Source organism: Sceloporus occidentalis, unplaced genomic scaffold (assembly GCF_023333645.1).
Source record: "Sceloporus occidentalis isolate IW3139 unplaced genomic scaffold, rSceOcc1.0.p SCAF_1, whole genome shotgun sequence".
Classification (NCBI taxonomy): Eukaryota; Metazoa; Chordata; class Lepidosauria; order Squamata; family Phrynosomatidae; genus Sceloporus; species Sceloporus occidentalis.
The window spans coordinates 270191395-270335573 of NW_028316981.1; the positions used below are offsets into that span (position 1 = coordinate 270191395).

Genomic DNA, 144179 nt, shown 5'->3' on the forward strand with positions numbered 1-144179 from the left:
CTCCAAAGCTAAGCCCTACTGAATTCAATAGAATTTACTTCTGAGTAGACATTACAGGATTATGTGGTCAATTTCACAGTTGCATCCCAGTCATGGGATACATGATTGCAAATCTGGCCAACTGCGTTTTGACACAGAAGGAATACAGAGAAACAGTAGCCTATTAAATTTGAAGTTAAATCTATTATACAAAAATGAATTGAATCCTTGGGCCTCAAATGTCATTTCCAGACCTTTGAAACATTCTTGTTTCAGGGGAGAATTGCTAGTGAAGTAGATCAAAATGCTGGGGTATTTTGGTCTACATAAGTTAAAACATATGTCTCTCTGGCATGTCCTTAGATTTCTTTTAAGATAACTTGTTCCAATAGACACCAACATTTTTGCTGGGGTTTCTTTCATAAATACTCTGGGCTTAGGCTTGCCATATCCCACCTGGGGGCGGGACTTTCCCAGTTTGGGGCAGGTCTGCACGGTCCCGCCCCCGGGCTGAGGGGAGGAATCCCTCCCTGCTTGGGCTCCGCCCCCGCCGAGGGCAGGGGCCCAGGCTGAGAGGGCAAGCCTCCCTGAGGGGAGGAATCCCTCCCCATTTGGGCTCCGCCCCTGCTGAGGGCGGGGCCCAGGCTGGGAGGGAAAGCCTCCCCTCAGCGAGGCTCCTATTCAAATGTAGGGCACAAAAATGTGTCCTACATTTGAAAATTTTGTCCTACATTTGTCCTGGTTTGGAGGTCCTGATGAATGGCAACCCTATCTGGGCTGGCCTCTGAAGCCCTTTCTTTAATTGAGACTGAATAACTAAATACTTAGCAAATGTTTGTACTACTGTATGTGCTATGCGTGCAATCTTTTTTGTTTGTTTTTTTTTTTTTTTTTTTATATTTTATAATTTTATTGGTAGAATGAAATTAATAAATGTTATTATAATAAATTGATAAAACAAAATATTGATTAAATTCACCTTACAATAATATATAAAAAAAGTTTACATTATATTCCCCATACATATAATATATCCCTTTATATTCCATTCTTTACTACTTTATCTAACTTTAATTCATATTTCTTTTCATCATATATTTTTCATAATTCCCCCCTTCCCCCAAGTGCTCCCCATCACCCGAGCCTGTCTTCTTATTACTCTATCTCCAGAATTGTAACTCTTCCTCTGGTGGTAAAACACCTCCTTCTTTTCCTAAAACTTTTTGTACAAATGTTTTCCATATTGCTTCGAAATCATTTCTCTTGATTATTCCTCTTCTAAACTTAATTTCACTAGTTAACTTATCATTAATTGCTATTTGCCATATCTCTCTATACCAATCTTGTATTTGTAAATCTCCCTGGTCTTTCCACTTTTTTGCTATCATTAATCTCGCCGCTGTTAATAAATTTGTAATTAGATCCTTTATAACTTGGGTGCAGTTAGTTTTATCATATAAAGATAATAAAGCTATCTTTGGACAAAATTCTAAATCAGTTTTTGTTATTTCTTTTATCTCTTCAAATACCATTTGCCAAAATTTCCTTACAGTTTTACAACCCCACCACATATGCATATAAGTGCCTATCTCTTGACACCCTCTCCAACATAACCTTGAATAATTCTTATTTATATGACTTAACCTTACAGGTGTTAAATACCATTTCCAAATTATTTTATAATAATTCTCCTTTATTCGTATAGAATAAAATTTTAAATGGCATTGATTCCAAATTTCCCCCCATTCGTGGACGTTTATTTTTTGTGCTAAGTCCTCCTCCCATGTTGTCCTAAGATTAACATAATCTTCTTTCTCATTATATTTTAATAATAATTTATATATTTCACTTGTGACCCCTTTCAAAGTTTCATTTGCCTCTATACTTTCTCTTTGCCTAATCAACTGTTCAAATTTTGTATATTCTCTAATCTCTCCTATATTTTTCTCATACTTCTTTGTCCATTGTTCCAATTGAATACAATTATACCAAGTTAATTTTGATCCTTGCAATTTCTCCTTTATTTTCCCTTTCTCCCTCATAGTCTTCATCCATTCTTTTATCCTATATATTTCTTGACCTTTTACTAATTTCCCTACTTCTTCCTTTAAATTTACTGGAAATTTTTTTAGCATTATAACTGGTGTTAAAGGTGAGATAGCTGGCATTAGTTTTTCTTTATTTTTTTTCCCAAATTTCTAATGTATTCTTTAAAAAGGGGTTTTCTATTTCCTTCATTTCTTTCATAGTAAGTTCTTTAAAAAAATATATTTTCCAATTTTTCCTCTATTCCTGTTGTTTCCATCTCTATCCAATCTAATTCCCCTTTCTCTATGATTCCATCTATAATATATCTTATTTGGTTTGCATTATAGTACAGTTTTAAATTTGGGAGACCCAAACCTCCTTCTTTTTGGGGTTTATACCAATATCTTCTATTAATCCTTGCTTTTTTATTCCTGTTACAATAATTATTCACTAATACTTGCCAATTTTTAATTTCAACATCTGATATTTGTATTGGCAACATCCTAAACAAAAAATTAATCTTAGGCAGAATTTTCATTTTTATTAATGCGATTCTACCGAACCATGATAATTTAATATTTTTATATTCTTCTAATTTCCTTTTAATTTCTATTCTTAATTTTTTATAGTTCTCTGATCCTCTAATTTGTGTAGATTTTTTGTAATTTTTATTCCTAAATATTTAATTGTGTCTTTTACCTTTACATCTATCTTTCCATGCTTTACAAAATTCCTGTTCTTCCATTTTTGGATAATTGAACAACATTAGCTCTGATTTATTCCAATTAACTCTTAGTCCTGTCATTTGTCCAAACTCCTTTAAATGGTTTTTCACATTATTCATTTTTTCCAAGGGGTCTCTAATTGTTAATAGAGTGTCATCTGCAAATAAACTTATCTTATTCAATTTTCTCACCCCAATTCCTTCCAGATTTTCATCCTCCCTAATAATATTTGCTAATATTTCAATAATTATTGCAAATAAAACCGGGGAAAGAGGGCATCCTTGCCTTGTTCCTCTAGAAATTGAAATTTGTTCTGTTATTCCATCATTTATCGTTACTACTGCTGTATTATTTAAATATAACTGATCTATCAATCCTCTAAACTTTTCTCCCATACCTAATTTCTTTAACGTTATTTTTAATGCTGGCCATTCCACACAATCAAAAGCTTTATAAATATCTAATGCCATTATTTCTGCTTTCTGCTTTCTTTTCTCTATTTTATTCAGTACTCTTCCTATTAAATTTGACATTTGTCTTCCTTGCACAAATCCACATTGATCATTTTGAATATATTTATATATAAACTTATTTATTCTTTTTGCCATTATGGCTGTTAATATTTTAGCATCCTGATTGATAAGGGATATAGGTCTATATGAACCTGGGTCTAACAAGTCTTTATTTGGTTTTGGAATCAGTATTATCATTGAATGATCCCATGATGGTGGGATCCTTTCTCCATTTAAAATTTTATTGTATAACACTTCTAATTTAGGTATTAAAACCTTTTTAAAAGTTTTATAATATTCTGGTCCTAATCCATCCATTCCTGGTGATTTCCCTCCTTTTAATTTATCTATCACTTCTTCAATTTCTTTTTTCGAAACTGGTTGTTCCATTATTTCTTTATCCTCTTCTTCTATTTTTGTTCTCCAATTTTTCTCTATATATTTCTCAATTTTGTCAATTGAACTATCCCCTGCTGTATATAAATCTTTGTAGTATTCTTCAAATATCCTTATCTTTTCTTTCATCAGCATACATTTTTCCCTGTTTTATCCTTTATAACCCCTATCAGATTTTTCTCTTTCTTTTTTTGTGTTAATCTTGCTAACATTTTTGAATTTTTGTTACTATATTCAAAAAACTCCCTCCGTAAATATATCAAATTTTTCTGGATTTGATCTATTTCTATCTTCTCTAATTCCTTTCTTTTCGCTTGCAATTTTATATATATATATATTACTTCTATTCTTTATATAATCCTTATTTAATTTTTCAATTTCCGTTTCCAATTTAATTTTCCTCTCTTCCTTTTGTCTCCTTACCTTGCATGTTTCCCTAATACAAATCCCTCTTGCCACTGCTTTCATAGTATCCCATAATAAAGCTTGAGAAATCTCTTTATTATTAATATCCCATATAACCTGCCATTCTTCCCCTATTTTATTCACTATTTCTTTATTATTAAGTATGCTAGTATCTAACCTCCATCTTTTTGCTTCTCTATAATCTTTTTTTAATTATGAAATCCATGTTTACTATTCCGTGATCTGTAACTTTTATTCCTTCTATTTCACTATTTAATACCCTTGACATCATATTTGTGGATACAAAAATGAGATCTATTCTAGGATAATTTTTATGAACCGCTGAATAGTAAGTATAGTTCTTTTCATCTCCTTTGATCAATCTCCATACATCTTTTAATTCTTTCCTATTCATTATCTTGTTCAAAGGTGTAATCTTATTAAGTCTGTCCCTTATTGTTGGATCTGATTTATCTTTACACTTATCCATGACCATATTGAAATCTCCTGCCATAATTGTATAATCTCCCTGCATATCCTCCATTTCCTTAAATACTTTTTCATAAAATTCCATTTGATTTTCATTTGGAGCATACACATTTACCAACAAATATTTTTCTCCCCCCCATCGTTCCTTGCACCAATACAAATCTTCCTTTTTCATCTGACTTAACTTTTAGTATATCAAACCCACATTTCTTAGATATTAAGGTTGCTACTCCTCTTGCTTTAGAAGTACCATATGCTTTTTCATATGTGGCAACCCAGTTCATCTTCAATTCCGATGATCCTGATTTTGCTTGGTGTGTTTCCTGAATAAAAAAAATATCCGCTTTCTGTTTTTTCATTAATGATTCAATCCTTTTCCTTTTAATTACAGACCCCAGTCCTTTCACATTTAATGTTGCTATCCTTATTTTGTTATCCATGTTGCTATTCTACATCTTCTATCTAGGCTCGTCAGTGCACTACCCCTACAAACATTTCCCCCCTCCCTCCCTCCCTCCCTCCGTCCCTCCCTCCCACCCTCTCTCTCCCATCCCTCCCCCCCTTCCCCATTTAACCCACCTATCCCTTCTTCCCCTCCTCCATCCCCAAGGTCTTAGACCTCGCCCATGGCTTCTATTAGCCCTCCGGGGGGGTGGGGGGAGAAAGAAGCCATCTCTCCGATGTGTGGTCCATTTCCTCCTCCTGATTATTATTAATCTCTCCTGTCATGTCCTTTCAAAAAAAAAAAAAGAAGAAGAAGAAAAAGAAAAAGAAGAAAAAGAAAAAGAGAAAATTATAGAATAGCAAAAAAGTCAACGTCCTTGTCCTTGTTTTCTATCATTCCTTGGCTCCTCCAGCTGCACCCTTGTCGCTCTCTCCTCCTTGCTTGGCCAGATCCAATTGCTCCAACAGCTGCAATCCTTGCTCCATGGAGAAAATCTTGTGCTGCTTTCCTTTCCATTGAAATTTCAAAAATACAGGATAGCCCCAACTGTATCTTATTCCATTTTTTTGCAGAACTGCAATACAAGGCTTAATGCTTCTTCTCCAACTAATAGTCTCTGGACATAAATCATTGTAAATTTCACTTGTGGTGGTTCCATATTTCAGTCCTCCTGAGAGTTTCCTGATTTCTTTCATTAACTGATCTTTCTTGTAAAAACTTGTTATTTTCATGATTACATCTCTAGGGGTCAAGCCTCTTTTACCTGTTGATGCTCTGTGTAGTCGTTCCACTTCCTCCTCTGCCCAAGTCATCTGAGGGACAATGCTTTGTAGCCATTTAAGGATTTCTGTTTTTAATGATCTGGATGTTTCATTTGGCAACTCAGGAAAGCCTCGAATGCGGATATTATTCCTTCTGTTACGATCCTGCAAGTCAATAATATTCCTTTCCAGCTGGTCCAGTCTAGTTGAATGTTTCAAAGTTATTTTTTGTTGATCTTTCTGTTGACTTTGTATTAATTGGATTTTTTTATCCACTTGTTCAATTTCTTTTGTAATCATCTGAAAAGATTTGTTCATTTCACCCATAATTGTCTTAGTTATAGTTTCTGTTAAAATAGCATTATTTTTGATTATCAACTCGTTCATAGTTTCAAAGCCCTTGTTTTGGTTTTCAGTGAGTTTTTTCTAACCATATCTTCATTTCTTCTTATTTTGGCTCTGTTCCCGGAACTTCGCCCTGTTGTTTGGGTCTAGCTCCATTTTTTCCCACCTCCTCCATAGATGCTGTCTTTCTCATTTTTTTATTACAAATTCCAAGCTTCTCTTGTGAACTTATTCTTTGCAAACGACTATAAGCCTTGTCAGAAGGGTGTTGTTTAGACTCTCTTCCCCAGTTTATCACTCTTTGTTTGAGTTCCTTTTTTTTCTTTTGGCTTTTAGACATCTACCAGCAATCCAAATGTCCGCTCGGCTGACAAACCTCTAGCTGGCAATGCCGTATGTAAGATTGCTGTGTATTTCTCTTCCTTCCCTTTAAAACTTTATTTAAACAATTCCAATCTGCTCTCTTCTCTTTCCAATAGATTTATTTGCAGTTACTCACAGGTTTTTTTTTCTCATTAGGAGAGTTTTTTTAGCTTTTTAGGTTTTGCTTTCAGGAGCGGTCGATCTTAGCTGCTCACACCATCGCTTGTGGCTCCTCCCCCCCATGCGTGCAATCTTTAGTAAAAGGTTTACTACTTCAATAAATAGTAGGGCTTCCTTACTATTTTACAATCCTTACATTCTACCCTCAAGTTTGTTTTCTCTCAGTCTTCTTCATTTGTGGAACAAGATGATGTTTATTCCTCTACTGAAACTTGAAACTTTCCACAAAAAAGATAGCCATGATAAATTTTGAAAGATTATGGCAGAAAGATAAAAATCATGCAACTGAGGGCCACCAATTCTCATTTTAATAGTATCTGTATGCTATTTAAGTTACTTTTTAACCAAAACCAACAGAGGAAAAAACTCTGGAGTTCTGTTTAACAACAAACTTAATATGTTTATGAGCCATTCGGAGATAAGTTCTTGTGTTTTCAACAATGGCTACTCACCAGAATGTGCATAGGACTGCAGCCTAATACTACGGCTAGAATTCAAAGTCCACCAAGCTTATGTGTGCCTAAGGTTTTCTCACCATCACAGGCAGCTTTTTCAGGTCATTGATAGAAGAATATAAGCCTTGACATTCATAAAATATATTGCATGTGGTACATAGGATCCTGGTCAAAGTGTCTCCATTAGTCATGACATTTCCAGTGGCTAATAAAAAAGTACAACTGAGTATTAAATGCAAGGTAACACCCAGACTACCACTGTCACTTCCCAGCATATGAAAAAATGACAACTGAAGAAGAGTCAAGTGCCTCCAAATCAACTAATCACAGGAACAAATTATATACAATTAAAAAAGCTGAATGAAAGTTATAGAATATGTGACCCTCCATAGGATGTTGGACCATAACTCGCACAATCCCTCACCACTGGCTAGGCTAAGTTGATGAACTGGTCAGAAATGAAATGTTACAATTGCTCATCCCAGAGCAGTACAGCAACTGGAAGAATATTCAAATTGCATTCTATAAAAACAGCAAAATCTTGATACAGTATATTCTGATACAGTATATACACACAGGCTCAAGAAAACTATAAGTTTGTTGTTGTAGGTCTTCAAATATTTTCTGACTTATGGTAACCCTGAGATGCATTTATCATGGGATTTTCTTGGCAAATTTCCTCAGTTGTGGTTGTGTGTCACTGCCATCCTCTGATGCTGAGAGTGTGTGACTTGCCCAAGATCATTTAATGGGGATTCCAAACCTGGTCTCTAGAGTTATAATCCAACATTCAAATAACTACATAAAAGTTAACCTGAACTGGAAGTGAGAAGAAAATTTCTGGTGTTGTCATCCTTTGGGATAAAGAATCTCATTAGGGCTGAATAAATTTAAAGTATTAATTACAACAGGAAAATCCTTCCTCAACAATGCAGGGTAAATAATATTTAATTTTAAAAACTTATTTGTAAACCTGCTTGCTTAATTCTAGTTATTAGTAATAGATATCACAAACCCAGCATTTTATATTTGCAAAACACTATAATTGCTCATCATGTTTCCCCTTGGAGAGCTTTAACTCACCTAGGTTCATCAATCACAACAATTCCTTAGGGAAATATAAGTGCATTCACCTATGTATTCATTTCTGTGAAGGGAACTAGAAAGCGAATCTTCCCAAGAAGTCAATAAGGACACACCCTAAAGTATTTTGTTGTTGTTAAGTATGATTACAAAGAAAAAGAACAGAAATAGAAAAGAAGGGAAGGGGGGAAATCCTGTATTATTTTCCTTCCCTTCTTTTCTATTTCTGTATACAGTACATATCGTATGCGTGAGCATGAGTTAGGCATATACATTGGTATAAGCTGATTACATTACCTAAAACTACTGTCCAGTCCAAAAAAATGCATGTTTATGTATAGCCTGAATGGTCTTCTGGCCACTGTCCCTAAAACGATGATGGAAGAATTATGTGAGGTACTTTCAACTCTTAAAGCCAAACTACTAATCCCAAATTTTCTCACAACTGCCCATGTTGTTAGGATTTAATGGAAACTGGAAGCCCTGTTTTAAAGTGCTTCCTTGTTGATTATATTTCTTTCCCCAAACTCCTCCACTTTTATGCTCACAAAAATCTTGCCCAAGGGGATCATCCCACTCATTGATCCACATTACATTACACAGCACAGGCTCAAACTTGGTTGTTGATAGCTGCCTTCAGATCAACCACTCATGGCATCCATGTAGATGAGACATTTCCAAGACTCTCTGTACACTACTGCTCTGCTTAGGTCCTGTAGATTCAGGCTAATAATAATAGGATTTATTTATATGCCGTCCAATCACCAGGAATCTGGGCAGCTTACAACAGAGGGGATAATAGACGGTTCCCTGCCCTCAAGCTTACAATCTAAAAAGACAGGACACAAAAGAAGGGAATGGTGAGGGGGGAGGGGATCAGGTCCAGCAGTTCTCCTCACCCTCTGAAGCCTGGACCAAGGCAGATGGACTGGAGGGAGGGCGCTTCTTCTTAATTGAGGCCGGGCCCGATGGCATTGGGCCTGTCCTTTCACTCCTTCCCAGGCCAGAAGATGACCGTTGGAAGGAGGGAGGGGAGGGTTCTTCCTCTTCAGGCCCGATGGCATTGGGCCTGTCCTTTCACTCTCTCCCAGGCCAGAAGATGACAGTTGGAATGAGAGAGGGGAGGGCCCTTCCTCTTCAGGCCCGATGGCATTGGGCCTGTCCTTTCATTCCCTCCCAGGCCAGAAGATGACAGTTGGAATGAGAGAGGGGAGGGCCCTTCCTCTTCAGGCCCGATGGAATTGACCTCCCTAATTGAGTCTATCCATCTGGCATGCAGTCTTCCTCTCTTTCGGCTGCCCTCTACTTTTGCTAGCCTTATTGTCTTTTCCAATTATTCATGCCTTCTCATGATGTGTCCAAAGTATGACAGCCTCAATTTTGTCATCTTGGGGCCTGCACACACAGGCCAAAATAAAGCTGCTTTGGGTTACTTTGGAGGTATGCTGTTTAAATGATACATGCATCTTAAGAGGTCAGAAGCTGCACCAAAGCTATGTTCCAGTCCTCATTGAAACAGCATACCTCCAAAGTGACCCGAAGCAGATTTATTTTGGCCTGCCTGTTCAGGCCCTTGTTTTCCAGGAAGAGTTCAGGCTTCATCTGTTCAAGATGCTATTTGTTTGTCTTTTTGGCTGTCCATGGTATCCCCAGCACTCTTATCCAGTACATCTCAAATGAGCCAAGGTTTTTTTTTTTTTAGGCTCAAACTAAACACGCTTAATTCCCAAAGACCTGCGATAATTATTCTTAACCTTCTTGAATCAGGTGCGTTTGCAGAACTCTTCTAGTATGCAAGAAATAACGTTTAGTTCAATTTCCTATTTGACACCATACCCCACACCTTCGTTTGGTTTGGACCCATCTTGAATATTTCATTTTAAAAATCGAATATAGATTGTGATAATTAACAAACAGTGGGACATGGATAGTCAATCTGTCGGAAAAAACAAGGGTTGTCTCTTTTTATGAGGGGTGTGAATGGAACAGAGGTAACCGGTAAACTTTAGGGGCTCTGGGATTCAGAGACCTAGCCTTGTCAGCCTAGAAAATCAGTTTACAAAGGGATCTTGTAGCTGGGGTTGCCATTTGTCCCAGAAAACCTGAAAAATCCCAGATAGAAAGGACTAAAAAGATATCCCAGCTGCCTGAAACAGCTGAAAAAGCAAATCTTGGATTTCTCCTTCATCACAGGCCAATGGGCAGGTTAAAATGTGGCAGTAGTGATGAAGCAGGAAATCTTGCAACAAGTCTGGCACTGGCAAAAGCCTCCTCCTGCCTTGCAGGCTCCAGTTGCTACTGCAGAGGGGTAGCATTGCCATCTTAGGGACAAAACAGACGGCAGGAAAGGGGTGGCTCTGTGCCGCCCCTTTGCTCACCGGATTTGGGCAACTGGCAACTGGATGCCGCAGCTCCGATCCGGCGTTTTTCTAGGCCAAAAAGAAGTGGCAAAATGCCACTCTTTTTGGCCTGGAAAAAGGGCACCCTTGTCGCCACTGTGCGGCTCTTCCCTGTTTCTTTGGTACAGCGTGTCTAAATGCTGCACCGAAGAAACGCTGTGATGCCAGCCGCTGTCTGGATGGGTGGGCAGCATGAAGCTGCTTTGGAGGTGGAGTCTGGGCATGTGTCATCCAACTGTCATCGTCCAGCCTGGAGGGAGTGAGAGGGCGGGTTCAACACCATCGGGACTGCCCTGAAGGGACAGAGCCCTCCCTCCACGGCCAACTGTCATCGTCCAGCCTGGAGGGAGTGAGGGGGTGGGTAGGGGCTAATTTTGTATTGCAATTTTTATTGTACACTGCTATGATCATTGCGGAATAGCGGGCTATAAATAAAACTTATTATTATTATTATTATGTGGTCACCATGCCCGCAGTCCATGCCAATGCTGGCCCTTTTGAGCAGTCCGTAAAGCCCAATCGTCTTCTTTTCCCTTTCTGCTTCCCTTGACAGGCCCAAAAGGGGGGAAAGGAAAAGACTTTTTTTTAAAGGACACATTATTAAATCTTGCAAGACTGAGTACATGCAGCATAGTGGCAAATCACATCTTCTGCCATTACTGGTGAGAACAGCATTCTTATAGTTTGCAATTTTACCTGTGACATCAGAGCAACCTGTGATTGGAAGGCTGCACTCTCCATACAAACATCCATGGACACTTACTCATGATTAGCTTCTTAAACTTTGCTTGCTACATCACATATATGTTTTTTTCCTGCTTATGCTTGAGAAAGATGGCCAAAGGCAGCATGGGATAAATAAACCAGATAAATAAACTGTGGGCCTGAATAGACAGGCCAAAATAAAGCTGCTTTGGGTCACTTTGGAGGTAGGCTGTTTAAATGAGGCATTCCTCTAAGAGCCCGGAAGCTGTGCCAAAGCCATGCTTCAGTCCCAAAGACTCGCAGCACCAATGAGACAACGACAAAGGCAGGCCCAAAACACATTGCAAAAGTAATCCGTTGTGAGGCAGTTTTAACTGCCCAGGCTCAGTGCTAGGGGACTGCAGTGTTTCTGAGACACTGAGCCTTCCCTGACAAGAGTGCCCCGGTGGCTCCACAAACTACAATTCCCAGGATTCCGTAGCACTGAACCAGGGCAGTTAAAGCAGTCTCAAAGAAGCGGGGTATTTCTGCAGTGTGTTTTGGACCTATGTGGAAATAATATGGTGGCAGCAGAGGGACTTTAGGAGCTCCAACGACACCCGACACGCGCAGATTAGCTTTGGCCCAGAACACTATTTCCTAAGACTTGGAAGCGCAGAGGAAAAACGAAGGCGGCGCGCGGACTAAACCCGACTGAGACGCTCACAAAGCGGCCTCCCCTTTTATACCCGGCAGGGAAGGAGGCTCCGCCCACCTTCGCGCGCGCCTCCTCCCCCTCCCTTTCCGCCAACGGCCTTCGGCTCCAGTAGCTCGCGCGAGACTCCTCTCTGACGCGGCACAAACCCCGCCCCCTGCGTCCCTCCCTCGCATTCCTTCTCAGGCGGCACCAGACGTGCCAGCCAAAACTTCCGGGTTCAGGAAGACTCGCATCTTTCCAGGAGGAGGCCGTTGGTTAAGATGCTAATAACGCGCGCGCGTGCGCACTGCGTCCCTCCCGCACGTGCCCCACTGACAGCCGCTCGAGAGTCAGGAGATTCCAAGCCGCGCATGCGCTCCTGCACCAGCAAGTCTACTGCCCTCTTCCCCGCCCCCCCTTCAGTGGCTTTCTTCTCCTCACAGAGTTCACCTCGAAGCCTCCTCCTTCTTTATGACGACACGAATCGGAGACACCCGTTTTGCCCACCACGGCGCATGCGCGGTGGGGCTCCCCACCCACAGCCGCACGCGTCCCGGCTTCACCCTTCGGCTTCCCCCCCCCCCTTGGACCGTCCAAAGGGCGTCTCGCGGTGACCCCCCCTCCCACTGTCACGTGACGCGGCCCTTTCAAGCTCGCGGCCGCCCGCGCGCTGAACTCTTCAATCGCCGTGCGTCCTCCCCGCGCCTGTCTAAAAGTCTCCCTCAAAACTGCTTACTGCGGAGATAAATCCACTCCTTTTCCCTTTGATAGTTCTTCACGAAGCACTCCCAATCCTCTATCAGTGTGGAGGGCAAAGGGAAGCGGACGGAGAAGGGAGCGTGGTCGCTTTTTGCACGCAGGCATCTCCGCGGGCAGCTCTCTTTGGGTCCTTCCCCCAAGCTGGGTCCTGGCGTGACCTCTGCAGAGCTCAGGAGGCGTGAGCCGGGTAGTGGAAACCGGTCCTGTCCGGGAGAGGGATCCTGGGCCGGCTTCCTGCCTCCTTCGGGCCGCGCGCGGGGGGGATTTATGAGGAGCTGGGAGCCCGGCGAGGAGGAGGAGGAGGACGCGAGGCGGCGGCGGCCGAGGGGGGAGCAGCATGGTGAGTCGGGAGCCCTCTCCTGCCTCCGGAAACAGCCCCAACAGCCGCAGGGTCACTCATCCCTCCGCGATTCACGGATCTGACTATTCACGGGTTTTGTGAATGCGTCCTCTCTAGGAACATCTAGGTCCTCCATTGCAACTCTATGGTCAACTTTAACCAAAAGTTCGCGTTGAAAGATTGGGAGATTTCTAGAGAGGACACTCCACTGGGCACTTGTAGCTCCTCCAGCGCAACTCTATGGCCAATGTCTGGCAGGTGGCGACCACAGTGTTGCACTGGAGGACCTAGAGAGTCCTAGACAGGACACTTCACTGGGCACTTCTTGCTCCTCCAGCACAATTCTGCGACTAGTGTCTCGTAAATGTCAACCACAAAGTTACACTGGGGGACCTAGAGAGTCCTAGAGAGGTGTCCTGTCAGGTAAAAAGCATAGGCCCCGAAACACACTGTAGAGATAATCCTGTTAGAGACCGCTTTACCTGCCCTGGCTCAGTGCTGGGGATCCTGGGAACTGTAGTTTTGCTAGTAGAGAGCTCTTCACTTGCACCCCCCTTCAGTCCTAGGCTTCAGTCTACTTGACCAGATGCATGTCGTTTTAGGAGTCATTTCGCCTTCTCTGTCAGAGAGAGAGAGAGCGAGAGCGCTTTGGTGCCCAAGTAAATTACAATTCCCAACATCCCCAGCACTGAGCCTGGGCAGTTAAAGCGAGCTCAAACTGTATGATTTCTGCAGTGGGTTTATGTTATTTGCAGTTTTTCCACATTCATGGGGGTCCCATGCCCCTAACCCTGGTAAATGTGGAGGGACGAGTATAACATTAACACACTATTGAATATATGTACACACACACACACACACACACACAAACACCATTCCTAAAGGCCTTTCCTCACCAGCATTAAGAGCCTCTTAGTCACAAGGTGCGTCTACACTGAAGAAATAATGCAGTTTGGCACCACTTTAAGTGCCGTAGCTCCACGCTGTGGAATCCCGGAATTAGTAGTTTTACAAGGTCTTCAGCCTTCTCTGCCAAAGAGTGCCTGTGCCTCACCAAACTACAAATCCTAGGCGCAGAGAGATCTTGTGGCACTTTTGAGATTTAACTAATGAAAGAAGTTGGTCAAATGTACTTGAGGAAGTAGACAGAAGTCTAGGAAAACTCATGCTGCCAACTTCTTTATTTCAGTTAGTCTCTGAGGTGCTACAAGATCTCTCTATATACTGATTCTGCAGACTAACATGGCTATAGCTTTGACTTCTACAAATCCCAGTTCTCTGTAGGATGGAGTGGAGATGCACCCACAGCCCTAAAAGGAACCCCAAAATCCATGTTCCGTTCCTACTTTTATCAAGTCAACCAAAAAGCTGTGCCAGACCACAAGACCTACCAGGTTCTTTCTTCAGGTTGCTAGAAAAAGTAGGCAAGGGAAAGCGGAGTGGCTTGATTTTGGAAGGCCAGGCTGGCCAGGTATCCTAACCACAAAGGAGGACAAGGGACCTCAAAATGTAGGATAGCAAAGGAAAATGAGGTACATAGAATAAAGAACACTAATATAAAATATAAATTCATGTCTCATAGATTATTTACAGTTATATTACATATACAGTATTTCATGATGTACTCAACCATATTTTTCTGATGGGCTTATCTTCGTTAAAATGCTCAGAGTTATTTACAGAACTCTAAGCAAGAAAAATGTTGGAAATTGGACTTTGCCAGCATTATTGCTTTCATTTGTCCAATGTGCTGAAATTAAGGGGAAAATCCTTTTCAACATTTGCGTTGTGCCCTCAAGCAGCCTGTGGCCTAACATGTTTGCTGTCCTTTTGCCCTCTGAGAAGCAAGGACACCCTAAGCTCTGGGGACAAGTCTCCGCTGCTGCTGCTGCTGCTCCTGGAAAAAAATAAGTTAGAAGGATCCATCCTATCCTGTTACTTGCGGTGATGACAAGCCACCAAATAGACACATTTCTTGAAGGGGAACAGCAACTGTGGTGCTACTCAATGTGCTTTTTATCATGCTCAGAATGGAGGCCGTTTTGTTATTCCTGCTGGACAGAAGGTTGAAATGTGGGACATGTACTGGAAAAGGAGGATGTCTGGTTAACCTATTCAAGACATGTAGACTGGGTGGTGTATTAATATGTTATGAGTGAGTCCTACATAAGTTCATGTTGTCTTGGGCAAAAGCCTTTTTTCTTATAAGGCTTCCCTGCTCCAACTCAGGATAGTTTGGGTCATTTCATATTGCATATATTACCATGTAAGAAGAACATCTCTCTTCCATGTTGTCTCTCACTACACATGTTCCTGCATGGCTAGTGTGGCCACACCTGTTAGGCGAGGTGGCTGAGACTGACACTAATTTTGGTTTTAATCTGGTCCAGTCAGAATGTGAGGTATGTTTATAAGCTTCGTGCTATGTTTCTTGTGTTTCCTCAGAGAGTTAAGATCTTAAAGATTAACAGATTATACTGCGGTATAGGCTTTCATTTAATCAGATGTTCTTTGTTTAGGGTTCATACACTTCATAAAGATTTGGGGAAAATTAAATAGATAAGTATAGTGGACTGTAGGTCTGCATATGTACATTTTCTTAAATCAAGTAAGGAGGACATATATTTATGGATATCCAGCTGATGTGTCCGGGTGCTATAGAGTTGTATGGAAATACTCTTTGCCCTTTGCAGAGAATCCACTCCTGCACGGCTCCATCTATCCCTCTGGGAGGAAGAAGCTACAGGGATTTTATCCCTTTTCCATATAAGAAAATATATGTGCGTGTCGGGTGTTGTTGGAGCTCCTAAAGTCCCTCTGCTGCCACCATATTATTTCCACATAGGTCCAAAACACACTACAGAAAATTTGAAAATAGAAGTGGTGCCCAAGTTTATTCCACCACCCCTCCAAGTGTGCATCAGAGGCTGGGCAGATGTAATTGAGTTAGCTATTTGGTATCAGTAATGTATTCTCTCTCCTAATCCCATTCCTGCTCCTTTGATGTCTTTTGGATTTGAGTCTGAGGGCAGGAATATCATGTTACTGATTTTTGAGCTGTTTTGGTGGACCATTATTGGGTTAAAAACCTAGGACCAGAGCACATTTTTGCATACAAAATATCTTATGTTCAATTCTGAAGATTTTCCAGGTAGGATTAGGAAAGAATCATGCCTGAAATGCTGGGGGGTTGCTGTCATTGGTATTGTGCTAGACGGTCTCAGAGTCCCAGCATGTGCCTTTATTTTACTGTTGTGAAGCATGGTTTGTTCTGCTCATTGTGTTTCTTGCATTGTGCTTGATAATGTCAAGGTTGGATTATTGAAGCAACACATTTTCCTTCTTGTTGTAGTTGTTCTTAACTGCCTTTGAGGTGGCTACGCTGTAGATGAGATATCTCCAAGACCCTCTGTTCTCTACTGCCCTGCTCAGGTCCTGCAGGTTTAGGTCTATGAGCTCCCAGATTTAGTCTAGCCGTCTAGCATGGGATCTTCCTCTCTTTCTCCTGCCTGCTACCTTATCTAGCATTATTGTCTTTTCTAATGAGTCATGCCTTCTCATATTGTGGTCAAAGTATGACAGCCTCAGTTTCCTCTTTACTCATATGTTTTTGCAGGAACTCAAAAAGCTATTTAGCTTTTTAAATAGCAAATTAAATATAAATAATAGCAAATTAAATATAAAATAAAATCCAAATCTATCTTGTGATCATACCTTTATTTGGCCATACAAGGAAAGAAAACTGACCAAGAGCCTTGACAGACCAGCATCAAAGGCTGGCATCAGGATGGAGTCTGCACAACGCATGCCCCGACTCCACTCCCATGTCAGTGTGATGCTGCGTGCCCCAACACACACTGGGCAGCATGGTGCTGCTCTGGCACTGTGTCCGGATGATGCAGCACCAAAAGAGCCCCCAAAAGCTATAGCACCAGTGGCTATGGCGCCCTTTCTGTGGAAGAAAAAACAGCCGCTTTTTTGTGCCATGGAAAGGGCAGATCAGGGCCACGGTGTGTAGTTGCTGTGGACCCAATCCAGCACTGAAAGGGGCAGTCTGTTCAGCCCCTAAGTTGTGATCATAGCACCTACATTTTTGTTTGCGATGGTGTAGGAAGAATGCATAGGCAAACAATAGCCGCTCCCCATGACAGTGCATACTGTGAACAAAGACAGTAAAACAGAGGCAATAAACTTTTTACTTCCTAGTTACAAAGCACTCCCCCTTCTGAGAACTGTCTTTTCCAGTATAAAGCCCCAGGCCATTATGACAGAAGAATGAGACTAGTTTCTGAAGGAAAATGTAGGTTTTGGAACAGGCATAGAATGTCAATTGAAGCCAAATCAGGTTGATTTACCTTATGCTGGAAGCCATCAACCCTCAGAAAAGCAAGCCCTAGTACTGTACATATGATGACTCAAAGTCTGTTTTCTCAAGTATAGGATCTCCCTGTTCAGTGGCAAAGGCACATTACAGACCGCCTAAAAGCGGCGGTCTGCCACCACCGCCGGTTGCTGGTTCCGGGAACCACAGCGGCCAAACCGCGCGGTTCCCAGGCGCAGCGGAAAAGAAGCACCAAAATGGCACTTCTTTCTGCACCCCGGAAGTGGTGCGCGAGGTGCTAGTCGCGTACTCGTGGCGTCACTTCCTCTGCGTGATGTTTGGATGCTATGCGTCCATGATGTCCAAATGGCGGCTCCCGTGTGGACGGGCGCTGCCATTTTGTATGGACTCAGTCCGTACTAGGCTTGAGGGGCATCAGGAAGTGACACCTCTTTGTAACCCTAATACGCCCCTTCCTAACCCTAGTAAGCAGTATAACGTGCCTAAGTTTGGTATCTTTGGATCAGAAAAGTCCAAGGTATCCATGTTGGCTATAAAACAAAATCCAAAATCTATCTTGTAATGACACCTTTATTTGTGCCAACCAACAGTTGCAAAATACATCACAATAGCTTTTGAAATTTACAGGCTTCTTAATCAGATAAAGATGGTAATAGAGCATGCAGGGAAAGAAAAGTGATTACAATGTCTACATTTTGTTGGGAATATTTGTCAACCACAACAGTAATGATTGTAAACATTCTATACATTGCTGATCTGACAATACGAAGTATGTGATCAGTGTATGACTATTTTCTTCTGGGATCCCTCTAAATAAATTGTTTCATTGAAGCTTAGGTCCTCTTGCAAACTACCCTGAGAGGAAATGGATCTTTAAATCAGTTTGAAGTCTCAGTTACATTTTCACACATACTATTCATTATAGTTAGGGATGCTGCCAAACAAATAGTGACCACAGTTCTTTGTAAAATGTCTGCTTTTACACAAGATTGTATGGGATAAATAGCTCTAGCAAAGATTGTTAGCCATGATATCTGAGTAAAACATCTGTGGTCAGATCCAGTATATCACTTGAATATTAGATATCACAACAGACGAGAGGGCTATCGACTACAGTCATCCCTCCACATTCGTGGCTTTGATTTCTGCAGGTTTGAGTATTCACGGATTTTGATTAATACGTTCTTGCTAGGAATCTCTAGTTCCTCCAACATGACATGGTCAGTGTCAGCCTGAAGTTGTGCTGGAGGACCTAGAGATTTCTAGAGAGAACACTTATCTAAACATTTGAGGTCCTCCAGTGTGATTCTGTGATCAACCTCTGGTAGATGTTGACTATAGATTTGTGCTGGAGGATCAAGAGATTCCTAGAGATGTTCTCTCATGTAAAAATTAAATAATGTTTTTGTTATTTGCAGTCTTCTCACTTTTACAGGGGTCTTGCACTCCTAACCCCAGTGAATGTGGAGGACCGACTTTACTTTCATGCATTACTTGTTATCTTCCAGAAGCTTAGTGCTGGTAAAACAGTGCTGGACTCTTACATCTAAATCCAACAATTAAAAAATTGTAAATTGGTGAGTTTACTGTAGTTCGGACTATCAATTTGATGCGAAGTCTGTCTATCTATTGAATGTATACTCATCAGATGATATCAACCTAATTTTATTATCTGGATGAAATCTACTGGTGTTCATCCAGTTCAGATACTGTTGACAGAATAGATTCTTCCCCTCTTCTACAGCACCTTTTACAGAGAGTGGTGATCTATTAGCGCAAACTTGGGAGTTCTTAAAGGGGACTGCAGTGCAGGTAGGGTTGCCATAACCCGGTGGGAGGTGTGACTCCCCCGCTTTCTAGGGGGCGTTCCCGGTCCCGTCACGCCCTGGGGTGGCTGCCCGGCTCCTGGCCCTGCTGCATCCCTATATTGTGATGAGCGCAACAGCCAGGGCTGGAGCTGGCAGGGGAGGGCTCTGCTGCTCTGCCTTGCCCCTATTGGCCAGCCCTCCCAAGGAGCAGGCTTAGTCAGGCAGGGCAACAAGGCGCGAGGAGGAGGAGCAGGGCCAGGCAGGTCAGCAGCAGCAGTGGCCCCCGCCCGTCCAGGCAGGCCGCTGGGAGAGGGGAGGAAAGGGCCCTGGCCTCAGGGGCAGCCCGGCCTGGGGAAGGAAAGGGCCCTTTCCTGGAACCCCTGCCCCCCAGCCCTCCTCCTCCTGCTGCTCTTGCAAGGAAGGGGCTCTGAAGCACCAGGAGAGCTGCCTCACTAAAGGTGAGGGGTGCCTCAGGGACCCAGCCGTCAGAGAGGAAGAGGAGGAAGAGCCTCAGCAAGGCTCAGAAGAGGAGGAAGGGGCTGGCACCCGGGAGAGGCAAGAGGGCACCTTCCAGGCCCCTCCTGGGCCCCAGGCTCCCCCCAGGATCGCTCCCGTCAGACATTGGAAGCCCCTTCCCCAAGGCCCCCCAAACACACACCCCTCTCCTTTCTAACCCTCTCTCTGACTCCCTCTCCCCCTGTTACCCCACTTTAACTGAGCCCTCGCTAACCCCCTTCTATCTACCACCTTCTCTCCATCTCAACCCCCCTCCAACCCCTCTCTATCTACTCCCCCCTCTCTCTAACCCAGTGATCCCCAAACTGTGCTCTTTAAGTAATTTTGGACTTCAGCTCCCAGAATCTCAGACTACTGAGTAACATGTCTGAGGCTTCTGGGAGTTGAAGTCCAAAATCTCTTAAAGGACACAGTTTGGGAACCACTGCTCTAACCCCCTTATTTAATAATAATAATAATAATAATAATAGGATTTATTTATATACCGCCCAATCACTGGGAATCTGAGCGGTTTGTGAAATTCACAGATAGCCAAACTACACAGGCAGATCAGCTCCTGGCACTGAACAAGCAGAGCTCTGCTCTGGAGCCACAACGAACTACATTTCCCAGAATTCCATAGCATTGAGCCAGGGCAGTTACTGTCAGACTGGGTTATTTCTGCAGTGTGTATGTAGTCTGAGAGCCCTGCAGATAGAACAACTCTGGTGCTTTAGAATTTAAGCCCATCTAACCCCCCTCTATCTAAGCCCTCTCTAACCCCCTAACTCCCTTATTTAAGTCTCTTCTAAGTCCCCCATCTAACCCCTCTCTATCTTACTCCTCTTTATCTAACTCTAACCCCCTCTAGGTACCCCATCTAGCCCTCCTTCTATAGCCCCCCTTTCTCAAACCCCCTTATTGAACCCCCCTTCTGTCTAACCCTATATATTTTTTAAAAAACCAGCAATTTTTGTGTCCTCCATTTTTATAAAAGTGTCCTACATTTGAAATTTTTGTCCTACATTTGTCCCGGTTTGGAGGTCCTGACTTATGGCAACCCTAATTGCAGGAGGTAGATGGCAAGCCTGTGTTACATGGATTGAAATCTGCTCAGACATTACTGAATGACACGTAGTAAAATATAGTAAACCACAAATAACACCCCAAACAAAGAAACACAAAACAGGATACACTGGATCATTAAAATAAAATATAGTTATTACTTGGCATTGGTGTTAGGGGGCTTTTTATAATTTCAGAAGTATTATCTTGATGCTCCCAGTGGCCAATAACATTTTTAGAACATTATGGTCTCTTTTGACACTGACTTTATAGCATAAGAGCCACCGCTGCATATCCCCTGTTCCTTTTTTGCTGGTGAAACCGAAAGAGCCATGCTCCATCAGTGCTCATTTCATACTAATATTACTCTGTTGCGGAACTGGGGTGATTCTGGAAGGGAAAGAAGCTCTGGTATGAACTCCTCCCCCATGACTTGGGAGTTTCTAGCTACTGAAGAAGCACAGTCTCCCATGCTGCTGTGAAGACTGGGAAAGCTTTAGAATTATTACAGCATTTTATTTTTAGAGGCAAGACTTCTTAATGTAGGCATGATAAATGTTGCATGAACAACACAAGTTATCGTACTTTAAGTAAGAACCTCTTAGCCAGTGATATTTGAGAAACTAGGTCACTAAGCAGCAGTCTTCTGAACTGCTTATTTGCCTCCATTGATTTAGATCGTGGGAAGCGCTCCTGTACACCTGGAGTCTGGTGAGTCCTGTCAGGACCTGTTTAGTTTCTGGTCTTATTCTGAGCTCTCGATCTGACACATTTTAGCAGAGCAAGGAGGCACATAGCAGGTTTCCAACTCAATAGTGTCACTGGTTTCTAAACAGTTCAAATCAGTTTACATTTGTGTGCGTGTGTGTACAGTTTTTAAAAACTCAGGATTTAATTTTCCCCCCTTTTTGTCACCATTATGTAAACCCAGGGGCAATGTTAGGAAGAGAACCTCTCCATTGCTCCGGGTTCCTCTGTGCATGGTAGTTGACAGTATGTGCCAAATACCTTCAAATCATATACTGGCACTGGAAGCAGGCACAGATGATCATGCATATTTGCTTGTCTAATTTTATGTGTGTACAATTTGTGTGAGGAAAAAGGTAGATGCATAGGAAGTTAAGTTATCATGACATTCAACACTGTGTAAATCTGCACAAGTCTCTGTTGTGCTTTACTTCCTATTAAGCTGATGTGGGCAACCTGTACCCCTCAGTCTGCTCTCCTGCCACCCTTGGCCTAAATTCAGAAGTATGAGATCAGTTCATTGGTCTGGTAGATGCAGCTGTTCATCTTTAGGCAGTCTACTGTGTAGTAGAGGCGGGATACACACCGCCATTTAGTACGTATAGAATACGTACTAGGGTTAGGAAGGGGCGGTGCTTCCGCACCCCCCTAACCCTAGTACGTATTCTATACGGACAAGATGGCGGCGCCCCTTTCACATGGGCGCCCCCATCTTTGCGTATCGGACGCTGAGCGTCCGTACGCGTCGCGCCGCTTGTGACGTAGCGAGCGCGCCCCTGGCGCCTCGCTACCTCGCAAACGCGACGGTAAAAGAAGCTCCATTTTGGAGCTTCTTTTTCGGTCCGCGCGGGAGTCGGGCCGTCTGAAGGCTCTGGCTCCCCCGCGGACCTACTGGCGGCGGCGGCAGACCGCCGCAAATCGGCGGTATGTACCCCGCCAGAGTGTGATAAGGTGCTAGTAAAAGAGAAGAAAGGGTTGGCATCAGTCAAATTTCTTTCAGCCCTGTTCATCACTACACATACTTCATGCCCACCAGGGAATGTAGTCCTCCGCAAAGGGGGGGAGGACTCTTTCCCCTGATGTAGAATAAACACTATGTAGCTCAGTGGTTCCCAAACTTTGGTTCCCCAGCTTTTTTGGACTTCAACTTCCAGAAGCCCCAGCCAGCTTATTCAACAACTAGGTATTCTGGGAGCACAAGTCCAAAACATCTGGAGAACCAGAATTTGGGGATCACTAACGTAGATTCTGTGAGTATGGAGAAGCCTTATTCAGCCCTAAAATTCTTTACTTAAGAACAGCTAAGTATGTCTTGTATGATTGTATGGAAGGCAAATTTCTTTTTTTTTTTAATTGCAGAAGCTCCTAATGCTGCATTTCTGCTTTGCCACTGAATTTTGAAAGCAGCATGCCAAATTAGCGTAAGAGTTCTAATTCTGTCTTTACAAACAATAGTGATTTTCCACTATTTTTCAAGAAAGAGGCACTTTGGTTCCATGTACCACCAAGGCCATGGGAGGAATCCTCCCAGCAGTTCCATAAGCAATGATCTATGCACAGAACGTGACTGGAAGAGTTTTGGGATCTCTTCTCATCCCCTTCTACATCAACAAAGGAAGGTCTTATTAGTCAGTCACTAATTAACAAGACAGATAAATTCTAGTTTGGTCCTTGGATCAAGATGGATCTTTTTTCCTCTTCATTGAGAAAAAAGCACTGTTTTGCTGGGTTATGCCAACTTTCTTTCTGTTGGTCCACAGTGCCCATTCATATTATCTCCCTGTTTCAGCTTCTCTTCCACTTCTGTTGCTTGCACAGGGTAAAACTGTGGCTAACCAGTTTATGTTGCTTTTTGCTTTTGGGGTTTCTTCCCCAGTCAAAATTCATTTGCGTTGCTCCTTTTTCTTTTCTTCTTCCCTGCCACAAATGCTCCAGCTGTCTTAGAAGTGGTAGAAAATTGATGTGTCCATTCCCAAAGCCCCCTCTGAGAATCCAGGCCACAGCAGCCAACTCACCAATAAATAATAGCTCAAGCATAGAGAGTACCTGTTGCAAAACTAGAAGCCAAATGAAAGATAATGGGAACCAGAGAGATGGAGAGAGAGGTGATGTGGGGTGGGGGATTCAGTGACCCTCTGGCCTTACAGTAAAGAAAACTATAATAGATTTAAAAGCTGACAAATAATGTTGTGGAGCTCCGTATTTGACCTATACACTAGTTACTTGCACGTGTATGTACTTTTGTTCTTTCTCTCTTTGTTAACCTTGTTTTTCATGCTTTTTGTCCTTCATATTTAACCTGCTTTGTCAATTGCCTTATGCTTATCTACAAACAATTACTAGCGTGATGTGATTCCAGACTGGCTGGTTTGTAGATATTGTTCCAATGTAAATGCCAAATTCTGTTGGAAGCAAGTGCTGTTCCTTAAGTCAGTAACAGGCATGATTATGCACAATCAATTTTCTTGTCCTTGAATAAGGAAAATAAGTCATTTCTTAGAAGCCCTCTTATAATTTGAAAGTATTATTATCACTACTTATCACAGTACCTTGGCTTCTGACCTATCACAAAATAGGAGAGATGCAGCCAATACAAAGTTTTGGTAAACAATTAAGTCATGTTTACTGATTGATAAAGCATCTTGCCATTATTTTGGTAAATATGGAATGGTAACTTGGCTGTCAGTTACAGAGCTGCAAAAAGCATCAATGCCACTACAAGTGCTTAGAATGATTATCTTCTTTCTTAAAGAAGAATGTTTGAATAAACTTGGACATGAGTCTCAAATGCTGAATACATATAAACATACCCATATATATATATTAAACCAAAAAACTGCTAAAGTTTTGTACACTTTTTATACCTGGCCCTACTTTTGTCCCTGACCTTATATTGTAGTTCTATACAGGATAAGGGCACAATCTTCTGCTTATGTCAGTTTGGACCTAGCAAAGGTATCAGGGACATGTTTTTGTGACCCTTTCCCACCAAACTATCTCTGTGATGTGCTTGCAAAACCCCATGCGGTATATTTTAGATTTGTATTTGGAACAAATCATTTAATATGTACACACAGCACAGTCTGGTGAAGTTTAATGGGATTGTTTTCAGTTGCTGTATCCTAGAGACAGAGACAGGGTTCTTGGAGAGAAGTAGACTACAACTTGAATGCTCAATCCTTCCTGTTCTTTGGTAATAAAAATAGTATCTATGGTTTGACTGGCTTGATCCAGGAGTTGTTTAATGCCTCCTTTCAGGAAGGGGTGGTCCTGGCTGCCTTGAAGGAAGTCATGCAACCACTCCTTAACAGAACCTCCCTGGACCCCAGGATTAAACTAACTATTGGTGAGTTGCAATCTTTGTCCGTTTTTACCGGGAATTTCCTTGAGTGAATGGATGTGCAACTTCAAGTTCCCTTCGTTCTCCCCTAAGGATATGTAAATAGAGCTTTGGCAAGGTCACCAAGATGGATAACGTGAATTTGAGAAAAAAGTGATAAACTGTTCATACTCATGACATTTGTGTCATGAGATCCATGGAGGAGGGTTCCATTTTGTCCCCTAGTACTAACAGCATTTATATGAAGCTGCTGGTGGAGATCATTAATGGGCAGGTTGTGGATCAGTAGGCTGAAAATGAAACTTGTTTATGCATCAGTCAGTTTTTCCCTTCTAGGAAGAGAAATTCAGCCTGCTCTGGATTGAATTACATACCCTATGAAAGATAAGGTGCAAAGTCAAGTCAAAGGTTTTCATGGCCGACATCCATAGTTTTTGTGGTTTTTTCAGGCTGGTGGTGCACTTTCTTTTGTCCATTAGGTGAAGATATTTTTCAGGAGTTTTACTTGTTTGTGATTTAAAATATTATTGCAAGGGTGTTTTTGTGAGGTTGTTTTTATGATGTGTAAGTTTTAAATGATTCTGTGAACCGCTTTGATCACCTCAGAAAAGCGGTATAAAAATAAAGCATATTATTATTATTATTATTAAAGTTTTTAACATGGGAATTAAAGGATTTACTTTACTATGGTAATTGATCGCATTATATACTGGGCTAATTTTCTCCTTCATTTATTCCTTTGACATTCTATGTTTTTATTGCTTTATCAAATAAACTCCACTTTGGGTTAAATGACATGAAAGGAGATATATATGAAATAGATAAATAGAGAACACTAAATAGAGATCTTTTCTGGTGGGCTTATCCATCCGACCTCTTATAGGAGATCTTGATACTGTAAAATGCTTCACTTCTGGTTATGATGTATGTTTTCTAAATGTTTTAGATGTTCTAGATTTTTTTAGCTATTTTATTGAATTAATAATAATGTCAGTGTTTTATTGATTGTATTTTATATCTATACTGTGTTAATTTGTTGATGTAATCCCTCCTCGATCCGCAGGGAGAGGCGGGAAAATACAAATAAAAATTACTATTATATTATTACTAAGTACCTTTGTGATGCAGTGGTCAAACAGCCACCATCTTGAAGCATGGCTGGGAGTAAGGATTGCTGCCAAAATGGGATGATGTCCACTTCTCTCTCAATCTCTTTATTTGGAGAAAAGGCTGGGGCTGGATATGGATATAGTGGAATATTTGTTGTGAAGTGTGTGGCAAGGTACTTCCATCTCTCTGGCATACTTCATGTGTTTATGATATGAAACACTGATTTAATCCAGTTTCCTCATGCAATGTGAAGTTCCTAGTGGGAACGCCATATCTTCTGTTCTGTAAAAACCATAGTGTTCAGAAGTGGATTGTGAACAAATTACTTTTCCAAAATCTGGTATGGATATGTAATTTTTTTTCTTTCTCAGTCTATCCTGATCTTCAGCATAGTAAATAACTGCTAAGAAGCACTCCTCATATTTAAATTCAGTATTCTTGTGATCCAGCTATGCAAACATTTACATCTTCTTTTCTTGTACTTTTCGTAATCTATATTAGATTAGAGTGAATTGTTGCACATTGTGTAGTGTTGACATATCATTGCCCACTTCTTCTGTGGAACAAATGATGGTGCTGCACAGTGCCAGCACAGCAGCAATGTCACATTGTGGTTGAGGGATTGCAGCAGTTAGTTACTTATGATACCTACCAGAAGCCTTCCAGTTTAAAAATCCAGAATTGTTTTGCTTGCACCCACAAACACTGAAGTATTTAAGAAACTCTTGGAAAATGAAAGCACATTTTCATGAAAATATGCAGTTAGTTGTGTAATGCTGTTATAATTTCTGACTAGCCCATTTTCAAAAGTTACTGGCCAGTGGTTGCAGATAGTGGCTATACGTATTGTCTGGTCATTTGGATTATTTATGCTATCTTCATCTGCTGTAGGTGGAAATAATGCAGTTACACTGTTAGCCTTTGCAGTGATTTGTTTTTGTATAGAAAAGTGTGAGATAAAAGGAATCAGTGCAGTTTGATACTTCTTTAACTGTCTTGGCTCCATCCTATGGAATCCTGGGATTTGTAGTTTGCTCTGGCACCAGAGCTGTCTGACAGAGAAGACTAAAGATCTCATCAAACTACCAATACCAGAATTCCATAGCATGGAGCTATGGTAGTTAAAGTGGTGTAAAACTGCATTAATTCTGCAGTGTAGATGCAGCCTGAGATACAAATCTATTGTTTTTATTTCCAAGCCACAAAAGTTTATTTGGAGCCTCTGGTTTTGTCTTCCATTTACTGCCTGTTACACCAGACCTTGTTTTCTAATGGTCCACTGGAAATAGAACACAGATCTTTAAGCTGTAAATTGCCACACATGTTTTTGTGTGTAGAGTCATAACAGTGTTGGCTACAGGCCACAATTAGAAGGTAAAGATAAGTAATAGCCATATTTTCTGTAATAGCCAGAGTAGGCTGGTATTTTGTCTGGTCAGAGAGGACTTGTCTCCAGGTGTAGTGGGCACGTGCCTAAGAAGTATGGTTTTTGGGTACACATCTCCAGAACGTGTGTTGAGAATGGAGGCAAACCTTCAAGCAATTATGACTTGTTCCACTCCAGCAGAAAACTGCAAACCTGGCCCAAGCTATCTGTTGAGTTGGAATCAGGATGGGCCCTTGAACTAATGCCTTCTAATCAAGTACAGTATTTTATTTATATAAATTATTTATTTTATTTCTGTACTGCCTTTCTCCCAAAAGGGACCCAAGGCAGCTCACAATATAAAAATACATTAAAACAATTTTTAAAGACAATTAAAATAACTCACCGTATATACTTGACTATAAGTCTAGAAATTTTTGCCCCCAAATGGTCCTCAGAATCCTGGGGTAGACGTATACAAGGGTCAGTGTGGTCCTCCAACCAAGCGTCACCCCAATCAGGCTCCCTCCACAAGAGAAAGCCCACCTGGGACGACGCTGGGAAGGGTGTGCGTTCGCCCTTCAGCCTTCTCTCTAGCTGGCCTCCCTCCTCCTGAGAAGGGAAGTCAGCTAGAGAGAAGGCTGGGAAGGGCACACATTCGCCCCTTGGAGACTTTTCTCCAATTGGCCTCCCTCCTCCTGAGAAGGAAAGCCAGCTAGGGAGAAGGCAGTGAAGGGCGCTCAGCCTTCTCTCCAGCTGGCCTCCCTCCTCCAGAGAAGGAAAGCCAGCTAGGGAGAAGGCACGGAAGGGCGCTCAGCCTTCTCTCCAGCTGGCCTCCCTCCTCCTGAGAAGGAAAGCCAGCTAGGGAGAAGGCACGGAAGGGCGCTCAGCCTTCTCTCCAGCTGGCCTCCCTCCTCCTGAGAAGGAAAGCCAGCTAGGGAGAAGGCACGGAAGGGCGCTCAGCCTTCTCTCCAGCTGGCCTCCCTCCTCCTGAGAAGGAAAGCCAGCTAGGGAGAAGGCACGGAAGGGCGCTCAGCCTTCTCTCCAGCTGGCCTCCCTCCTCCTGAGAAGGAAAGCCAGCTAGGGAGAAGGCACGGAAGGGCGCTCAGCCTTCTCTCCAGCTGGCCTCCCTCCTCCAGAGAAGGGAAGCCAGCTAGGGAGAAGGCAGGGAAGGGCACCCGTTCGCCCCTCGGAGCCTTCTCTCCAGCCAGCCTCCCTCCTGAGAAGGGAGGCTGGCTAGAGAGATGCTGATGGTCCCGGAGCTGCCCCATTAATTCTGACCCTCAACATATCGACGGGTCATATAAAAATCCCCATTTTTGGTCCCAAAAGTTGACCTCGACTTATACATGAGGTTGACTTATACATGAGTATATACAGTAATTAAAACACTACAAAGATAAAATTGTAAACATACAAAAGTTTAAAAAAACATAATCTAAAACAACCCCTCCCCCATAAAACCAGGCTTGCATGATTTTAAAAAGCCTACTGCATAGAAACGTTTTTACTTGCTGGCGAAAGGCCAACTGGGAAGGGGCCAGTCTAGACTCCCATGGAAGGGAGTTCCAGAAGGTAGGAGCAACCACTGACAAGGCTCTATCTCGTATCCTCACCAGGCGAGCCTGTGATGGTGGTGGGATCAAGATGTCCTCACCAGGTGAGCCTGTGAAATTGGCCTTCTCCTGAGGATCTTAGGGCTCTAGCTGGTTCATATAGCTAGAGATATGGTATCTCAGATAGTCTGGATCTAAATCATGTAGGGCTTTCTTTATAGGTCATGCCCAGCACTTTGAATTGGGCCCAGAAACGAACTAGTAGCCAGTGAAGCTGTTTCAATACGGGAGTTATATGCTCCCCATAACTGGCCCCGGTCAGCATTCTGGCTGCGGCGTTTTGAAACCACTGAAATTTCCGAACAGTACAGTGTCCTTTTGAAAAATACATTAAAAAAATATTGTGACATGTACAGGCTGATTTTAGAGCTATTGTGGAAAGCAGGCTTTGAAATACTAAGCTTTCTTCTGCATTTTTAACATTCCTATTCCTCTACAGGGTGTGATAGGAGTGCAGCTGGTGATTACCATGGTGATGGCTAGTATTATACAGAAGATCATACCTCACTACTCTCTTGCCCGGTGGCTTCTCTGTAGTGGCAGGTAAGATAAGAGGAACAAATTGAACATCTGTGACAAAATTTTATAAGATCACAAGATGTCCTAACGCTCCTTGTTGTAATTGCCCTATTGTATAATGTGACTGAGCTTGTCTGGATACAAATGACAGTGATGGGTAATTCTGGAAAGTTGAGTTCTCAATAGAATAGTAGCTTTAAATCATTTAAAATCTCATCTAAAGTTTATCATTATGCAGTAACTTCAGATCTAATTGAGAAATAAGTAGTTTCCCTTTTTTACTATTATATATTCTCTTCATAAACTTAATTCTTGATGGGCTATGTTCTTTTTTTATAAAAACAATAATTTGTTTAAGTGCTTAAATAATACAAAAATATTTCCTGTGTAACTGTACCTATAATTAATAGTTGTATGTTCTGTAGATGAAAACCAGAGTTGAAATTTAAAGAAAAAAGGAGATAGCTTATTCAGAACAAAACAATGACTAGTGACAACCATACCATTTGTGATAAATTCTTTTGTAAGAATCATTATTAAGAATTATTAAGATAACATTCTAGATAATTAGACTTTCCATGTTCCTTAATTCTTTTTTAACAAGTATATTTTGGAAATCATCATCATCATCATCATCATCATCATCATCTCTTATCAAAACAAACAATATCTGTTAAAAGACATCAGTTAAAACACACATCAGTTTAAAAGGACAAATAAGATGTACAATCTTAAATGTACAATCCATATTTGAAAATCATCATTTAAAAATCACAATTTAAAATCATCTGATGAAGCCTGCCGGAAGAGACTGGTCTTCAGTGCTGTTTTAAATTCGGACAGCATATTCAGCTGTCAAATTTCTTCTGGCAGGTCATTCCCAGTCTGGGGGTGGCTGAAGAAAACATCCTCTGGCTGACAGCTGGCAGCCTAGTCCTTGATGACTGGATTAATATCCAACACATTCCTTAAAGTCTTCAGGATTAATCATAAATTTCCATTTTAGTGTGTTCTTTGAGTATGTATCTTTGTCAAAAAAAGAGTTCTGAAAGAGGGGTTATGTTTTGGGAACATAATTTTCTTTTGAATATTTTATAAAAGTTCTGAATTTCCATAGTAAGAAAAAAATTAACATGCTGATTAAAGAGTGCCACACCTAGTTATTACAGCATCATTACAGAAGATGTGCAGCCCAGGTGTTTAGTTAATGGGCTTTTATTAAAGAATGATTGATGGTCTTTATAGTCAACTTAAATTATTTCTGTTTCAACAAGAATTGATGAGTGAATCTTGACATGCTGAACAACTGTTGAGAGCCAAGTGGTTGGGTAAGAAATGGAGAGGGTTGTGTGAGTCTGGCATTTATTCTTAGCAGATGCTTTTCAGCCCTGACAGTTATTCATATACTCACTAGAAAAGGCAAGTAAAAGGGAAAGTCATTGCTAAATTTTAACATGGTTAAATGTTAAAATAGCACCCTTGTTGGAGGCTCCTTAAGAAATCTGATAACTGCTTATGGGGGCCCTAAAAATGGGGATATGGGAAATGGGGATGATGTTGTTACTTTAGCTGGTCAGCTGCTGGCGGCCAAAAATTAGCTGAGAACTAGTTGACTCACAGTGACCAGAAGTCTAATGGTTTGTACATCATAGGAGTTCAGCAAGTTTGGGCTAGTTTTGATGGTTTTGAAAGAATGAGAGTTCCAGGGCAGGATGTTAGGATTGAAAATACTATTATCTCACCTGGTTTCAAGAGTGCTATGTGGGATTTTTCACCCTTATTGTCTTAACCTCTGCAGTAGTAGAAATCTTGCCTGTTGCCAGTGGCTTTTTCTACTGCCTGCCCAAAGTCATAATTGTAAAATCAGTACAACCTATCTACATCCTCTCCTCCTATTTTATTTTGGACTTAGACTGTGATACTGTTGGTCATAATTGTTTTTTTAATAGAAGAGTAATACAGAAAATGGGTCAGTAGGCTGGTCTGCTGAGGCTGAAGGGAAAAAAGTGTGGATGCTCTGTCCCTAGTCACCAGAAGCTTTTCTAGTCACTGCATGTATTTAAAACTGAGTTTGGATCTCATTAGTTGAGCCTCAAAGGCTTTTAAATGAGTTTCTATTAATGCTTTCTATTAATGTTTTATATGAATGTTTGCCACTAACTTAAATATACAAAAGTAATTCCATTATAGAGAGTCAGTATTGGGTAGTGGTTTGAGCATAAAACTATAACTCTGGAGATGAAGGTTGGAATCTCCACTCAGCTATGAAACCCATTGGGTGATCTTGGGCAAGTCACATTCTCTCGTGCTGCATCTACACTGCAGAAATAATCAAGTTTGATATCTTTAATTGTCATGGCTCAGTGCTATAGAATTCTGGGAACTGTTGTGGCATCAGAGCTCTCTGACAGAGAAGGAACTACAATTCCCAGAATTCCATAGTACTGAGCCATAGTAGTTCAAGTGGTGTCAAACTGAATTATTTCTGCAGTGCTGATGCAGCCATAGTGTCAGAGGAAAGCAAAGGCAAATCACCACTGAACAAATCTTGCCAAGAAAACCCCATGATAGGGTCACTTTAGGGTCACCATAAGTCAAAAATGATTTTAAGGCACACAGCAACAACAATCCCATTATATAAACTGTTCGTTATGATTACGCCTACATACTACAAGGCAGTATGTAGGGAAATGTTGTCCTGTGATACAGTGCTTGAAATCAACATTTCTAGAATTAAAAAAGGGAATATTGTGATGTTCAGTCTAATCAGCATTATTTGTATTTCTCCTGAAATTCTCAACATTTTTTAGTTTGCGATGGTACCTCCACCCCACCGAAGAAGAGCTACGAATTCTTGCAGGAAAACAGCAAAAAGGGAAAAGCAAGAAAGATAGGTAAGAAAATTGGACAAGTAACTTATTTTCAACTTTTTTCTTCATTGTAGGGTGGCTTGACTATCTTCTATTCCATAATGTCTTTGAACATGCATGAGAATTTCATTTTTACCTATAGGAAACCTTGTGTTTCCTCTTTCTCTGTGCACCTTGGCTCTCTGATGCATTAATACAAATCCAATGGAACGTCTAAGAATTAATGGGGAGTGAGTGAAAGCGAGCCGGTGTGATGTAGTGGTTTCAGCATTGAACTATGACTCTGGAGATCAGGGTTTGAATTCATACTCAGCCATGAAAACCCACTGGGTGATCTTGGGCAAATCACACTCTCTCAGACTGAAGGAAGTCAAGGACAACCCCCCTCTGAACAAATCTTGACAAGATAACTCCATGATAAGTTTGTCTTAGGCTTGCCATAAGTTGGAAACTACTTGAAGGCACACAAAGCTCAGGTGGATGCGACAGTCAAGAGCGCCTGCTATCACCTTCGTCTGATACGCCAACTGCGCCCCTTCCTGGAGCCGAGGGACCTGGAAACAGTAGTACATGCACTGGTAACCTCTCGATTGGACTTCTGTAATGCGCTCTACTTGGGGCTACCCTTGTGCCAAGTTCGGAAACTTCAGCTGGTACAAAATATGGCAGCCAGATTGATCACGGGAACTTCTAGGAATGACCACATAACACCGGTCTTGAAGTCCCTGCACTGGCTGCCTATTAGTTTCCGGGCAAAGTACAAGGTGTTGGTGATTACCTTTAAAGCCCTACATGGCTTGGGCCCAGAGCACTTGAGGGAACGCCTTCTTCCCTATTGTCGGTCCCGCACACTAAGGTCCTCTGGAAGAAATCTACTACAGCCAAAAAAATCTAGATTAACATCAGTTTCCCAGAGGGCATTCTCTACTGCTGCTCCAAAACTATGGAACGACCTGCCGGAGGAGATCCGTCACATTTCCACTCTGGTAGCTTTTAAGAAAGCACTCAAGACAGATCTCTTCCGGCAGGCCTTTCCAACTTAATTACCCTCCCCAGATATAGAGATATTTGTCCCTTCATCTGTCTATTTTCCCCCGCCAATGTTTCTGCCTGTTTTTTGTTTGTTCAATGTTTTTAATGTTTTAATATTATTACTGTTTAATTCTGTTTTAGTACTGGGAATGGGGGGGGGGGGTAGGTCTAGGGTTTGATTTTTTAACTCTGTTGTAATTTGTTGTATTTTATTGTTGTAACCCGCCCGGATTCTTCGTGATTGGGTGGGCTAGAAATAAATCTATCATTATTATTAAAGAAAAAAGCAGTGGGAGAATATTGTTCTAAAGTATCTCTCCTCTGTTCCTGTTGGCATAGTGGGATAGGAAGAAAAGAAACATAACAAATGTCAAATTGGCCTCTTCTTGCTCCTTTTGTTCATGTTAGGATTTTATATACAGGCTTCCTCTGACTTTTGACTACTTGCTGTCTGATGACACATTCCTTTTTTTTTTTTTACAAATTATAGACAAGTTTCATTAATTCGATGAAGAATTTGCTCTTTTGTCAGTTCTTCCTGTGTATGAAGCTTGTTTGGGACTGCCCACACACATGCACCCATGGGGCCCAAGACTTGCCTGTGGAAAGTCCCTCCTAGAATTAATGGAACCATCTTTGAAATATCTGTGTAATTTGAAATTGTGGAAACAGCAGAACATCATCAGTCCTTCCTACAGAGGCCAAATCAGACTGCTTGCATGGTGCATACTTCTTGCAAAGAGAGCTGGAGGGGGGGGGGGGAGTACTAAGCAAACTATGGAGGCTTGCTTTTGACTGAGTGAGCACTGCTTGGCACCTTTCCACCCTTATCTCTGACTGCACATAATCTTTGCTCCTGTGATCTGTGTAAGTCTGTGGTGCTTCTGAGATTGTGAGCAGTGTGTTTTCTACAGTATTACTGTATAGCATTTGTGCTTATAATACAGTATGCAGTATAATGTAATATACATACATATACAATAACATAGTGAGATCAGGACATTAAAGGTAAGCATTTGTTCCTTTTATTTTGTGTGCGTGTGTCTGTTTATGTGTGTATGTATAATGTGTTATTTAGCTTTTACACACATTCAAAAGTGATATATAGTGTGTTATTTTTCCCCAGTGCCCAAAATGCATTTGTAAGTTTTTAAAAGAACCTGGGCTCTGCTTTCTGACAATCCTCCGGTCCCCTAACCTGTCATATAAGTGGGATCTTCCTGTATTTATTTTATATCAAAAGCAATTAAAACAAGCAGCAATAATAGCAATGCAGTCAATTAGACACAGTAGCAAGAAAAGAAAAAAAGCACAAGCTTATTTTCTGCTGTTTCAGAGACTAGAACATGAGTCAGTAGATTCAAATTACATGAAAGGAGTTCCTACCTAAGCCTTAGGAAGTATCTCTTTACTGTAATCTACTTGACAGTGGAATAGGCTGCCTCGGAGGGTGGTAAACACTCCTTCTTTGGAACTTTGGAACTTGATTCCTTTCCCCTCTTTCCGATGTGGATTGCAAAATGATCTTGTAGCACCTGTGAGAATAACCTAGCGAAAGATGTAGCATAAGCTTTCGGAGACTTAGTAGCATAAGCTTCTGTAGACTTAGCTCATGCTACCAAAGTCTTTCTCCCAGTTACTCTCAAAAGTGCTACAAGATCCCTTTGCATATACTGTAGATATTCCAGACTAACACAGCTATGTCTCTGAATTCCACTCCCATGTCAGTTGTTTGTTAGGATGATGAAGATAGGAAACAAAGAAATTATTCTTTGCCCTTCTCCATGCTAGGTGTCAGAGCCTCTTGCAATGACAGCTTCTCAGTCTCTTCCTATGTCACTTAAGAGATCATTGTCACTGGAGTTTTGAGATCATAGAACACATGCCCACTTGCTGTGTCTGCTTCATAGGAAGAAAGTTCCTGTGGCTGATGACTAAAATTAGTTTAGAAAGTAGTGGTCTGTGACTTCAGTTCTTCCTTGAACGTCACTTCTGAGAGCCAGAGTTAAACTGTTGGCACAGGGATTTGGGCTTGAATTTGGGCACCAAGAGTTGTCATGTTTCAAAGGAGGAGAAAGGGCTTAGTTTCCTTTTGCCCATCAAAACAATTGTTGGAGGAACAGTTTGGAGCTCATTCTTTTGAGTAGGGGTACACATAGTGACCCCCTCCCACCCACTCTTCGCTAAGATCTAACACTACTCTCAGTAATAGCTAGTTTGGGAGAGGAAGATGTGGGTATCAAATCAGCTTCCTTCCCAGTATTTTCCTGCAATAATTTGGGTGGGAGAGGTTGTTCTTCTGCGATTCATATTACAGTTGTTGTGTGCTTTCAAGTCATTTCTGACTTATGGCGCCCCTAAGGCAAACCTAGCACAGGGTGTTCTGGGGCTGAGAGATTATGATTCACTCAAGGTCATCCATTAGGTTTCCATGGTTGGGCATGGATTGACATCCTGGTCTCCAGAGTTCTAGCCCTATGCTGTCTTTTGTGTTATAAACTTAAATCTATTTTGAATTCATAATTTGACAGATTTGATCATACTAGATACATAGGAGTTGAGGCAATATTAGTGTAGTTTTTAATATCTGCGTGTCTCTGCAGGAAGTACAATGGTCACATTGAAAACAAACCGTTAACCATTCCTAAGGACATTGATCTTCATCTGAAGACAAAATCTATTACAGAAATAGATGCATTAGGTAAGTGGCTGTAACCACAATCAAATATGTAATGTTAAAACTGTGAATTCTTCTAAATGTGTGATGATGAAGAAAGTAGTTTTAAGTCCTAGTGTAAAATATTTAATTTTCTGCGAAACCAGGATGTTTATTCGTCTTAGCACCTCATGCCTTCTACACAGAGAAAATAGATCTAGGATGAAGCATATTATATATAGGACTTATATATAGGATCCTTAGGACTGGATCATGGCTTTGGTGCAGCTTCCGGACTCTTAGTACGCATGCATAATTTAAACAGCATATCTCCAAAGTGACCCGAAGCAGCTTTATTTTGGCCTGTCTGTATGGGGCCATACTTGACTATAAGTCCAAAAAAAATTGCCCCAAAATTGACTCTTAAAATCCTGGGTTGACTAATATATGGGTCAATAAAGTAAAACTGCTTAGAAAGAAACACACACAACCCATGCCCCACTCTCCCTGCCTCAGCAGTGATGTCTGAAAGAGCTCTGAAGTGATCTTTGAAAAACCAACCTCCACCAAAGGAGGGGGAGGGGGGGAGAAGTTTTAATATCCAGTTGAGAAAGGAAGGGAAGTGGGAGAATGTGGGGTGTTCCATGATTAGAGAAATCCAGAGGTGGAGGACAGGAGGAAGGTTTTAACATCCCATTGAGAAGGGAATCACCCGCCCCCCAAACACACTCTCCCCACCTCAGTAGCTCTTTCAGAGATCACTGCTGAGGCAGAGAGAGAGAGACGATTTCCTTCTCAATTGGATGTTAAAACTTTCCCTCCCCATCCTCCTCCTACTCCTCTGGATCTCTCTGCCCACCAAACTCCACTTTCCTCCCATTCCTTTCCTTCTCAACCCAATGTTAAAACCTTCTCCTCCAGCACCAGGAAAGTGGTGTTTGGTGCTAGGAAGAAGTCCAGAGAGGGAGCAGGAGGGAGGGAAGTGGCGTTTTCCTTTTAGTTTCACGTTTAGATCCTTTGTAACATGCTTGTTTTACCCTTGACCTATTTATGGGTTAATGATTTTGGCACTGAAACCTTATTTTGGCTTACACATGAGGTCTATTCGTACATGAATATATATGGTATGTACTGTGCGTATATAGAATGCACACTAGATTTTCATTTCCAGAGAAAGAAAGAAAGTCAGGTAACATGAAGTGGATTTCCAAAACATCTTCTTTTGTTTAATAGGTACCGTGCAGATGCTGAATTTCTTCCTTCCTTCAGATTGTTGCTAGCACAAATAATTACTGGAATCATAAATATTTTGCACTTACCCTTAGTACTGGCCCCACCTCACCTGTTCCTTCTGTTAGGTGAAGGTATTTCTATTTGTAAGCACTACAGTTTGAGGATCCCACTTTCTGAGCTAAAGCTTTGCATTTGAGAGATTCTTCTAAATGTTTGATTTATCTGAATATTCCAAATCATTAAATTTTTAAACGGATGATTCTGGTATTACTGTTTGTGGTAGCTTTGTAATAGAGTATTGTATATACTCGACTGTAAGTTGACTTCATTTATAAGCCAAGGGCAGGTTTGGGGACAAAATTATAGATTTTGATAAGACCCATGTGTAAGTTGAGGGTGAAACTTAGAGGCATGTAACAAAGGATCTAAAAGATGAAGCAAAGGAAAACAATGCCAAAAACTTACAAAATCCCAGCAGGCATCACCATACTCAGACTAAAGGCTGGATGGATGAGAGAGTAGAGGGGAGTTGGTGCTTCCAGGACAGATTACACTCTTACCTTTCACATGTCAACTCGTGTGTGTGTGTGTGTGTGTGTATCTTTTATATGTGTGTGTATGTACTAAAATTTCTAGACTTATACACGAGTATACACAGTACATTCTCTGCATGCACAATATCCATATTCAGTCTTTGGCATCTTGCATTAAAAGCATCAACAACTAATCAAAGTTTTTTGAGATCCAGACAGGCAACTACCAGTCTCTTTGGACAGTGCTGTATCACATGGATTTTTGTACAATAAATCATATTATTATGTTCCTATGAACACTTTTGAATAAAATAATGTGATTGCAGTATCCCACTTACTAGAACTATTATGTTGTAGCCAGTGCATTATGTTTGCTTTACTTTGTGATCTGTTTATCTAGCAGTCTGATCTTGGGTGTGTATAATTTTTTTTAAAAAAAACACACAGAAACAATGTAGACAATTCAGATATGGTCATGGTGAGCTTTCTGGAATGCCTAGAAGCTACAAATGTATATGTGATGTTTCAAAATTGGTTTGTTTTTTTTTTTGCACGTTTTAATTACTGAACAATCATTCTGTATTTCAGCCTTGCATTATTTCCCTGAATATCAATGGCTGGTGGACTTCACAGTTGCAGCTACAGTGGTGTATTTGATAACTGAAGCCTACTACAGCTGGATGAAGCCTTCACAAGAAATGAATATCAGTATAGTGTGGTGTCTGCTTGTTCTAGCTTTTGCAATGTATCCTTTCAAGGTGTCTTAGCTATTCTGTTCAATTCCTCAAAAAAGATGATATAGCACTTTGTAAAAGTCATAGGAAGTAATTTGCTCCTTTTAACTGCAACATAGGAAATAATACAGTAGTATTTCTCTAGAACAGTGATAGAGAGTCTGTCAGCAGATGTTCTTCACCTGTAGATGACATCTGTCATCAGATGTTCTTGACCAGCAGATGGCATTATGTCTGACTATTGTTCAAGCTGGCTGGGGCTAATTTGAGCTTGAGTCCAATGACATCTGGAAAACCACTGATTCCCCACCCTAGTCTAAAGTATTCATCAGCTATTTTACTATTTATATATTAATACATAAATAGCTAACTTCCAAAAGATGTCCACAGTATTGTGGAGTAACAATAAATTACCTCTGCTTACTGATCTAAGCAATTGTGAAGGAATAGTACTGAAACAGGTGTCTAAATAATGTTGATGCTATCTCATGTATACTGGCTGTATTTTGCAGAGTTGTTGAGTACCACGTGGTAAGTCAGTGGCCAGTGTTATTCTCTCTCACTACACACACCACACACACACACACACACACAACATTACATTTCTTCTAGATAATTTTAGCTTTAGAAGGAGGGTTATTGTAGTGTTTCCTGAAGCAACATTCTTAATTTGGCTGGTGCTTGTGCTCACCAACGTACATTTTTGAATATATTCTTCTGCCTAGTTGTAATTATAGTCATTGCTACTGAGGGAATGATAAATATTTCTTATGAAAATATTTGGTTGGTACCACAAGTTGCATAAAAACATTTATAATCATTGGGATCAAGATTACCCCAAGAGTTACTGAAAGATACTGATATTGGGCTTTAATATCCTTATTGTTAAAGCAAGTTAACTAAACAGTGACACGATAAATTCCAAAACTGTCTGTGTTTGTGGGCTGTATATTTGTCGAGGGCTGGGTTTCAAAATCTTACCTTATAGCTCTTAAAAATCATTTGCATAGGGAATGTTATGAGATACCAAATAGGACCCTAGAATAGTAGTTCTATTTTTAATTTTTTAAAGAAATAAATAAATATAAATATGGACTAAATAATTGGGCTGCAATAAAATTAGGCTTTCTGTCTGTAGCTACCTATATAGCACAGCATGCTGTAAAAGTCATACCTATAAATGCCATATTCTAAAAGGAGCTCTTGTGTGCAGATAGCTATTGTAGAAGAGTACCACCAACAGTAATCTATATATAGCAGTTTTCTTTTCCTTTGTAAAAAGGTCTCAGCATGTGCCAGCCTCTGCTTATCTGTAGGCTTTGCAGTCAAAGAGAAGACTGTGCCAAAAAAAAAAAAAAAAATTAAAAAAATTGCAGAATTTAGGCTGGGGAATTGGGATGGGAGAGTGAAATTGCTGATTTCTATCTCCTAGTTGTACAAATTGTTCTAAACTATTACTTTTCATTCTCTTGATAACTTAAAACAAGAAATTTGCTAACTATGAAATAGGATGACAGTCAAGTATATGTCAAGTATATTCATGTGAAATTTGATCTCCATATAAATGTGTGTTTTCCTAATAGTTCATACCTTCTTTTTGCTAGAGTTGTAAATGTTCTCTTTGCCATCTTTGCCTTCCAAAGATGGTTAACAAAATATGAAGAATGTAACCACTTTATTGCTGAAGTAACTGATTTGTGATAAAACACTATTGGGATAGGGATTGGGCTTAAAAGATGGTTGGTATCAGCTTCATGTGGCATCTCTTTCTTCCTCATTCAGTCATATTAATTGCCTCCATCTACAAGTTCTAGGACTGGACAACTTTCTTGCATCTGTGGTTCATAAGGGCAACCCATTAAAAACTAGACTAAACTAAACTAATTAGCCATATATACACATTTACTTTTGAAAACCAGCCTTTTTGATTTTTAGCCAGGCAGTGGATCTGCTATGACTTATTTAAAAGTTGAATTCTGCTCCTGAAAGTTTCTAAGAGTTGAAATTTGTCATTTTCCCAGAAAATGGGCAATCTAGTAGATGTTGGTACTGCAAAATGGTCTTAGGGCCACATGCAGCTTCATGCCCACATTTTATACAATCCTGCTGTAGAATGTTTTTGGTGGGTACACCAACTTTGGGGAATACTATTTCATAGATATTGTTTGGCCATAAAACACTGTACTGTTTCAGGCAGTATACACAAACTTATTTATTTATTTCATTTATAACTCGTCTGTCTCCTGTCAAGGTTGCTTACAAAATTTAAAATAAAAGTTTAGCTTAAAATGTACTATTACAGATGTTTAAAAATATTAAAAATCAGTTCTGTTAAACACAATAGATAAAAACAGAGCACAACACTTTGAGTAGTATTCTGCCATGATTATAATCAGTCAAAGTCTTGCTGAAGAAGCTGTTTTGTTAAAAGGTTAATAAACCTTCATTGAACTTTAGCCCTTATGATTAACTTAAAAAAAAAAGAAATATGTTAAGGTAGTGTTAAATGTTGTTAGGGAAGCTAGTAAGATAGACACCTTTTAAATAAGTGAATAAATAAACAAATCAACTCCTATCTTTGGTATGCATCGTCACATTCTTTTTTAAGTGAAGAATATAGGAACAAAGGGAGCTAGATAGGTCATTGCTTGTTCTTTCTTTCTTTCTTTATTTATTAGCAATGAGTCCTTTTTGCAAGGTTGTGAAAATCTGATACTTCCCCCCATACACCCCAGAAATCTGTCAAATACTTTAGCAAATTATTTCATTAATTAAATTAATGGCTTGTTAAAAGAAATATAAACATATTTTTGCTGTTTTGGCACCATTGAGTACATGTTTTTGTCAAATATATATTGATAATTGTTGGACTCTTATGACTAGGTTCCATTGGTGTAGTTATGTCCAAGAGATGGATATTCCTCACCTTCATGCCTCTTGTGGCCCACACCATTTCAGTGTGTTAAATGTGATGTAATGTCACTTGCAGTTGCCATTTTGGCTGATTTTCAACTAGTTTCCCCCATTTTTCAAGGGCTTATAGGGTTGGAGGGTTCTGGCGGGGTGGGAGAAGTACACCACCACATTTGTGACTGGTTTTGGTTGTGTTTGGCCAACTTAGGAGTTGCTTTTGACCAATTTTCATGCCAAAATTGGCATGAAATAATTTTAAAAGGGGGTCTGGGGGCTTTAGGTGGGCTCCCAGGGCCATGCTTTGAGGTGCCAAGTCTATGAAGTCTATGGGCCGCACTTTGTTCACCTCTCTTCTACTAGATCCTCCTGCTTTTCCCTCCTGAAGCTCTGCATACACTCCATGCTGAAAAGCCCCCTGGAAGAAGCTTTTGGTACCATGGAAAGCAGCAGACACAGAGAAGAAAAAATTCTCTGTTCTGTACTTGTGGATACCAAACTACTGTGATGGATCTTGGCAATTAAGTCCAATACGACTGAGCTATTGTATGTAACAGTATTAAGGAGTCAAGTATGCGCTTCTGGGTATTTTAGACTTCTTTTTTTCAGCTTCATGTCCCATTAGTCGCACCTTTCACATCCAGTTGTAAGAGATTATGAGAGTTGAAATTCATTTTGTAAGCTAACATAAGATGTTGTTACCTGTGAGGAAAAAAAAGCCTTTTTATTGTTTGTACAGCTTATAAAATGTAGTTAAAACAACCCATGCCTCAATGACCAGTGCTTCAGATAGCTGCCTCAAGAGACCCTACAAAAGAAAGCAAGCTATGGTTCATCATTGTTAATTTGTGATAACCTCTTCAGACTACAAGACAATTTTTTAAAAAATAGCCTAATATAAGATGGAAGTTTTGGGTGAGGCAGACTGGTGCTCCAGCCCCAGTCGCCCCCCAAATGTCCTGGGGCCAGATGCCGCAGTCCTGAAGCTGGCTGCTGCTGTGGCCCGCAATGGGCCACAGACAAGGAGCAGCTTTTCACAGCTCCTTTTCTGGCTGGCTTCTGGCCTCCTTAGGTGGCCGTGGAGCAGCTTCCGGCCAATCGGGGCATATGTCATCTGCGCATCATGCCTCTGAAGCAGCCAGGAGCCACACTTTTTGCCTCATGTGTTTCAGGGAAATATTTTTAATGGTACTCTATTCAGGGACTAAGAAATCCTCAATCCATAATTGTTGTGGATTCTGGTGGAGTCCATCTATGTACTTGCTGGAACTCACTGACCAGTGACTTTTTATTAAAAGAAATCTCTAATTTCATAGCTGTATATCTGTATTAATTGATTAGCAGCCAGTATTCTGAAGTTCTCTGTTGGTTTAAAAAAACACAAAGAACCCTTTATTTTATAATTTAAAGTATATTAGTCTTTGGGAAATGATATTAGTGTGATTAATAAGAGAAGAAGAAAAAAGACTATGATCATGGTTTAGCACCACTTTTTTGTGTATTCAGCCCCTGCAAGTGAAGCTGTTGAGTTGTGTAGTTTCTGATAAAAACTGGAATCCATAATTAGCTAATAGATCTTAATTTTCAGTGTCCTTTAATGAGTGAAATTAATTAAATATCTAACTGTACAAAGTTTGCTTACTTGCTACTGAATTTTTGGTATTGGCTGTAAAAGGCTTAACTATAATTGAATGAAAGAGAAATCAAATGTGGTTATAATCAATTCATCTTACCCTTGATTTCTGAACAAGTCCATGGCGGTAGGCCTCTTCAAATGAAATTTATTTCCACATAGCTGTTGGAATCTGGAAAGCTATTCTAAGTGCCCCGTGTATGATTTTTTTACTCCTACCCTCTTTGAACTCCTCCTTTTCCATACCCCACACTGTTTTTTCAAATTGTCTTTTTTTAAACAGCAGTGGCCCTAGTTGGCATATAAGGGTTTTTTTCTCTCCATGAAATAACAGCCCTGTTCCCTTTGGGCATACACTGCTAGTTGTCTGGTTCTTTGGATATTAGTTTAATATTGCCTCTAATAAGTGTTGGTGTATTTAAACATTTATTTATTTATTGCAATTCACGAGACCCCTGACTCCCTGGAATGCAATTTATCCTATAGACTAACATATATATAGTATTTTGATAATTGGATTTAGAGCTTCAGGAAAATTAATATCCTATCTAGAGTTGTGCAAAACTGTTTTTTTCCCTTGACTTCTTATGTAGCAAAATATTATTCTCATTAACTACACACTACTTCAAAGTCGAAGAAGGTGGTGAAAGATCGGTCTGTGTAACCTTTGGCTTCTTTTTCTTTGTTAAAGCCATGACAATTCTGATAGTAACAGAAAACTATTTAGAATTTGGACTTGAATCAGGTAACAGTTTAAAACATCGCACATGGAAGATACTCTAGGAGGGATTGCTGTATTTGTCTACTTCTAGCTTTTCAACTTGTTCTTATTTCTTATGTCTTTCCTCATCATTGTACTTGACAAGCGATATCTTTTCTGCAAATCATTTATGGTCTTAGGTTGTTTTTCAGAACCACAAGATCGGTTCCGAAGAACCCATGGCTTGCACTCTTAATGAGTCAACACAGATAGTTTATGGAATGCAGAGATAACAAAGGGATGCTCTCAAAGGTGCAGACTGTTCATAACTGAATAGATGTAAAATGATCAATAAATAGAGAAAAAGCTGGCCAGACACTTGACAACAATTTTTTAAATATCTGGGCTCAGATTCTTTTGGGAAATATGTCAGTGTGAAAAATGGTATGGTGATATCAGGAGGAAAAAGCGTATGGGTACAGGAACAGTGAAGGAAGGAAGGAAGCTGGAAGTGAAGTTGCCATTTTCAGGAGGAGAGGTCTTCCCCCTTCCAGTAACCTGCCTTCCATGAGAACAAGTGATGTGCTCAGGGCAAAAGTGCTCTATGAAGGCTGTCTTGGACAATTACACATGCCATAGGACGTGACATTCCAAGACAGCATTCCAGATTGCTTGTCTCTATGCCTCCATCCCAAGGCCAGGTAAAGGAGAAATAGATTGCTTGGGGAAAAAAACTTTCTCCTCTTGCTGATGAAGACAACTTTGACTTCCTTTCTTCTTTGTCACTACAGAATTCGGGGGAAAGTATAGCTGCTCACATCACAGGCCATTGTGTGTGGGGTGGTGGTGCAATAACTAAGTCTGGGTTTCACTGTTAGCGTTGGTATTCTACCTTAATTTTGTGCAATTTCCCCCCTCTACAGGCTTCTCAAATTTTTCAGAAAGTGCTGTACAGTTTTTTGAAAAACAAGGCTTAGAATCCCAGTAAGTATAAAACACAAGAGTGTAATCGTATTTTAGTGTTAAAATGTTACCCGTGCTTTCTTTTAGTGTTGCTTGTATTATTTTAAGGACTGGAGAGACTTTAATTTCCCATTCTTCCTTCACATTTTATTCTTCTTATGTGTTGTATCATATTTAGATCATAAGCTTGACAACAGAGAGTTGTATTATGTGTTCCGTAAGCAACTCTGAGACCATTTTTAATTTTAAAAGGGGGTGTATAGGTGATTAAATAAATAAATGGGGAATGTGTGGTAAGGTCTACAAGCACAACAGAGTCTTGCATTCTGTTCACGATAGTATTTCCTAGTTCATCTTGAATTGATTCTGAAAGTGTTTGAAATAGCTTCTCATCTGAGTGGGGTGGCTGTCTTGACAAAGTAAAAGATCCCACAGTATATGTCCATTATGAATCCTGTTGCAGTGAATGAGATCTCAGATTGCTGAGCAGACATTGGTATGTGAGATAGCATTTTCTTATTTTTATTTTTGAATTAGCAGGCTATTAAGGAGTCAAATTAATGTTTTTATGTGAGTATTCATAATTAGGAACTAGATTGCAACATCAGACTTTGTGTAAAGCAAAAGGCAGCCCATGGGCTACATATGGCCCCCAAGGCCCCCATTTTTTTAAAAAAAAAATATGCCTTTAAATTTTGTTATGCCCCCAAATGTACCTGCGGGTGTAGGAGGCAATGTGACAATGTTTTCGGTGCCACTGGGTTGTCTTGGAGAAGCTGGGGAGGGGGTTTATTGAAGGGCAAAACATCCTGGGGGAGCAAAATTGCCCCTGTGTACTCCAGGGAGTACTAGGGAACAAAAGTACCAGGAGAGGGCAGTGTATTGGCCATTTACAGTTGCCCCCCTCCCCACCGATGTAAAGAAACTACAACCAAATGCAAATAAAGCCTAGACCTTGTTCTTTTTCATAGGTGAATTGTTGGGCTCCTTTACTTCTTCATAGTTGAGTTCTTAAATCAACAGCATGACCAGCTGCACATGCTGAATTTTTTTTCTCTGTGCTACTACTGGAGGTACAGGAATGCTGTCCTTTTTACTGAGTCTCGTTGTCTTCACATTTGGACCAGTCCTTGAATAATGTTCATCAGTTATGTTGACTAGAAATGTAATTGTGGCAGTCAGCAGGTGAATCCTCTGGTGCCATAGCCATAATAATTTATGCATATAGATTGTTAAAATGCTTTTGATGTTGTGCAGCGCATGAGGCAACACGTCAACGTTTGGCACCAGATTTGCACCTTCGTGACTGTAGTCAGCAGCTTGTGAGCTGGAGAAACACCTCTCCCTTTCTCAGTGAGCAAAGAGAGACTGTAAACGTCTCTCAGATGAGGCTTTTATTCTTAGAAGAAGCTCCACTGTGTACAACAATATATACATCGACACCATCCACACTAGTAGCAATCCTCTCTGAGGGGAAATTCTCATCACTACTCTAGCAAAGTCTCTGTGAAGCCTACTAGGCCTTGTCTCTCCCTCTGTTCTCACAAAGGATCCAGCCACCCTCCTGAGGGACTTTTCAGACTGATGGCAGTCTACAGTACTTCACAGCACCTGTTGAATATCCTTTCAATGTCACTTCCTATTTAAATGCCTAATCATTATGGCTCACAGTAACCCTTTAATGCCTGGTTACTATTAAAACCCACATTGTACCTTTTCCTTGTGACTCTATATCCCAGCAGAAACTGTGGGTCAGTGGAAAATGTTGGATTCCAACTCTCATTACCCAAAGACAAAATTCACAGTGGTTATGGAATATGGGAGTTTTAGTCCAGTAGCATCAGGAGGGCAACAGATCCCCCACTTCTGTTGAAAAGTGGGGTGGGCAACTGTCAGCTGTTAGAAGGCTGCAGTGGCCTCTCAGTGCATTTGGTGGCTTAGAAGCCTCTCCACCTAACAACAACAAAAGTCAAATGTTTTTGTTCCCAAATTCATGAGCATGGCTTATAAACTAGGGGGCGCGGAGGGCAATTTCCTTATATATATATATTATTTGGGGGGGGACACATCCCAGGAGGGTTTTCTTTGCAACAGGAAGTGAACGGCAAATCAGTTTATGGTTCATATCCTGTTAGGATAAACATGCCATGCACCTAAAATATAATGGCGAGGCAAAAGCGTGGTGAAATTGTGCTCATACCCCTGCTCATGCCACAAAAACAGCCCTGGAAGCCACATAAATAAATGTGATATATGAACTACACTTTCCCCATCCCTATTGTAAAGGATTCTTCTAGAGACTGGATGAAGAGGGTTATTTGTTTAGTTGGATTATGGTAGTGGTGAAATGTCCTCTGCGATGGCAACATCACATCTGATAGCAGCAGCTCTTACCATATAGGATTATATCCAGTCTTCTGCAAGGAAACTTCCCCTCACATGATGACACTTTCTTTCCGTCCTTCCTTCTGAAAAGACCCCAGTTCAGAAGAACAAATTTGTGGATTGTGGGGAAGCTACAAATTGACATAGCTGGGTATAAGCAAATATGCAGAATTGGTTCATATTAGCACTGAAGGTTCTTGCACAGTTGTCAGTGTGCCCTATTCCAGGTGTGTGTTATCAAGAAACCTGTTAACTGTTAATCTTTGTAACCACTGGGGGTAATGTGTGGCTCTCCTAAAATGATACTGTTAATCAGGGTCAGTGTATAAAGCAAAACAAGTGTCAGAGACCACTGACTTGAGATTTTAACTGACCCAAACCACACACACACCCCTTAATTTTTTCTCCATAAAGACATTTTTGTACATGTGCAAGTGTTTCTTTCCAATGTGCTGATACATCCTGTCACACTTCCTTAAAATGTCAGGGGGGGAAACAACCACAACCACAACTATCTTTCTTGTTTGTTTTTTTCCCCAGGGGTCCTGTTTCTAAACTAACATTCAAACTCTTCCTGGCTACTCTTTGTTCATTTATTGGTGCTTTTCTGACATTCCCTGGATTGAGACTGGCTCAGATGCATCTGGATGCTTTGAGTTTAACAACGGAAAAAATCACCCAGTAAGCAAGATTATATAGAAAAGAGCTCTGCTCTGCTATTACTGATTCTTTTATACAGCACTATTCTACTTTCCCTACCAAACTGCCAGTTGATATTTTCAGGGCACTTTATGAAAAAGTCAGTATGTTCCAACAGCAATTGAGCTGCAGTCTAAAATCTATTAAGTATTTTAAAAGAAGAACATAGGGAGGGAGAATAACAGGGGAGAGGATCTAAAAGGAGTTGCAATAAAGTTGCACTTTACATTAAAAAGATGTGCAGAGAAATAAGAATGTTTTCAGATATTTAAAGATCAGTCTCTGGATGGAACACATTTAACATTAAAAGATCCGCCATAGTAGAAGCCCAGTGACCTGTGCAATTTTAAGACAGTGTTGCAAACTACAAATTGGGGTGGGAAGCTGAGATTACAGGAATATGTTTCTAGCATACTGGACAGAAATAACAAACTCTTGCCTGTCTAAACTAGTATGCGACTTTATTGCTGAATTCTGAACAAAAGGGTTGAAGACTGAACAAAGGATGGGAAAGATTGCCAGAAAACCATCCAAAAGGATTTGCAAAGATCAAGGCTTGTGACTAGCCCAGAGATGGGTTGCACTGGCAGGACAGCCTTGTTTATTCACACTGAAAAATCCTTAGTTTAATTATTGGATGTGCTGACAGAGGAGTTTATCAGACAAGGGGAATTGGAAGTATAATCCGATGGCAATCTGAACGCAATCATGGGGTTTAATGTTATTGCATGATAACCCACTACACACAAATTCGGGCAATGGGAAGTCAGTCCTAACGCAATCATGGGGTTTCACGTTATTATGTGATAGACTGCCACATGCAAATTCGGGCAATGGCATGCTATTTTCGGGCAATGGGGAGTCAGTTTGAATGCAATGCCTATTCGCGTAATTGCACGAAACTAGCGACTTTAAATGTGTTCTGGCCTCACTTTCTTTTCATTAGAATTTAAGAGAAATTCCTCCCGTTTGATAAACTCCAGAGAGGACATGGTTCAGAGATGGCATCTGGCATTGCCATTTAGGCTAAAACCTCTGCATGGATCACATTCACATATAGAAATTAGAAGGGAAAGTTACATTCTCACCTACATTTACATTTTTTGAATTTACAGAGATGGGCCTAAATCCAAGAGTTAGTCACAACTGTGTTAGTCACAACAGGAGTAGATCTATTGAATCAGTGGAACTGACATGTTTGTTAACTTATCAAGTTCCCATTTATTCAGTGGATTATACTGCTGGGACTAATGACTAGACTTACACTATGTAGGGTTTTTTTGTTTGTTTTTTGTCGTCCAAATGACTAATCTAAGTTGTTTTTTTCTGTTGACCAATGAACAGATCTGTTACTGTTGGATGTTTGAATTTAAGTCATTTTAGTTAACAGTGGGCTCAAGCAGACAGGCCAAAATAAAGCTGCTTCGGGTCACTTTGGAGGTATGCTCTTTAAATGATACATGTGCCCTAAGAGGCCAGAAGCCGCACCAAAGCCACACTCCAGTCCTAAGGATTGGAGGGCAGGTTTGGCACAGCTTCTGGCCTCTTAAGATGTGTGTGTCATTTAAACAGCTTACCTCCAAAGTGATCCAAAGCAGCTTTATTTTGGCCTGTCTGTTTGTGCCCAGTGTTTTGGATCAGGCTGCTGGCCTTTCATCAGCCTGCTCATTGCTATAGGTATAACTTGTATGTTGGCAACTAAATTGGAATGGACTAAAATATCTATTCAGAAACTCTATAACTCTACATTCCTACTGTAGATTCTCTGTATAGTTGCAGAATATTCTGGGGGTTATTTTTAGACAAACAGCCAGCTCGTGTTCAGTCTTCACACCTATTAGGGCCTCATTGTTGCTGGGTGCAAATGAATGGTAAATCCTAAAATAAACCCCAAATTTCCCAACCATTGCACATTGCAGGAGAAAATTGGGAATGGCAAGCAGGTTGAACTTTACAAGAGCTACTCAACTATAACTGAGCTTTGCCCTGAAGAACCACTTAACAGATTCCAATCAGCTCCAGGATCTTCTGGAATTGTTTGGAACCACTGAGTGTATATTTCTTAATGGAGCATAAGGATAATAAATTAGTTGGTATTTATTTTCCTTACTTTCAACACATGGCAGTTTGAAAACCCAATAACACATTTTCTGTTAAAATTGTAATTTATTGATGTATTGATTTTGTTTGTTTCTTCAACTTTCAGAACCCTGCTGCACATAAACTTCCTGGCACCCTTATTTATGGTGTTATTGTGGGTAAAACCCATTACCAAGGACTACATAATGAATCCACCATTGGGAAAAGAGAGTGTGCCTTTGTAAGCTGCTTTTGAAAACCTTCATTATATAATGTTACCATTTGTGTGTGTCAGAAAAGAAATACGGTTATAGCTATATTAATGGGAAAGAAGACAATTTGGCCATACCAGAGCTTTCGTCCTCAGTTTGTCAGACAGGGAGGACATTTCTTTGAAGGAAATATGGTTGAGGGTCACATACTGGCACTGTGAGACAGGCCATCTCTTCTCTCTTATATCCCCCTTTATCCATTCATCCTGTCTCTCTAACACAGAAGTACTTTCCCTTCCTCTTCTTCATTTATCCCTTCTTCATTCTTCATCCATTCATATTTCTCACAGTGTTGTGCATTCCTACACTCCATTTATTTATCTAATCATTTTCTGCCATCATATAATTTCTCACACTCGTGCACATGTACTTTTGTTCTTTCACACATGTCTGTCCGTCAGCACAATTGTCTCTATAATATAATTCCCCACAATCCTGAGATGTTATCATATGGAGATTAATTTTAGAGGAGAGTAGAATACTTTGGGGAAAAGAAGATGCTTTTGAAAATGTGGATCTTGCCACATCTCTGCTTTCAGAGATTCACACACTCATTTCTTCAAGTCAGAGAATGAAGGCACTGAGTGGCAAAGCATGGCCTGTCACCTGATCTCTGGTGTTATTCTTGTAACAGTGGCAGCTTGACTGAGACTGAAATATTGGGAACACATGGAGAAGGAACAGGTCCCTCATACATAATATGAGTTGCCCTCACACATTTTAAGATCAAGGAACATTGAGGTTGAATGTTCGACCTAGTTTAAAGATAAGAGAGATTACTGCATTACACTCTTACAGTGCTGCTACTCCACTCTCACTGCTCTGGCTGCCTCCTGTTGCATTCTGGGGTTTGTAGTTCAGTGAGGCCTAAGAGCTCTCTGGCTGAGAATTCTAAATGCCCCTTCCTAAACTGCAAATCCCAGAATGCAGAGTGTCGTGCAGTAATCTCCATAGTGACAGTAACACTGAGAGATTACTCACCCATCCTGCGATGATGTGATACATACCAAAAGTTGGAAATGCATAGCTGTATTGTTATCTACTACTGGGGCATGTTGGTGTCAAGGACTGTGTTGTGTGTTTTGCTGAAGGCAAAGAAACTAACAGAACTAATCTTGGGAAACTAGTGCAGAGTCATTCATATCTTTGCAATGGTTTAGGAGGCAAAATGATACCTTGGTCTTTGTACTAAAGAGGAGCCTTTAAATTGGGTGGGCAACTGCATGGGTCTCAGAGACCAATTCTCCCATCCACCTATGGGCAGCATCTCACACATGCAAAGTTAGCCCAAATGCCTTGGCAGTCCCTTTCAAAATGACAACTAGTAGTGACATTGCATCATTTCCTGTAGCCATTGTTATGGTGACTGCAACAAAAATGGAAGTTTTTGGTGGGGGAGTTCAGGAAAGATTATCTAGGTTGATTGGAGTGTTTTGTTTTGTTTTGTTTTGTTTTTTGCATGTTTTCACATGCAGGAGGGTTCTGCTTTTTGGGGGGTGGGGAGGATCTTGGTGTTTTTATGGAGCCACAATTTTCAGGTCCATGGGCAGCACTTTTCCCACCCTTGCTCTAAATGTTAATGATTACAATGTGGGTGTGAAAATAGCTTTCCTTCTTAAAATCTAATTACCCTGACTTCCATGGTAAAGGCAAGTTGACAAGAATACATATAATGTGGTGCATGTCTTTCTAGATCCTTCAAGCCAAATTGTATTGTCACAGTAAAAAAGTTCATACTTCATTTCACAACTGTCAGAGGGGACAGGAAGAGTGCTTAATCACAAATTATAAACTTACTTTTGAGCTGGCATAAATAACACTATCTTCTAATATTGTCAGGCAAGCTTTTTAAAACAATGTGTAGAGTGCTGAGACTGGGTGGAATAATTATAGTATGAGCTAAAATAACAGTTTGGAAGATGTCTTGTAATTGCATGACATTTAATAGAACTGAAGTATAAGAGAGAATGAAATTGTAATACAAAGCTCGAACCAGTAAAAAGATGAAATACTCTGTCCAGTATGCTACATATTTTTTTTAAAAAAAAATCGGTATTAATCCTCTTTGTTTGCATCCCACTGCATGTTAAAATACAGTGACCATATTTTGTACTTCAGTTTGAGAGAAATGAGGCAGAAATGGCTCATGATCCATTTATTTTCTTGAGTATGGTGTATTGGTTTGAGCTTTGGACTGTGACTGTAGACCAGAGTTTCAATCCTGGCTCAGCCGTATAAACACACTGGATGTCCTTGTGCAAGATGTACTATCTCAGCCTCAGAGGATGGCAGTGGCAACACCCTTTGAAAAAAACTTAACAAGTAAACCCCATGATAGGTTCAACTTAGAGTCACGAAAAGTCAGAAATGACTTGAAGGCACACAACAACAAAATGTATCATACCCAGTTTATTGGATGTCCAAGATGATAGAAAATGGGGATTGTTATACTGTCACACCTGAAATATACAACCACCAGCGCCTTCATATATGCCCATAGTGTTTGAACAGTGGACAGACTATTTTTAAAGGTCCTCTATTACTGTGTGACAAAATTTTGAAAGGTTTTTTTTTTTTTTTAAAAAAAACCCAACAACCTCCTTTTAGCATTTAAGAAGTTTGTACCACATTGAGAACATTAGGTTTGTACAGTTTTGAATAACCGCTGGAAATTTGTGTTCCTTTTTAAAAATCTACAGAATGTCAGAAGCTACATTTGATACTGTTAGACTGTGGATAATAATTCTCCTGTGTGCTTTGAGGTTAGCCATGATGCGCAGTCATCTCCAAGCCTATCTGAATTTAGCACAGAAATGTGTGGATCAAATGAAAAAGGAAGTTGGGAGAATAAGTACAGTTGAACTGCAGAAAATGGTAAGCCTAACAAATAAAATACATAGAGGGAAATATCTGGTGATGTTTTGTTACTTGAGCATGAGGGAAACTTTTTTGGATTTTGTTATCTGAAGCAGAATTTGAAGAGAACCCAGAAACCATGGTGCTGTTTCTTCAATCATTTTAATTCTAAGAAGTTGTGGCAATAGCACCATTTAATAATTTATTCACTTTTCACTAGCTCTGTGTTATATTATTCTGGTTCTTTTCTGAATAGTTTCCCTTCTAAATTTACCTGTTCTGCAAGGTTATGTGTGTGCAAAATGTTAACATTTCAGAACAATACAATAGCTAAATGACTCTAAGTAAGATTATACATGGCTTCCCTTGTCATTCTAGCAAAGAGAGGGATTTCTAAAGTGGAGAGCTAGGACTGTTGTTTCTTAACTGTCATTATGTCGACTTGGACCTATGGTGATCCTATGAATGAAAGACCTTTAAGACACCCTTACAGCCTTGCTCAGGTATTGGATTGTACTGAACATTGAATGACAAATGTTTAGGAGGTGCTCTAGGGAAGCAAAAAATTATATGGAAAATAAAATATACCTCTTTTGCAGAAGTTCACAGCAGTTGTTTATCTCCTACAGCTTCAGTTCCATCCACTCATTTTGGCTTAATCTGTCCTTGAGTGTTTTTTGCCAATCTAGGATTGAGTACTGCATGATTAATATCTAAAATAAGAATAATAATGTTTGATTAATGTCAAAAATACACTGAAGAAGATCTCAAATCAATAACCATGTCAAAATATGATCTGGAAAACACTCCAACAGAATTTAAAGAAAGTGTGAAAAACAGATGTGCACTATTACATTTAGTTCACCAGGAACCAGGAGAACTATGGACAGAAGTCAGGGACATAAAGAGGAATGAAAAAAGACGATATGTGTGACCAAAAAGAAGAAGAAACAATGGATGACAGATGAAACACTTCAAGCAGTTAAAGAAAAATAAGAAGCAAAAGCAAAGGGAGACAGGAACAAAATCAGAACCATGAATACTACTGTTTAATGATTAGTGAACAAGACAAAGAGAATTTTTACAACGAACAATACAGAGAAATAGAAGATGACAACAAAGAAGGCAGAACATGAGACCTATTCAACAAGATTCTGGAATTCAAAGAGAAATTTAAACCAAGGGTGGGGTTGCTTTATGATCAGAAGGGGAACATAATAAACTGCCAAGATGAAATAAGAGGGAAACAAAACACAGAAGTTCTGTATAAAAATACAAAAGGATAAATGACACATAGGAAGATGAAATATACAGTCGGCCCTTCTTATACACGGATTCAAGCATACACGGTTTAAAAATGTTCCAAAAAAGTATAAATTTACCTTGATTTTCCATTTTTTATAAGGGACACCATTTTGCCATGTCATTATATTTAATGAGACTTGAGCATACACGGATTTTGTTATACACGGGGGATCTTGGAACCAAACCCCAGCGTATAACAAGGGTCCACTGTACAAAGATGAACTCCAAAGTTTGGAAAGCTGCACTCAAAACAATTGAGAACAACTAATCACCAGTAAAAAAATGACATACCAATAGAACTGCTACAATCCACAGAGGCAGAATCAAGTTAATTTCTAACTAAAACCTGCCAAAATATGAAAAACAAAGCTATGGTACTCATATTGGAAACAATATACATTCTTTTACACACACAAAAAGGACACATAAAAGATTGCAGTTCCTACAGGAACATTGCACTAATTTCCAATGCAGGCAAAGTCATGCTCAAAATTCTGCAGCAAAGATTCCTACCACATATGGAGTGAGAAATTCCAGAGGTGCAAGCTGGTTTCAGAATAGGAAGAGGCATTAGGGATCACATTGCAAACATCCAGTGGATAATGGAACACACCAGGGAATTCCAAAAGAAGATTGTCCTGGTGCATAATCAGTACTCAGGGGAAGAGGCTGCTATCAGAACTGAGTATGGAGAAATACAATGTTTCACAATCAGAAAAGGTGTCAGGCAAGGCTGCATGCTGTCGCCCTATTTGTTCAACCTCTATGCAGGAAACATTGTACTCCGAGCAAACTTAGACTCAGAGGCAGGAGGAATGAAGATCAGAGGAAGGAACATTAACAGCCTAAGATATGCAGACAACACAGTGCTACTAGCAGAAAGCAATAAAGACCTGGAACAAATACTGAAGAGAGACAGGAAAGTGCCAAGGTAGGCTTAATGTGGAACGTTAAGGAAGCAAAAATAATGACCGTGTAAGATCTGCAAGAATTCATCCTAGATAACAAGATAATTGAAATAGTCAAACAGTCCCCAGACCTTGAAGCAAACATTAATTTGAATGGAGACTGCAGTCAAAAAATTAGTAGAAAGCTAGGATGGGAAAGGGCAGCTATGAAAGAACTGGACAAGATCCTTATGTGCAAACACTAAAGTGAGAATTGTCCAAGCCATTGTATCCCCCATCACCATGTGTGAATGTGAGAGCTGGACAGTGAAGATAGCTGATAGAAAGAAAATCCACTTATTTGAGATGTTGTGTTGGAGCAGAGTGCTGATGATACCATGGATAGCTAAGAAAACAAACAAATGTATTCTAGAACAGATCAAGCCTGAACTCTCCCTGGAAGCCAGGATGACTAATTCGAGGCTGTCGTACTTGGTCACATTGTTAGAAGTCATGAATCTTTAGAAAAGACAATAATGCTAGAAAAGGTATAGGGCAGTAGAAAGTGAGGGAGGCCAAATGCCAGATGGATAGAGTCAATCAGAGAGGCCATGTGCTTGAGCCTGCAGGACCTGAACAGAGCAGTGGAGGACAGGAAGTCTTGGAGATGTCTTATCCACAGGGTTGCCATGAATCAAGGTCAGCTCAAGGGCAGTTAAAATCAACAACAATAATGTGTTGGCAGTTTGAGGCCCGGGTGCCACATGATGGGGTGAGCTGCCATCACTAATCCCATCTTCTGCCAACCTAGCAGTTTGAAAGCATGCAAAAGCAAGCAGATAAATAGGTACCACTCCTCTGGGAAGGTAAACAGCGTTCTGTGCAATCATACTGGCCACAGGACCGCAGAGTAGACTCTGACAACGTTGGCTGTTCGGCTTAGTAACGGAGATGAGCACCTCCTCTTATGGTCGGACACAACTTGACAACCTTGGCCTTTGTGACGCCCTCATCACATGCTAGGGTTGCCTGGGGGCGGAGCACCCACACGCCCCACAACCCTCGCATGTGAGGAGGGCGTAACAATGGCGGTGCCATGTATTCATGAGCGCCACCATTGTTACGTAAGTGCCATCAGCAGTGGCACACTCATTACGCCACTGCCACGGGGTAAACATCCCCCCCGCTTTTTGCAGGTACTTTTTCCTCTGCAGGGAAGCCGGTTTGGCAGATGCAGCTTCCCTGTGGAGGAAAAACAGGCGCCGGCAGGCCTCCCTTTTTGGGAGGTCTGTACGACACCCTTGTCAACGGAGAATATCTTTATCTTTACCTTTATATAATGATATCACATAGGCAATTGAGAGAGGATAAAAATTGCTCTCAGTTTTCACAGATTAAAAGTGGAGGTGGTAGCTAAAGAATATTTTAGAAACTCTCTACCTTTCCTACTTTTAACTATTTATTTTGTTGGTTGGGGGATAATGGAAAACTTAGTGGTGTTAAGGTATATGGTAGGTTGGAATTTGTGGTTGTCAGTGCAAGTGGTTAACAACCGAGACACCAAAAATGATCCTGGAAGTTGGCAACCTGATTGCTTTTTATGTTCTGCATGGAGAAATGTTTTAGCTCTTTGGTAGCCAGTGAAAATGTCAGAATAGATATCGAGGAAGCATTTTCATGCAAAATTGTGCACTGGCAGGAATAGCTTATGTCCCCGCCTCCAGAGATGCACAAGTGAAACCAGCCTATGTTTGGTAAATATCATAGCATTGATTTTACTGCTGACTGTGATAACTTCTACAATACTCATGTTATAATGTGGTTTACACTGAATTATCCTTTTTGTTGTTGCTTTCAGGTGGCCAGAGTGTTTTATTACCTTTGTATAATTGCACTCCAGTATGTGGCACCTCTAGTTATGCTGTTGCACATGACTCTACTATTAAAAACTTTAGGTGAGAATTATTAAATAAACAAAAGAAACTGCTCAATAATGATCTCTTTGTTAAAGCTCTGTAGCTTTTTTCTTGCTTCGGATTTTAGGAAGAGGTGGTAAGCCAAGATATTGAGCCATGATTGCATGACATGCATTCCTGCATACTTCTATCAGGCTATATCTTTCCTCTGTTTTCAATCCTACAATGGCTGGCAAGATGTCCATACATAACAGCCAGCAATCAAGCAAGTTGTTGCTGAAAAACAGTTGAAAAATTTGATGTCTTAGTGGTCCTAGATAAACTTGTATAATATTGTGTGTGAGGGGCTCACAGTTTTTTTTTTCTTATTAAAAAAGGAACCATCCCTTTGTGAAAGGCAAGAGTGTCATCTGTTCTGGAAGCACTCACACCCTCTTTATATTTTCTCATCCATGAAGCCTTTAGTTGGAATTCTGTATGTTTTCTGGCACTGTTTTCCTTTGCTTCATCCTTTGCATCCTTTGTTATACACCCCTACGTTTTGCATTATCCATGAGTAATATCAAAATCCATAATTTTGGCCCCCAAACCTGCCCTTGATTTTATACATGAGGTTGACTTATAGTCGAGTATATATGTTAAATACAATGTAATTGTGCTTTCTCTGAATAAGATTCAATTTGTTTTTTGTGGATGTAAATAGAGCATGATACATCCATCCTATTTACTTTACTAAAAATACCAAATCCATGTTTAATATCTAGAAGTCCAAAGAGCTACTTCACTAAATGTATGAAGTGAATTTAATGCAACTGTGTATCTAGCAGGATAAAACAAGATGACTTGGTTGCTAGTCGTGGGAGAGATGAAAAGGTATTTTGGACACTAGCTGACAAACTAGGTTGTGAGGAAAGAGTGAAGAAATTCCATTTATCAATTCCACATCCACTTCCCAAATCCATATTGTCTTCATTTTTATATTCCTCTCTTAATTGAGACTTTGCACACTAGAAACAAGTAACAAAAGCAAACAAGAATGATGTACACATCTGGAGCTGGGTATTTGGCTGCAAGGGAGATGTACAAGTTTCTGTATCACTGGTAGCTGAAACTATAGAGTGGGCGAGAAAAGTTAAAGTATGAATATCAGGATTCACATGGCTACCATTTTCTTCTGCCTTGTAAACTAGATTCAACTTTTTACAATATGGCTACCATTTTATAAACTAGATTCTACTTTTTACAAAATGGAACATCAGCCTCATCATTGCTCAAAACAAGTAGTTTTTAAAGCTCAAATGAAGATTCTTTAACATGATGTTTGTTTGTTTTTCTGTAGGTAACTATTCCTGGGGCATTTATCCAGAATCAGCTTCAGATTCACCAGTGGAGAACAATCCACTGAGCAGTTCAGTAAACTCTGAATCTTCTTCCCAAGATGGGAAGATGAAGGTAACTGTAATACAGCTAACAATGGCAGTGGCTAGCCTGAAGAACATTTTCACTCCACTCCTATTCAGGGGTCTCCTATCCTTTCTCACCTGGTGGATTGCTGCTTGTCTCTTTTCCACAAGCCTTTTTGGGCTCTTTTATCATCAATACTTGACAGTGGCATGACCTCATAAGGCAAGCATCCAATATTAGGAAGTCTTTATGCCTCCAGAAGGCAGAAGAAAATGGGAAGAAATAACTTAAGAGGAAAACATACCTGTTTTTCCTTAAATTCTTCTTCTATGTTCTCGGGCAATGTTGCTGGGTAATGTTGGAAACTGTGAGTTTATAACTGTTACCTTAAATTGTAGGTAACTGCTGAATTGTTGGTGAGCTATTTTCAAATATATCCAAGTACCTTTATTTTCATGAACTACATCCTGCCCTGAATACATTGTGTATTCAGTCATAGATTGGCTGATTTTAGTGGTGTTAAGGTACTAGGGTAATATTTATGGTGACTGTTTTCAAAATGAACTTTCAACTGAGCCATATAAGGGAGCTGGAGAAGTTATCCTGTTGGAAAATCAAGGATGACTTTTCTACAGAAAAGCAAACTAATCCAACAGGTTGAAAGAAATACTGTATATTACAGTAAAGGAAGCAGCTTGAATCGAGTGTATTGTAAATAAAATGCATGGCCTCAGCAAGTGTACATGCCGAAAGACTTATTGATTTGTTACAGTAAGGGTATTGTATTGCAATTTTGCGTCACTGGTTCCTTAATGTATGAATGTTCAGGAGTGTGCAATTACCTTACTTTAAAAGCTTTCCCCTCTTTCAGCACTCACATACTTGAAATGGATCCTTTAGTGGCTATAACTGACTCGTAGGAAGTCCAAATATTTTTGTGGCAGCTTATTACATGTACCTCACTCCTGCACATTCATGTATTAAGCTATGCAAAGTGGTATAATATGCTGCGGCATCCTCTTAGTGAGGCACTGTACCCCATAATGTAATGTGTGAGGAAGTCCTAAATAAATTTTCATATTGTAAGAGTAATATTATAAATATATTGTCTCAGTCTTAACAATTTTTTAAAAAATAATAAATGACAATATGGATTCTTGAATATTTAGTACTGATGCTAATAGTTATCCACAAAATCCAGTTGGGTTTTAATGTCCTGATGTTAGACAAACTCTTTTGACTTTCCAACAGTGACTGGAGTAGCTTGTTAATACCAATCACTGTCTGCCGATCCTGAATGAATGTGGAATATTACTTGAAAGTATTTTTCCCTTCATATGAACATATTCTAGAGAACAGACATGCTTGACCCATGTTTTTAAGGATTGCCCTGCACAAAACATGTTGTTAAGCATCTTAATTTATAAATAAGGATGCTCTGATAGGTCAATGTATTTCACAATATATATACTCAACTCCTTTCCCAGCAAGCATTCTCTGAAGATGCCAGCCACAGATGCTGGCGAAATGTCAGGAAGAAAATTCTTCTAGAACATGGCCACATAGCCTGAAAAATCCACAAAAATCTATGGATGCTGGCCATGAAAGCCTTCGACTTCACAGACATTTCTAGCATCAGCTTTTGTGAGCTATAGTCCACTTCAGCAAAGCTGATGCTAGAGAGTTCTTTTTCCCAGTTAGTCTCAAGAGTGTAGTTGGAATTGCTTTATGTTTTTTTATGCCAAAAACAGTCTAACATGGCTGGATTTTTTTTAAACAGAAATTGTGAGCTGGCTATGGAAGAATGGGGCAGTCTCACCCTCTGTGAGCAGTCTCCTTGACATCTTTGCTGGGCAGAGGGCTTTCTTTCTTTGAACACAGCAAGAAAATGTAGCTGGCTGCCAGGGAAAGGAGCAGAGCAATCTCATTCTCCACTGAAAGCTTGTTTTCATTCCATGCTGGGCCCAGAGACTGAAACTTTCCTTTCTTAGTGCCAGTGTGGAAAAAAGTAATATATTCTTTTCCTGATAGCTTGTGGAGGGGATGGGTGTGGAGGCTGGGGGTGGGGTGGGGGCAGAAGGAATCCTCCTTGGGCCACATCTGGCCCATGGACTGCCAGTGCCCAAGATATAGCTTAAAGCAAGGGTGTGGAGACTATGGCCTTCCAGATGATGTTGGATTCCACATCCCACTAGCCACAATTCACAAGCCTAATGGATGTGGATTATGGATGTTTTAGTCCAACAGCATCTGGAGAGGCACAGGCTCCTCATCTGTATTACAAAGGATAGTTCAAAAAACTGATGTTTTTGTTGTGGTGCTATAATTTCTTCTGAGATAACAACAGCTAGCAGCAGCTCTTGCCATAATACTGGTATCAAGAAATTGACTATATTCCATATTAAGGAAGTTCATCTCCTTATATGGTAGGACTTTTCCTTCCTGTTCTTACCCAGCAAACTCTCCCTCTGAAGGGGCACCAGGCTACGAGAAAAAGTTTGGAGAGTATAGTGGTGGGAGCAGGGGAGTGGAATCCATTCTACCAGCGGTGTCCATTGTGCTGGCAAATTGACATAGTTGAATACAACCAAATATGCAGAATTGATTTATATTCTCACTACAGGCAATACATAAAGCTTGCACAATAGTCATCATGCCCTACCTATCAGCTGTGTTAATCTTTGTCAACCATTGTAAGTCCCAGAAGAAATGTGTCATTAGCATGTCTTCAGATTTCATATACTGGTTCACAATGTTAAATTTAAGAATTGCTGTTTCCAGTTTTTAATGACCATATTGCAATAGTTTTTTGCTTATATTTTGCCTTGGAAAGTTGGACATTTTGGATGATAGAGTCAAGAGATTTCTTAATGTAGTATGAGAAAACCTAATTCATGACAGTCTTATCCATTGTTGCTAGTAGTAGAATCTTGGAAGTGGAACAATCAGCATAATTTAGATTCCAGGATTTATACAATTCAGGGAAAAACATGTTAGGTTGGGCAACACTTTCCAGTTTCAGACTTAACCTCTTTGGATATTTTTGGAATATACCAGTTTTGGAACTATACATGTACTGACAGAGCATATACAAATTAATAATTTGCTTGTGGGATCTAACCAAACATTCAGCCCTTTGATTTACAACAGAACTAATATCCACAGTAACCTCACAAACAAGGCATGAGGGAGGTAGTTATCCTCTGTTGCCCACCTCAGTAAATTTCTCCATAATGCAGATTGCCCTGTTTCCTTTTCCTCTCTAATGGGTGGTACATTCTCCCATTTTTCTTTTCAATTTATCTTTAGCTGAAGTGTGGCCCTTTGGATATTTCTGGGTTTCAGTTCCCATGAAGCCCTAGCTAGAATTGTGATGTACAGCCCATTATCTCTGGCTCAAAACATTTGTCCGGCTGATGGATCAGAATGTAAGTAATGTGTATAAATAGTCCATTGGCCCGAAATACGTATGTCAATGCCACATATTTCCTTTTTTTAAAATAGGAAGAGAGAAAAATGAATCTATACCATCGAAATCAGAATGAGGTCCCATTTTGGGATAGGTTTAAAGGCAGTCTGAAACTAAAGGCTAGTAGGACTTTTGTTTTAAAAAAAGCATTCTAAGGCCCGTTACAAACGGGCCTTTAAGTACGGACTCAGTCCATACTAGGGTTAGGAAGGGGCGGTGCTTCCGCACCCCCCTAACCCTAGTACAGACTGAGTCCGTACAAAATGGCGGCTCCCCTTCCACATGGGGGCCGCCATGACGACGTCATGACCGCGCTGCCTCTATACGGGGCAGCGCGGATGTGACGTTGTCGCTCCGTGCAAGGGCGCTTAATGCGCCCTGTGCGCGGAGCAGGAAGGAGCTCCATTTCGGAGCTCCTTCCTGGTTTGCGTCGCTGGTTTGCATCGCTGGGCGCAGCCTTCAGACGGCTGCGCCCAGCAACGCAAGGGAGAAAGGGGCCAAGTGGCCCCTTTCTCCTCCTCCCTGCCGCCATGGGGTGTCCTTGGGGCTTGAAGCCCCAAGGACACCCCTTTCCAGGCTGCGGGGAAGCGGCCTTTTGCCGCTTCCCCGTGGCCCGGAAAGCCGCGGATCGGGACCTCAGCGGCTGCCGTTCTGGCCACTGAGGCCCCAATACACCAGGGAAAGGCGCGCCTACAGGCCGTCCCAAAGGGGCGGTCTGTAACGCACCCAAAATTACAAAAATCTAACACAATAGAAAATAGAATATTGCTTGGAGTCCAGTGTTACTGGGAAGACACGCCTTCCTTTTGATGTTCAAAGAGTGGTACATTTGCACATAGAACTAACTTCCAATTCATCATAGATCATGTCTGTTTAACACCATAAAGCCTGTTAGGATAATCTTTAGAATATCTGTCATCCATATATTTTGCCATTGATCTGAAGTCTCATTTTGAGCACCAGAGATTTAAACCCAAAAAGTAATTGTAATCTGTTAGGTGAAAGTTGGTTTAAATATTATTTGACACTTTCAGACTCCCCTGAATTGCCCTTCATCTGGCCTAAAAAATACAAAAAATGTAAATTGCCCCTCCAGGAAACCAAAGTGAGTGGGATAGCTCACTTGCAGAGGATTTTTATATGCTGATTTATTACAACTTTGATCCTGCACATTACACCAAGAAAGCTGCTTTATACGGATTCAGACCATAAATCCATTTAGCAATACTGCCAACTCTTGGTGGAAGTGTTTGTCCAGGTTTTCAGGCAAGATTAACACCTAGCCCTACCTGGAGATCCTTGGTATTCCTAACTGGTTTCTGATACAAGTCCTAACTAAGCTTGACCCCTGCTTAACTTCTGAAATCAAAGAACAAGTTTGATTAGAATGACACAGTAATACACACGCATCATGGTATCTGACTGTGTTAGCTGGAAAACATAAAGTAAAGGGACGTGATTGCAAAATAATTGCACAGGTATGGAGAACAACAGTTTTGTTCACTTGTTGAAATCCAGCACTGTCTTGAGAAATGGAATTAAAAAGTATGCCAGCTGGAAAGAACTTGAAGTATCTGTGTCAAAAGGTCCAGAGTCTTTCAGATTTTTAATATACCTTTTTGTGAATTGCTACATATAACCCCTTCTCTGCAGGGATTATATTTTAAATATTTGTTAATTTTTGATTACTTAATATCCTTTTGAGTGAAATTAGGACTGGTAGCCTTTCTAGCCCTTAACAACTTAAGATGCTGTTTTCCCATCAGTTCATCTCAGTGTTACCTGCTAAATTTTGCCTTGCCACATAATTTCATACATGTATATAAAAAGCGTGCCAGAAAACAAGCTATTGGGATTAGTGAAATACAGAGTTATGCCTCATTACTTCATCCTATAATAGTCTACATCTGGATGAAACTAAATTTGCTAGCCAGATTTGTTTGATTTTTAAATACAATTTGTGGTGCTAGCTTATTGTATATAGATTTGTGCTATTTTGAAACCAGTGTCTTTAAAACAAAAGGCTATGGTGGGGGAAGCTGCCTTAAAAGACTGTATCTCAGTTATCTTGCTTTCTGAGTGATCTATTTAATCAGTACTAAAATGGATAAATCAGTGGAGTAAGATTGTTTGAAATACTTGATATTGGGTATTTTCACACAAGAATCCAGGAATGCTGGCTTCGGAATGAGCAGCTCACTGGTACATTCTTCTCTTTCATACCAGAGTGTAGCTATCAGGGTGGGTGTGCAAACTTAGGGCATTGTACATGCACACACACAACACCCTACATAAGAATTCTGGCCCCTAAATTAAATTTTCACCTAGTGTCTAAATTTCTTGTATTGCAGAACATGAGCCATTTAAAACTTTTCATACCTAAACCTCATATTCTTGCAGTGCTCATATTCCCCTGATAACTCTGTCTGTCTCTTTTCTTTGAATGCCTAAACTGTGTTTCTAAAGGCTTTACTGAAGTTTTAAGTTATTGTAATGCTAGAAATTTGGGGACTGAAGAAAAATGTAATGCTTTTTTGGGGGAAGGAGGAATTACATCCTTGTAGCTACACCCTTACTTCACTCCAGCTTGGAGCCCAAGAAGCTAGTCATTCAAATATTTGCGTATCACTACAGGCTAAGCATCCTGGCACACTTCTCAGTTGTTCCTGTTTGCTGTAGGAATTGCTAAATAAACTTGCAGGATTTTGCTCCACTGTTTGCTTATTGTGTTATCTATTTTTTCTTCTCTGGTTTGTTCCCTAATAAACCAGAGAACTATATCTGAAGAGCAAGCCTTGGTTTCTATCTCTGGCTTATTGAGAGGCAGCTAATCAGAGAAGAGAAAGTACTTTGTGGACCAAAGCTTCACGGGTTTTTTAGCTGGTCCTGCTCAAGTGGGAGCAATTGAGCAATGTGAATGGCTATGCAGCTTAGTTCTGACAAGCCAAGATACCTAGCTTGTGTTGGGCAATCAACTCTTCCCATTGTTTCTGTAATCTCACTTTTAATCCTGTGCAAAGCAGACATATCAAAAGTTATTCAGACATGTTGGAAATGTTAAAAGTCCTATTTTCTGGGCTTGTTTGTGAGAAACTAACTGCTTCTTGATCAAGCATGAGCCAGAAGCCCAACTGACACAGGAGCAGCCATTTCTGCTTGATGTAAAATATGATTACACAAGGGGTGTCATTAAGGGTGTGGGGGTGGGTACAGACCGCACCAGGTGACACCTTAAGGTGGTGGTGGCGGCAGCACTATTCCCCAAATGTCTGCCTTTGGGCAGAAATGGGCTGTGGGGTTCACTTGCATCCCTTTAAAACTCTGGAGATCAGTGGACAAGAAGGTGTGAATGGGGTGAGGCTCAGTGGGTAGAGAAAGGAGAGGTCTCAGCGTTTGTTTTTTGGTTTTTTTAAATCACTCTTTTAAAATTTTCTTTAAAAAATCATCTCTTACCAAATTTTCAATTTAACTGCATGAAGCTATGTAAATACATTTAGGCTGTACATATGATATTGTAATTTCAAAGTATAATTTTAATTTTACTAATTGTTTATTGCCATTATATTCAGTGATATATGGAAATTATGATTAGTACAAAAAGCATTACTAAGGATTCTGTGTGGTGTTGTATGGGAGGAGGTCAGTGGTGGGGGTGACACCAACCACACTGGGTGACACCAACCCTAGTGATGCCACTGGCTAATTATAAAGGGAAGCTATTCTGAGGTCATTAAATTTGCCTGGTAACAATTTGTTGTGGGTATTTGCCAAAGTGTCACTTGTCCATAGTTCACTCATAAAACTATTGGACTAGAACACAACATACAAAAGCAGCTTAAACTGAACAATGTAATTATACATATATGGGACAAAATAGATCCCACTGGTCTCTAGTAAAAAAGTGTGAAATCTTTTATTGATTTTTCCTATATTTTAAATGTATTAATGTGGTAGCATAATGGTTCTGAAAATGTATTTGATCAAAGGAAGGTATATAAAAACGGAATACAGGACTGTAGTAATATCAAGTCAAAGGCAATATCAACATGTATTGGTGACCTATGGAAACTCATCGGAATTAAAATATGGTATGTTCTTGGTTAACCACAAAATACACCAGCAAATGTATGGACCTCCTTGCAGATAATTTTATTTGGACTGGAATTTTTCATAAGTATTAGCAGTTCTAGTCCACCTCTTGCACACTTATCTCTATTAATAAATACCATATTAGAAAGGGGAGTTGTAGCCTCCATTTGCAGTCTATTAATATACTAACAATGGCACTTTACAGAGTGCCCAAAAAGGGCGCTCTGCTGGCACCCGTGTTTGCTGCATGAGGGAGCCGCAGCAGACAAACCACACGGATCCCCGTGCAGCAAAAAGAACCCGCAAGAAGCGGGTTCTTGCGGCATCACAACCTCGCCGCGACATGCGGACGCTAAGCATCCGTCATGTCAAAATGGTGGCGCCCATGTATATAGGGCGCCTCCATTTTTACACCCCTTGTACATACTAGGGGTGAGGCCTGATTGGACGCTGCGTCCTCAGCCAACCCCTAGTACGTACTGGGGGCGGAGCAAAAGCCTGTCTGTAACGGACCATTATTAAGTATGTATAGATAACTTTTATATTCTAAGGATTTTTTTTGTACTTTGTCCTTTTTAATACATGTAAGCCACCTTGGATCCCAGGAGAAAAATGGAATGATGATTATAATTATGATAGTAATATTAATAGTAGAGGTTTGTAAGGAGACAGCAGTTGTATGACCACATATCTATGTGTCTGACTCTACACTTGGCTTCTGCGATGTGACATTGTTGCATCTCATAAGCAAACCATTGGCATTGTAACAGCTATGTCTACCTCTTCAGTATACACTGAAGTATACACACCTCCCCTGCCATGAAAGTCTTAATTCATACAGAATATCTTGAGGCATTCATGTGTTTAAACCATGAGCCCATGGCTGTTCCTAAGCATTCCTAGACACTAGACCCTGCCATAACTCAGCTTCTGTGATGATCTTTTTTCTCTATCTTTTCTCCTTGCAGAGTTCTGAAGACAAAAAAGTAATGCCACAAGAACTCTGGTTGTTTTGGATCAATCCACTCCACTTTTCTTTTTTCTTTCCTTTTTGTTCTCATTGTCTGTCCCACCTGGGATTTATACAGCAAAACTCTTCATTCCACAGTTGCCTTTCTTGGTAGAATAGTGAAAATTCATGGCAAGTTTATGTGACAAGTGACTATACACAGTAGCTCATCATAGGCAGCAGTCTTTGGATGTGTTGGCTTTAATGTACCTGTTACAATTATGTAAATGGAATGTGGGAAATATATCCAAAGTAATCTAGGCATTGCCATAGCTTCATATTTCTACTGTTTGTTCACACATTTCTTCCTGATAAGTGTATTGATAGCCAAGATGCTACTTTCTTTCAGTGTGTGTGTGTGTGTGTGTGTGTTGTGTGCCTTCAAGTTGATTCTGACTTATGGCAACCCTAAGGCAAACCCATCCTGAGGTTTTCTTGGCAGGGTTTGTTCAGAGGAGGTTTGCTATTGTCTTCCCCTGAGGCTGAGAGCATGTGAGTTGCCCAAGGTCACCCAGTGAGTTATGTGGCCAAGATGGAAATCAAACCCTGGTCTCCAGAGTCATAGTACAACACTCAAACCACAATGCCATGCTGGTTCTCCAAGATACTATTATGTAGTGATAATGGTTTGCTTTTTTCATTTTTGAGTTCAAGAACAAATAATTCAGACCTTTTTACACTTTTGCAGTTTTTGCATAGGTTTTTTTGTTGGTTTTTTTTGCACTTCGGGATTTAAAAAAAAACAGAATTACTGCAAAATGCAGTCTTTCCTGTATAAGCCCCATTCTTTTGCACAAATGAATGAATGAATAAATAAATAAATAAACCAAAGTGCAGAATATGGTCCAAATAATCCAGTTTGAGACTGCTTTAACTGTTCTGGCTCAATATTAGGAAATTCTGGGAACTGTAAATTTGTGAGGCATTTAGCCTTCTCCATCAAAGAGCTCTGATGGCACAATAAATTACAATTCCCAGACTCCTTTAGCACTGAGCCAGGGCAGTTGAAATGGTCACAAATTGGATTATTTCTGCTGTGTTTTGTTTTGTTTTGTTTTGTTTTGGACCATGGTCTCATTTGTTCATTGTTTTCTTTACAGGGTATATATTCAAATACACTTTCTCACTGAAGATAAACAAGTGCATGACATTTCCTTACAGCCTTAGATGCTTTCTTTTCTAGCTTTAATGATTTATACCATGGTCATTTGAGCTGCAGTCTGCACAGTATGTTGAATCTAGCATGTGCCAGCAACTGGCAGCTTCCATGGCAGCCAAGTGGGCAAATCCACTTTGAGTTTTAGTCTCTTCTTTACACAAAGGTATCCAAGGTATAGTATCTCCAGAAATAGGTTAGTCAGGTTGGGCATTTCCTTTACGGTTTGACAGAAAACTTGGAGCAGATTCACTGTTCCACCAACACAGTATTTCATTAAGTGGAGCTTTGTGTTAAATGAAATCATGCTTTCAAGGAAAATGCTGTTCTTCTATGTTTTCAGTTTTGAGCATGCTCAAGTCTTGGCTCATTGCCTCATCTCCTGAACCCTTGATATTAGGTAACCTATACATTCTTATCAGTGACATTTAAAATGTGCACATAAAAAGTGAGAGTGTCTCCTGTAACCTACAAATGTTTCCACTATTTTAAAATATATATATTGCTTATTGGTATATTTTATTCTGGAGAGTAAAATTCTTATATTAATCTATATTTTTGCATGTCATACAGCACTTTACTAATAATGATGGGAAAGAAAAAGAGGTAGTTGCAATAAGAGTTGTAAACCTTTTTGTATGCTGGAGTGCTATAGGAAATACAATATTCCCTTTGGTGTATTGTTGTAGGTGTAGCAAGCACTATGACTCAATACATACTTTTATATAATTCATTAAAATATTTAATTTTTACCCCAACTTCTTCTGGTTATGGGGCCCAAAGCACCTTAGTCACAAGTTAAAACAAAAGTCAGCTAAAACTAATAAAATTAGAGATCAAAAATAAAACAATCAGATAAACTGTGCCCATTCCTGGAAACATTTGATTTGGCCATGGTGACTGGTAGCTCTTTAAGCCATCAGTGCCTAGTAAAAAGTAACTAAGACTGTTTCATAGAATCATAGAGTTGGAAGTCCAACCCCCTGCCATGCAGGAACTCTCAATCAAAGCATCTACGACAGATAGCCATCCAGCCTCTGCTTAAAGACCTTTAAGGAGGGAGACTCCACCACACTCCAAGGGAGTGTGTTCCATTGTTGAACAGCCTTTACTGTCAGGAAGTTCCTCCTAATGTTAAGGTGGAATCTCTGTTCCTGGAGCTTGCATCCATTGCTCTGGGTCCTAATCACTGGAGCAGCAGAAAACAAGTTTGTTCCCTCCTCAATATGACATCTCTTCAAATATTTAAATAGGGCTATCATATCACCTCTTAACCTTCTCTCCTCCAGGCTAAACTTCCCCAGCTCCCTAAGTCGTTCTTCATAGGACATGGTTTCCAGACCCTTCACCATTTTAGTCGCCCTCCTTTGGACACGCTCCAAAGGAAGGCGTTTATGGCAGTTCTCAGTAAAACTCTTCAAGTCCAGTCATCAAACAGGAATAGATTCTAAGGGCCAAAACACACTGCAGAAATAATCCAGTTTGAGACCACTTTAGCTACCCTGGCTCAATGCTAGTGAATTCTGGGAACTGTAGTTTATGAGACATTTAGCCTTCTCTGTCAGAGTGCTCTGGTGCCACAACAAACTCCAGTTCCTAGAATTCCCTAGCACTGAGCCAGGGCAGTTAAAGCGGTCTCAGACTGGATTATTTCTGTAGTGTGTTTTGGCCCCTAGTATCTGTGCTCGTTCAAGAAAAATGTACCTAAAGCGGTAAGAAGTCCATTAGTGTTTTTTGTTTTGTTTTGTTTACATTAGAAAACTAAAAGTTGAGCATACATTATTTGAGAGGGACATCGCAAGAAAATCTGTTGTATGTAATGTGAGAGTACCATTGTAACTAGTTATGCTTAATAAATAAGACTTTGGTGCATTTGGTTGGAAGCTGTCTGTTGCCAGTCTGTTCAAAATTGTTAAAAATTCATACTGGACAGGGTAGGGCTAGTGTTCTGGATCCCTGTCTATCTTCAGAAAAAGTCAAGCCTTATTCTACAATACAAACTGGAATTTTCTTCCAACCCCCTCTCGTATGACAAGGAAATGGTTTCATTGGTGAGAGTAACCAGTGCTTAACTGTCTTGTCTACTTCCAATGGTTGGAGACTTGCCAAACTGGCTCAGACAAGTACATCCTCCATAGTGAAATATTGTGCAACTTCCAGAGATATTGGGCAACCCTATCTGGATTTGAAAGAAGGTAAAAGTGGTTTTGTGTTGTGTATGCAGCTCCATTGTTTTCAGCTGCCCAGAACATCTAAGAGTTCGTGAATGGCTCATTCACCTGTGTCCTTTGGAACCTCATGGTTTTGTTTCTGAATCCTCCATAAAACAAGGTCATGTTTTGCTCAAGCAGAGGTCCCTTCGCCTTAAAAGAGAGCCCCCAAGTTAAGAAAAGGTTAAATACAGAGAAAGAGAGACTCTCTTTGACCTTCTTCCCTGCTTGGATCTCCAGTCATCCAGACTCTTCATATCAATGAGCAAGAAAATCCATGAGTGTGTTTTATTCTTTAGTTCTTTAAGATTAGCTACACCCCTCTCATATTGGTCAGGAGTGGGGGGTTTTGCTCCCATGCCTCTATCACCCCTTTTACTTTGAGAAACAGCTTTCATTGAATAGACTGTTCTGTCATTTCCTGCTGCTATCTTTTGCTGACTTTTTAATAAAGAAGTAAATATGCTGAACAACCAGCTTATTCTTGGCCTGATTTCTTTCCTTCTACCTCATTCTCACTTGGAATCATTCTGGTCAGCTGTCCACTTTAAAACCTTTCGCATGCAAGGTCCTGCAGAGAGTTAGTGCTTGGAGGAGCTGTTCCCCCCAAACCAGTAAACCCATGTACTGCTCCTGTCACCATCTGTTAGTTCCTTGAGGCTTTTGTCACTGTACATTGTGACCACTGTTATTATGAAACATTTTCTTTTAGAAAGGTCTAAATTTCCTAACTTGAGAAGCCAGACAGCAGCACGCTCTAGGGATACTATCCAAACTTCCTATTATGTTACTGCTGCCTTTCTTGAATCTTTTTTTTATAAAACCCATCATTACCAGTGGATGCTATTAATAAAGTGCTAAATACTATGGGGTAGAAGTGGTGGCATGGGAGGCACTGTTCCTTTAAATCCCATTTTATATTTGCTTGCTTGTGTGTTCTTCTCCAAGTTCCTTCAGAAAGAGAATAATGATTATACTTCTGGATAACACTTCCCATTGTATTTAAGGATTGAGGTACACCTCAGTTTAGCTGCTGAACTGCAGTTACTTCACACACACACATGTAGTGAGGGTTACACACTCTGACATGTGCACACACATTGCTGGGAGACGGAGGTTTGAATTCCCACATTTTGTAAATGAAACACAACTTGGAAATGAGGTTCATTTGCAAGATATCCTTAAGATGAATAGTTTCTAGCTTCAAAAAATTGCTGGTCTTTTTCTTTTTGCAAAGTAAGAAACTGGAATAACAAACTGGAAGGCACTGTTGACTACCAGGATAGGTGAAGTGAATAGCAATGACAGAGATGGTGGTTCCAGATTTCCATTTATTTATAATGCATTAATAGTGTGCTTTTTCTGCTCCCAAAGTAATGCAAAACAAAAATGATGTTATTTCAAAGCAGATTAAAACCAGTTTTAAAAGATGATTGTGTTCTGTTGTTGATTTCAGTTTTTCTGAGTATTCATCCACCACCACACTTTTGTCATAAGATTTTATGTCCTTGGCAAACTGATAACAAGAAACCCTAGAATGCAAGAGTTCATGCTCACGTCATTTGGAAACAGTATTGGCATCATGAATGACACATGTATGATACAGATTGGTAACAGCATGAGCCATTCGAAGAGCTGATCACCAAATTACTACAGCTGCCCTGCAGCATTTGCAGAAGTCATGACAGCTGTTATTCCATATTTTTCTGTTAAATGAATTAAACAAGAATGTTCTTTACCTTACCTCAAGTGTTCAAGGTCTTTGTATTCAACAATTTCTTCCTCAAAAATTATGAATAGAAGAACCTTACTACACTGCAACTGAGTATGTCAATTGCCTTGCACTCGAAAAGAACTGGGAGTGCTACATTTGTTGCATAACCTGTATTCTGGGTAAGAGGTCACTAGCAGGAAAGAATATGAGGAAACAGAATGGTTTCCAGTTGTAAAGAGTGTCTGTCAGTTAAGGTGCATTTTATTAACCTATTTTCTACACAGATTTTGGCAGATTCTCTTTATCATCTCTTCTTCAATTGGCCTAGTAATGCAGTAAAAATAAGCTTTTCAGAAGCAAATCAGCCTATGCTTTATATATGATACCAACATCTGTAGATCAGGAAAAAACTATGGATCACTCTAAAAGAACTGGGAATGCTACAAAATTTGCTGCTTAACCTGTATTCTGGGCAAGAGGTCACTGGGAGGAGAGAATATGATAAAACAATAGTTTCCAATTGTAAAAAGCGTCAGTAAGGGTGCCTTTTATTGCTCAACCTATTTATATACAGAACTTCCTTGGAAAATTGGGTTAAGCTCAGTTGATCAGTAAGCGAAAACAAGAAAGAAGAACACCTATGCAGATTACATCACAGTACTAGCAGAAATTATCAAAAACTAGGAACAACTACAAATGAAAGTTAATGTATTACAGCTGAATATGTTTTTAAAAATACACACACAAAAATGGCCACAGATTTACATAGGAGTTTATCACATGGGGGAAAATGAGTTTAAACAGTGATTAACACAGGGAAATCACACAATTGAAATTAAAATGCAATTAATATGTGTTTATCACAAGAGCCATTCCGTGAATAACCAGGGAATAACTAGGCAACAAACAGCAGAAAGTGCTGGTCTTTACAGGGCCATAATTGACCTTCGAGATGGATCCTTTCCTGCACCCAGCCTGGGAAAGGGCTTTCAAATCTGGGAAGGTGGGCTTCTCCAAGAAATGAGAGAATACTCCATTTTAGCAGGAGACAGGGTGCATTGGAACAGACAGCTGCAGCAATCTTTGCAGGGTACTACCACAAACCTTTTTGCAGCTGTCTTCTTTAGAACCAAATATTCATATATCTACTCTCCCTGGTGGTGCAGTGGTTAAATGCCTGTACTGCAGCCATTCACTCAAAACCACAAGGTTGCGAGTTCAAGACCAGCAAAAGGGCCCAAGCTCGACTCAGGCTTGCATCCTTCCGAGGTCGCTAAAATGAGTACCCACACTGTTGGGGGCAAATTAGCTTACTTGCTAATTAGCTTACTTGCTGTTCACCGCTATGATCTTTGGAATAGCGGTATATAAATAAAACAAATTATTAATTATTATTATTATATCTTTGAAAGAGAAAAACATTTATGTAGGACTATGTACAGGGCAAGATTGTTGCAATCCCTGGTCTTGGTTTTCATGTCTCAGTTGTTTTTATGAAAATCTGTGATTTATAAAAAGATCCTAAAGAGTAAAGATATACAACTGAGCACTAAAGTCAGAATTGTACAAGCCACTGTATTCCCCATTATCATGTACAAATGTGAGAGATGGACAGTGAAGAAAGCAGATAAGAAAATCCATTCATTTGAGATGTGGTGCTGGAGAAGAGTGCTGAGGATACCATGGACAGGCAAAAAAACATAAAAAAACAGATCAAGTCTGAACTCTCCCTGGAAGCCCAGATGATGAATCTGAGGCTGTTGTACTCTGGACACATCATGAGAAGGCATTACTCATTAGAAAATACATTAATGTTAGGAACGGTGGAGGAAAGTAGAGAGGAAGACCACATGCTAGATGAATATCAAGGAGGCCACAAGTATGACATTTACAAGACCTAACCAGGGCTGTGGGGGACAGGGAGCCTTGGAGATGGTTCATCCACAGGATCACCATGAGTCAAGGTCAACTCAAGAGCAATTAATAACAACAGCAAACTTCTGCTTAACACTGAAGGACTAGAAGAAACACAAAGTCATAAAGGAATACAGCAGAGACAAAAAGGGTGGGGGGGGGGGAGGAAAGAAATTTCTAGCATAAGTTTTTGAAGATTACATTCCCCTTCATCAAATATATCCAATGAAGTGGACTAGCTATGAAAGCTTCAGCTAGAAGCCCCCCCCCCACTTCCTCTTCACTTTCTGTTTTTGTTTTTTTAATATCCCTCTCCAGAACTTAAAATGGACCACGAAGCCAAAATCGGTGTATATGCTGCCATGTTCCTGACCCCAACAGTATTTGGGGGGGGGCATTTCTTTTTTTAAATGCCAAACATTTTTTTAATTTATTTCAGGGTGGCCTGGGGACCACAAAAACAACCCTGAGGGCTGTTTAAAGGAGCTATTCAAGGTGCTCAATGCTATCCACTAAACAACTCCAGCATTTTAAATCATTTCTTTAAGTTTGGACTAAACCCTGGACTGGATCCACCACCCCAGTGACACAGGTGCATCTGGTGGGGGTCTTTCTACTACTGCAATGTTCTCCTACAGCTGGTGGGGTAGATGTATGTGGGTTGGAGCAGTCATGGGATGAGAAAGGAAAGATGCTTTTTTTCCCTGCATAATGACTAGTTGCCCTCGAGCTGTTAAGGAACATGGTTGCTTAGCACCTTAGATCTTCCATGGATGCCTAAAGCTGCCTCTGCAATTCAGCAGCAGGCCACCTGTATATTTCATGCCAACTATTTATAGGATATTCAGGATGTCTCTCCTGCCACCAAATACATAGAGAAATTGTTGCATCCTTGAATGCCAAGGCAGCGTCACTGGAACAAGGGGAAGAAACAAGAAGTTTTGATTAGCTATAATAATCAGGCAAGGAAAACTTTAATTGAAGTGCTTGCAGTTTAAGGGGCATGTTTAGCACCTTTTGATGGCAAAAATGGTTGCAAAATGAGTGTGAAATACTTAGTCTCAGCTTGGTTACACACAAAAAGGGGGGGAGTTAGCACATTTAAAAATTGATTAGTGCTGCATGAAGCTGTTCCCCAGAGATTTGAACTCTTGGTGCATATGCCCTCCAAGCTATCTTGCTTATTGCTGCCTTGTCCATTTAGTCTGCAGCTGGCTCACCTTGTTCCTTTCTGCTGACCTAGTTTATCTGATTCCTTGCACTGGCTATGGCAGAGAGCATTGTGGGATGGAGGGAGCCTGCCTTCCTATTGCTCTGGCCTCCAGCTCTGTGGTATTGCTTGGAGACTTCCTCAGTATTATGGGCCACACTGGGACAGAAACTGATCAATGCAATGAACTGTGCTGAGGTTTTTTTTTAAATAATAAAAAGACAAGCCTGTCTCAGTAACAAAGGTCACTAAAATCAAAAGAAGCAGCCTATTAAAGGCCCGTCAATGAACAAGTTGTGTTTTTGTTTTGTTTGTAATTGAATAAATATCCTTGACCTTTTGCATCAAGCATGTATTGACTAGGCTCTGTGGGTTCTATCATAATTTGAGAAAGCTGATGAAAACAATGGGGAAAATGGGCAAGGAAACCAAAATCAGCTGCAATCTGGAGGACTTTCCCTATGAGGAAAGGGAGAAGTGTTTGGGTCTTCTGGTTTAGAAGCAAAGAGACTAAGAGAAATAGGCTAAGAGGTGTATACAATTATGCATAGCATGGAGAAAGGGCATAAATATACTTTGAGGCTGTACAGCCCGCCCCCAAGGAACGGCCTCCAGCCACCCCTTTTACAGCCAGATTTGGGCCATGGCAACTGCATGCCACAGCCCCGATCTGGCCTTTCCAGGGCGCGAAAAAAGCCGCAAAAAGGAGCTCTTTTTTGTGCCCTGGAAAGGGTGCAATAGCTGTGGAGCCACAGCTTTATGACACTCCTTCAGCACTGTGTTGTGCAGACACAGGACCAGAGTAGTGCCATTTTTGAGCAAGGTGATCAAGAGAGCAGTCGCCAATCAACTACAAGCAGTCTTGGAGGAAACAGATTTTCTGGATCCATTTCAAACCGGATTCAGGACGGGATACAGAGTTGAGACTGCCATGGTCGCCTTAGTCAGTGATCTCCATCTGGGCATCGACAGGAGAAGTGTGACCCTGCTGGTGCTCTTGGACCTCTCAGCAGCCTTTGATACCATTGACCACGGTATCCTGGAACGCCAGAGAGTTGGGTATTGGAGGCACTGCATTACAGTGGCTCCAGTCCTACCTCTCAGGCAGGTTCCAGATGGTGTCGCTTGGGGACAGCTGTTCGGCCAAGAGGGAGCTCAAATCAGGCATCCCTCAAGGCGCGATCCTGTCCCCAATGCTGTTTAACATTTACATGAAGCCGCTGGGTGAGATCATCCGGAGACATGGGGCGGGGTGTTATCAGTACGCTGATGACACCCAAATATATTTCTCTATGTCTCGGACTGAAGCAGTGACTAAGGATGGCATCTCTCCTCTGAATGCCTGTCTTGGGGCGGTAATGGACTGGATGAGGGAAAACCGACTCAAGCTGAATCCAGGTAAGACGGAGGTACTCGCTATAGGAACCCCGAATCTAGGAATGGAGTTGTGTCAGCCAGTTCTGGATGGGGTCACACTTCCCCTGAAGGATTCTGTTCGCAGCTTGGGGGTGCTCCTTGATTTGTCACTCCAACTGACAGCTCAGGTGGATGCGACAGCCAAGAGCGCTTGCTATCAGCTTCATCTGATACACCAACTGCGCCCCTTCCTGGAGTCAAGGGACCTGGAAACAGTAGTACATGCACTGGTAACCTCTCGATTGGACTTCTGTAATGTGCTCTACTTGGGGCTACCCTTGTGCCAAGTTCGGAAACTTCAGTTGGTACAAAATATGGCAGCCAGATTGATCACAGGAACTTCTAGGAATTACTTATAACACCGGTCTTGAAGTCCCTGCACTGGCTGCCTATTAGTTTCCGGGCAAAGTACGAAGTGTTGGTGATTACCTTGAAAGCCCTACATGGCTTGGGCCCAGAGTACTTGAGGGAACGCCTTCTTCCCTATTGTCCGCCCCGCACACTAAGGTCCTCTGGAAGAAATCTACTGCAGCCAAAAAAATCTAGGTTAACATCAGTTTCCCTGAGGGCCTTCTCTACTACTGCTCCTAAACTATGGAACGATCTGCCGGAGGAGATACGTCACATTTCCACTCTGACAGCTTTTAAGAAAGCACTCAAGATGGATCTCTTCCAGCAGGCCTTTCCAACTTAGTCCCTTCATTTGTCTATTCTTCCCCACCTATGTTTCTGCCTTTTTAAAAAATGATTTTAATGTTTTTAATGTTTTTTATGTTATTATTGGCCTGTTACAGACTGCCAAAATAAAGCTGCTTCAGGTCTTTTTGGAAGTATGCTGTTTAAATGATGCATGCATCCTAAGAATCCGGAAGCTGCACCAAAGCTGCACTCCAGTGCTTAGGAATGGAGTGTGGCTTTGGCACGACCTCTGGACTCTTAGGACCCATGCATCATTTAAATAGCATACCTCCAAAGAGACCCGAAGCAGCTTTATTTTGGCAGTCTGTAACAGGCCATCGTTTAATTCTGTTTATGGGGGGGGGGGGGGGTAGGTCTAGGGTTTGATTTTTAATTCTATTGTAATTGATGTATTTTATTGTTGTAACCCGCCCGGATTCTTCGTGATTGGGTGGGCTATAAATAAATCTTTATTATTATTATTATTATTATTATTATTATTAGATGCTGCATTCCATGCAGTGCAGCGCACAGCATCATGTCACCCTGGGGGTGGAGCTGGGGCATGTATTGTGTAGACACTATGCCCCGACTCTGCCCCCAAGCCAGCCTTTAAGGCCCATCTGCACAGGGCCTTAGTCTCCTTCAGAATATTAGAGTCCACACCCATCCCATGAAACTCACTGATAGTAGACCAATGGCAGACAAATGGAAATAATGAATCTGGTCCTGCCTACTTTGTTTTAGCCCCACTCTTAGTCAATCCCACTGTTAAATATGTGCTCCTGCATGATCCTTTGAATGTTGAATGCCCTCTAGATTGACAAACTTTTGCAAAGCTGTAATCTGCTGATAGGAGAAGCCTTTCTTGGGAACACCATTCCAATCTCAACTAAGCAAGGAAAAGCATTCTATTGAAAGGGTTCAAAAATTGCACTGTGTTCCCCCCCCCCACATATATTCTATGACATTACATTTATCCCTAATACTCATATTGTTATTGTTACATGCCTTCAAGATGACTCCAACTTATGGTAGTGTCAGAACTCCAAAGCTAATTACCAAACAAGATTCACAGTTCCTATAGTCATTGATCATCTTGCTTAGCAATTGCTTTAGAATTGTAGTTCTGCCTGCTTGTAGTGGGGGGTGTTAGGGCTAGCTGGTGCATGGGAATGATTGCTGCTATGGAATGGAATGTGATAAGGCCGAGACATCTGTAAGCGTCTTCAAGGCCACAGTGTTGGCTTCTCCGGATTCCTAGTCCTGGAAGGAGGGGGAAAAGGGCTCACAGGAAAAAAGGTGGGGAGGAGTAGCTGTTTTAACTTAGTGCTTGGGGCTTGGCTCGACAGATTCTGCTGAAAAGTTTGTCTAGTCACATCTACCTGTATTTCCAATAAAACTTCACTGCTTTGAAGCAAGTTGCTGTTGTGGATTTCTGGTGGAGGTTGCTTACAGGTAGCCATATCATAGAGCATTCTTGGCAAGATTTAGTCATAGGAGATTTGCCATTGCCTTTCTCTGAGGCTGAGAAAGTATGACTTGTTCAAGGCAACTCGGTGTTTTCATGGCTGAGCAGAGACTTGAAATGTGGTCTTTCAAAGTCCTGTCCTACAGGCAAATCACTACATCACACTGGTTCCCCATATCCTCTTCATCTTGTAATCATCTTGTATTACTTTCTAAAGTGAAGCAAGAACTTGGCATGCTACCTTCCAGGGAACAGATAATTGGGAATGGAATCTTGTATGTTAATGTAAATGCACACTCCAACAGATGCTAGAACAATTACTCTTCAATCTGAAAAGTTCTAGCATTAGAGGATTCAGTGCTTTCAGTTTTGATTATACACTATACAGTTGCTTTAATTTGTTGTTGCATGCCTTCAAGTAATTTCTGATCTAGGGCAACCCTAAAGTGAAACTATCACAGAGTCTTCTTGGAAAGATTTGTTCAGAGTGTGTTTGCCTTTAATAATAATAATAATAAATTTTATTTATATACCGCTTTTCCAAAAAGATCAAAGCAGTTTACATAGAGTTTAAAACCAAATACAAAACACAGCATAAAATAGATAAAACCAAGAGCACTAAATACAATATACAAATCTAAAAACAATCATTCAATCAATCAATCAATAGAGTGAGGTGGAGAGTCAATGGGATCAGAGTACACAACTTCATTTTCCAGGGGGGAAGGCTTGACAGAAGAGGAAGGTTTTAAGCCTCTTTTTAAATGTTTCCAGGGGGGTGATAAGATGGGGCTCGTCGGGAAGACTATTCCAGATTTGTGGGCCGCTATTGAGAAGGCCATCTGGGAAGTAATAACATATTTAGAAGGTGGAATTTCCAACAAGTTCTTCCCGGTTGTTCTGAGTGTGCGGGGCGGATTGTAACTTGGGCCCAAGCCATGTAGGGCTTTACAGGTAATAACCAACACCTTGTATTGCGCTCGGAAGTGAATGGGCAGCCAGTGCAGATCTTTCAGAATAGGTGTTATATGGTCAAACCTGGACGCACCGGTGACCAATCTGGCCGCCATATTTTGTACTAACTGAAGCTTCCGGGCTTGGTACAAGGGTTGCCCCATGTAGAGCGCATTACAGAAATCCAGGCGAGGTTACCAGAGCATGTACCACTGTTTCAAGGTCCCTTTGGCCCAGGTAGGGTCTCAGTTGGCGTATCAACCGAAGTTGATAGCAAGCACTTCTGACCATCGCATCTACTTGAGATGTCAATTGCAGGGACGAGTCCAGAAGTACTCCTAAACTGTGAACTTTGTCCTTCAAGGGAAGTGTGACCCCATTCAGGACTGGTGGACAAATTTCCTTCCCCGGGCCTGGGGAACCTATCACCAGTACTTCCGTTTTCTCTGGATTCAAACTGAGCTTGTTTTCCCTCATCCAGCCCATTACCAATTCCAGGCAGGCATTCAGAGGAGAGACGCCATCCTTAGTCACTGCATCAGTCGGGGACACAGAGAAACATTTGGGTGTCATCAGCATACTGATAACACCGCGCCCCGTGTCTCTGGATGATCTCTCCTAGCGGTTTCATGTAAATGTTAAACAAAGTGGGGGACAAAATAGCTCCCTGAGGGACACCAGATGTCACTTCCCTCTTAGAGGAGCAAGTGTCCCCCAGCTGCACCATCTGGAATCTGCCCGAGAGGTAGGAACGGAACCACTGGAGCGCAGTGCCCCCGATGCCCAACTCCCTCAGGCGTTCCAGAAGGATACCGTGGTCAATGGTATCGAAAGCCTCTGAGATGTCCAGTAGCACCAACAAGGTCACACTTCCCCTGTCGATGCCCAGACGGAGATCATCGACTAAGGCGACCATGACAGTCTCACCTCCGTAACCTGCTCTGAAGCCAGTTTGAAATGGGTCCAGATAATTGGTTTCATCCAAGACAGCTTGGAGTTCGAAGGCAACTGCTCTCTCGATCACCTTACCTAAAAATGTCAATAGTGAGACAGGCCTATAGTTGTTTCTTAACAGTGGGTCCAGGGAGGGTTTTTTGAGCAACGGGCTGACTGTTGCTAATTTCAAACTAGATGGAAATTTTCCCTTCCTGAATGATGCATTAATTATATGACACAATAAAGATGTTACCACATCACCACCCTGGGCGGTCAGCCAAGAAGGACAGGGGTCAAGAGAGCACGTCGTCTTCCTAACACTTCCAAAAAGCTTGTCCACTTCATCGGTATGTACAAACTCAAAATGATCCAGTTTAATGGAGTCCACGGAAGCTCTGGACACCTCTTCTATTGTCTCTGAAGAAATGCCAGCGTCGAGATCAGCCCTTTGCCTTCCTCTGAGGCTTAGAGAGTGCAACTTGCCCAAAGTCAACCAGTGAGTTTCGATGGGTAAGTGGGGATCGAAACCCTGGTCTCTAGAGTCCTAGTCCAATGCTTAGCCGCTACACCATGCTGGCTCTCAGTTGTTTTAATGCCTACAGTAATAGAAGACAAATGAAATATTTTAGTTCCCCATTGTTGTGTGCCTCCAAGTTGTTTCCAACTTAAGGTGACTCTAAGGAGAACTCATCATGGGGTTTTCTTGGCACAATTTGTTCAGAGGAGGCTTACCTCTGCCTTCCTCTGATTCTGAAATAGAATGACTTGCCCAAGGTCATCCAATGGGTTTCCATGACTAAGCATGATTTAAAACCTGGTCTCCATAGTCATAGTCCAATACTCATACCACTACACCATGCTGGCTCACTTAGTTCCCCATAATTTGTACAAATGCATTTATAACCAGAGACTGAAAGACTAGAGTGTGGGTGAAACAACCAAATCTCTAATAGGACCAAGTTTCATTTGGGACTGATTCTACTCCCTGCGCTAAACAGGATCTTAGATTTCTGCCCCAACAGGTGATTGACATAGTCTAGACCCAATGGCATGACTGCCTTTGAATATGAACCCAAGTAAAGTTATGAGGCATCTCTTTGGCTATCATGATCAAAGGTTTGCAAAAGACATTTTCTCAAGTCAGGTTGATTTCAACATCTGTTGGTTGTTTGGCAGTTGAAGTTGGACAGACTAATCATTTGTGCTTGTCAAATGAGCCACATTTTAAAGCTTTTTCAGATCTGTACATTGAAACTTGCTGTAGTTTCAAAGAAGACAGCATTGCTTGGTCATTCACTATGTAGGAGGAAGAGATTTTGAAATACTGATTTCAGAGTACTTTGCTTTTACTTTAAATTGTTCTGAAGACATTTTGGAGATGACTACTGACAAGGTTTATGCTTTTAAAGTAACAGGGACGTTTGAAGCATGTGTTTTTCTCCAGTTACCCACCTATTGTCTTTGCAGCCAGCTGTGTTGCAAGTATATAATATCACTTATCACCTCATCTTGTATTCAGGATCTTTGCAGGTGTAAAGAGATTGCCTATTTTAGGTGCTCTTTAGAAAATTTGATCTTCTCTCTCTGTTAGATATCAAGTAACCCCCCCCCCCCCCAAATGTACCATCATTTAGTGTACCATGTCCTGGTTTTTGAACATAGTAAATCGCTTTTTTTAAATAGCTGAAGTATTGGGTTGGATCTAGGCTAGGTTAGTTGAAGTTAGTTCCCATTGAAATCAACAGGACAAGTGAAGATTGATTTGGTCCACTGATTTCAGTGGGACCCAAGCTCAAGTCTGCATCCAACACATTCTTTTGAAACCTTCCAAGGAAACACCTTCGAAACAAGAAATGCAAATCAACAAGAAGAAGTGCTTGAAAGTTCAAATGAAAATGTACCAGCTTTTATTTTTCTCAAAACATAAGCTCCCCCATTTAAAGATATTTTATTATGTATATCCAGAGCATGCAAAAGGTAACTTTTTTGATTACAACTCTAAGAATCGCCCAGCTATCATGAGAAATTCTGAGAGTTGTAGTCAGTGGCCTAAATTCAACTGCTAGTCCCCACTAAAATAGAATCAGTGGGATAATGGTTGTTGTTGTTTTATTTATTTATATCCTGACTTTTCCTAACACTAGGACTCAAATCATCTTATTTTATTAATTAATTTATTCTATTTCTGTCTTGCCTTTCTCCCAGGATGGGACCCAAGGTGACTTACAAATCATTAAAACCAACACACATGGAAAGCATACAAAAACATTTGTTTGTGTTTATGCATGCACACATGCATACCTGTTGTTTTAAAATAAACAGTCTATAGAGTTAAATGCATCCAAAATGGTGTTAGTCATGCCAAGTCATTGGTTTAATGAGTCTATTCTAGTCAAGGCTAAGAAATGGATTCATGTTTCCAAGAGTAACTGTTCCATATTCCAAGCTCTTCTCCTGTCTTTCCAAAGTAATCATATTCATATCCATATTATCTGCCCAAGTATGCTGAGGGGTGTTGTCACAGTGCTATACAGAAACATGAAAAAATCCTGTAGTTGGGTACATCTGCAGCACAGAAATAATGCAGTTTGACACCACTTTAACTGCCATGGCTTCATCCTACAGAATCCTGGGAGTGGTAGTTTTCTGAGGCACCAGCATTCTTTGGCAGAGAAGGCTAAAGACCTTGTAAAACTACAAATCCTAGCATTCCGTAGGATGTGGTGTCAAAACGGCATTATTTTTACAGTATGCCTTAGCTTGTTTGTTGCTATTTCTGACTGTGGCCATGAAAAGTGAAGGGCAAAGTGACCCTGCTGTAATTTAGAACTGGCCAAAGTTTTCTTCCAAAATTGTACAAGAGGTTACAGGAGGTTTATGCATTTTTTTTATTTTGAATTAAAGATCTTCCTGTTTTCCAAGCTTTCAAATTATGGATGAATTCTAAGTACTGAAGTGCATAGTGCAAATTAACTGTAACATTCTTCCCACCACCACCACCATCTCCATGCGCGCATGACATCTCTTGTGTCACAGTGCAGCCTTCTCTGATTGGCTGTTAGACAAAACAGCAAGATGAACACAAGTAGCATGCCTGATTCTTCCTGAACAATTGATTGTTGTACAGTTGTATGTTGAAACTTTTTTTATTGAATTGATTCCACAGAAAATAGCAACTAAGTTAAACTAAAATCAATTCAATCAAGCTTCAACAGTGAGCCATGTCATTTCCTTGAGTATTAAAGTACTGTATACCATATTTCAAAGGTGTCAGAGTTTGTCCGTATAGTCCTGTCAACCTTGCAAATTGTTCAAGTACAGAAAAGAGAGGTAAATATGAATGACTTTGTTATACACAGCATAGGTTTGGACTGAATAACTACAAATTTCAAGGGCATTGCTAGAAGATGTAGCTAGCTGTGACCAGCTTTTGAGATTATTTCCACTATAAATGTATACTATTGATATTCATGACAGTTTGACTGTCATATTTGAAAATGGCAGACCCTTGCTATACTGGGATTTCATGCTTCTTATTATTTAAGGTAAAACAAGTTATTCAGGATACTATGGCCCATTCTAGATGGGCCTTTGCGCCGCCCTCGTCACGTGCTAGAGGTTGGTCGAGGACCTAGCATCCATACCGGCCTCACCTCTAGCACGTGACGAGGCCTATACACACGGGCACTGCCATGTTTACGTGCTGGACGCTTAGCGTCCGCACGTCGCCCTTGCTTTGTGACGTCATGAGTGTGCAATTTGCACACTCGTGCGTCGCAAGAGCGTCGCGAAAAGAAGCCGCTTTTTGCGGCTTCTTTTTCCACCGCCGGGAAGCCTCCCCATTTGGAGGCTGGTGCTTCCTGGCAGCGGAAATGGAGGCGGCAGCAGAGCGCCCTTCTTGGGCGCTCTGTAAAGTGCCTATGGCGGGATACAGACGGGCAGGGGAAGACGTCTTGGAGGTGTATTCTGCTGAATACGGAGCCTCCAGACCGCCCACCCCGGGGGCGTGGCTCAGGAGATGGGGCTTCCACATGGGGGGCAGTGAAGATGCCTCACCTGGGGCCGTTTCTGACCCGCAGTTTCCAAACCGCCGCCTCGGAGGACGCTGCAAAGAGAGAGGCAGCTTCCTCACGGGTGGCCAAAAACGGGGCTTTTTTTTTCCTTTGCCGGCTGGCGGATGCGCAGCTGCGCAGCTGCAGCGCTAAGCAGCGGCGGCAGAAAGCCTATGGGCACATTTAAAGTGCCCAAGCCCCTTTAAAACTTTTTTCCCCGCTCTGCCCAAGAAGAATGGTGGTCTCCTGCCAGCTGGTGATCAGCTGGTGTTGGCATCCTTGCCCGCTTGCACTTTGCCAGTGTCACCAGCATCATGGATGCCTCCTCTCTTTTGGTCCCCGCGCTCTTGCTGAATCTGCAATGCACAGCCACAGCTGTCGCCGCTGCCACCGCTGTCCCCCTGCCATCCCCCATCACCTCCCTTGTACATATGTAAATATTTACAGTTTTAGCAGTTTTTATTGTTAGGTGAAAATGGCACAGGAATGTGTGTAGGGGCTCACTTTAAAGTCCAAACTTTCCAAGCAGCGCATGCGTACATGTTGCTCTAGGGTTAGGGTTAGGGTTAGGGTTAGGGTTACGAGTCTTAAAATGCACTGCAGCTGTGCTGCAGCTTCCACACCTGCATGGCAGCTGACGCTGCAATTAAAGCCTGACTGCAAACTGCGCATGTTCCAGGACCCCGTCTCATTATGCGACGCAGCTGACTTGGAGCTTTTAAATGGGCAACTTAAATTAGTGGCGTAGCAATTCTGACGTACCGGTGCAGCAGCTTACAGACGGAGCTGCGCAGCTACGCATCAAACGGAAAAGAAACTGAGAAAAGCAGCACCTTTTTAATGCCGCCTCTTTCCGCTTGGGGCGTGCGGGGGGCGTGTTCATGGAGGCATTCAGGTAAGGCCCGTCTGAAGGCTCTACCTTCATGACGTCATGAATACACCCCTTTTTGCCCGTCTGTATCCCGCCAATGTATTTAAAATAGTCTGAACCTTACCTGCCCAGCCTCTCTTCCTTGCTAATAGTTGTCCATCTCTTCCAATCCCTTCCCACTTTTCTCTAACAGGAGCTAATAAACTGCAACTTTTACAGCTCCCAAGATAATTCCTTCAACTCATTTTCCACAGGTTTACAAGGGGTATGTAACCCTCCATTTTAGGAATATAAGAAGAACCAAGCTGGATCATATCAAAGTCCTACTTAGTGAAACATTCTGTTCAAACAGTGGCCAAACAGATGACTATTTATCACATGAAGGATATTGGGAGTTTGTCCTGTGAATATTCCAGGAAAATTGCATAATTACATGTAACGATTTCACACAGTGTCACACAAAACCCGTCATGAAAGTGGTCACAAAGAAGCATTAATGCGCATCTTTTTACTTTTAGGATTTCAGTGACAATGCATTTCCAATATCACTTTATTTGTGCAATTGTGTGTGATAATCATTTGTGCAACTACTCACGATTTCTGCTTCATTTGCAGGATACTTTAAATGCTCTTTAATCTCTCTTTAATGCCGAAATCAGCCACAGTGCGATAAATTTATAAGAGAAATAAAACAGGAATACAACAGTAACCTCTAATTCATGTTCCCCAGAAACTGGTATACAGAAACATACTACCTCTGAAATATATATCCATCATGATTGGTAGTTGTTTTCCTATCCCCTTTTAAAGCCGTCCAGGTTGGTGGTCATTGTACATCATATGGTAATGAAACCCACACTTTAACTGCAAGCCACTATATGAAGTACTTTTATCTGTCCCAAATTTTCCAACATTCACTCCTGTGGAAGACCCCAGGTTCTTTGGAAGAAGGGGAACACCTTCTCTCTAGCCACTTTTTCCACATCATATATGATTTCATATAGTTCTGTCTCCCCTTATGTATTTTTTTTCTTAGCTGAGCAGCTCCAAATATTGTGAGCTTTTTTCAGTCACTTGATCATCATGGTTGGTCCTTTCTATGTCTTTTCTAGAAAACCCCAAAGCCTTTCATTCAAATCATGGATTAAAATCCATTTCTTTCAGACAGATGAGGTTTAAAAGAAGTTGTATATGTAAACAGCTCACAGATCCTTTCCCTAATTTTAGAATCATATAACCAGCCTTTCTGATCACGTCCCGATGTTCTGTTTGCATACTCTAATAGTTGTGGTGCAGTGTCACTTTTGATAGAATTCCTTATTCATTAAGCGGCTGTTGGTAAATTTGTTGTCTCTAATAAGTGACAAGCTTTTAAAGCTCTTCAGGCAGTGTAAACAGATACATCAGCTCCAGGGCTAAGAGTATTTCAAGCATTCTCTGGAAGGAAAGAAGTTTTTTTCCCTCTCCAGTGTGTGATTTTAAAGGAACAGTTCAACTGTAATAAATGCCAACCCATAACTGCTGATGCTATGTCCTGCGGATATAGTTCCTCATCCAGAGATTTATGCATATATGCTATACAGCATAAAGACAGCCTGTACAAGGGAGGGCCCCATTCTCCACTTCTGTGGATGGAATAGTTTTGTGTGTGTGCATAATTGTGATCTGTGTCCTTCACTGACTAGATGTTACATTAGGCTATTTCAAAGTGCAGGAAGAAGAGGGCTTGGAATTAGTGACACACTTGTTAACGTCAGCAAAAAATGTGCTTTGCCTCTGCCTGAAAATTGCCAAGGGCACTGCTCATTTTGGAATGGTATAAAAAGATATGGGGAAATGTCCTGTTAACCAGAGTGAACTTACTATAAAAAGGAACAAGAAGGAATTACAGCAAGGCTTATCGTCAGACTTTTCACTCACCTTGCGGATGGGACTGTTTTGTGTATGTCTGATATTGGCCTGCTGCCAAAATTATTGAACAGAATCAGAGAAAAATATGTACTTCTGTATGTGTGTGCACACAGACACATGCATGTATCAGACACCAAACTGTTAGGTTTGAAAAATAATTTGATAATGTTAAATGTTAAACATTGAGAAATGATTTCATTGCCATCAACACTTATAATCAAAATCATTTAATTAGAGGTTTCTCATTAGCTGAGCCATTAGCTTGGGGTACATCATGAAATTTATAGAGAATGGCTTGGATGTTGTCATTGTTGACCATCTGGCACACTATATTATTGGATCCTTCGAAGTGTCCTTTTGACTTTTTAAATTTGCCTTCCTCCAATCTAGAATTTCCTCCCCATAAAGATTACAAATCTCCTAACATAAGTGTTGCCTGGGAATGGCGGAAGCCCAGCATGTCTGGAAACTGTTAGGTTGGGAAAGGCCTAAAGCATGAGGCTCTTCTTTATAATTTCTTCAGATAGGTTTGTCACTGATCTGCATCTCCTTTTCTTTCCACCTCCACTGACATATGCACTTCACTCATTTCAGATCCCTTGTTTGTTAATAGTTAATAAAGAATGATGTATTCTTCATTAACTCAATCTATTGCAAGTACAACAATAAACAGATAGCTACAAAAGGTCAGTGAATCACAAGTGGAGAATTCTTAATCAGACATGTTTTCAGAGCCTCTGAGCATATGTAAAACACTTGCCTGGACAAATGAATTTCCAAATTCTTTCTGCCTCCCATTCACAGTCAAGAAGTGTGGTCAACAAAGATTAGTCATGCTGCATATGTTTTGCATACACGAGCTAGAAATCCCAAATTCAATCGGCAGGATTTACAGTTCAGATTATTAGCAATTAAACAAAGCCACTCTTTTCTGCACTCATCTAACTTTAACTTATTTTGATAAATTTGGAATTTGATGTTTGTATTTTAGTTAAGGGGTGAGGGATGGAATTTTAGTTTATATACGTTAAGTATTGTTTAGGTAGTTTATGTATTTGTTTATGTAATTTTGTAAACTGCCTTGATCCTTTGGAAAGGCAGTATATAAATATATCATCATCATCATCATCATCATCATCATCATCTGTATAAAGAAAAGGGGATTGATAAGAAATGTAGAGCCAGTATGGTATCATGGTTTCAGCATTGGACTAGGACTCTGGGAGAACAGGATTTGAGTCCCCATTCAGCTATGAAAATCCACTGGGTGATTTTGGGCAAGTCACACTCTCTCAGCTTCAGAGGAAGGGAAAAAATAAACCTCCTCTGAACAAATCATGCCAAGAAAACCTTGTGATAGTTTCACCTTAGGGTTGTCATAAGTCAGAAACAACTTGAAAGATCACAACAACAATGAGGAGGAGGAACAGGAGAAGGCACAGGAGAATAAAAAGCAGAATGGGAAGAATGGAGAAAAAGAATGAAGGAGAAAACAAAAGAAAGGGAAATTGGAAGTGTGGAAAACCTTTTGTTTAACCATTCAAGTGCATAGTGTTGTGCAAGTAACACACTAAAAGACTGCATGAAGTAACTTGTAGTTACACTGGGCAATGTAGGATCTCAGTCTATATTTAGAGCTACCCAACTATTTTGAATAAGATCCTTCTTTGCAGCACTTCTGCAGCAATGACACATTTCTCCAAGGGTTGTTTGAATGACACCTATGATTTAGATTCTGCCTAAAACATATTGAGCCTGCAACAGATATTATTTCCAGCTTATGGAGGTTTCTACCGATGAATGACAGTATTACAAAATGAGGCCACATATCCCCCAAGCTGCATGCAATATAGCAGTTAGTTGTGGAAACCCAAATATAAACAAGGTCTAGTGAAAATGGGAGTTGTTACTGAATATAGACAGCTATTCACATATTCTGATTAATACTGTTCTGATCTATGCAGCTTTTTGATTGCTGCCTCTGCAACCTTTTCTTGTACCTATCAGGTGAATGTGTTTACTTACCATATCAGTTCACACTACTAACTCACATGGTCAAGGGCACAAAACACAGCCCAGCCTCTAATTTGCATTTCATGATAAAGTCTGCCTATCAGTAGTTAAGGCACACCAGTTTCTTGTCTTCTCTTCTTACTCTGAACCAATTGAAATCTCTTGTCCAACAAGATAAACAAATTGCCTGCAGCATGCTGAGCAGTGTGGCTGAATAGCTATCAGTCAATCAATATTTATCAACTATTCAGTTTTCTCCAAGTTGATGTATACAGTATAAAACAGAAATGCAGACAAAATGCAAAAAGAGAGAGAGAAGTGATTGGTATCCCCCGCAGTGGAATTAAAATTGCTCAGGTGGGGAAAGGTTGAGCGAGGATGGGGGTGCACTGATTAGTTAAATCTAGCATTGATCATGATACTGTCTCAGAATCTCATTTTCACTCAGTCACCTTTTCCCAACTTATGTAATGACATAATGATGTCAGTGTTCACTCTCATTGACTGCTGCATCCACTTCACTACAAAAACCAAGGGCAATCATATGAAAGGGACAGTTTTTGTGAGACCATCATGAACCGGCAGCATTAACATGATTTGCTTTCCTTGTGAGGTCTAACACAGAGTTGGGCAACCTGTGACCCTCTAGATGTTGCTGAACTGCAACTCCAATCAGTCCTAGCAAACACAGCTAATGGTAAAGAATGCTGGGAAGTACAATCCAATCTTGAAAGGGTCTCCAATTCCCCATATGTGGGTTAGTGAAACCAACAGATCCCTGGAAATATCTTCTTTGAAACAAAAATTGTAGAGTCAATGGTTATAGTGAGTCTGACACCATGGCCCATAAAAACTAAGAAACAGGGAGATGTGATTCTGGAAAGGTGGTCATGTTTTCTCTCTCTGTCCACCCAGACATTGAAAATAATGGTTGGAATCCTGTTGGGCAATTACAATTACATAACCTATAGTTACACATTTATAACTGCAATAATAATAATAATAATAATAATAATAATAATAATAATAATTTATTTGTATACTGCTTTTCCATAGATCAAAGCAGTTTACAGACTATTAAAACCATCACAAACCATCTCATAAAAATTGATAAAATCCAATAATACATTCATACAAATATATAAATTCTAAACACAATCCTTCAAGAGGGTAAGGCAGAGAGTTGATGGCAACAGATAGGTGTTATATGGTCAAAATAGGTGTTATATGGTCAAACCTGGATGCACCGGTGACCAATCTGGTTGCCATGTTTTGTACTAACTGAAGCCTCCGGGCTTGGTACAAGGGTAGCCCCATGTAGAGCGCATTACAGAAATCTAAACGAGAGGTTACCAGAGCATGTACCACAGTTTCAAGGTCCCTTTATTAACAATCCCTGGGTAAGGCTCTAGTTTAGAGGTTACGTGGGGATTGGGAAAGTCCCCCAAACCACACTTACCAGTAGGTAGCCACTGGAATCAATGGGGGTCCATTCCCCTGTTGATCAAGAAGTGGCCTGATGTTCCCACCCATCCTCACTTGAGAAATCTCTGGTGAAAGGGGATCTTTTTTCTGCCAGTCACACCACATATCAATCATGGGAAGGGATGAGAAAATAGGGCAGCTGACAATGAATGGACCCTCATCAATTCCAGTGGCTGTGTACCCATGAGAAAGAGATTGGTGGGTTGTCTGGCTGGTGATACAGAACACCTTTTGGATTACATCTTCCAAAATCCCCCAGCCAGCATGACCAGCATGCTCACAGTGCTACAGAAGTTGCAAAACGGAGCATGGAAAAATGGACTATAGGGGCGATTTTTTAAAAAACGACTTCTCCAGACTTTATTCCTGTCTTTTCCTTGCTAACAATATTGTCACCAAGTGTGTGTGAGAGAGTGTGTAAAAAAACAGTTATGGACAACTTAGTTAGAACCCTTAAGGGACTACATGGGCCATGAAAAATACAACATATAAACACACAACTGGAATTGATGAGGGCCCCTTTCAGTTTTGAAAAATGGCTATTTTAATGTTAAACTATGAAGTATGACATGCTTTCAAGACTGTACAGTGAATGGCCATTCTTGCAGGTTTTCAAGAAAGGTCATTCACTTTGGGAAGGAAGAGAGAACAGAAAATTTATTTCATAGAGTCTGGAGTGGTGAAGAACAGCCTGGGGAAAGGTACACGTTTTCCAACCCTGGTGTAAAGAGATAGGCTGCAATTTCTATTCCATTAACTGAAGGGTTGAAAGGTGTATGGGGATGCTCACTGTTGCCCTAAAAATCTGATGTGGGAATAGTGATCTTCGCTTATCTGTGGGAATGTTTTATGTTATATTTCTATGTTCAGTTTGTATATCTATAAGTAAACACAAATATTGCCACATGCTGGTAACCCTCCATTCATTTAATTCTAATGGAAACCTAACCTGGGGAAAGGCTGCATCCTTGAAATTATTTACTGCTTGGAGAGTTGAGATGCAGAAACCCAGAGCTTAGGACTATACACTTGGGACTAGAATTCCTAGATACTCCTCTTGTGATCCACAAAAGCAATTTTCCCCATCTGTGAGCACAATAATATAAATCATATCCAATGTCTTGGGCAAAATGTGGTAGAAAAAAACCTTGTCCATGGTTTGTGCAGGGTTGTAGTGGAGCCAGGGCTCACATGATGAAGACACCCCAATTTTTTGAGTAACACAAACAATGATGAAATATACTGCAAACACATCCTTCACGTCCATTTCATGTTCCTTCTGGGCTTAAATGATGAATCTGAAAGCAGCTGGGGGAAATGCAGCAGTATATTGTTGTGAGCTATCCCTATTGTGAAACAAAGTATTTAGGAGTGGCTATAATATAAAACTTGTATATATACAGAGGGAGAGAGATTGGTTACTGAGATTGCCAGCATGGTCAGTGGCTTCCATGTCAGAATTTGCCATTGTACCACTGACCTTCTGCAAAACATGACCTTCATTCTGAAGGGAAAGTCTTAGAAGGTGGATATGGTGTGCAACAAAAGCACATAAACTCTTATGGAAATTCGGGAGGACCAAGGGGCATGAACCAAAGCCCACATGTCTTTGGGAGCAGCATTCATCAGCCTAGCCAAGGGAAATCATAGCACTAAGTAACCAGGTTATATTTAGTGCACTTTCCTAGCCATGCTTTTACCACTTTGCTTCTATTCCATGTGTATAACTTGTCTGCCAAGGGGAGAGGGAAAGCTTTTACTGAAAATGCCTGCCATTTATGTAATCTAGTGCATTCCAAAACTAAAAACACATTATTTACTGAAATCTCTTTTTCTTGCTCCCCCTCTCATTTTAAATAAAGCCCAGGAATAAAAGCCATCCATTAGAAAACTTTAGCATGAAACTGAAGCCAAAGAACTCACTATGCTTTTCAAGTTATTGCAAAACTTAACAGAGGTTCCCATGCATTATAGTATCCATGTACCATGTGCTAAAGTCCGTGAATGCACATCGTTGGAAGCGCAGTCACGTCGGAACTGACCTGCAAAAGCTCTAAAAATCTCCGTGTGATAAACCTCATGATGTGATGGATAGAGTGCCGCTTGAAACCTGGAGTCAACTCTAGGTTTATGATATTCCAGCCATTCAGATCTGAACAACTATTTTACATAATATTCAAATTATGCATATTATTAATTTGCATTTTCATAAGCAAATTCAGCACATTAACAATTCCATTTTTTTCCTTTCACTATTGCCTAAAATACTTTCCTCATATGGGGTCCCCCTCATCAGCCATTTAGTGGTCAGTGGAGGGTGAGAGATGGCTGGGAAACTTCTGGCTACGTGACTTTAATCAGATACACCATCATGGCATTATCTTCCAGGAGCTCTGGAGGGCTGTCAAAAGGTCCCAGAAGATGTCTTCATCATTGTGCATTTGGTTATTCCAGTGGGTCCCAAAACACTGGTCCTCCAAATGTTTTAGATGTCAGCTCCTTGAATTGCTCACAGATAGGGCTTCTTGGAGCTGAAGTGTAAAACACCTGGAGGGCCAAAGTCTGAGAATCACAATATGATCTTGTCTAATGCGAGCTCATTGAATACGTGTCAAGTTATACACAATCAACCCCCTCTCCCCCCCAAAAAGCTCTGGGCATTTCATATGTGAAAATTGTTTTATGCAAAAGAGTCCCAGAACAGATCTCTTGTGTAATATGGGGTTGTGCTGTCGACACATAGCCAAATGCTCCTCAGCCATTCAACTGGTCAGTGCAGGGTCATGCTGAGAGTTGAGAGGATGGTAACATTAAAAATACTGTATGAGTATTCAGAGGAGTTTCATCTTTGAGAAAAGGAAGCCAAAAATTCCAACCTCTACAATGACATTCTCCCTTAAGCATATGCAGGCATAAGTTGGACTCATACCTGAATATGTTTTTAATGGGATGTCAATCTTCATTTCAGCCATTGTACTTTTTTTCCTAGTAACTGTTCTGAGAGAATTAATATTGAGTAATGTTGGACTTGACACAGGGAGTACTGGACTTGAAACAAGGAGACTTATGTTGAAATGCCTGTTTGGTCATAGAATTTACCAAGTGATATTTAATCATGATGACCTTGCAAAAAGTTACCAATAGGGGATTAATAACAAGACAGGAAACACAAAAAGTAGCCATTCACATTCCTGGTGCAATACTACTGCTACTTCTACTAGTGATACTGATACTAAGAATTAATGAGATTCTACCCATATTTTTAATGTTACCACATCTGCTTTTTTGAAAAAATTAAAGCTCAGAATCCAAGCAAACTGTGCTGGCCATTTGCCATAATAAATGAATTGAACTGAATCTGAGCAAACATTGCAAACAGGAACAGGGTAGCATATTTAACATGTGAGTAAAAGCAGTGTGTTGGATGAAAAAACAATGTTATTCAATTCACCATTTGGTCACAACACTCACTTAATGACTCTGGACCTAACTCAGCTTACAGAGCAGTAAAAACTGGGTATTGGGGAAGGATCCTGTGTGTCACCATAAGTTTCTTGGAGTAAAGGGTAGACAAAAAAAATCACAAAATAAATAATGAAAGAAATAACTATTTGCTTTCATTTCATTGCACTTATTATACTTAGGTATATCCTTTGTTTCTTGCAATGATCCCAGGGCAGTGTGTATGGTTCCTCCTCCTTTTAGCCTCACAACAGCCCTGTGAGGTTGGTTAAACTGAGAGGAAGATTGAGCTAATCAAAGGATTAACAGAAACGAGTGTGGATTTGAATTTGGGACTCCTTTGCCCTGACATTCTTAACTACACTTTTTATTTGTTTTATGCTTCAAGTAATTTCTGACATATGACAACATTAGGGTGATCCTATCACAGGGATTTCTTGGCAAATTTGTTCAGATGAAGTTTAACATTACCTTCTTTTGAGGCTGAGAGAGTGTGACTTGTTCAAGGTCATCTTCTAGGTTTCTGTAGGTGAACAAGGATCTGAACCCTGATCTCAGAGAATTCTACTCCAGTACTCAGACCCTGTACCACACATCAATGGTTGAATGTTGAATCAATATTTATATAAAAATTGATGCAACAGGCCAACCATACTTGAGACTAACAACAGAATTCAGGCCTAAATCTGGATTGTGACCAGATATGAAAGGCATATAGCCTTTGCCCTGCTGGCTGAAGAAATCTGGGAATTGCACTCCAAAAAGGTAGCTGGTCTCACTGAACATAAGATCCCTGCTGGAGTGGTCCAAATATATATCTAACCCACTATCCTGTTAGCCACAGTGGCCATGACGATGTTACAGGTAAGCAAACAATCTGAACATAAAAGCTACTGAAATCTATTAGGCTTCTCTAGTAACCAGGCTTATGACATGACTGCAAAAGCACTTCAGCAATAAAGTACAGTAGAATGTTAGTGGTTGGGCCTAAATCCAACTGTTTGTCTCCAATCTAATAGACCTATTGAATTAGTGGGGACTTGATAAATCATGACTTACTGTATATACTAATTACGTAGAGAGGTCGTGTAGTACCTTTGAGACTAACCGAAAGAAAGAAATTGGCAGCATGAGCTTTTGTAGACTTCAGTCTACTCCCTCAGATGCATTTGCAGTCTACAAAAACTCATATTGCCAATTTCTTTCAGTTAGTCTCAAAGGTGCTACAAGATCTCTTTAGGTACTGAGTCTAAAGACAAAAATGGCTATATCTTTGAATTCTGTATATACTCATGTATAAGTCTAGAAGTTTTAATTTAAAAATTGACCCCAAAAAACTGAGTCAGCTTATCCAATGTAAGGACTGTGTTTTAACTCCTGTTTAAAAAAGGAACCATTCCTTGGTGAAAGGCAAAAGCATTATCTGTCCTGGAAGTACTGCACACACCCCTCCCCATTCTTTTTTTCATCCAGCCTTTACTATGAGCACAAACAGTTATGCTTACTGAAATTTGGTAAGTTCCTTGTCATTCTTTTCCTTTGCTTCATCCTTTAGATCCTTTGGTACATGCTCTTAGTTTTTTGTTGTTGTTAACTGCCCTCAAGTCGATTTCAGCCCATGGAAATCATCCTGTCTTTGCTCTACTTAACTCCTGAAAACTCATACCATGCTCTTGTTAATAGAGTCCATCCATCTAGCATGCGACCTTCCTCTCTTCCTACTTCCCCCCACGTTTCACGGCATTGTTGTTTTTTCCAATGAATTGTGCCTTCTCATGATGTGTCTGAAGTATGATAGTCTCAATTTTGTCTTTTTGGCTTCCAGGGAGATTTCTGGCTTTATCTGATCTAGGCCTATTTGTTTGTCTTTTTCCTTTCTTAACAGCTCAGCTCTCACATCTATGCATGGTAATAGGGAATACAATGACTTGTATGATTCTAAAAGAAATGAATTAATTTTCTTCCTGTCTGCTTTCTTCACTGTCCAGCTCTCACAGCCGTACATAGTAATAGGGAATACAATGGCTTGAACTATTCTAAATTTAGTGTTTAGCTATATGTCTTTGATGGATTGATCTGTTTTAGGACCCATTTGTTTGTCTTCTTGGTTGTCCACAGGATCCACATCACTCTTCTCCAGCACCACATCTCAAATGAATTGATACTCTTCCTATATACATCTTTGCATTTTAGATTCTTTTCTAGTCCTTTCATAGTGCCGTCCTCATTCTTAATCTCTTCTGATTTCTTGGCTGCAGTCCCCGTTCTTATCAATGTTTGATCCCAGGTATGAGAATTCTTTTACTATTTCTGTTTCCTATTCTAGTAACATTGGATTTAAGTCCAAATGTTTTCAGGATGAAACAACAAAGTTTTTTTTTTACATTCAGTAGCAGCTAATTTAGTCTGGGACTCAATTCCAAAAGTAATCTTTTTGCTCTAGCAACATCATGGAAAACCCACAGCTATTTAACATTTTTAACACAATATGAGACCACAAGGGCCATCCAGTCCAACCCCATTCTGCCATGCATGAACTATCAATCAAAGCATACCTGACAGATGGCCATCCAGCCTCCGCTTAAAGACCTTCAAAGAAGTAGACTCCACTACACTCATAGGGAATGTGTTCCACTGTCGAAGAGCCCTTACTGTCAGGAAGTTCCTCCTGATATTGAGTTGGAATCTCTTTTCCTGGAGCTTGCATCCATTGTTCTGGGTCCTGTTCTCTGGAGCAGCAGAAAAAAAGCTTGCTCCCTCCTCAATATGACATCCCTTCAAAGATTTAAACAGGGCTGTCATATCACCTCTTAACCTTCTCTTCTCCAGGTGAAACATACCCAACTCCCTAAGTCATTCCTCACAGGGCATGGTTTCCAGACCCTTCATCATTTTAGTTGCCCTCCTTTGGATACGCTCTAGTTTCTCAATGTCCTTTTTGAATTGTGGTGCCCAGAACTGGACACAGTATTCCAGGTGGGGCCTGACCAGAGCAGAATAGAGTGGCACTATTACTTCCCTTGATCTAGACACTATACTTTTATTGATGCAACCTAAAATTGCACTGGCCTTTTTAACTGCCTCATTGCACTGTTGACTCATGTTCAACTTGTGGTGTGCTTGGACTCCTAGATCCCTTTCACACGTAGTCTCATTCAGCCAAGTGTTACCCATCCTATAACTGTTCGTTCCATTTTTCTTCCCTAAGTGGAGTACCTTACATGTTTCCATGCTGAATTTCATTTTGTTAGCTTTCGCCCAGCTTTCTAGCCTATTCAGGTCATTTTGATCCTGTCCTCTGGGGTATTAGCTATTCCTCCCAATTTGGTGTCATATGCAAATTTAATAACTATGCCCCCAATTCTGTCCTCCAAATCATTGATAAAGATGTTGAATAGCAATGGGCCCAGGAGAGAGCCCTGTGGGACCCCACTGGTCACTTCTCTCCAGGATGAAAAGGAGCCATTGTTGAACACCCTTTGGAATCAGCCAGTCAACCAATTACAAATCCATGTCCCCTTGTTGTGCAACATTTCAGTTCTAAATAGCACAATCATAAATGGTTTACAAGTCATAAATTCCTAACAGGATGTCAGCTGTCATCATCAATAATTCCATAACAGTGCAATTAACAAAAACCAATTAAACTCATTTTTTTAAAATATCAACAGTCATAGTTGTCTCAACACATGATATCAAAACACAGTGCCTAAAACCTGCTGGAAGAGAGATGCTATGACTTCATGCTGAAACCTATACAGAGACCGTATAAAGCTACCTTTATAACAGCATTAGCATATTTCCTGCTTGAGTGGGAAACAAAACAGGACATCCACAACTGACCTGAACACAGGAAGAAATCACTTGAAGAGAATCTGGCCTAAACTGTACTATTTTGAGTTTTCAAGGTCATAATCATGAATTTGAATTAAACCTTGAAACAATCATTTTGCTACTGAAGATGATGCAATATCAGAAATGTATTATCTGACGTACAAGTCCCCATTAATATATTGGCTCTTGAATTTAGTCCTGATTGAGATTAAAAAGAAGCCTGAAACAAAATGCTTTGTAGTCTAATCTGGATATGACTAGAACATTAATGATTGAGGTCATGTGAAATTTCTCCAGAAAAGGATTCAATAACCATCCCAGCCAAGCTGATTTAAAAAAAAGACTATTGATACACACTCATGTCTTTCAGGCATAATGTAGGGAACCACATATGCTAAATGAAATATGGCCTTAACCAAATAATTCTGAGATTCACTTCCAATTTGCAAAAGGATGCTGATACTAAATACAGTTCTGAGAAAGTGATTTTGAACTGTATCTTTTTGCTGAGAGTTTCTCACAGCTGCCCCAAACCTTGGCTCCATCTACTAAAGTCGCGTATTCCTTGACTGAATACTTCCCAGCCATTTGCAAAAGCCTACAGTTCTGACACTGCAGACCTTTCCCATGAACTTCCAGAAGCCTTTGCATTTACTGAAACAAAAAGTTTTTTCGGTAGCCCAGAGAAGCCTGTGCCACTCTCCTTCAGTACATACAGTGTTTGTAGACCTACAAAGCAGCCTCCCTGACCTGTTTCATCTCTATGAACTAGAGTTGCCACACCTGTTAGAATGGATGGCTGTGAATAGCCTGTTCCTCATAATAGCTTGTTAAATCTTTTCCTTAAAAAATGAAGAAGAATGGCACAGGGATGTAGCCAGGATTTTGGGAAGGGGGGGGGGGGTCCAGACTAAGTGCCACCATTATAATGGGGCTTGGGTGCGGCGGTGCGGCAGCACACACTATTCATTTTATCTAATGGAAGGGGGGGTCCGGACCCCAAGAATCCCCCCCCCCTTGGCTATGTCCCTGAATGGCAGGCCAACACAGTGAACGGAGATGGTTTTGATCGGTACCCTCTGGGTGAATGCATATTGATGGGATCCTTGTTTATTGTACACCCAAAAGATGAGATATAGTTTATGTTAAAAGCAAAGTATTTTGAAAACCTCAAGTATGACCAGAACTCTTTATCCTGAAAAATGGGGGAACTTAAATGATTTCTTAGATCCCTTCTCAGGAAGAGGGCACAGTTTACAATATTCCCAGTCACTATACTGTTTTGCAAATGGCATTGTGCCTTGAAAATGACTCAAACAACTTGATTTGACTTCACTTCTATAGCCCTTTTAACTGAAATTGTATTGTTAGTTTCAGTGAAGCTTCCTCACATATATGTAGGTAAGTTAAAAGTGCAGTCCATAACCCTCACTGGAATTTGTGACTTCAATGGTTTTTATATGAATATGGGAATAATTTAAGGCCAAAGGGGAATCATTAGGATTTGTAAGAAAATATGAATGAGGGCATTACCTTTCTCAAATAAGAATGCTGCCTTCCCATGAAATTTTCCTTCACGCCTCAGATTTCTAACACTGCAGTAATTTAAAATTTCAGTTGAGAATTTGTAATATTTAGGCCTGTTACAGACTGCCAAAATAAAGCTGCTTCAGGTCTCTTTGGAGGTATGCTATTTAAATGATGCATGGGTCCCATGAGTCCGGAGGTCGCGCCAAAGCCACACTCCATTCCTAAGCACTGGAGTGCAGCTTTGGTGCAGCTTCTGGATTCTTAGGATGCAAGCATCATTTAAACAGCATACCTCCAAAGAGACCTGAAGCAGCTTTATTTTGGCAGTCTGTAACAGGCCTTAGGCATCCCAAGAAAAGGGGTTGAAAAGGGAATGTGAACACAGTCAATATAAGAGTCTTGATGTGAATGATTTTCAGTATCTCATTCCCTGGAAAGCTAAAAGTTTGGAAACAGAAGGGAAGTTTCATGGGGAGCAAAATTATTATCTACAAGTAAGGACATCATTTCTTTCCCCTTCCATGCTACACTGCTGCAATGGGATGCTTGTTCCATAGGCTTTAGAGCAGGTTTCTCCTCCTCCTCCTCCTCCTCCTTCTTCTAGAATAACTGGTGTGTAAGTTGGACTATTTATCTGCATGCATTTTTGTCTATTTTTACCAAATGTTCTCAGCTGCTTTTTGTTTTGGTGGCACCCGATTTAGACTATATTAATCACAATCAGCATTGCCAAGAGCAATCATACAGCCAACTATAGGTCCAGCAGAGATCACCTCTCATAGTGATTCTATGTAAAAAGCATAATAGACATTATTCAGACTTGTGTTTGTTTTCTGCATTCTTAGAGCAAAATTACCTGACAAATGCAAAACTGGAAATAATTGCTTAGCACCAATATTGTCCTTCTGTTGATAATTTGTTGCTTTCATCTAAAGGAAAAGACGTTTTAATTTTAGCCCACAAAGCAGCTGAATCCCTCTCAGATGAGTCTATCTTAGAAAGGCTCAGTAACAATAGCCATTTTACATATTCAGGGGTAGCTGTGATGGCCATATAGCAAAGTACAATAACATCAAAATTCCACAAAACAATGATGCCTTTAATCGGACAAGCACAATGCACAAAATACATTATGCAAGCTTTTGAAAGGTGTTAAGAATCACACAGGAGAAATAAAATCATAAAATGATGATGTTAGTCAAAGGTTTGCATTCTCTCAAGGTGTTGTTGGTGTTCTTTGGAGGTCTATCTAAGCAAGCAAGTCCTTGCTCCTTCTGGCCATGTGGCCCTGGAAATGAAGCATACAGGAGATAAAATTTGAATTCTATTAGCAATGCAAAAAGGTAGTTTTTCTGAGATCCCAGATGTCTCTATCCTTTGTGAGGTCACGGCCTAGGCAGAAAACACTGACTCTCTTAAGAGAAGTCTCCATGCTTTTGCATTAGGAAAATTTTAGGTGTTCTTTTGGAAAAACATGCCAACCGTAGTCCCATTTTTTAAAAAAAAAAGTTTTACCTTTGTTGGAAGTAGAAACCCCCAATAATAAAATCCCACTCCATTGGCTCCCTCTTTAGGATCCCCTGTATTGACTAATGCTCGATAATTCAGTGGATTTCAGATCGATCATTCCTGAATAGGCTCGCCTACACAGGAGTCTTGGTGATTCAATTTTGCGAAATCATTTCAAGGGAGTTCACAGCTCCCTTCAGCATAGTTTGAGGAGGAGCTTGATCCTCCCCCATTCCCTCTGTTCCCTGTTAAATACTCCTCATTCTATTTGAAGAGAATGTGATCACACAGATTCAGATTCAGAGGAATCCAGGCTTTTTGTGTGGGTGGGTGATGGTGGTGGTCAGATTCTACAGAAAAAGGAATAATAGCTTTTACTGGAGTATATGTGAGGATGCATATTGTTGCATGTGTGACCATCCATCCACCTTGAATGGATAGCTTCACACAGCTGCACATTTTTGTTAGAAGGAGGGTGAACAGATGCGAATTTGCACAGAAAAGTGAAGACAATTAAGTGCTGATGCAAATGTATGAAAATCTGCAGAAATTCATATAAAATGCTTATGTGCAGACTACCCCTTAGTCATGATTGTGACAATATTGTCATGTGAAGTCAAAGGCTTTCGTGGCTGGCCTCCATAGTTTTCTATGAGTTTTCCAGGCTGTGTGGCCTCATTCTGGAAGAATTTTGTGTGGGGTCAGGAGTTTTCCCCAAAGACAATGGACTGTTAATTAAATATACACATATTCACCACACATGTCCTCTAACCCTGAGGCTTTGCCATTCTACAACAGATCAACACAGATTAATATGTAAATAACTTCCTCCCAACCAAGGGTTGCACAAGTATATATGCCCCACACACTTCCATGCCACCACCTCTGAAAATGCCAGCCACAGATCCAGGTGAAACATCAGGAATAAATTCTTCCAGAACGCAGCCACATAACCCCAAAACCCATATAATATTGTGATGATTCCAGTTCCTTAAAATTGATTGACCACTTTGGTTAGCTCATTGAAAGTGCAGGCTAGAACTCTTGAATGTTTTGCTACCATCTCTTTGACATGGAAGCCACCACCAACAAATATGCCTCAGAAAGCAGCTCAATGAAAAGAATGATGATTGGTACAGTCCAACATTATGTCAGTTTTGTGCAGGAGTAATAATAATAATAATAATAATACATTTTATTTATTTTTATCCTCTCCTCAAGGCTTGTGCAAGGTACAGCATGTTAAAATACAAAACACAGTCATGTTTAGAAAGTTCTGTTAAGTTAGAGGAATCTACTTCTGACTAGATATGGATGTGTTCAGGTCCAAAATTACACTGGTTTTTCCCAAAGAACTGGTATTTGGATGTCATGTACTTCACCATCATTTGTTGTGGTGGCACTTGGTATTGGTACTAAACATTTTGGAACTTAATCTAGAGAGCGATATTCAAAAACTAGGTCTGCAGCTCAGAGGTGTCTTTGAATGTGTCACTAATCTTATACAATGGTATATAACCTGAAGCATTTTATACAATCCTATATAACCTGAAGCATCTTTTGTGTTGCTAATATTGTTGTTCTTGTGTGCCTTTGTTTCTAGTTTATGGTGACTCTTAGGCAAGCCTATCATGGGGTTTTCTTAGCAAGGTTTGTTCAGAGGAGGTTTGCCATTGTATTCTTCTGAGGCAGAGAGCATGCCATTTACCCAAGGTCACCCAGTGGATTTCATGGATGAGCAAGGAATTGAACCTTGGTCTCCAGAGTTGTAGTCCAACACTCAAACCAAGTTTAAATTTATTTCCTGGACTTTAAGACTTTTTGTTTCCTAGAACCCACATGGTCAAAAGAAATTACCTCTGCCTGCATGGATATCCCTCCATACTATCTTAACTGAAAACAACAACATCTTGACAAAATGTAGACCTTCACCATTTTCATATTTTTCCACTCCTGCATGTGTAGAAAGTTCATTTCCCTGAGGAAGAAGCCAGTGGAGCTTTGAAAGCATGCATCATGTATTTTGTGCATTTTGGTTGGTCCCACAAAGGTATCACTGTTTTGTGGGTTTTGAATGTTATTGAATGTTATTGATGACAGTGACAATATTTTGATAAGCTTTGTCAGAGACACCTGACTTTTATAGGGAAACTAGACAAGCCTAGGTCAATGATATCTAACTATGAGTCTCTATAATCCTGGACCAGCATTACCAATGGTCAGGGATTCTGGGAACTGTGGTCTAATAACATCTGGGGACCCGCAGATTGAGAACCATCTGACTAGTTCATTCATGCTATAGTTACATTGAAATATTAATGTGCCTATAACCAGTTGGTTCAAAAGCAGAAAAAAAAGTTAATGTCATTTTTTAGTAGAAAAGTAGGATAAAAATGTAAATAAATAAATACAACTTATTTAGCTTGAATAATGCTAACACAATCTCCTTATTGGCTTATATCCAAGGGGGTGATTTAAACATCCTAAAACAGGCATGCAAGGATAATCTGTGGCCCTTCAGATGTTTCTGGATTACAGCCACCCAACAACCCTTACTATTTCAACCTAGACTATGGACCTCTATCCTGGGGAGATCCACCTGACTCCATCATTAATAGCCTTGGAGGATTCTGAGAGTTGTAGTCCAAAAACGACATTTCAAATCACTGGATAAAGCCTATTTAATCCCTGAGGTTTAACCATTTGTATTAAATATAGCTTCCAGTTTAGAGAAGCTTTTATTTTACCCAGCAGGCACCAGATCCTGTCTGATGTTGGAAGCTAAGCAAGATCAGGCCTGGTTAGTACTTGGATGGGAGACCACCAATGAATATCAGGTTGTGGTTGTTGTTAACTGCCCCCCAGTCAAGGGGACCCTGTGTATGAGACATCTAGACCACCACTGGTCTGTTTAGGTCCTGCAAATTCAGGCCACTGATTTTGATTCATCTGGTGTGCAGTCTTCCCCTCTTTCTACTATCCTCTAACTTTCCTAGCACTAATCTCTTTTGAATGAGTCTTGCCTTCTCATGATGTGGCCAAAGTAGGACAGCCTCAATTTGTTCATCTTGGCTTTCAAGGAGATTTCAGACTTGATCTGTTCAAGGACCCTTTTCTTTGATGGTCCAATTTGCTTTGTATGCCCTTTCTAGACCATGACCATTTTACTGATCTTAATACAAATGATGCTGATGGATTAGAACTAGAGTCTCGTGGTGTTAGCCTCTTTTCTGGGAAAGATGAAGACTGATGCAATTAAGACTCAGCCTCCTTTAGCAGAGATCACAAGAGGAAGTGCTCATAGGTCTCTCCCAGACTAGTTTTAGCAAAGTAAGGCAGTATGCAAGTTTCATAGGTAAAACTTACTAGTTATCTTTAAAGGTACATTCATACAGTTATGTATGCAATTCCTAAGTCCAGGCTAACTACAGGAAAGTTTCAGGAAGAAGAGCAGTTCAGCAGAGTCTGCACTCACCATCTTGAGGGAAGAGGAGAAAGCGAGGGAGGATGTTATTTTATGTGCTTGCAAACAAAAGTGGAATGTCTTTTGGTCACATGGAGTGGATGCTTTGATACATCCCCACACTGGGAGACTGAACCCATGGGGAAAGTTTTAGAGACAGCACATGTATAGGGAAGAGGCATGCAGGAAACCTCTTACTCTCCAAAACCCCCATTGCTCCAGTAGCAAATGGGTGAAGGAATTTAAAGAGAAGGCTTGGCTGGGAAGCATTTTCCAACAGATGTTTTGTTACATCTACTTGCCACTTTGAGTAATTCATCTGAAAAAGCAGGGTAGAAATGTACTGAGTAAATAAATAATCAGTTTTGAAAACAAAACAAAACACTAGTGATGTACTAAATCATGAGTAAAATATAACTATCAACCAGCTTGATGATTTGGTTTCTACAGTAGATCCATTTATCATTTCATCCAGTTGTTGTTGTGTGCCTTCAAGTCTTTTGGGAGCCATCGCCACCTGAAGATGTTTTCATGGGGTTTTCTTGGCAAGATGTATTCAAAGCAAGTTTTGCCTTTGCCTTCCTCTGAGGTTGAGAGAGTGTGACTTGCCCAGGATCACTCTGTCAATTCCTATGGCCAGATGGGATTCAAACCATGATCTCCAGAGTCATAGTCCAACGCTGAAACCATTACACCAGGCTGGCTCTCCAGTTACCCAGGACCATCAGGTAATGTTTGTATAATATTAAGGAAAATATTCTCAATGACCAATAAAAGCATTTACCAAGGCAGGTGGTTGTTCTTTGTGCTCATTTACTTGGCAGCAAGGGCCCTTCAACTGAGTGCTTATTTCTTCTGAGTTAACATACATAGACTTACATGTATGTAGTAGAGGTATGTGTAGAGGGAACACTTGTCATGAATGCATTTCAAGTTTGTTTCTTTTTAATCATCCACACCACCCAACTCACCTCCCTAAGCCAATGCTGCTTAGCAGAAAGATATTTCCAAAAGTTGATTTCAGCACATTGTTTCCCCAGAGGAAATCTGTCTGCAACCACCTCCCACACACGAAAATCCCCAAACAAACAAACAAACAAACAAACACGACTGTTCTGAAATAAAAAGCTTGAGGTCTGAGAAGGAGGCAAGAAAAGGGACCAAGCTGAAATCTGACAAAGAGCAGACAAGCAAAAGGCCTGTTGCTCTCTGGAAAGCCTTCTTAAGCCATTTTGGCTTCCAACACAGCCTCTGGGAAGGACAGAGACTCGGTCTCAAAACTCTAGTTCTTGAGTGATTGGGATCCTATCTTGCTCACTCACCCAGGAGCAAACACAACAGAACTGGATTGTGCCTTTTACTGGAAGAAGAAATGTTTTCTCCCCTGACTTTCAAGGAAGGGACTTGTGGGATTGATCTGTAGGGAGAGGAGGGGTATAAATTAATAAATTAATTATTATGTTTTCTGACCCCCCTCCCCTTGTGTTGGAGCATTAGCATCAATGCTTGTTTAGTAAATCTATGTTTTCTTTCCTTGAGAAGGGTGTGTATGTCTTCTAGCAGGAACATTGATGTATATATCTCTATGGTCATTTGGTCAGTGTTGCTTTTGAAGAGGTCACTTCCCAGACCCCTCTCTTTTCTGGGGGGGGGTCAATAATGTTTTTTGCCCTCTTGTTGTCTGTCTTCCTATCTCTGCTTTCACCAAGCATAGAGGCAGAAATCAAGTTATGCTACTAAAGATGTTTTTCCTTCTTACTTAACCACCCGAGAGTCAGCTCTAGGGACTCTTCTACCAAGTATAGTCTTCTCTACTTGTCAGTGATTTTGTAGAACCTAGACATAAGCAATAAAGTAAGTTTCTTTTTACCTACCAGTGTATCCTGTTTATTTACCAAATACTTGTGGAGTGCATGCTTGTTGCTGTGTTGTTGCTGCTGCTGCTGTTAAACTGATGTAACCACAAATAACCAAACCATAATTCTATGGACCTTTCCAACCTGCCCCCCTAGAAGCATGGGACTACATCTCCCATCATCTCCACCCATCATGGTGGCTCAGACTCTTGGGAGTTGAGGGCCACCACAACTGGGGGGGGGGGAGCCAACAGATCTGAGCAGTTTCATGGCTGTGGATGATGGGAGTTGCAAGTAAGGATTCTCTGGAGGATGGGAGTAAGGACTGAGGAAAGTGGGACTGGTTCATCTGAGCTGAAAGTTGGCAAAACTGCAGACCAGCTAAAGCTGTACCTCCTTGTGTAGGAGCCATTAATTCACATCAATGGGATTTAGTTCTGAGGAGTGGATTGCCTCGGATTGCACTGCAGCTGGACAGACCAAAGGAGAGGACCTTCCTTCAGAACCAGATTTTGATGCTCATTCTTCATGTTTCTATGGAGAGAGAGAGAGACCCAGGGAAGCGTGGGTTCTTCCTTCATTGGAAGTCTCTACCAGACCCAGCATCTTTTCCCTTGGAACACATTTTGCGAGGTGTTTTTTTTAAAAGCACGATCGCCCCAGAACTAAGGTCCAAAAAACACTGCAGAACTAATCCAGTTTGAGACCGCTTTAACTGCCCTGACTCAATGCTAGGGAATTCTGGGAACTGTACTTTTGTGAGAAATTTAGCCTTCTCTGTCAGGTGCCTCAATAAACTACCGTTCCCAAAATTCCCTAGCATTGAGTCAGGGCAGTTAAAGCAGTTTCAAGCTGGATTATTTCTGCAGTGTGTTTTGAACCTAAATCTTGGATTCAGTAAGAAAGAGAAAAGCCTTACCTGAAAAGTCCTTTAACTTCGACTGCGTTTTTAACCCACCTAAGACCCAAGTGGCTTGGCTTTTAAAAGCCACTTTAAACCCAGCTGCTTTGACAGGGATGCAGCAATAACTGCCCCGGCTCCATGCGGTGGAATTCTGGGAATGGCCGTTTGGGCGCGGAGTGAAAGCGGTTTCTTTCTGCGGTGTGGACGCAGCCAAAGACTCTCCCTGCTTCTGTTTCCCTTTTTGCATTTTTATTCCACATCTTCCTTTGAGTCCCACTCCCCAGTCTCTCCTGCCATCCCCTCCTAAAGTTAGTTAAACACCAATTCGGACTTAACGATAGTAGCGAGTGGGACTTGCGTTTATTAGGGATGGTTTTAACCCTCAAGTTCTTTGGCATTCCCAGATATAGATATATAGATATAGATAGTCCTCCATTTTCTGGCAACAGATTCAACCTAGACAATGAGGAAATAGAAATAGTGAAATAATTTTCCTTCCTGGGATCAAATATGGATCAGAGGGGACTGCAGGCAAGAAATCAGAAGAAGACTAAGAATGGGGGATGCAGGTAAGAAAGAACTAGAAAATATCCTAAAATGTAAAGACATAGGACTGAGCAGGAAAGTTAGAATCAGACAAGCCACTGCATTCCCTGTTACCATGCATGGATGTGAGAACTGGACCGTTAAGAAGAGGATAGGAAGAAAATCCATTCATTTGAGATGTGGTGCTGGAGAAGAGGATTCGCCCCACGGACAGCCAAAAAGACAAAGGAAAGGGTCCTGGAGCAGATGATGCCAGAGAGCTCCTGGAAGAAGGCAAAGTGACCAAACTGAGGCTGTCCTACTTTGGACACATCATGAGAAGGAAGGGCTCATCGGAAAAGACCATAATGCTGGGAAAAGTGGAGGGAAATAGAAAGAGAGGAAGGCCACATGCCAGATGGATGGACGCTATTAAGGAGGTCACGGCTATGAATTTGCAAGACCTGAGCAGAGCAGTGGAGAAGAGGGAGTCGTGGAGATGTCTCATCTATAGGGTCGCCATAGGTCGAAATCTACTCGATGGTGGATAACAACAACACACACACATATAGTCTACATATGTTTTGGGCAGTGCTCACCCGATGGCCTGAGTCCCTCCGCAAGGTTGCTGTCACCCTCCGAAGGTGCTGAAGTCAGCCCCCAAGTTGCCTAAACGCCGTTGCAGAGGAAAGGAACCAGTTTTGTAAGATTACCACTGCTACTACAGCGATTTTTTAAAAAACAACTTACTACAGGTAGTTCTTTTATCACTTTCAGGCGATGTGTCTTTTTTTAAAAGGAAGGGGGGGAGGAAAATGTCTTGCTCAAATGATCTTTGAATGTGGGGCGCTTCTGGCGCATTAGGAGGGCATGATTTGAACCTATGACAGATGTAAGGATGGAGTCCGTCCCTGAAAAATCGTCTTGTCTGGGGACTGGGGTTCGAGTGAAAGCATTAAAACCACCGGCAGCGATCTCTTCCACCACACACACACACACACACAAGTTTCTTTTAGACTACAATTCCCCCGGTCCAAAAAGGAACTTTTCCAAGCTGGTGGTGAAATAGTGAAGTAGTCAAAAGTCGGGCATGCTGGGGATGGTCCTGGGGAAATGGTCTAAGAAAGGTCCCTTTTGAAAGCTCTGGGAAAGCCCAGGATGGTTTAGGGACTAAGACCTTTTTTGGGGGGAAGCTGTTGTCAAACAAGGCAACTTTCACAAAGTCGGGTTGCGATCCCATTCCAGGCAGATCATTCGTAAGACTTTTCTATGAGAGCTGAGACTTTCTGTTTCCTCTGTTTTCTCAGAGCCTTGTAGCCATTTATGTATAATTTAAAGCCTTGGGAGTTGTGTGTATGTTTCTTCCTTTCGTTTTGGATCCTTCCCCCCCCCCCCCGACGCGCATTGTCTTCTTTCTCTTCTGGCTGCATCCACACTGCAGGCGTAATCCGGTTTGACCCCGCTTTGGCTGCCATGGCTCCATGCGATCGGATTTTGGGAATGGCTATTTAAGCATAACCTTAAATTACCTCTCTCTTTTTTCTTTTTAAAAATAAATATCAGAACTCTTTTGTGCCCCGGCAGAGAAAGACATCCCGCAACAGCAATTGCCAGGCATCCTAGGGATGCCAAAACGCACTGCGGAAATAATCCAGTTTGGGACCGCTTTAACCGCCTCGGCTCAGGGCTAGGGAATCCTGGGAATTGTCGTTTGTTGTGGCCCTGAGAGAGAGAAAGATAGATGTCTCGCAAACACTACACTTCCCCGAATTCCCTAGCATTGAGCCAAGGCAGTTAAAGCGGTTTCAAACTGGATTATTTCTGCAGTGTGTTTTGGACCGTCAGGACATGAAAAAGTTAGGTTTGGGCTTGGGTTTGGAGTGAAGGTATTAAAACCACCCGCATTAGTCTCTTCCAGCACAAATAAAATAAAATACAATAAAAATAAAAATCACTTCTGTAACTTTTTTTGCTGGTCGAAGAGACTTCTGGCTTTTAATAGGATCGCAGGGTGGGCACTTTTTCCATTTAGTCCGAAATAAATCTCTCCTTGGGATCAACGGGATCCTCTCGCTTGTGGATCGAGGAGGGTCGAAATCGCTGGACTACAACCCTAGTTATGTATTTATTTCGTTTGTACGCCGCCTTTCTCCCAGAAGAGGGACCCAAGGCGGCTCACAGATAAAAACACTTTTTAAAAATTTAGCCAAGCCTGAAATCTTCTCGACCAGAAAAAAAATTACAGGAAAAGTTTATTTATTTTATTTTATTTTATTTTATTGTGCTGGAAGAGACCCTGCAGGTGGTTTTAATACCTTCACTCCAAGCCCAAGCCCAGATGCTGGCGAAACGTCAGGAATAAACTCTGCTAGAACATGGCCACAAAGCCCGAAAAAAAACACAAAAAGCTATGGATGCCGGCCATGAAAGCCTTCGACTTCAGGTATTTTTAAATTGTTTTTTAAAAGTACAATAAAATTTAAAACGGTTTAATATCATCTAAACCAACAGTATAAAATCACATTAAAATATATACAAAAATTTAAAAGGCACGACTAGAGCACAGTCCTAGGCATGGAACAAATGTGTCTCCTAAAACAAATGGCTAAGATGGCAACTTTGGGAAAACATCGAAACTGCTAAGGGCTGGTGGGTGGGAGGAATACAGAAATTCACCCCTTTTCTTTTCTTTTTAAATAAATTACTAACAAAATCATAATCTGGCCTCGATTGACATTCTGGATGGAGTATTTGCAGAGGAGGTGTAAACGTAATAATAATAATAATAATAATAATAATAATAATAATAATAATAATAATCCATTTGCATCCAAGCACTATCTTCAGCCAAGTGTTCCTAACTTTAACGTTTCCACCCTCAATCTCTGTAAACCATGAATTTCCCCCACTCCTGCTTTGTTTTCCACCCAGGAATAGCTATGAAGTTAAAAGACCCTAAAAAGCAAACTCTTGTAAAAAAAAAAAAAGACAACTGTCCCTAAACCAAGAATATTTGCTGCCCGTCCTCTACAGATTAAGGTCCAAAACACACTGCAGAAATAATCCAGTTTGAGACCGCTTTAACTGCCCTGGTTCAATGCTTGGCAATTCTGGGAACTGTAGTTTTGTGAGACATCTAGCCTTCTCTGTCAGAGAGCTCTGGGACCCACAATAAACTACAATTCCCAGGATTCCCAAAACTCAGCCAGGGCAGTCAAAGCGGTCTCAAACTGGATTATTTCTGTAGGGTGTTTTGGACCTAAATCTCACTGAATTTAGGGTGTATCTACATTTGAAGAAATAATCCAGTTCGACACCACTTTAACTGCCACAAGTGCTATGGAATCCTGGGATTTGTAGTTTTTTGAGCTATTGAGCCTTCCCAAGCTGGTGCCCCACCAAACTACAAAGCCCACAACTCCACAGCATTGAACCATGGCAGTTGAAGCTGTGTCAAACTGCTTTATTTCTAGAGGTTGGCAGCAGCATTGAAGTCAGTGGGACCCAACTGCAATATTGCATTCAGCGTTGAAAGCAGTGAGACTTCACCTGCAAATTGCATTCTATATTGAATTCAGTGGGACTTTATCTACAGCATTGCATTCAGCGTTGTATTCAGTGGGACTTCAACTGCAATAAATCTGAATTTATTTGCAACAAATGCGACTAGGTGCCTCACACTGAATTTACATTTATTGCTGATGAAGTCCTACAAAGTCCAATGGCATTCAGCCCCAGCGAAACGTCGGATGATCTCGAGGATCCCTGAATGGGATTTAGGATTTGGCAAGAACCACGTTTTGCAAAGGGACCCTTCTTTGTTTAACGCCGAAGGGACTGTAAAAAACATCTGCAGTTTTGAGAGGAAGCGCCATTGAAATGAATGGGACTTGATTTAGGGACCCCCCCCCCCCACACACACATATTTATGATCTGACAAGAAGGTCAGGTACAGTACCCCAACATACACACAAATACCCTATTATGATGGCAGGTTGTTGAATCATAAAAGTCTTTGGGACAAGTGTTTTTCTTCTGCTTATAACCATCCTTACCTGTCCTGAACCAATTCCGACTTTTCTTCATCAGCGCAGAATTTAGGGAGGGTTCCCTAAACCTTATGCTTTTTCTTTTAGGGCAGCAACTCTCAACAAGCCTTAATAGTAATTAAGCAATCTTTTTTTAACGCTCACCTCTCTTAATAATAATAATAATAATAATAATAAATTGCAAATAGGGCAAAATAAAGATCAGGATCCAGCTAGTCTTGTCAGAGCCCCTACTTTCAATGAAGCCCCACTGAAACCAATAGGACTTTCGGAGGCTTTCCAATTCTCCAGTCAGACTTAGGACTCATTTTGAATTCTTGCAGTTAAAGAAGAAGGCAAACTCGGAGAGAAATGGTCTATTTTTTCCAGTGGCATTTCATTTTTTAAAGTTGGTGCCTTGCTTGGATCGAGAGGGAACCCGACCTCAGGACTTGGATCCCAAACTGATCCCAAACTGGTTTACATGGAAGCAGCAACTCCCATTCAGTTTCCTGGAGATCATCTTTAAGATCCTGATTCAGAAGCGACTTCCATTTCGACTCAGCGGGACTTTGGGCTTTTCCTGCCGGCTTTACAGGGATAAATTGATCGATTCGGCATCATTGGCCGGCTTTATGAGAAACCAAAACTAAATAAAGGTGGATGGGGTTTGTTTCGGATGCTGCCAAGGGTGGCACTGGACCCGATCTGGCCAAACTTTCCCCACTTTGGAAGCCCCACTTTCTTTTCAAGCAGAAAAATCTCAAAGGGCCGGTGTGTGTTCATTTTTTCCCCTCCGTCAATATTGCAAGCTGGAAATCCCACCTTGAGAGTGTATAGAAGATGTTGCAGGAAAACAAGAGAGGCGGTAACTACTTTTTTGCGTTGCTTTTTCTTGATGCAGGCTTATTATAGCGGATGTCCCACCTTTTCTTTTTTGCTTTCGGGAACAGTTCACCAGAAAGGAGGGAAATTTGAACAACAACAACAACAACAACAATAATAAATGTACAAAAATATAAGAAACAGGCAGTTCTCGAAGGGGAATTACAATTGAATCAGTTCCAAAGCGTTTCTTCCTCGAACAAAAAACTCAGCCAGCAGAACAGTTCGATCCATAAATGTTTTAATAATAATAATAATAATAATAATAATAATAATAATAATAATAAAAAGTTTGAGAAAGTTAACCTCCTGAGGCCCCATCCCTTGAGGGAATGACTCAAAAGGAAGCCCATCTGAGTCCGATGGGGTTTACTTTTAGGTAACCGTAGGATATAATTGCAGCTGATCTGATTTTAAAGCCACTTTCTCCTTCCCCTTCCCTTTGAGATAAAATAACGATCCCCTTATTATTTTTTGGGAGGCAGAGTCAATTTCAACGTGTTAAAAATCAATAAGCGATTGAGATCTTTAAAACAAACAAAAAGAAAATCCTCTAATCTCATCTGCTAAAATTGGGGACGCAAGGAATCAATTCAGTCCAGTAATTCCCTTTGCTGCACTGGATTATTAATACACGTTTTCCTCTGGTGTTGGAAGGAGTGGGGTTTTTCCTTTCTAAAAAAGAAAATCAAGGGGATTGGGAAATGGGGAATGGGAAAGGTAAGGGGCACCATCCAGCCAAAGTTAAGGATGTTAAATTCCCTGGTTTGCGGATCAGGCTGCATCTGCATTGCATAAATAACCCGGTTTGAGATCGCTTTAAGAGGATGGAGCACTGGCACTTAAAGCGGTGCCAAACCGGGTTATTTATGCAATGCAGATGCAGATGCATCCTGACGCTGCTGAACTCACCGAGTCAAAAGAGGAGATTTTAGGAGTGCCACAGGATGGCTGGGCATTTCATAACCCACTTGGCACAATCCTCTCTATTCAGAAGAAAGTCCCACTGGATTCAATGGGGCTTCTTTGCCAAGTCAATAAGCACAGGATAGCAGCCTAACGCCACTGCTATACAAAAAGTATTTGGGATTAATTTTAATGGAGCCCAGTGGGAGTTTCTGGAGGTGAAGCTTCACGGGGCAAAGCAGGTGAAAAGCTCTACCTTTTCCAACCAGGACTCCTGATGTTGAACTGGATCCCCTTCTTCCACTCTAGGACCTCATTGAAATCAATGGGGCTGCCCTCCTATAGTCATTAAGGAAGAAATTGACCCCTCTTCCAGAGTGAGCAGATGTTCTCACAGCAAAGGAGGAGAAGGTACCATTAAATGTAGGGTATTTAGTGGGAAAAGGAGGACTTGGCCAAAGGAAAGCTCCAAACACTCCTGGAAATGTCAAACCCCTGCTTCTCGGTCCTGCTCCACAAGTGTAGGACGTTTGGGAAGTCCTCCCGGACAGAAGGCTGAAATGGGGGAACATGTCCTGGAAAAGGAGGACGCCTGGTCACCCTGCCATTCCTCCTCCCATTCTTGGCAGGTTAATCTGCTTCTGACCTCGGCAGAAATAGTGAGTCAGGCGGAAAGCGAGTCGGTGCAGATTAAGATGGTAGCAGGGTGCCCTGGATCAACAACTTTGTTAATGTCTAGGGCTGCATCCGCACTGCAGCAATAACCTGGTTTGACACCAGTTCAACTGCCATGGCATCAGGCTATGGAATTCTGGGAACTGAAGTTTGTTGTGGCACCAGAGCTTCGCTAAGAGGCACCAAAGAGAAAGCCCACAGCAGATGCAGACACCATCTCCAGACATGAATAACAGCAGGATGTCATGGAATGCGTGAGAGACAGTGGGGTGGAGTGGTTGGAGTTACAACACTGGGAGACCAGGGTTCAAATCCCTGCTCAGCCCTGGAAACTCACTGGATGACCTTGGGCAAGTCACACTCTCTCAGCCTGAAAGGATGGCAATGGCAACCCCCCTCCTCTTTAGGGTCAGCATAAATCAGAAAGGACTTGGATGCACTCAACAACAACAACAAGCATCCAAAACCAATCAGGTTATTTAGGTAGAAACATCCCCCTCAAAAAAATTATCTCTTGAAAAGAGACAATAAGGAAATAAATAAGGAACTATTTGCTACCCTCACGACTCCCTGTCTGCTCAAAAAGATTGGGCCGACCCTCAGTGGTCTCTAAACTGTTCCCTTTGAGAGATTTTGGACTTCAGCTCCCAGAAGCCTCAGCCATGTTGGCCAGGTGTCTGGGGATTCTGGGAGCTGAAGTCCAAAATCCCTTAAAGGGCACAATTTGGGGACCACTGCTCTAGTTAGAAGTAGACCTCAAGCGAAGAGGCTTTGCTGTCCAGCTGGTGCTGATGCTGATGCCTAAAATCCCATCATCATCATCATTATATAATTATTTTGGTAATAATAATAATAATAATAATAATAATAATATCGTCCTTCCAAGGCTATGCACATGCTCACTGGTTGTGTGTGTGTGTTTCCCACCCTTCAGCATCACAGAAACACCAGCCTTCTTTGCCAGTTCCCTCTATGCAAAAGGATTCATTTAGCTTATGAGCCCCCTCCTTTTTTCCTCTTCATGCACAACACAAGCACAACACTCTCTCTCTCTCTCTCTCTCTCTCTCTCTCTCTCTCTCTGAAAAGGCTTGGCTCTGGACGTGGAAGGCGTTCCCTGGACCAGGAGCTTCATTAACATCTTCTTCTCCAAAAAGAGATTTGGAGAGAAAGGCATGCAAAGGGAGGACAAAATTGGGACACCGCGCCCCCTAGCGGCCATGGAGAAAACAGCACCGCCTATAGCTTTTTCTGTCTGGGGGAGAAACGCCCTTTCAAACCTATGAGAGAGAGAGAGAGATGGGGGGAATTGCAAGCCACGCCCCCATATCAAGTAACCAATGGCCAGAGAGGATGCAAATCGACTCTCAGGCTCTTGCTTTTGCTCTTCTTCTTCCCCCCTCTCTCCTGATCATCTCTCCTTCCCAGCACAGTCTGCCTTTTCTTTGGAGGAGTGTTGCATGACAGCACAAAAGGAGGGTTGTGTCACCCCAAAATAAGAATTCTGCCTTTCCAAATGTATTATTATTATTATTATTATTATTATTATTATTATTATTATTATTATTATTATTTCCCCCTTTCCCAGTTCCTCAGTAGCTCAGGAGTTGTGCCTGCATGCTTTTTTCTACATCTCCTCTCATTCTTCCCTGGTTAGAATGGAAAGAAATAGCCCTGAGCCTGATTCACACTACCTTTTAAAATGGATCACAAATTGGTTTGAACAGGTTCAAATGACCATGGTTCCCACTTGAACTGAATCACTGAAGTGATTCAGGGAGGGGCGGCATGCACTAGATCCATTTAACCCATGGCTTTTTTATGCTGATTTTTTCCACGTCTTTTTGGATAAATGGATTCTGCGCATGTGTGAAGCAGATGTGGATTTGAATCAATTTAAATTTACCCTTCAACTGGCTGGAGTGGGTCCATTTTGAATTCATTTGTGAATGTGAACCACAAGTGGGTTATTTTACAGGGAAAAAATGTGATTGGGGCAAAGGTAATGTGAACCACACTCTGCTGTCAAATTGATCCATCGATGCAGATTGAAAACCAATTTATTTGTAAGTGGGAATGAGGCCCTGGTCTGCTTCATCAGATGCATGGAGTGAAATGTTGCCCAGGAAGGACCCATATTATTACCAGACTGTATGAATAGCCATAGCAACGCAAAACTTGGGGGTATGATGATGAGGCAATAAGTTCAGAGCCTAAAGCAGGATGATGCTGAAGGACAGGATGACTATATGAATGGTAGAGGGGGTTTTGGACTGTGGAGTGTGCAGGCAGGAAACCAGAAAGGAAACGTAATGAACTGGCAAAAACTGGCCTCATGAGGCTGGGGTGTTAACCACTGTTATAATATGCGTGGTGTGCCAGGAAGCCATTAGTTAGGTTATCCCCAAATCCACAAAGAACTGATACCTTTTATTGGACCAACCAAAATGCACAATATACATGTTGCAACTTTCAAATCTCCTTCATCAGACCAGGTGTTAAAAACGATATAGGAGGAAAAAATGAAGATGTTGGTCATAGGCCTGTATTTTGCTGTTTTTGTTTTTAGTTTAGATGATATGGAGGGGTATCTCTTGCTGGCTGGCACCTCCTTCACAAAGGGGTGCAGAGGACAGCCAGGCAGCTGGGCAAGCAATGCAAAGGGAGGGCTATGGGAGGGCAGGTGGGGCTTTTCATTTGCGCTTCTCCACTACCTTGGCTCTCTCAGCCAAGAAAGCCACAGCAGCAGAGAAGATAGAATGAGCATGCACATGCCCTTTCTTCTGAAGCTTCCCAGCAACCTGTTCCAATTCCAGCTCAGTTACTCAACCAGCAGCCACACCAGAACTGGAATGGTAGGCACCACATGCCCCACCCAGCAGCTGATTATGGGGTGATGGTGTTGCAGCATCCCAATGGCCTGTTTGGGGTCTGATACAGAAGTTAGCTTAGCAGCCATGTCTGATCCAGAACAGAAGGCACCCCACACCCCAGCAGCAGCTCTCATAAGAGCATAACCACAGGATATTACTGTCTGTCAACCAACAAATAAATGTTTCCAAGACAAATAAAGACTGGGTCAGATTTTATTCCAGTACCAAAGCACAAATCCTAACTCAGTCATGAAGACCTTGGACAAGTCATGCTTTCCCAGCCGCTGAGGAAGGCAAAGGCAACCCCCACTACAAACAAATCTTGCCAAGGAAATCTCATGATAATGTTGCCTTAGGGTCAGCATTAGTCAGAAATGACTTGAAGGCATAGAGAAACAATTTCTGTCTGTCTGTCTGTCTGTCTGTCTTTCTTTCTTTCTGTCTTTCTTTCTTTCTTTCTTTCTTTCTTTCTTTCTTTCTTTCTTTCTTTCTTTTTATTAAAACATTCATGTCCCACCCTTGCTCAAAAGATCTCAAGACAGGATAACAGTACTAGCAGATGTCTGTTAGTGGTGATGTTGGATTTATGCCTTCATCTCCTGATGTTGTTGTCCCTATGATTTGTCTCCTTTTGTGAAAGTATGAAAATACTTACACTGAACAGTGAAAACATCACAATCTGAACCTACATGAGCTAAAACCACACCAGCAAGTCTGCATTTATTCTGCACTTTTATACATTTTTTTCTTTGTTGTAGTGTTGTTAATTGATGTCAGGTCAGTTTTGACCATATGAATCAGTCTCGCAAACTTAGGGCTGTGGTTCTTTGACTGGGCCTGTCCTCTTGGAGTGGACGTTTCCTCCTGCCTTCTACCTTACCATAATGTTGTTTGTTCTTGTTGTTGTGTGGCTTCAACTTGTTTCTAATTTGTGGCGATCCTAAAATGAACCTATCACAGGGTTTTCGAGGCATATTTCTTCAGAGGGGTTTGTTTTTGCCAATGCCATCCTCTGAGGCTGAGAGAGTGTGACTCAGGCCACCCAGTGTGTTTACATAGCTGGGATTTGAACCCTCATCTCCAGAGTCTTAGTCCAATGCTCAAACCACATTTGAGCACTCACCCAGCATTAGAGTCTTTTCTTATGAGTCATGTTATCTCATATACAACAGTGCAAATTTAGCAATTTCAACTTCTAAGGAGAGATGGGCTTGATTTTCTCTTGATTCAAAAAGATTACAGTATTTATCTTTTTGGCAGTCATAGAATCATAGAATCATAGACTTGGAAGAGACCGCAAGGGCCATCCAGTCCAACCCCCTGCCATGCAGGAAATTTAAATCCAAGTCAGCATAAGTCTCTTCATTTACCACATTACAAATGAGTTGATTCTCTTCCTTTCATCTTTTTACACACAGAAAAAACATTTGTTGTATACAAGCAAATTATATCTGATGTAAAAATGAATATCTCAGCTACTTAAAAACAATGGCTGGGAGAAATGGCTATACGTTTTTCTATCCCTGTTCTATCTCTAAATTTCTATCTTAAATACTTTTTTAAAAATTAAGGATAGGGAGGTTTTCTTACCATTTTCAAATAATTTTAAAGCACCTTATTTCAGAAAATTGTTTGTTTATTCAGATCATGAAATGGTGGTTTCAACATTAGAATGCTGTATTTTGTTGTTGTTGCTGAACCACAGATTAACTACATGGATAAATATAATAAACCAGAAGGCATTTTTTGCCCTATTATAAGAGTGAAATACGGGTTTTTCAGCCTGTGTACTGCATGAGCAAACAAGGCAAACACTAGAACCAGGTTGACTCAGCAGCGTTTCACCTGGTTGCTACTCATAATGCTGATGGGATATTGCTGCCCTTAGGAATTAAATGGAGAGGTTCTTTCCTATGGCTTGTGTAAAGTTCTTAGTGCCATTTAGAAAAGGTGCTTGCTAAGAAGGCAGGTAGTAGGCTGATTTTTAATTTTAATGTTTTACTCCTCTGTTTAAGAACACTTCTTGTTTGTTTTGCAGAATGTCAACAGATATCCCCAGTGAATAACTTCTTCTGAAAAATCAGAATTTCCTATATTGACTCTGATATCAACTTAAGGATGTGAATAACACTGCCTGCAGCTTGGTCTCTTAAGTAATACATTCTATCACAGTCACGATTAAAACATCTAGTTTCAGCTTTCCCATATGAGATGTAACAGCCTTTTAGCTTATGCTGTCAATCTCCTTCCCACTCCCCAAATGGAGCGGGGCAAGGGAGGGGGAAAGTTATGTTCCTTTTCTTATAACTGGTTGAAAGCTCAATGAAATGCCTTCTTCTGTGATTAAAGTCAACATGCTTAATCTCATTATAACAAATGAGATAACCATTAAGCACATAGATCACTTTTTTTTTTTTAAAAAAAAGAAAGAGTTAAAGTGGTTTAAGATTATTGATTTAAATAGGTTTAAGTATGCTTAACTTAGTGCTGGATCCTGGCCATGTTGTCTACCCATTAAAACACACAAACACACACAGAAATGTCTACTATAATTTGGTTTTCTTTTATTAGTTTAGTTAATCAGGAAAAGCAGTCTTTGGGACCAGAAATGCCTTTCACATGGCAACTTGTGCAGAAACCAGTGGATAAAGCTGTAGATAGATCTTTGTTAAAAGGAATATAAATGCAATAAATTATCCTCTTAACTTTGACTAAATGATCATCCCATTGGAAGACCACCCACAATTGTATTTTGATGTTTATTGTAATGGCTGGTGTCTTTCATGTTTATTCATTATGAACATTTGTTACCACATGGACTTTGAAAATAAATATTTAAGAAATCACAGACAATAATGAATACAATTTTCTTTTTGTCACGAACATTTTTGTTTGCATTTGTACTGCAAGATTTGTTTGCTGTCATGGCAGGGCCATTGATAGGGAAATTCTTTACATATCTAATCAGAAGTAAGCCTCATTAAATTCAATGGAATTTATTCCCATGGAGGTGTATCAGCTGCCTTGAGTCCCAGTTCTACAGGGTGGGGGGGGGAGTGAGATATAAATAAAAATGAGGAGAAGGAGGAGGGTAAAATCATCATCAACAACAACATATTGTATCCCAATGTAAAGAATCCTAAGGGCACAATCCAGTTGGTTGATTCAGTCCCCTGTTCCCTAGTAGATGGTGTTCTTCATAATGGAATTACTTGCTTGCAGATTCCACCCCTGCTATCAGTCTTCCCACAACCAGAGTTACATGTGTGTGGGTGTGTGTGCCTTCAAGTCAACTGTCAACTTCATGACCATAGACATATCTGCATCTAATTCACTAATGTGTGTTTTTTTAAACTGATGAGTATGACAATTAAATGACAGGCTACTAAAGCTGCCCCGCCCAGCCACTTTCCCAAGAAGTTTCTGAGCAGACAAGGACACAATCACTACTCTCATTGGCCTAAGGCTAGAGAGAACCTTATTTTGTTTCTTTGGAAGATGAAAAGCTCTTTGTGTTTTCTTTATGGATCAAGCCTAAATTACCCAAGTCTTATGCTGTTTAAATGCTGTCTGAAAGATTACATCGTTAAACAAACAGTGTGTAGTCAAGTCCTTTGCTAATAGTGTGCAAACTTTCAGCTTCCCTAGCATTCTTCATCAGGCTAGATGTTTAGAAAGAATAGAAAGGACAGAAAAGAAGCATGGAAGATATCTGTGTATTGGCTAGGTAGATATAGATATATATATATATATATATATATATATATATATATATATATCTTCTTCGTGGTCTCTGCGAATCATACAAATGGGTTTTACTGCTCCTGCGCAGTGCTGTTCGGAAACTTCTAGAATCACTGGGCAAAGTACACTTTGCAACATATAGAAACTTTTTGGTGGTAGCCCCGCCCCCCTCCTATAAAGCCCCGGTTTCCGCTCTTTTCCCCAGTTCCATTTTTCCACTGCGCTTGGCTGTTATTTGGAACTTCGCTCTTGCTAGTTTTGCTCGTTGAATCACTGCTCTTCTGGTTTTTTGACTCGGACTGTCTTGGACTTTGCTTTTTCTACTTTCCCCCGTGTACTTTGACCTTCTGGACTGTTGACCTCGAGTTTGGATTTTGTCTCTCTGCTGTCGACTCCGTGAAGATGTCTCCACCTTTCAAGAAATGTGACGTCTGCGGGGGAAAGGTCCCCGTCCAGGACCCACACTCTTCGTGTCTTCTCTGCCTGGGAAAGGACCATGATGCCAAGGCTTGCCCACTGTGTAAGTCCATGTCCTCCCAGGCCAGAAAGAATCGGGAATCCCGTCTTACCTCCGCGATTGCCCAAGGGAAGATCCGGGAAGGGGACCCCCGTCCTGCATCGGCTCCTTCTGCATCCGCCGCGGCCCCTCCGGTTCCTGTCCATGCTAGTCTGGCTAGCGCTCCACCGGCCTTGGCCTCAGCGGCCCATGATCTCGGGCGGACCGTCCCAGCCCCCACTGTGGCCCGTGGTTCCTCGAAACCCAGTGCCGCCTCCCAGCCTCAAAAGTAGGATTCTGGGGCCCTTTCCACCCTGTCAGCCTCGATCCGGGAGGAGGCGACGACTTCTAAGCGGGCAGCCACTGGTCATAAGTCCCGCGGGGTGGCTGTATCGTTGGATCCAAGCCCTAAAATGCTCAAGGGCGGTGAAAAGCCCTCCAAAGATGGCAAGATGCCTAAGGACCGCACTGCGACCACCAAGGTGGATGGCTCGGGGTCTTCCAGCACGAAGGCTGGTACCGACGGCAAGGGCAAGTCGGGTGTGAAGATCGCCAATATGCCCATTCCATTCTTCCCGCCTGACACACCACAGGATTCAGCTTCCTCCAAAAAGAGGGCCTTGTCCACTGTTGACTCCACTCCGGGGGCTCCAGCTGCCAAAAAAGCTAAGACCCGGGATCCCACCAAGTCCCGCTCCGGAGCCGGGACCGAAAAGGATGTCAATCGGGGCCGCCCACGTTCCCGATCCTGTCCTCCGCTGCCCAGGGACCACCGGCCGGCGTCCCCTGAATAGCGACGTGCTTCAAAGCGCCGCCTTCCCCAGGACGAGCCTATCCAAAAGGAACTCACCGCTACCGATGGTGCAGCCCTCAGCCTCCATGACCGTTCCTTACATTGACTTGGATGACGAGGAGTCCCGTTCCCACAGGAGGAGGTCACCCTCACACTCGCAGGCTTGGATGAGATCGCCTATGCCCTCCCCAGTGCGGGACCCAGAGGCTGAGGACTACTTCTACGATTCGGGGTCCGACAGATTTTACACGGCAGTACCCAGGGACGTGGCCATGCTAAAGTTTCCTCCTGGGAACGATCGGTGCCGAGAGGATGTGACGTCTCGTGTTACAGCCTGTCCTTGCTCTCCGGTCCACCGTGGGACAGTACAACCCAGGGCGAGAACCGCGGTGGAGACCATTCTCTCGGACTCGGAGCCGGATCTTCCTGCCGAATCCGACGCCCCATCAGAGGATGAGGACCGGGCAGACGACCTTTCATTGGGCCTCCGTCAACCAGAGTCGGCCTCACCAACCGACGACGTGCGGACCTTCAGCGAGCACGTCATTAAGATGTCCCGTGCCTTGGACATTGAGCTGGCCTATCCCGAGGAGGTGGCCAAGGATCCAATCGAGCGGCGAGTCCAAGGTCGGGTGCAGACACCGCCGTCGATACTGTTCTTGCCTTCGCTGGAGTCCCTGGTTAAACGCTCATGGGACGCTCCCGTGTCTTTGCTGGGACTGCCGCTATACAGGGTCTCTTCCCCAAACGCCCCCTGGCTGACCTCTCATCCTCGCCAGAATTCCGCGATCGTCGAGGAAGCCCAACACACTTCGACTCAGCGGCAATCTTCGCTCCCCTTGGACAAGGAGGCCAAGAAGATCGACGCCCTCACAAGGAAGGCTTATACGGCGTCGGCGTTGGCAGTCAAGGCCATAAATTATACGGCCTGTATGGGGGCCTACGTCCAGACCCTCATGGAAGGAATACCTCCGATCATCCCAGATGTTCCTGATGACGCCCAACGCACCTTGGCAGAGATTAGGGACGAAGCCCACTCGATTGGGAGCTGGTTAATCACCGCATCCAGGAATGTGGCGGAGTGTACCAGTAGAGCCATGGCAGCTTCCATCGCGCTGCGGCGACACGCCTGGCTCCGCAGATCAGACCTAAATCAGGGCGTCCGTGCCGCAATTGAGGAGATGCCCATTGATGACTCGGGACTCTTCCACGCCGACACAGACGACAAACTAAACAGAAAGTTTAGGATGAAGGCGGCGGCTAGGAAGCATGGCATGTCCGCCCCCGGCACTCCCCAGTTCCGCAAGCGACTCCGTCCCTGGCATCACCAACAAGGTCAGTCCCAGAGATCATTCTACCAGGACCGACAGTTCAACCAGCAGGGTTCCCAACGACAGAGGTACCCATCCCAATCCTCTTCTTCTTCTGCTCGTCGGGCTTATCCCCCCAAATACCGCAAGTCTTGGAGGCAGGATACCGACCAGTCTAAGAAAAGGGCATGAAGGCCCCCTGCGCACTTCGTTTTGCCTAGCCCCTATTTTTTGAACATTCTTTGGCCCTTTGCCACCTTATGGGCCTCCATCACTACCGACTCTTGGGTCTTGACCATCATCCGAAGGGGCTACACCATCAAGTTTGAAGAGCTCCCTCCCACCGGAGCTTTTATTTCAACCGCCCCCTCGGACACCCTTCTCGACAAAGTGCGCTCTCTCCTCCAGAAAGGGGCTATATCGCCCTTGCCTCCTGAATTGTTGTCCAGGGCTTTTTTCTCCAGGTACTTCACGGTACCGAAGTCAGATGGTGGAATCAGGCCCATATTAGACTTAAGGGGACTTAATTCCTTTTTGCAATACCGACGTTTTCTCATGGTAACTTTAGCTTCCATTTTGCCTTTGCTTCACCAGGATCTCTGGTTTGCGACGGTGGACCTCAAGGACGCTTATTTCCATGTAGGGATTCGAGAGTCCCACCAGAGATTCCTCGCCTTCGCCATAGGCTCCATCGCCTACCAATACAACGTCCTCCCATTCGGCTTGGCCATGGCTCCGAGGGTCTTCACGAAGTGCATGGCCCCGGTGGTGGCCTACCTCCACCAGAAGGGCTTCAGGGTCTTTCTGTACCTGGACGACTGGCTGTTTGCAGCCCCCTCGCAAGAAGAGCTTCAGGACGCCATCCGCTTCACGCTGCACCTCCTGTCAGACATGGGGCTGGTTGTCAACCTAGAGAAGTCTCACCTGGTTCCGGCCAAGCAGGTCCGTTTCATCGGCTCCATTCTCGACTCCGAAGAATGCACCGCGTACCTGCCTCAGGACTGTTTCCTGGCTTTGTCGGTTGCGGTAAAGGCCATCCGGTCCCACAGGAGAATAAAGGCCAGAGACATCCAGGTTGCCCTGGGACACATGGCGTCCACTACGTTTGTAACCCCATGGGCGAGATTACGGCTGAGGCCACTCCAATCATGGTTCCTGTCGGTCTTCGATTCCACGACGGACCCTCCAGACAGATGGCTCACCGTGCTGAGACCTGTCGCCGCTTCCCTATTATGGTGGTTAGACTCCCGCAATGTTTGCGTCAGCATGCCCTTCGTCCAACCTCAACCTCAGGTGACCCTAACGACGGATGCATCGATGGAAGGCTGGGGCACCCATCTCTTGGACTTATGTGTAAGGGAGAGGTGGTCTTGACAGGAGGGTGCTCTCCACATCAACGCACTGGAAATGTTGGCTGTGGAAAAAGCACTGAAGGCCTTCGAATCTGACATCACGGGCAAGGTGGTCCTTCTCAGAACGGACAACACAACTGTGATGTACTATGTCAACAAGCAAGGAGGCACCAAGTCGAGGACGCTCCTGGACATCACCCTGAGAATCTGGGACTGGTGCATCCGAAGGGACATCCTTCTCCAGGCGATCCACCTGCCAGGGGACGAGAACACCTTGGCGGATCGGCTCAGCAGGACCGCCTCAACCTGCCACGAATGGAGGCTCCATCCAGAGACGGTCTACGACCTGTTTTGTCGATGGGGAACCCCTCAAATCGACCTGTTTGCAACGGCCTCCAACAGCCATTGTCCCCAGTTCTGTTCCCGAATGCGACACGAGAGATCCCTCGGAAACGCGTTCGCCTTCGATTGGTTCAGGGAGACGCTCTACACCTTTCCCCTGTTCCCTCTACTCACCAGGGTGGCCTCGAAAATGTCGAGAGACAACATCGATGCGATCCTCATCACGCTGTGGTGGCCGAGACAGCCATGGTTCCCATCGCTGCTTCACCTCTCCAACGGCGAGTTTCTCTGGCTGGAGCGCGACCAGACCTCCTCACTCTCCAAGACGGGAGAGTCTGACACCCAGACATCGACACACTACCGATGGTGGCGTGGAGGCTCCGCCGCTGACATCGCTCCCACCGTCGGTGCAGAGGGTGATCCGTGCTGCACAGAAGGCTGAGACCCAGAGGTCCTGCACCTCCAAGTGGAGAAGGTTTCTTCACTTCCTTGATGAGAGGGACCTGCCACCACACCAAGTCACGGTACCGGTGGTGCTGGAGTTCCTGATGTCATTGGTGGACGTGGGGTTGTGCCTCACGTCCGTTAAATGCTCTCTTTCTGCTATTTGTTCCTATTTTCAATATGATGGTTTACCTTCCTTTTTCAGGGACCCTCTTGTTAAGAACTTTTTAATAGGTTGTAATAACCTTCACCTCCAGGTTTCGGCTCCTGCCCCGGCTTGGAGCTTGGACGTTGTACTGTCCACACTCCAGTCCAAACCCTTTGAACCCTTGGCCACAACGGACCTGAGACTATTGACTTGGAAGACTGCCTTCCTTGTGGCCATCACTTCTGCCCATCAGGCTGGGGAACTTTGTGTCTTACGGAGGGATGAACCCTTCCTCCGGTTCCACAGAGACAAGGTGGTGCTCCGAACCGATATCACCTTCCTTCCTAAGGTGGTTTCACTTTTCCACATGTATCAGGACATTGTTTTGCCTACCTCGAACCCTTCCACTGCTGAGGAACGCAGCTTGCATATGCTGGACGTTTGGAGAGCTTTGGCTTTCTATCTGGACAGGACGGCGGGTTTGAGTCATTCCGAAAGACTTTTTCAATGCTATTCGGAACCTAGAAGAGGACTACCTGTGTCGTCTCAGAGACTGTCGAAGTGGGTGGCAAACACCATCCATCTCTGCTATGAACTGTCGGGCAAACCGACTCCAGCCAGGGTATGCTCGCATGCAACCAGGGCGGTAGCAGCATCCTCGGCCTTCCTTTCAGGAATTTCTTCGGAGGACGTATGTAAGGCTGCTGTCTGGTCCCAGCCCTTGACTTTTATTAAGCACTATAGGCTAGACACCAGGTCCAAACGGGATGCAGCCTCTGGGAGGGCAGTGTTGGTGTCGGGGTTGCATTGACCGTATTGTTGATCAATTGTGTACTTATTGCACTGCTATGCTATGCTGTTTGTGCATTTCAATTCTTGGATTATGTCATGTCACTGACAATGTTTGGTGTTCTTTCTGTATAGATATGCCTGGGTTTTTACCTTTCAGGTATTGTATTACCTGTGTTGTTGTTATGGTTACCTTATGCTACACTGTGTAGATATCCCTCAGGTAACAAAAAACGACTGACTCATGTTTGGACTGATTTAAGGTTTATTATGTGAATAAAAACAATTGTTAACCTAGCTTGGGTTCAGGACACTCCCTCCGCCGCTTACCTAAGCTTGTCAGTCTAAACCCATTTGTATGATTCGCAGAGACCACAAAGAAGAAGGACAGGTTGCTTACCTGTAACAGTATTTCTTCGAGTGGTCATCTGTGAATACATACAAATCCCGCCCATCCTCCCCTTGGTGTCCTGCTCAGTTTGGCTCTGTTGACATCGCCTACTTGGCGGAAAAATTTTGGAACTGGGGAAAAGAGCGGGAACCAGGGCTTTATAGGAGGGGGGCGGGGCTACCGCCAAAAAGTTTCTATATGTTGCAAAGTGTACTTTGCCCAGTGATTCTAGAAGTTTCCGAACAGAACTGCGCAGGCGCAGTAAAACCCATTTGTATGTATTCGCAGATGACCACTCGAAGAAATACTGTTACAGGTAAGCAACCTGTCTATATATATATATATATATATATATATATATATATATATATGGCCTATCATATTGTCTCCTTCATCCCTACACACACACACACACACAGACAGACATACAGACTTAAAAAGCATATCCCTCTCTAGGGTCTAGGCATTTTAAATCAGTGGCATCTGTGATCCTATTTAGTCTCAAGATGGAGACTGGAAGCTTGATGAGTCATCTGATAGGTATATAGGTATCAAATGAGATCGAGCAAAGCCTTCTGGGATGAAGACAATATGGTGGACCTCCTCTTCTGTAGGTCAAGGATAATGGAAATTCAGATGTCTGTGCTAATATCAGCACAACATATATGTTTCTTTGGCAACAAACAGCAGAAGTATAAAGAGTCAACGGTCATTGTACAAGCAAATCTTAGGTATGTTTGTCCAGGATAAATCCACTGTTTTCAGTGGGGCTTAGTCTCACATAAGTCCTGGTAAAACTGTACCTGTAACCTGTCAAACCACAGAAGATCAGTCTTGGATTCTGGCCATTACCCATAGGTTCCGGGAACTTCATTTTATCATCTTGGATGGTGTATCAAAGGCTGCTCTTCCAAAAGAGCTTTCCCTCCTGCAGAGTTGCACTGAAGGTCCATTATTAAACCTACCAGAGTCGTTATTCATGGCCAAGCAACATCAATCACTTGGGACGCACAATGCCCAAGTGTAAATTATAATATTATCTTTGAGCAGAATGACGATAATAAGAATAGTAACACTTGAGTCACAGTGCCGCTAGGCCACGATCCTCCTTTTGATCTGTCAGAGTTGTTTTGCAGCATGAAAGGGCTGGTTTCTTCCATCCCAAGCACAGACACCATTAGAACTGTCAAGAGCTTCAGCAGGACTGAGCTGATATCACTCAGAGCCACAGTTGTTCTGCTGCTCAGAAAGCCTGACTTGGGAAGCAGTTGCCAGGGCATAGAGCTGCTGCGAGCCATTCTCCTTCAGAACGACATCCTGGTGAGCTGTCCTGCAACTGCCCTCTGTAAGTCACAACACGAAGTAAACCGCTGTCAGGGAGATGAAAGACTCCTTTCCTCTCATCTCTCCACTGCAAAATTACTTCAGTGCCACACTGTATTTTATGTCAATACCTATTTTATTTTTATTATTCCCCCCACCTCAAATGGAAAGGGCAGAAGAAAGAAAGAAAAAATAAAAGACAAATACGAGTGCATTGTTCCCTGGATTCCTGATGCTCTGTGTAACCTAGCAACTTTTTATACCACAGCTTACGGCAGAGTGGTAGCATGCAGTACACTCAGCATCGCCAACAATGCAGCTTCATCCCTGCAGATGTGTAAAGGCAAAATTCATCATTAGTCACTTAATTTCAGCCATAATTGTACCCATCTTGGCTATCTTTGCCACCCTGTTTTGCAGACTTGAAAGCTGAAGATGTGTTTTGTGGGGATTCAAAGGGTTCTTCAGTTTTCTGGGTCTACCCTTGCCCCTGTCCCCTGCTACCATCAAGGGGGAATCTGGAATATATTGCTACATGAGGCTAACAGTCCTAGAGAAGGCTGCAAGCTGGATTTGGGAGAACATGCCCAGTAGCACATTTCTCTGTTGTGACCAATTTGTGAGTTCAAAAATATACTGAGAAAAATGTGGAGGGTGCACAATTTGCTAAATCAAGAAAGTGTTTGTAGTGGATGGTATTAACTGTACACTTTGGGCATGGGCCAGATTTTGCTGACATGGAAGTAGAAAGAGGCCACTATGACTTCCAAGTATCATTTCAGCAGAGGCCTTTGAGGGCCAGGATTGAGAACATGAAATAAGAACAGGCGGTATTGTTTTAGTCATACCTGAAAACAGAAGGAACTGCAGCACCAAGAATCCTCTTCCCCACCTGGGCCAGTGCTCAGACTGGCTGGGAATTGTAGTCTGAAAAAGGAAAATTTCTGTGTCTTTAGTGCAAGGATTTGTAACAGAATTCTCAAAGTGGTGAGCAAAGCTACACAATTTACACAGGCTAAACAGTGCATCCTTACTTTGATCCCAGTCCTGTTGAAACACATGATATTCCTCTCCTTCCAGTGAGAAAACACTTCTTTTCAATACTCAAGAGCTTTAAGGCAATTAAAAGAAGAAGGGAAAAAATCCTCCAGTTTATTCCTCTGTTTTGGGGAAGAACTGGGTTTTTAAAACATGTGGTTTGACCCCCAAATTGGGATAGATGTGGAATTGGGAGTGGGGCAGTGGGAGGAGGGAGCAGGTTTGTGGGCCATGGAGTCACCTAGGTCACTTTATTGTTCCTGCCATGGAAATGTAACTCCCTTGTTTGTATCAGCATCCAGCAAGAGCAGTGTTGCCATCTCTTTTTGGATTTAGTGTTTGTATGCACAAGTTCATGCACAGATTGGCATTTCACCTCTCCTCAGGCCACTTTATAGAGGTGCAGGTGGGTAATCAGAAAAAAGGGAAAACAAAGGCTACTTGATTAAGTACATATGCAAATATGTGCATGTACCACAGGTTTATTTTTTTAAAAAAAAAAAGCCCACCTGGAGCTGCTGCAGGTCATGTGACCAGATATAAACTAATATGGACACATACATACAGTAGAAACACTGCCTTACATTGATGTGGCTATGTAATGGGGATCCTGCATGGCTTTTCAAACTGATTTCAGTTTGGATTAAAACTGATATGTGTGACCATAAAGAGCTCATACTTGGGCAAGGATACTATACAGTGGGGCTAGCATACAGCCCTTGAATAGATTCTGTCCTAGTCCAAGGCAATCCCATTAGTGCTCATACTGTAAGGGCAGAGAACACTGGGCCACTCAATGAAATATAAGCACATGGCCAGCCATGGCAAGGACCTTTAACAATTCAGTTTTACGTGCTGCTGCTAAATTATTAGGATTGAGAATGTCTTGCCAATCTCCTAGCATACATATTCCCTTCAGTACTAGAGGCACTGTCTATCAGTTGCTAAGAAACATGAATGGTCCTCCTTATGGGCAACTGGTTGGTAACAGAATGCTGGACTAGACAGATCTTTAATCTGATCCAGCTTGCCTTTTGTTTACTGAAAATCACCCAGTGCTCTCCCACTCTGCGTCCTGCTTGTATCTATCTTCATGAAGTAATGGCTACTAACAGTCTTAGAACTCTGATTCCTTCTGTCAAAAATTAATTAGGGAACATTGTAGTCACAAGCTTCACAACACTGACTATGGCAGTGGAGAAGCTAAATATCAAATACTAGATGCTTGGCTGTACACATCCATCTATTTTATGCAGGAGTGGCTCTATCTTTCCCTTTTCACAGAATTATTCATAATGAACACAGAAGTGAATATCAGACATAAACTCATACTGAGGAAAGAAAATCCCTCACGATATACAATCTTCTTATAGCTATACTACAACAGAATACAGATTGGACAAGAACCAGTCAACCTGTGTAGGCCCATACTCCTTGTATATGCAAAACTAACATGATAGAACTATTTTCCTTACATGCTAATTTTCCACCAACAGAGACAACTGGAGTGGAATGTTGTAGTTGTTTTGATTGTTAGTTGAGAATAGTGAGTGGATACCAAAGAAACCAGTGGTAATAGGAAAAAGAAAGATGAATTCTAGAATGGAGTGGAGCTTTAGGGAAATTGCTTTTTGGACTATATAGCTCCCTAAATCTCCCAGTCAAGTAGCAGGATTCTGGGAGCAGGAATACAAAATGTAACTTTTTTGAGCTGTGCAGCAGAGAAAGGGCACACACGGGGGGTTATCATTTAACTACTCAGTCTTTATCCAAAGGGGAACACATTTCCCTCAATGGCTGAAAGTAGTGGAATTATGCTAAAGAAAATCATTAGGATCTGTATCTTCAAATGCATTTCCCATCTCGGTAATCTGAAACTGGTTTCATTGGTACTATGTGTAGCCTGTTTTAAATACTGTTTCTTTAACTTGACTTTTGACAAAGGGGAAAACCAAAGAAGATTAATATAGGCATATAGCTTGGAGTGAAGCATTGAAAGGCAGAAATGGGGAAAAAGCTGATCTCACAGTCAGAGAATGCTCTTATCACCATGGTAAGCTGGGGCTTGCTTGCAGCCTTGGTTCAAGGTTGTGTTCAATTCTCTATGCCAACAGAGAGCTTTCCTATGCTGGAAAGATACTCAAGAGATCAATTAAGTGCCATAGAAAAGCAGAAAGCAAACAGAGGAAAGCTAGCTTAAATTCTACCTTCTACAAAGATTATTGAGTTATATGCATTCTTTATTGTTTGTCGCTAGGTAAACATTATGTTAAATGTCATATATTTCCAGTAATGGTAGGAACAGATAGTTACATAGAAAAACTTTGATTAAAAAAATAAAATAAAATCTTTATCAGCTTTTCATTCTAGGTAGCAGCTAGCAGCCACTTTTGTGCTTCTAAATTACCCTCTAAAACTTGTGGTCAAATGGTCAAACTCAAGTGGAAACCACACCAGAACACATGGACTCCAAACTGGGGGAGGGACAGGGGGGCACCTCCCCCTTGACTAGGCTACTGGCACTGTTGCTGTTTCTGACTTACAGTGACCCTAAGATTTCACAGGATTTTCTTGGGAAGACTTGTGCTGAGGGGAATTGCCTTTGCCTTCCACTGAGGGTGGGAAAGTGTGACTTGCCCAAGGTCACCCAGTGTATTTTCATGGCTGGGCAGGGACTGGAACCCTGTTCTCCAGAGTAATTGTCCAAGACTCAAACTGCTATACCATGTTGACTTCATAAGGAAACATAGCCTCTCTGAAATGACTGGGCCAAATTTGATCACCAACAGTCCTATGAAATGGAACCTCCTATGGAATTATCAATGAGATATGTACTAAATAATGGTTGTTTTGCTATTGCTTTCATTGTACAGTTGCCCCTCAGTATCTGCACACTTGCCATCCATGGACTCAAGCATCCATGGACAGCAAGCCCACATTGTCTCCAAGAGCGGCTCATGCACTTGGCCACCATTAGGGACAGCCCCCATTGTCCCCAATGGTGGTGCATGCATGCGGCTGTTCTGTCATTAGGGACAACAGGTCTTGTTGTTTCTGTTGGCAGTGTGGCTGCATGCACACACTGCCACTGGGGACAACGGGGGCTGTTCTTAATAGTTGCATGGCCCTGAGCACACGCTTGGGGACAACAGAACTCAAGCATCCACAGAGTTTGATATGTGGTGTGTGTGTGTGTGTGTGTGTGTCCCTTGAGGATACCATGGGCCAACCGCATTCAGATTGTTACAAACTTTACCTAAATAATGACAATGATAACTGCTTTAATGTATGTAATGTAATGTATTTTTTCCTCACTGTTCTGTAAAAGCATATCTGCAAGGAGACAACAACTGGTGTATCAGCATATAAAAGGCTAATAGAGCAATCTGTGCTTCCATACATATTTCAGTGTCCAAAAGGGACTCTTTGCTATAAATTCAAACTGACCAACATTTCACAGATGAAAACTGGGACATGTGTGGCCAAGCAATATCAAAGAGCAGTCAAGATGCCAAAATTTATTAATGAGGAAGAACACAGAAGCTGGGAGAGACTAAAGCAGTTCGCTTTTGCCTGCATTTACAGGGAAGGGCAAGATCCTGTGGTCTCTTCCTCCACTGCTGAGTTAATTAAGTGAACAGTACTTCACGGTTTGAAATCAGTTTGCAGCAACTGAAGTAACCTGAGGACAAAGGGAGAAAGTGGGAATAGGAGAGAGAAACTGAGGCCCTGGACAGACTGGCAAAAAGCGCTGGCCTATGGGCGGAGTCACAGCATAGCATCCATATGCTCGATGCTGTGACCCCACCCCCATGGCACCATTTTGGTGCATGCCTGTTTACATGGTGCATGCTATGATGATGCCACTGTGGCACAGCACCTGAACAGTGCAGCACAGAAAGGGCATCATCATGGTGTGCCACTGTGCCTATGATGCCCTTTCAAGGGAGCAGAAAGAACCTGCTTTTTGAGGCTTCTTTTTGCTCCCTGCGGAGGCCACAGTGTGTGGTTGCCACAGCCCCAGTCCAGGGAGAAAAGGGGTGGCGTTCCACTGCCTGTCTGTATAGCCCCTGAGACATTTAAAAAGCAAATAAAAAGGAGGGATGACTGAGAATTCAACAGGACTTTCTCTGCCAAATCAGGACACTTGGAGGGTATGTAAATTAGTTTCTTGAGTTGGGAATATAACTCCATTCATGCTTCTTTATCTACACCAGGACTGGACAACTTTCCAGGATGGAGTGTGTAGCCTCATCAGAAACAGCGGGGGACATGTGACTGCCCAACTGCCTGCCAAAACTGTGCCCAAAATTTGGTGGCTCTTTATAGTGCAAAAACATAGGAAGAGAACAAGGACAAGCAAGAAGGTTGAGGTTTTGTCAAGGTATCTGTAAGCTTTCCCACTGATTGGCTGGCCAACTTTAGACTGCACAATTGTATTTTTTATTTTTTTATAAACTTTATTAACAAATCAGTTTACAAAAAGGTCAAACAAAACACTTATAAAATAAACAAAATAAATCTGACTACAAATATTAGGCTGCACAATTTTAGTGCTGGCCAGACAATACAGAGGAAACCAACAAAAATGTCCTGAGGGCATATGCAGCCCATGTGTTACCTATTCCTAATCTTGATCAGTTGTTTTCTCCAAGTGCAGGACCTCTGTCTTCTCTGCTTCAAGTTTCAGCTTGTATACTTATTTATATGATAATAATAAAAGTATAGTAAATAAGTATCTACCAGGACAGATTCCTACATAACCAGGGCTTTTGTTGAATAACAAGAAAATCTTTTCATTAAATCTGTTGCTACTGGCTGCTTGTCAAGATGGTAAACATTATTGCTGGAACAGCATACCATGGTGATCCTAGGAGGGTGACAGGGCTGAAAAGCATGAATACAATGTACAGTCTGTCTAGTAAATGGCCAAAGGGTAGTCTTAGCTCTGAAATCAACTCCATTCCTTAAAGAAGAAGAAGAATACATTTGGCTTTGCAAGATTCAGAGTGTTTTAGAAAGCAGGGGTCTTGAGCGCTAGCCAGGCAAGTTTTGAAATCGAAAGCAGCACACGATAAGAAAAAGAAACATTTGGGTTTTGGTATCAAAGTCACACAAAAGTACAAATAGGAATAAAACCTAGACCACCCATGGTGAGAGTGTTCTCGTTAAAGCTACAGTCAACTGACCTATGCACCGGAGGGTTTCTGTTGCTGAGGCAATGGGATGTAGGTTTGAACTAGACTATCACAGCCTGAATTTTCAAGAATTCTTGGGGGCAGAAGTTCATAAAACATATATTTCTTTCTTTTGTGTGGAAAAAAAAATAGTCTTCACTGAAGCTTAGATGGATACATACACACACTGAAGCTTAGGTACATACAGGCATACCCCAGAGAAAACTGGAGGCATAAATGACAGAAGCTAATGATAATATGTTATTGTCATATTGGGGATTTAACACAGAGCTGATAGTCTATTGAAAGCTAAACTAATATTCCAGTTGCCTTTGATATGTATGTAAGACTTTGTATGTAAGACTAGTAAGAATGGAATATCAAATGAAGGAAGGAAGGAAGGAAGGAAGGAAGGAAGGAAGGAAGGAAGGAAGGAAGGAACACAGGCTTTGGAGCTATGAAACAGGTATTTGTGCTATGGCAAATTTTAAAAATAACATCAGTCATAATTGTAGCTTAAACTAAAATCTGAGAAAAAACCTGGAAGGAAATTAGAATGATTTGAACTTTGATAACATTGGTTCATCAGACTTACATAGCTTAGGTTTGCAGTTTAGTGAGGGCTATATCTGATAGGAAGAAAATAAATTCATTTGAGATGTCATGCTGGAGAAGAGTGCTGAAAATACTATGGATAGCCGTAAAGACAAACAAATGAGTCCGAAGACAGATCAAGTCTGAAGTCTCTTTGGATGCCAAGATGGTTGTACATTGGCCACAGCATGAGAAGACACAACTCATTAAAAAAGACAATAATACTAGGAAAGATACAGGGTAGTAAAAAGAGATGAAGACCACATGCCAGATGGATAGATTCAATCAAGGAGGACATGCACCTGAGTTTGCAGGACCTAAGCAGAGCAGTGGAGGACAGGGGGTCTGGAGATATCTCATCCACAGGTTTGCCATGAGTTGGGGTCAACATGAGGGCAGTTAACAACAACAATGTAGAATTCTCAGTTACAAAAGTCTAGTGCTTCATCAAAGTATAAAGGATACCATAGGATACAGCCATGGAGGCTAAAGCAGAATTGTAGTACAATACTTGGGTAGTGTGAAAACACTTGGGGATACCATCCCAGCTTTTTTAAGGGTTCAGAGGAGACTCCCCAGGAGAATTTCAAAAAGCACACTAATATACTTTCTAGTGTGGTCCTCTCATCCCCCTCCTTTGGTGTTCCTTTTCTTTTGGCACCTTTAATTCCACACTACAAAAACTTGGATGGGTGGGTGCCAAACTATGAAGTACAGCACCACGGTGGCAGGACAGCTGTCCTTAGATAGCCAGTCATCCTCCACTCCTAATGACTACATGGAAGGCAGCTCCACATCCCATCCCATGTGGAGGGTCAGATGGGATTGCCTATGCCCTCTCTTTTCTCTTCTTCTTTTAATTTGGGAGACAATGAGAAGCTTCCAATTAATCGCCAGAAAGGAAAAGCTCCCTTTGCTCTGTTAATTAAACAAATTGTGTTATTTTCTATCCATAACCTGTTTCGCAATCAGTGGTTATTGGCAGCTGTCTTATGAGGCATCTTTCTGAAAAGAAACCATGAAAGGAAAAGAAAAGGCTTTTTCTTCCCAAAGAGAAATTTATCTGAATAAACAATAACAGAGGATGACTTAAACTCATTAGAAATTTTATTTGTGCTTTATTATTCATTCCAGATGTGAAGGACTTTGTCTGATGTCTCTTGTCTCTGTTTGTATTGCTTTTATTTCTTTAATGCCAGGTTTAATTGCCTGTGCCAACCTGGATTTTTCAAACAACAGCTCTTCTGCACAGTTTGGTACTTGCTGGGGGAAAGGGGGGTGGGGGAATGTAAGTACCATAGATGTCCTGCTTCAGACAGGAGGCAGTTGCTCACCTGCTGAGTTTGGGTCTAGCAATGTTGATCTATGCATTTTCTGACCTCATCTTGATTATTGTAATTCTCAGTATCTAGGTATGAAGCTCTTGACCTTACAATGGTAAAAACACTTTCTACATGGGCTCCCTGCCAAACAACAGATCAAATTGATGGTTTTAGACCTTCTCTTAGACACTCTCTATGGGGTATTAGTGCGGCTCACCCTGTGTGATCATGACCTACAAAACATCTGCCTTCCACTGGAACAACAGAAATGTCACCTGGTGATTTCAATGTGTATGCAAGATACAGAATTTTCCCAGCAAGAGCATCATAAATCTAGAAGTCACATACCGAATGGATCAGAATGGGAAAGCAACACAGAGAGAAAATAAGTCTTTTCTTTTCTTTCTTTTTTGGATTCAGGAGCATGAAATCTACATACTGTGCATTCACCCTCAACATCTGAACATTGCTATAGCCATGAATTTTAAAAAGAAAGTAAAGTGAATTTCTGCACCAAAATATTGCAAACTGAGTGCTAGTCAAAAGCTAACTTGTGCAAGCCCTGTACATTATGAACACTCACCAAATTTACCCAGGTTTTAATCCCAACCTGTTCTAATCATATAGCACATTCAATGAACATGATAGCTGGCTATCAGTTGGCCCTCAATAATCACTTTTGTGGCTTTGGCCCAAAATCTGTAAGACCAGGGTTTTGAGATATATATATATATATGTGTGTGTGTGTGTCTTGTAATGATTATTCTAATCTCTTCTATGGAAATTTCTTTAAAGAATGATTTTAAAATTACTGCAACATTTGGGTTCTCTCTGTTTTTGAAAGATGATCTTTCAGGGGTTTTTTGTTATCTGAATTCATGTGCAAGAAAGTAAAGCACACGAATGGTTTTCATTATTAGTCCCAGAAAATTGTTTTAAATCTCAAAACAAACATCACAGATCTTTGGAAATTTGCTAGGCATTTGCAGTCTGTGTTGGCTTGCAAACAACAACAGTGAACTTTTGAAAGTATTAATGTGTCACTTTTCTATCTGTGTTCCAGTCTCTCTTATCTCTCTATCTTTTCAATGCTCCATTACAGCCAGAAATTTATTTACTATATAACAGAGGCAAGGATACCTTTTCAGGCTGAAGGGTAAATTTTAGTTTTGGGTACCACGTTCAAGAGTGGGTGGATCTGAAGCCAAAGGTCATTCTTGCCAATTTACTACAGTACTGGGGGAGTCTGTAGAGTAGAACATGTCAGATGGCTCACCTCAAATGATAATCTCAAATGTAACTCTAGCAAAAGCATCACTTTAACAAACCACTGCAGAAAGCAAGCCTAGGCATGGTTAGTCAGAAGCAAGCAGGATGAAATTACAATTAAGCATGGACAGGAAACTTAGAAGTCCACTTTTTTGCCCTTCAAATAAGGCACCCTGGCACCAGCATTTCTATGTCTGCTCAAAGGTAGCTCTGGCAAAAGCATATCTATTATGTCTCTTTTTACAGAAGTAAGTGTTTATTTAGAAGTAAAATGGAACAGTCTAAACAACAAAATTAGAGAAGGCAGTGGGATTAATGGAGTTAAAATTAAAGGCCAGGAATACAAATTAAAAGCATTTGCAAATGATTTAGTAATATTTTAGAAGGCCCTCTATGTAGATTAGAAATACTACTAGAAATATTAAAAGAATTCAGAAAATACATAGGATTTAAAGAGAAAACAGTGATTTTGACAAAAAAAATAACAAAGAAAGAAGAAACAGAATTAACAGCAAAATCAGTTTAAAACTGAAAAGAAAGCGAAGTATCTGAGAATCTGGCTAGCAAAAATGAATATAGATTGATTTGATAATAATTACAGAGAAACATGGAAAATTATCAAAAGAGACATGGAAAAATGGTCTAAAATGCAACTGTCTTTTTTTTTAAGGAAGAATATTTATAATACAAATGAATGTCCTGCCCAAGATGATAATTTTGTACCAGAATTTACCAATTACAGTAAATGATGAACCCTTCAAGTTGAGGCAAAAAGATCTATCAAGATTTATATAAATTGGGGGGGGGGGGGGGAAACAAGGGTAAAATGGAAGATATTAACAGAAATGAAAGAAAAAGGAGGGTGTGGCCTGCTGGATCTAAAATTATACTACTATGCAAGTGGATTGACATGGATAACAGTTTGGTTGACATTAGAAAATGAGAGACTACTGATAGTAAAAGGCTTTAGTTTAAGATTTGGCTGACATGCCTATCTATGGTATGGTAAAGCTAAAGTAAACAAAGAATTTGAGAATCATAAGAAAATCTTCACTAAGAATTTCGAAAAAAACAAAAACAAAACAATCTATAGAAGAATTCCAGTTTGGATATCAACACAGGAAGCCTTCTTTGGAAAATGGAAAGACCCAGATAAAAATGAATGAAATATAAAGACTTGTTAAATAAAGATAAAAAAATGAATTTGAATTGAAATCAAGAAAGGAATTAGAATCAGCTAGAATAACTTATAACTGGTTTACATATAAATAATTGAAAGAAAGATATAAAATGAACCAAAAATTAGAAGACATTGAAAAAGAAGAAAAACACATAGTGAAAGCAATGTAGAGAGAGGAAAACATAAGATGACCAGAATTTATAAAATCTTAACACACCCCTCCTGGGGTTAGGGGCACAAGACCCCTGTGAATATAGAAAAACCACAAATAACTGCTCTCGGTGAGAACAGCTCTCAAGGAATCTCTGTGATCAACATCTGTCAGACATTGACCATAGAATTGTGCTGGAGGAGCTACAAATGCCTAGTGGAGTGTTCTCTCTAGGAATCTCGAGGGTGTTTCAGTGAGACTTTTGGTTAAGGTTGACCATAGAATTGTGTTGGAGGACCTAGATATTCCTAGAGAGAACATATTAAAAATCCATAAATAATCAAAGCCACAAAAGTCAAAGTTGCAAATGTGGAAGGATGAGTGTACAACAAGAATTGGAAGAAGAAATGGTCAAAGAAGTAATGTTAAAATAGGCACTGAATATGAAGCACATAACTGAGCTAGAAAAACGGGTGAAATGGCAAAAGACCAATAACTTTACTCTCTGTCAAGATTTGAAGGAGAACTATTTCAAATTGTTAAACAGATGGTATCTAACTCCTGACAAATTTGATAAAATGTATAAAACAGGGAAAAACAATTGTTGGAAGTTTTCTGAGAATGTGAGATCCTTCTATCATATGTGGTGGACATGCCCAGTGGTGAGAAAACATTGTCAAGAAATCCACAGTTTGATGACCAAGATTATTGGTAAAGAGCTTCTATTACAACCAGAATTATATCTTCTGAATATGACATATGGCATAGAAGAAAACTTGGAAAGACAAATTTGGAGAATAATTCTATATATAATCATGGCTGCAAAAATCTTGTACACAAAAAAATGGAAATTTCAAGATCCACTTCTGACTGAAGGATGTTAATTAAATAAACTGACATGATGGAAATGGACAGACTTACATATCGGCTTAAGGATAAGTCTACAGAGAAGGTAGATAGATTGGAAACCCAGGCACTGTAGACTGGCGCTTTGCGCTGGACTGCACGCGTACTAGGGTTGCCTCGGGGCGTCCTTTTCAGATGCCCCGCTACCCTAGTATGTTGTAATGGCAGCGCCCTTTCTACATGGGCACTGTCATTATGCCGTCACAGCCGCTGCACCTCTAAATGGGGCGGTGCAGATGTGACGTCTTCGCGCTGCTGAAGGGTGCCTGTTCAAATTGCAAAAGTACTAAGAAGACAAATAACTTAGCAGGAGGGGAGGGGAGGCATGGAATCTTGTCTTTCCTTGTAAATTGAGGCAAAGCAAACTGTTTTGGCTTCTCCTAGCTTGTGTGTCCTTACTTATTAACAAATCCTCCAAATGTCTCAATTTGGCAGGAACAGCCCTGTGTTAATCCTCTGTGAACCCAGTTTTTTTAAGCTGTTTTTTTTAAATGTCCCAGTATCTCTCTTAACTTCCCATTTTCCTCTTTTGACCTCAGCTTACTTCATTGCTGCAAACCAAGTTCAAAGCACACACACAAAAAAGCTTGCATTCATTTTAGCTTAGAAGTGGAAACAGGAGGAAGAGGCGGAATTTACCCTTCCTGAAGTCAAGACTGAGGCCAAAGCAAACTATTGCAGTGTCTCCTAGCTTATCCATTTTCCTTCATTAATAACAATTGAATGGCAGCTCACAACAAGATTAACTAAAAAAGGAACAGCCAAAACCACAGTTGTAGTATTAAATCCCAATTATGTAATTTATAATATTAAAACATGAATGAAATATAAGCTTTTTAAAAAAATGACAGTTAAAAAGTAGAGAACCCATTTAGTAAAAAGCCTCATCCATCAGCCAGTTGCTAAAATCCTGCCAGAATAAAAAAGTCTTTGCTTGCTATGGAATGACAACAGGAGGGGAATCAGTTTACCCTCCCTGAGAAATGTGTTCCACTGCTTGGTACATATTGAAAAGCTATTTGTAACGTTCCCTAGGAAGAATTGGAAGTGAGAACTGCAGATAGAACTCAGTGAAATAATCTAAAATTTAAATCAGTTTGTCCTCATTTAACATAAAATATGTAAACAATAGCCTTCCAAAGCTACCTCCAAGGCAAATACATTCAATGTTCTTGGCTATTATTTCCCCTCTTCTACTGCTCAGCTGCTTCAGGCCCAGGTAACAAATTTGACACTCAGACCACTCTGGGGCATTTTGCTGCATGCAGGCCCCACGGCATGCTTATAATAGTGATAACTTCCACAGCCAACCTCAGCTGTAACAAGGCACACTGGAGCAATCCCAAGTTCAGATGCATCAATTTAACTCGTGTCATGACAGCAGTCATGAATGCTTTCCAGCACCAAAAGTAGATTAGGATTGTATCTCAACATAAGTAAGATTTTTCAGATCTCAAGAAAAAGAAATGCTTGCGATTTATGTATCCGAGGCCCTTTCCAGAAGGGCCTTTTAGTATGTACTGTGTACGTACTAGGGTTGCCCAGAGGCATCTCTTTCAGATGCCCCCAATTCTAGTACGTACAAAATGGTGGCGCCCATTCTACATGGGTGCCGCCATTAGGATGCCTCCAAACGGAGCGGCATGGATGTGACGTCCTGGCGCCATGGAAGGGTGCCTGTGGTGCCATTCCCGCAGCACAGGAAGGAGCTCCAAAATGGAGTTCCTTCCTTCATTTGTGTCACTGCCGCAGCCTGTACACAGCTGCGCCAGTGACACAAAAGAGAAAGGGGCCGAGTGGCCCCTTTCTCTTTTCCCTGCCACTGTCGGGGTGACCTTGGGGCTTGAAGCCCCAAGGACACCCCTTTTCAGGCCACGAGGAAGCAGCCTTTTGCTGCTTCCTGCGGCCTGGAAAAGTGGCAGATCGGGGCCTCAGGGCTGCTGCTGTGGCAGCTGAGGCCACGATCCGTCAGGGAAAGGGGCGGGTACAGGCCGCCACAAAGGGGCGCTCTGTAATGCGCCAGTGTCAGGATTTTATTTCTTTCACCAAGTAGAACCCTTCTCTTTCAGACTGCATGGACTGTGATGTGAACAATTCTCATTATGAACTTAGTGTCTACTAAAGGGAACATTGCCATATCATAATATTGGTTCAGCCTAATTTTATACTCCGAATAATGTTCAGGACTGCTGTTTTCTCAAATAGTTTCACAAAGGCAATTCCCTGTTGCCACAGGCACCATCCATCCTTCTTCCTTTCATCTATAGTCCTTTTCAAGCATGCTGAACTAAAATGAGGAAAGGAGACATGAGTGTTGCACATAAGTCTTGGCCCCAAATGTCACAGAACACCTGGAAGCAAGTTAGATCTTAATGCATTGAGCACAAAGTTCTGAAACAGGCATTGTAGCCACATTCACCTGAATAGCAATACAGTTGTCTTGTGCTTAGGAACCTGAATTTACCCAGGTTTCCAGACATGGAATCCCTGTAATTGCATACACCTGAACACCTTTACTGAGCTTTTGCCAGCCCTTTGCATTCAGCATGCAAAGATTTAACTTTTTTCCAAGTGTACTGTGAAGGCAGGACTTCTATGCATACTCATTTCTCCCTCTCCAGCTTTAGCTCTTGAAATGAGCAGACAAACATCTGAGCAGGACTTATATTGTATGGAGTCCATCACCACCAAGTCCAAGGTTGCTAGTAGAAAAGGGTCTTCTCACTGACCAGTGCATCTTTCTTGTTTTGTCCAGTATAGTATGATTTTTGTCCTATATTTTAAAACTCTGCACTCTGAAACATTAACTTTTCAACAAAGATATAGAAAAGTTCCTTCAAAATGTTATTGATTTAAGCAAACAACAGATACAGCATAGAGAAAATAACTTGTACTGGACTATTAGTAAGAGCCAATATGATTTGAGCAATGGGCTATGACTCTAGAAACTGGGGCTTGAATCCCAGCTCAACCATGAAAGCCCACTTGATGGTCTTGGGCAAATCACTCTCTCAGCCTCAGAGAAAGGCAAGGCAAACCCCCTCTGAACAAATCTTGCCAAGAAAACTGTGTGATAAGTTCGACTTAGAGTTGCCATATGTCACAAAAACCTGAATGCATACAACAACAGTAACAACAACTGGACTTACTAGGAAAGTTTTCGATTTATGGAGAATGCCTTCCAGCAATTTCCAGTTTTCTGGTTGAAAGGAAGGGGAGTAAAACTATATTGTGCTTCCTGTATATTTGATAGAATCTAGTCCACCCAGCAGTAGGGATAGCTATCTGCAAACTAAAAAAATATATATATATATATATTGGCTATAGGAAAAGTTCTCATTAGGGGGCTGTGAAACAACACTATCACCAGCAACTCAGGGGCTGTACAAACAGCCCTGAAGGGATGGCCTCCAGCTGTCCCTTCTTCAGCCGGATTGGGATCATGGCAACTGCATGCCATAGCCCCAGTCTGGTCTTTCCAGGGCACTTTTTGTGGCTCCTTTTTGCATCCTGGAAAGGGCACCATAGCCACACCGCTGCAGCTATATGGCACTCATTTGGCACTGTGTCATCATGGCACCCTGGGAGCAGAGCCGGGGTGTGCGTCATGGACATGCTACACCCAGACTCCTCCTCCCAGACGGCCCAAAGTGCTAGTCTGTACACAGCCTTACATACTTGTATAGTGACTGCAACTATTCATTGACTTAGCTCTTCATCACCGGTGTGGATATGTAACCTCTGCCTGTAAACACATTTATTCCTTCTAGTTCTTGCTTGTGAGTGGGGACATTCTGCTTGCATCTCCTTGGTGCATTTGAAGAAGACCCATCTATAAAATGCTACTTAAATCTCTGGGTAGAATAACCACAGTAGTTGGAAT

The 144179-nt window shown here is 41.4% G+C and overlaps 1 protein-coding gene across 2 annotated transcripts; it reads left to right on the forward strand.

Moving 5' to 3' along the window:
- Window positions 1-12896: 12896 nt before the first annotated feature.
- Window positions 12897-59257, forward strand: LOC149323860 (transmembrane protein 161B). 2 transcript variants are annotated; one of them, XM_089493544.1, is made up of 12 exons: window positions 12897-13045; window positions 29374-29477; window positions 32264-32347; window positions 35959-36056; window positions 38366-38522; window positions 43648-43799; window positions 44678-44738; window positions 47643-47783; window positions 50008-50121; window positions 52852-53026; window positions 57059-57155; window positions 58456-59257. In XM_089493544.1, exons 1-12 carry the CDS (start codon window positions 13043-13045, stop codon window positions 58731-58733), a joined length of 1464 nt encoding a protein of 487 aa, XP_089349670.1. In that variant the 5' UTR covers window positions 12897-13042; the 3' UTR covers window positions 58734-59257. The 2 variants fall into 2 exon arrangements, with proteins under 2 accessions (XP_089349670.1, XP_089349675.1); XM_089493549.1 differs by lacking the exon at window positions 12897-13045 and adding an exon at window positions 24752-24848.
- Window positions 59258-144179: the final 84922 nt, after the last annotated feature.

Bases quoted from the DNA above. Each gene is read 5' to 3' on its own strand.
- LOC149323860 (XM_089493544.1), top strand. The intron at 32,348-35,958 runs GTAAGAAAATTG...GTGTCTCTGCAG, and splicing joins GGGAAAAGCAAGAAAGATAG to GAAGTACAATGGTCACATTG. The intron at 36,057-38,365 runs GTAAGTGGCTGT...TCTGTATTTCAG, and splicing joins TACAGAAATAGATGCATTAG to CCTTGCATTATTTCCCTGAA.